At 43.5% G+C, this 141,991-nt stretch overlaps 3 protein-coding genes across 5 annotated transcripts; 2 read left to right on the plus strand and 1 right to left on the minus strand.

The window, feature by feature from the left end:
* The first annotated feature begins 10,744 nt into the window (after nt 1-10,744).
* SGO1 (shugoshin 1) lies at nt 10,745-31,980 on the plus strand. 3 transcript variants are annotated; one of them, XM_038771903.1, is made up of 10 exons: nt 10,745-10,785; nt 20,045-20,194; nt 20,275-20,471; nt 21,004-21,108; nt 21,742-21,821; nt 22,785-22,954; nt 23,946-24,821; nt 27,293-27,445; nt 29,166-29,373; nt 31,478-31,980. In XM_038771903.1, exons 2-10 carry the CDS (start codon nt 20,053-20,055, stop codon nt 31,617-31,619), a joined length of 2,073 nt encoding a protein of 690 aa, XP_038627831.1. In that variant the 5' UTR covers nt 10,745-10,785; nt 20,045-20,052; the 3' UTR covers nt 31,620-31,980. The 3 variants fall into 3 exon arrangements, with proteins under 3 accessions (XP_038627831.1, XP_038627848.1, XP_038627840.1); XM_038771920.1 differs by having other exon boundaries at nt 29,184-29,373; XM_038771912.1 differs by having other exon boundaries at nt 22,785-22,948.
* Nucleotides 31,981-33,592: 1,612 nt separating this feature from the next.
* KAT2B (lysine acetyltransferase 2B) lies at nt 33,593-101,684 on the minus strand. Its single transcript, XM_038761465.1, has 19 exons — nt 101,568-101,684; nt 101,399-101,509; nt 79,053-79,179; nt 70,651-70,796; nt 69,254-69,343; nt 67,115-67,296; nt 62,067-62,258; nt 59,662-59,768; nt 55,695-55,823; nt 53,704-53,840; nt 50,005-50,213; nt 48,544-48,670; nt 44,671-44,781; nt 43,847-43,990; nt 41,327-41,441; nt 40,185-40,221; nt 39,894-39,957; nt 39,711-39,795; nt 33,593-35,800 (listed from the first exon to the last, which is right to left on the minus strand). Exons 1-19 carry the CDS (start codon nt 101,682-101,684, stop codon nt 35,607-35,609), a joined length of 2,424 nt encoding a protein of 807 aa, XP_038617393.1. The 3' UTR covers nt 33,593-35,606.
* A 22,265-nt stretch (nt 101,685-123,949) lies between these two features.
* PP2D1 (protein phosphatase 2C like domain containing 1) lies at nt 123,950-129,026 on the plus strand. The gene is made up of 3 exons (XM_038773056.1): nt 123,950-123,983; nt 124,698-125,740; nt 127,729-129,026. The coding sequence occupies exons 1-3, from the start codon at nt 123,964-123,966 to the stop codon at nt 128,691-128,693; spliced, it is 2,028 nt and encodes a 675-aa protein (XP_038628984.1). The 5' UTR covers nt 123,950-123,963; the 3' UTR covers nt 128,694-129,026.
* Nucleotides 129,027-141,991: the final 12,965 nt, after the last annotated feature.

The raw sequence follows: 141,991 nt of genomic DNA on the forward strand, positions 1-141,991 counted from the left end.
TGAATTCTATAATTTTGAATGACTAACTGCTTTTGTTTGTGCTTCCCCAGTCAAGAGAGTGAGCTCCCAGTGGACAATTAATTTTTCTTTGTACATTCCCCAAATCCTTAGAACTCTACTCGACTCATCTGGACATAACAAATAATTCTGTGTTCAACAAGACATCACTCTCATGTCTCCAAAATGTAGTTAATCCAGTTTGGGAAACGTTCTAATGCTTCAAATGCGGTACTGATATTATTTTGAAGAAATTAAATCCCTGAAATATATTTTATGCATTTTTTTTGTCTTAGATACTAGGAGGAAATACAGAAATAAATTATGAAGAGTCTCTATCATAGCCTTACACCATGAAATTTAATAGAAAAAGAAAGACAAGAAATGGACCCAGGGAAAAATGGCTACCATGTAAGGAGTGGCAATTAAATCTATCCAAGGTATTATCTAATAATCTAGAGATGTCAGCACAACTCTTTACCCGAGGGATGGGATAGTAGAAAGATTCAGATTTTATGTAAAATATCAGAAGATGAAACTTTTTGGTACTTAGCCTAAATGTTATTCTACTCAAGCCTCTGATTTTGGAATTCTCGTAGATTACTTCATTAAAATCCAACTGTAATAGGATAGAAAATGTGGACACGTAGAAAAAGCTACTGGAAAAGTTTGAACTGGATTAAAAAAAAAATTAAAACATGTCAATTAACGGAAGTTAACTCCTTGCTCATGTGATTGACCGAAACAACAATACTTAAAATGAAAATGACAGATTACCAGAATTTTGTTCAAGTGGAAGAAATTTTTTAAAATTTGGCAATATAGAGAGAGTGGTAACAACAGTGCTTTACAAAAGATGTGATGAGTCATCAACCACAAAAAACTGTTAGGGCTGCAATGTACCTAATCACTTTCCATTTGCTTATAGGAGCAAAAGGAACATAACCAAAAAAACTACAATTTAAAGAGACAGCAATAAACTTAAGCATCCTAAATCTAATAAAATTTTTGCTGCCTACTTTCATGTGTTAAATTGCAAATGCTTACCACCCCTTCTGTGAAGTGTTGGTTCCTTTTGTTGGCTTTTCATCCACTGCCTTCGCCTTTCACTGGGAACTTCCTCGTCTTGTGATTGTAGGTTCTGATGAGAAACAATTTTATGAAATCCAAACTAAGCTGAATATTTTTTGTCCTCAGATCTCCCACCTCAGACCCCTCAAATTATGTCTTTCTCCATCTGATATAATCCTCCCCATTGGTTTTTTCCAAACCACTTCCCTGGACTCATTCAAAGGCCTCCTAAAAAGTCACATCCCTTAAGAGGCATTCCCCAATTAATCCCTCAATAGACTGTAACCTTGCGGACAGAAATACTATACTTTTTTGGTATGCTCCTTTAGCATACCAAAGCCTAGAATGGTACTCTGTACACATCAATCAATCAATCATATTTATTGAGTGCTTACTGTGTGCAGAGCACTGTACTAAGCACTTGGGAAGTACAAGTTGGCAACATATAGAGACGGTCCCTACCCAACAACGGGCTCACAGTCTAGAAGACAACGAAACAAAACATGTGGTCAGGTGTGATCAGGATAAATAGAAGTAAAGCTAGATGCACAACATTAACAAAAGAAATAGAATAGTAAATATGTACAAATAAAATAGAGTAATAAATCTGTACAAACACATACACAGGTGCTGTGGGGAGGGGAAGGAGGTAGGGTGGGGGGCATGGGGAGGGGGAGAGGAAAAAGGGGGCTCAGGCTGGGAAGGCCTCATGGTGGAGGTGAGCTCTCAGTAGGGCTTCGAAGGGAGAAAGGGAGCTAGCTTGGTGGATATGCGGAGGGAGGGCATTCCAGGCCAGGGGGAGGACATGGGCCGGGGGTCGATGGCGGGACAGGCAAGAACGAGGCACATTGAGGTCGTCAGCGGCAGTGGAGCGGAGGGTGCAGGCTGGGCTGGAGAAGGAGAGAAGGGAGGTGAGGTAGGACGGGCTGAGGTGATGGAGATCCTTGAAGACGAGAGATGTAGGTGGGCGTCAATATCATCAAAATAGATAAATATAATTATAGCTTTATACACATCATTAATAAAATAGAGCAATAAATATGTACAAATATACACAAGTGCTGTGGGGAAGGGGAGGGGGTAGAGCAGAGGGAGGGAGTAGGTGCAATGGGGAGGGGAGGAGGAGCAAAGGAAAAATGGGGCTCAGTCAGGCAAGGCCTCCTGGAGGAGGTGAACTCTCATGCAATCGGATTTACTAAGTGCTTACTGTGTGCAGAACACTATACCAAGTGCTTGGGAAAGTACTATACAACAATAAAGAGTGACAATCCCTGCCCACAATGAGCTCACAGTCTAGTGGGAGGGAGACAGACATCTGTACAAACAGACATCAATACAAATAAATAAAACTACAGATATATACATAAGTGCTGTGGGGCTGCGAGACGGGGGAAGAGCAAAGGGAGCAACTCAGGGTGACGTGGAAGGGAGTGGGAGCCGAGAAAAAGTGGGGCTCAGTGGAGAGAATGAAGCTGAGGATGTGGGTTTGTGCATTAAGAGAAGGAAGGGTAGTTATGGAGGCCAAATGGAGCATGATGGCTTGGGATAAATGGAGGTGGGGGGGAATGATTAAGAAATTGGAGGTATCTGTGGGGAATAAGAACACATTTCCTGGGGTGGAGGTGGGAGAGAAAGCAGCTGAGGAGGTTGTGCTCAAAACTTCAGAAGTTCTATCTTAAACACATCAAGCTTAAGGGACTGGTGGAAAAGTCCATGACAAAATGTCCAAGAGATAAGAGGAAATGCAAAATGGCAAAGAAGGAGAAAGACTGGAGCTAGCAAGGTAAATTTCAGCAACACTTACATAGACAGTTGTTGAAATCAAGGGAGTGGATAAGCTTCTCAAGGGAAGCGGCGTGACCTAGTGGAAAGACCACAAGCCTGGGAGTCAGAGGACCTGGGTTCCAATACCGGCTCCACCACGTATCTGCTGGGTGACCTTTGGCAAGTCACTCAACTTCTCTGGGCCTCAATTCCCTCATCCACAAAATGGGGATTCAATACTTGTTCTCCTGCCTACTGTCCCTTGTGGGACTTGATTATCGTGTATCCACCCCAACGCTTACTGCAGTGTTTGACATATAGTAAGTGCTTGACGAATACCACATTATTGCTATTAGTATTACTATTATTAATAAAGGGTGAGTATGCAGTGAATGTGAACTCCCACCAAGTAGATGATTAGAGGTAGAGGAAGAGCCTGAAAGAATGCTAGGAAGGATCAGTTAGAGAGGTAAGAGGAGAATGCATAAAGAATGGTACCATTAAGACAAATATAAAAAGTTTCTAGGACAAAAGTGGTTCACATCAGAGCACCAAAGGCAGCTGAGAGGTCGACGAGAATTACGCTAGAGGCTATTAGGGTTTGCACGGAGAAAGTAATTGATAATGAAAGACAGAATTTAGGGGACGGAGGGAGTTGGTGAAATGAGTGGATTTCTGGGGACCCTCATCTGATAGTTTCACTTTTGCCAATAAAGAAACTGGCAAGATCATCATGGGCAACAGAGAGGGTACTGGGGAAACAGAGAGCGTACTGGGGGCTTCAGTTGGAACCCAAAGGTCTAGAATAATGGGTAGGGACAAAAGGGCATGGGAGTCAATGGAGGAAGTAATGATGCTGACTAGAGGGTGGGGCCTCAGGTTTACTGCGTAGAAGGAGGCAATGGTAAACCACTTCTGTATTTTTACCAAGAAAACTCTACGGATTCACTACCAGAATGATTCTCTCAATATTTTGAGGGGCAGCCTATTAGCCAAAAGTGTAATGTCAAATACAGAGCCTTGTTAAGAATAATGAAGATGGTAATCAAGGGTCAATCTGCTTGCCTGTTCTCACAGACAGCTCCAGACTTTAGATTCTTTCCAGTCATCCCAGACCATCAGGCCTCATTAGGACTCCTTTCTAACCTCCCTGTCCTTGATCCATAAATCCACACCTCCCTCTCCACTAAACTTAACTTCATCATGTCCCCTGCCCTTTTTCAGTCTGGAAGCACCAAACTGAAGCTCTGGATCACCTTCCCAGCGCATTCACTACACTACATTACCTCTGCTCTTGTGCTCATACTGAGGAGCACAATTGATGGAAATCCAAAACCAGACCAACTTGTGCCACTTGAATTCTTCCTTAATTGTTTCAAGTCTAACCTCTCTTCTTGTCTCATCTTGTCTTATGCTGTTGAGTTGTTTCCGACCCATAGCGACACCATGGACGCATCTCTCCCAGAACTCCCCACCTCCATGCTCTGCACACAGTAAGCGCTCAATAAAAATGACTGAAAAAGCACGTACTGTGTGCAAAGCACTGTACTAAGTGCTTGGAAAGAGTACAATACAACAGAGTTGGTAGACATGTTCCCTGCCCACAACAAGCTTACAGCCTAGGGGGATATACTTGCAAGTATTTGGCAATGAAGTGAAAGATAAGGGTATTTTTCAAGGATAAAATAGGAGGCACTAGGCGATTAGACAGATTAGCACAGATAGTGAAGATTATGTGGGTATGAAAAATGCAATATGAGAACAAGAGATGGTATGTATATATTGATCCCAAATCCATTGTGGAAGACAACTGAACTTCTACGAAGCATGTCAGAAATATCAGGGGGAAAAATCGTTAATAATCAAAAATAGCTGAGAAGTACTGAGAACGTTCAAGAGTGCAAGTGGACTTTTTTCATATAGGGCAGAAAAATTAAGTGATTACTATCCACACTTTTCAGAAATTGGATATTGTAGCATAGTGTAATTTCAGTTAAATTTACTTTTACAATAGTGCAATCAGTAAGGTTATGGCAGACCATGGGCCACACTTTAATAATGTGAATTTGAGAAATTTGCACTGAGGGAGCACTTCGTAAAGGAACCTTCTGGTACAGGATACCCTCAAATTGCTCAGTTAACAGAAAATAGGATCAAAACTAGAAAGGATTCAAGAGAAAGTTGACGTTTTACAAATGAACAGATTTCCAAGAAATCTGGAAATTAAGCCTGTGAGAAGGCATTTGAGGCAGGCAAGCAAAAAAGATAAGCCATAGTGTGAGAGACATAATTCATTCAGTAATATTCATTCATTAGAGAAGCAGCGTGGCCCAGTGGAAAGAGCACGGGCTTTGGAGTCAGAGGTCATGGGTTCGAATCCCGGCTCCACCACGTCTGCTGTGTGACCTTAGGCAAGTCACTTAAACTTCTCTGAGCCTCAGTTCCCACATCTGTAAAATGAGGATTAAGACTGTGAGCCCCACGTGGGACAACCTGATCACCTTGTATCCCCCCAGCGCTTAGAACAGTGCTTTGCACATAGTAAGCGCCTAACAAATGCCATCACTATTGCTATTATTATTATTATTAATGTTCCTTAAGCACCTACTCTGTACAGAGCATTGTGCTCCATACTGGGGAAAGGAAAAAGGATGGCAATTCGGACACAGGGAATCCCCAATCTAAGAATAAGAGGGAAGTAAATGCTACAACAGGCATCCAGGGAAAGATTGAAATGATAAAAAATAACTAAGAAAGGGAAGACGACAACAAAAATATTGCTAGCAACAGAAACTTACGAGCTAAAGGAGCAATTTTCAGGATTTTCCCCTCTCCAGGAGGCTACTCAGTGAACCATTCACGACCGGCACAACCTTACCGGGTGTTTTAGGTGTGTGCTGCTCCAGTTCTGCCTGACAGGCCTTCTGGAGTGGTATGAAGGAAGGAAGATGATGGTAAAGTCTCTCCTTCCCTCCATTGGAGGTGTTCTTTTAGTCTTCTAAATTAAAGGATGAAAAATATTAGGAAATGTCAGAAGGCAACAGAGGTTCCAAGACTACATTACTTATTAGGGAACAGGGCTTGAAGCAAACATTGCTATATTTCACTGATTTGGAGTTCCATTTTGTTCACTGTCCAGGTTATCAACCAGATGTTTTAAATTACATTAACATCAAGGTGGGGTAAATCATATTTTGGGGGTTCAGGCAGATTGTAATTCAATATACAATGAAATGCCTTAGGTACTTTTTCCAGCAAGTGAAAGTACGTTTTTAATAGAATGTGTGGATTTTTTAAATATAAGAATAATTTTGTTTTATTGCCGGGGATCATTTTACAAAGCCTTGATAATTACGCAAAATTACAAGATGGTGTTGGAAGATATTTTAGCAAGGTTTGGTTGTAAATTGTAAACTCCTTGCGGGTAGGGATGGAGTCTGTACTGTACCCTTCCAAGCAGTACAGAGCTCTGTACACCATCAGCATTCAATAAATACCACTGAATGATTAATTAACTTAATCCATATTGTGGTATTACAGTAAAGAACAAAGGATAAACTTAATTATGATTTTGGCTTCCAAATTGGGAATTCTTTGGGGATAATCTGTAGTGTCCATAAGGAGCATAAATGAGGCAAAATAGGAAAAAATAAAACAGATCACTGCTGGCCATTCAGGCATATATTTCTCAACCCATCAAAAAATACATTACCAGGAACCTGAGGTACGATTGGGCATTGATATAGACCCTATCTTTTTTTTAATTGTATTTGTTAAGCATTTACTATGTGCCAGGCACCGTACTAAGGGCTAGGGTAGGTACAAACCAAATACGGTTGGACACGGCCCCTGTCCAACATGAGGCTCACAGTCTTAATCCCCATTTTACAGGTGAGGTAACTGAGGCACAGAGAAGTTAAGTGACTTGTCCAAGGTCACACGGCACACAAGTGGTGGAGCCAGGATCTCCTCTTTATATTTCAACCCCTCTCCCCAGTCAGAGTCTCAGGGGCAAGTCTTTGCCATATGGAATCATAGTTCAAAGGTGTATGATAACTTTCCACCCGGTTTCCATCCCTTGCTACCTCTGGTAGCTCAAGATGCTTATCAATCAATCAATCGTATTTATTGAGCGCTTACTGTGTGCAGAGCACTGTACTAAGCGCTTGGGTAGTACAAGTTGGCAACATATAGAGACGGTCCCTACCCAACAGTGGGCTCACAGTCTAGAAGGGGGAGACAGAGAACAAAACCAAACATATTAACAAAATAAAATAAATGGAATAGATATGTACAAGTAAAATAAATAGAGTAATAAATATATACAAACATATATACATATATACAGGTGCTGTGGGGAAGGGAAGGAGGTAAGATGGGGGGGATGGAGAGGGGGTCCCCCTCTCCATCCCCCCGCCTTACCGCCTTCCCCTCCCCACAGCACCTGTATATATGTATATATGGTTGTACATATTTATTACTCTGTTTATTTATTTATTTATTTTACTTGTACATTTCTATCCTACTTATTTTATTTTGTTGGTATGTTTGGTTCTGTTCTCTGTCTCCCCCTTTTAGACTGTGAGCCCACTATCGGGTAGGGACTGTCTCTATGTGATGCCAATTTGTACTTCCCAAGCGCTTAGTACAGTGCTCTGCACATAGTAAGCGCTCAATAAATACGATTGATTGATTGATTGATTGAGAAGAAGGAGGGGGCTCAGTCTGGGAAGGCCTCCTAAACTGGTCTTCGTTTGGGTTACATATTGAGCTTACTTAGATGTACTTTTCTTTTTAAAACAACAATTGGGGCATTTAAGAGGTAATCTACCAATGCAGGAGATCATAATAAAAACAGGAACTTTAGTAGATCAAATAAGTTAATTATCCAGTGCTTGTATACACCGTTAATCAAGCTTTGTTTTATTTGAACTGAATGCATCTTGATTGTCAAAGGGTTTTTTTTAGGAGGCCCAGTTTGGGAAAAACAAAAAATAAAAACAAAAAAACACCTTGGGAAAGTGTAAATATATGCTCACCAATAAATTCAAATAAGAGTTTACTCAGACCGGTAGGAATCCCTGTGTGATAAATCCGAGAATGAATCCAGCGTTATAAAAGCTGTGAAATTAAATGTAAAAATACGCACCTCCTCTCACGCATTTAATCATATTTATTGAGCGCTTACTGTGTGCAGAGCACTGTACTGAGCGCTTGGGAAGTCCAAGTTGGCAACATGTAGAGACGGTCCCTACCCAACAGTGGGCTCGCGGTCTAGAAGGGGGAGATGGAGAACAAAACAAAACATATTAACAAAATAAAATAAATAGAATAAATATGTACAAATAAAATAGAGTAATAAATATGTACGAACATATATACAGGTGCTGTGGGGAGTATAAGGATATCTACTTAAATGCTGTTATTCTATTTTGTTTATTTTGTTAATATGTTTTGTTTCATTGTCTGTCTCCCCCTTCTAGACTGTGAGCCCGCTGTTTGGTATGGCCTGTCTCTCTATGTTCCCAACTTGTACTTCCCAAGCGCTCAGTACAGTGCTCCGCACGCAGTAAGCGCTCAATAAATACGATTGAATGAATGAGTGAAATGCATTTCCAAAACACATTGACGAAAGATTCGGATGTAGAGTATCTGATCATCCCTGGGAGTAGTACCATTCAATGTGAAAACATTAAGTGAAATCTTATAATTCTTTGAGAAAGAAAATCCTACCAATGGGCATTTGAAGAACAGGCCAACATTTAGTACTTTTAAGGGTTGATTAATTACAGTCCTCTAGAGGAAGGGACTGAGGAGGAAACTGAGGCACAGAGCAATTAAGTGACTTTGTCCAAGGTGTCGTGGCAAGCAGACACGTGGTAAAGGCTGATGGAAAACCAGGCCCTGTGACTCCCAAGCTCCGTGCTCTTTCCACTAGACCACCCTGCCCCTCAGCAGTAATAATAATAATAATAAGAATAAGAATAAGAATAAGAATAACATTTATTAAGCACTTACTATGTGAAAAGCACTGTTCTAAGCGCTGGGGAGGTTACAAGGTGATCAGGTGGTCCCACGGGGGGCTCGCAGTCTTCATCCCCACTTTACAGATGAGGGAACTGAGGCCTAGAGAAGTTAAGTGACTTGCCCAAAGTCACAAAGCTGACAGTTGGCAGAGTCGGGATTTGAACCCATGACCTTCGCCTCCCAAGCCCGGGCTCTTTCCACTGAGCCATGTGATTCCATATGGCAAAATCTTGTCCCTGAGACTCGTGGCTCCACCACTTAGTAATAATGATGATGGCATTTATTAAGCGCTTACTATGTGCAAAGCACTGTTCTAAGCGCTGGAGAGGTTACAAGGTGATCAGGTTGTCCTACGGGGGGCTCACAGTCTTAATCCCCATTTTACAGATGAGGTAACTGAGGCACAGAGAAGTTAAGTGACTTGTCCAAAGTCACACAGCTGACAATTGGCAGAGCCGGGATTTGAACCCATGACCTCTGACTCCAAAGCCCAAGCTCTTCCCACTGAGCCAGCCACTTGTCTGCTGTGTGACCCCGGGCAAGTCACTTCACTTCTCTGTTCCTCAGTTACCTCACCTGGAAAATGGGGATTAAGGGTTGGATAAATACGACTGAGCGTGGCTTAGTGGATGGAGCGTGGGCTTGGGAGTCAGAGGTCGTGGGTTCAAATTCCGGCTGCGCCGCTTGCCCGCTGTGTGGCTTGAGGCAGGTCGCTTCACTTCTCTGGGCCTCAGTTACCTCACCTGGAAAATGGGGATTAAGGGTTGGATAAATACAACTGAGCATGGTTTAGTGGATGGAGCGTGGGCTTGGGAGTCAGAGGTCGTGGGTTCGAATCCCGGTTCCTCCGCTTGCCCGCTGTGTGGCTTGAGGCAGGTCGCTTCACTTCTCTGGGCCTCAGTTCCCTCATCTGGAAAACGGGGGTGAAGACTGTGAGCCCCACGTGGGGCCACCTGCTCACCTTGCGTCTACCCCTAGAAAGTGCTTAACAGATACCATTATTAAGCGCTCAGTACAGTGCTCTGCCCAGAGAAGCAGCGTGGCTCAGTGGAAAGAGCCCGGGCTTTGGAGTCAGAGGTCATGGGTTCAAATCCCGGCTCCGCCACTTGTCAGCTGTGTGACTTTGGGCAAGTCACTTCACTTCTCTGGGCCTCAGTTCCCTCATCTGTAAAACGGGGGTGAAGACTGTGAGCCCCCCGTGGGCCAACCTGATCACCTTGTAACCTCCCCAGCGCTTAGAACAGTGCTTTGCATCATCATCATCAATCATATTTATTGAGCGCTTACTATGTGCAGAGCACTGTACTAAGCGCTTGGGAAGTACAAATTGGCAACATCTAGAGACAGTCCCTACCCAACAGTGGGCTCACAGTCGGAAAGGGGGAGACAGAGAACAAAACCAAACATACTAACAAAATAAAATAAATAGGATAGATATGTACAAGTAAAATAAATAAATAAATAAATAGAGTAATAAATATGTACAACCATATGTGGTGCTTTGCACATATTAATAAATGCCATCATTAGTATTAGTATTAGTAAGCGCTCGATAAATACGATTGAATGCACGAGGCTGCTTCCCCTTCTCCCGCCGCCAGGCGGCGCCCCGGCGGAAGAGACGGGAGCCCGGCCCCCGGCGAGCGAGCGACCGCTCCGCCCAGCCCAGCCGCCTGCAGGGGGCGCGACGCCCCCCGGGCCGGCGAGCTCGAGGACCCGGATGTGGCGTTGACGCCCTCCCCTGTCACGTGCCGGGGGACGGGCGGGCGGGCGGCGTGCGCTCCGATTGGCGGCGTCGGATCACGTGGCCCCGCCGGCTCCGCCAATGGGAGCCGCGGGCGGAGAATTTCGAATGGGAAGGAGCCGAAGACCCGAGCAACCGAAGCCGCTTCGGCTCGGCCCGGCCCGGCCTTGCCTCGCCTCCAGGTTGGTGCGGCCGACGGTGGATGGACCCACCCGGCCTCGGCTTATTATTATTATTATTATTATTATTTTATTATTTTATTATTATTGTTATTATATTATTATTATTAGATATAATATAATAATTAGTAATAGTAGTATTGCGGTATTTGTTAAGCACTTACTGTGTGCCAGGCACTGGATTAATCAATCAATCGTATTTATTGAGCGCTTACTGTGTGCAGAGCACTGTACTAAGCGCTTGGGAAGTACAAGTTGGCAACATATAGAGACAGTCCCTACCCAACAGTGGGCTCACAGTCTAAAAGGGGGAGACTGAGAACAAAACCAAACATACTAACAAAATAAAATGAATAGGATAGATATGTACAAGTAAAATAAAGAGTAAGCACTTACTTGTTAAGCACTTACTGTGTGCCAGGCACTGGATTAATCAATCAATCGTATTTATTGAGCGCTTACTGTGTGCACAGCACCGTACTGAGCGCTTGGGAAGTCCAAGTTGGCCACGTCTAGAGACGGTCCCTTCCCAACAGTGGGCTCACAGTCTAAAAGGAAGCGCTGGGGTGGATCCAAGCATAATGATGTTGCCAATTTGTACTTCCCAAGCGCTTAGTACAGTGCTCTGCACACAGTAAGCGCTCAATAAATACGATTGATGATGATGATAATGATCATCATCAATCGTATTTATTGAGCGCTTACTGCGTGCAGAGCACTGTACTAAGCGCTTGGGAAGTACAAATTGGCAACATATAGAGACAGTCCCTACCCAACAGTGAGCTCACAATCTAGAAGGGGGAGACAGAGAACAAAACCAAACATACTAACAAAATAAAATAAATAGAATAGATAGGTACAAGTAAAATAAATTCAATAAGCGCTTACAGTGTGCAAAGCACTGTTCTCTTCCTCCCTTCAAGGCCCTACTGAGAGCTCACCTCCTCCAGGAGGCCTTTCCACACTGAGCCCCCTCCTTCCTCTCCCCCTCTCCACCCCCCCGCCTTACCTCCTTCCCTTCCCCACAGCACCTGTATATATGTTTGTACGTATTTATTACTCTATTTATTTTAGTTGTACACATCTATTCTATTTTATTTTGTTCATATGTTTGGTTTTGTTCTCTGTCTCCCCCTTCTAGACTGTGAGCCCACTGTTGGGTAGGGACTGTCTCTATATGTTGCCAACTTGTACTTCCCAAACGCTTAGTACAGGGCTCTGCACACAGTAAGCGCTCAATAAATACGATTGATTGATTGATTTTATTTTGTTAGTATGTATGGTTTTGTTCTCTGTCTCCCCCTTCTAGACTGTGAGCCCGCTGTTGGGTAGGGACTGTCTCTATATGTTGCCAACTTGTACTTCCCAAGCGCTTAGTACAGGGCTCTGCACACAGTAAGCGCTCAATAAATACGATTGATTGATTGATTGTATGTATTTATTACTCTATTTTCCTTGTACATATCTATTCTATTTATTTTATTTTGTTAGTATGTTCGGTTTTGTTCTCTGTCTCCCCCTTCTAGACTGTGAGCCCGCTGTTGGGTAGGGACTGTCTGTATATGCTGCCAACTTGGACTTCCCAAGCGCTTAGTACAGTGCTCTGCACACAGTAAGCGATCAATAAATACGATTCATTGAGCCCCCTCCTTCCTCTCCCCCTCTCCACCCTCCCGCCTTACCTCCTTCCCTTCTCCACAGCACCTGTATATATGTTTGTACGTACTTATTACTCTATTTTACTTGTACACATCTATTCTATTTATTTTATTTTGTTAGTATGTTTTGTTTTGTTTGTCTCCCCCTTCTAGACTGTGAGCCCACTGTTGGGTAGGGACTGTCTCCATATGTTGCCAACTTGTACTTCCCAAGCGCTTAGTACAGTGCTCTGCACACAATAAGCACTCAGTAAATACGATTGATTGATTGATTTTATTTTGTTAATATGTTTGGTTTTGTTCTCTGTCTCCCCCTTCTAGACTGTTAGCCCGCTGTTGGGTAGGGACTGTCTCTATATGTTGCCAACTTGGACTTCCCAAGCACTTAGTACAGTGCTCTGCACACAGTAAGCGCTCAATAAATACGATTGATTGATTTGTTAAGCACTTCCTGTGGGCCAGGCACTGGATTAAGCGCTGGGGTGGATCCAAGCATAATAATCATGGCATTCAATAAGCGCTTACTATGTGCAAAGCACTGTTCTCTTCAAGGCCCTACTGAGAGCTCACCTCCTCCAGGAGGCCTTCCCACACTGAGCCCCTCCTTCCTCTCCCCTCTCCATCCCCTCGCCTTACCTCCTTCCCTTCCCCACAGTTCCTCTATATATGTATATATGTTTGTACGTATTTATTACTCTATTTTACTTGTACATATCTATTCTATTTTATTTTGTTAATATGTTTTGTTTTGTTGTCTGTCTCCCCCTTCTAGACTGTGAGCCCACTGTTGGGCAGGGACCATCTCTATATGTTGCCATCTTGTACTTCCCAAGCTCTTAGTACAGTGCTCTCCACACAATAAGTGCTCAATAAATACGATTGATTGATTGATTGTTGAAGCAGGGTGCCTCAGTGGAAAGAGCCCAGGCTTTGGAGTCAGAGGTCATCGGTTCGAATCCCGGCTCCACCACTTGTCAGCTCTGTGACTTTGGGCAAGTCACTTCACTTCTTGTACTTCCCAAGGGCTTAGTACAGTGCTCTGCACACAGTAAACACTCAATAAATACAATTGATTGATTGATTCTCTGGGCCTCAGTTCCCTCATCTGTAAAATGGGGATGAAGACTGGGAGCCCCACGAGGGGCAACCTGGTCACCTTGTAACCTCCCCAGCGCTTAAAACAGTGCATAGTAAGCGCTTAATAAATGCCATTATTATTATTCTAAGTGCAGGGGAGGTTACAAGGCGATCAGGTTGTCCCACAGGGGGCTCACAGTCTTCATCCCCATTTTACAGATGAGGGAACTGAGGCCCAGAGAAGTGAAGTGATTTGCCCAAAGTCACACAGCTGACAAGTGGCGGAGTCAGGATTCAAACTCACGACCCCTGACTCCAAAGCCTGGGCTCTTTCCACTGAGCCACGCTGCTTCTCTAATAATAATGATGGCATTTGTTAAGCGCTTACTGTGTGCAATTGCTCGATTTCAGCCTTCCCAGCCTGAGCCCCCTTTTTCCTCTCCTCCTCCCCATCCTCCCGTCCTGCCTCCTTCCCCTCCCCACAGCACCTGTATATATGTTTGTACAGATTTATTACTCTATTTTACTTGTGCATATTGACTAATGATGTGCGTCTAGCTTTAATTCCATTTGTCCTGACGACTTGACAGCTGTCCACATGTTTTGTTTTGTTGTCTGCCTCCCCCTTCTAGACTGTGAGCCCACTGTTGGGTAGGGACCGTCTCTATATGTTGCCAGCTTGTACTTCCCAAGCGCTTAGTACAGTGCTCTGCACACAGTAAGTGCTCAATACATACGATTGAATGAATGAATGGATGCCTCCCCCTCTAGCCCTTAGTTCCCTCATCTGTAAAATGGGGATGAAGGCTGTGAGCCACCCTTGTGACAACCTCATTACTTTGTGTCCTTCCCAGCGCTTAGAACAGTGCTGGGCACATAGTAAGTGCTTAATAAATCATTAAAATTATCATTAAAATGGGGGTGAAGACTGTGAGCCCCCCATGGGACAACCTCGTTACCTTGTAACCTCCCCAGCGCTTACAACAGTGCTGGTCACATAGTATGCACTTAATAAATGCCATCGTTAGTATAAGGGGAGGTTACAAGGCGATCAGGTTGTCCCACAGAGGGGCTCCCAGTCTTCATCCCCATTTTACAGATGAGGGAACTGAAGCCCAGAGAAGTGAAGTGACTTGCCCAAAGTCACACAGCAGACATGTGGCAGAGCTGGGTTTCGAACCCACGACCTCTGACTCCCAAGCCCGGGCTCTTTCCACTGAGCCACGCTGCCTCTCGTGTCTGCTGTGTGACCTTCGGCAAGTCACTTAATTTCTCTGAGCCTCAGTTCCCTCATCTGTCAAATGGGGATGAAGACTGGGAGCCCCCCGTGGGACAACCTGATCCCCTTGAATCCACCCCCCCAGTGCTTAGAAAAGTGCTTGGCACATAGTAAGCGCTTAGCAAATGCCATCATCATTATTATTATTATGCAAGCAAACCGGGTTGGACCAGTCCCTGTGTCCCCTTATAATAACGTTGGCATTTATTACGAGCTTACTATGTGCCAAGCACTGTTCTAAACGCTGGAGAGGTTACAAGGTGATCAGGTTGTCCCCCGGGGGGCTCACAGTTTTCATCCCCATTTTACAGATGAGGGAACTAGGGGCTCGAATGGGAGGCAGAAATGGAACAATCCGTCAGGGCTGTCGCTTATGTCCAGATCTGTTATTTCTTTCTTTTTATTCGTGGCCATCTCCCCCTCTAGACTGTCTGCTCGTTGTGGGCAGGGAATAATAATGACGGCATTTGTTAAGTGCTTACTATGTGCAAAGCACTGCTCTAAGCGCTGGGGTAGATACAAGGTGATCAGGTTGCTCCAAAGGGGGCTCACAGTCTTAATCCCCATTTTACAGATGAGGGAACTGAGGCTCAGAGAATCAATCAATCAATCGTATTTATTGAGCACTTACTGTGTGTTGGAGCACAAGTACAAGTTGGCAACATATACAGTCCCCCAAAGTCACCCAGCTGACAGGTGGTGGAGCCGGGATTTGAACCCATGACCTCTGACTCCCAAGCCCGGGCTCTTTCCACTGAGCCACGCTGCTTCTCTGTGTTCACCGGGGTGGGGGGAGACCGCCAAAACCCGGGGCCCAGAATTGCTTCTGCCTTTGAGCCTCCCGTATGTTCAGTTGTCTTTATTGAGCGCCTACTGCACGCAGAGCACTGTGCTAAGCGCTTCGGAGGGCCTCCAGGTGGCCTTCCCTGAGCCCCCTTTTTCCTCTCCTCCTCCCCTCCCCATCGCCCCGCCTTCCCTCTGCCCTACCCCTTTCCCCTCCCCACAGCACTTGTATATATTTGTACAGATTTATTACTCTATTTATTTTACTTGTACGTATTTACTACTCTATTTTGTTAATGATATGCAAATAGCTATAATTCTATTTATTCTGATGGTTTTGACACCCGTCTACATGTTTTGTTCAGTTGTCTGTCTCCCCCTTCTAGACTGTGAGCCCGTTGTTGGGTAGGGACCGTCTATATATTCAATCGTATTTATTGAGCGCTTACTGTGTGCAGAGCACTGTACTAAGCGCTTGGGAAGTACAAGTTGGAAACATATAGGGGCAGTCCCTACCCAACAACGGGCTTATAGTCTAGAAGGGGGAGACAGACAGCAAAACAAAACATGTGGACAGGTGTCAAGTCATCAGAATAAGTAGAAGTAAAGCTAGATGCACATCATTAACAAAATTAATAGAATAGTAAATATGTGTAAGTAAAATAAATAGAGTAAAACATCTGTACAAACATATATACAGGTGCTGTGGGGAGGGGAAGGAGGTAGGGTGGGGGAGGAGGGGGAGAGGAAGGAGGGGGGCTCAGTCTGGGAAGGCCTCCTGGAGGAGGTGAGCTCTCAGTAGGGCTTTGAAGGGAGGAAGAGAGCCAGCTTGGCGGATGTGCGGAGGGAGAGCATTTCCAGGCCAGGGGGAGGACGGGGGCCGGGGTTCGACGGCAGGACAGGCAAGAACGAGGCCCAGTGAGGAGGTTAGCGGCAGAGGAGCGGAGGGTGCGGGCTGGGCCGGAGAAGGAAAGCAGGGAGGTGAGGTAGGAGGGGGCGAGGTGATGGACAGCCTTGAAGCCCAGGGTGAGAAGTTTCTTCCTGATGCGCAGGTTGACTGGTAGCCACTGGAGATTTTTGAGGAGGGGAGTAACATGCCCAGAGCATTTCTGCACAAAGATGATCCGGGCAGGGGCGTGAAGTATGGATTGAAGCCGGGAGAGGCAGGAGGATGGGAGATCAGAGAGGAGGCTGATGCAGTAATCCAGTCGGGATAGGATGGGAGATTGAACCAGCAAGGCAGCGGTTTGGATGGAGAGGAAAGGGCGGATCTTGGCGATGTTGCGGAGGTGAGACCGGCAGGTTTTGGTGACGGGTATGTTGCCGACGTGTATTTTCCAAGCGCTTAGTACAGTGCTGTACACACAGTAAGAGCTCAATAAATAGAATTGAATGAATGACAGTACGGCAATAAAGAGATATAATCCCTGCCCACAGGGGCTTACCTCCCTCCCCCTTCCCCTCCCCACAGCACTAGTGTTTATTTGTACATATGTATTACTCTATTTATTTGATTAATGATGTATATATAGCCAAAATTCTATTTCTTCTGATGGTATTGACACCTGTTTACTTGTATTGTTTTGTTGTCTGTCTCCCCCTTCTAGACTGTGAACCAGCTGTTGGGTAGGGGCTGTATCTGTTACCGAATTGTACTTTCCAAGCGCTTAGTACAGTGCCCTGCACACAGTAAGCGTTCAATAAATACGATTGAACGAATGAAGCGGATGATGCAAGCAGGGGCCTGGGAGTCAGAAGGACCTGGGTTCTAATCCCACCTCCGCTACTTGTCTGCTGTGTGTCCTTGGGCAAGTCGTTTCACTTCTCTGGGCCTCAGTTACCTCATCTGGAAAATGGGGATTGGCACTGTGAGCAGCCCCACATAGGATAGGGACTGTGTCCAACTCAATTTGCTTGTATCCACCCCAGTGCTTAGTACAGCGCTTTGCACATAGTAAGCGCTTAACAAACACCATCATCATTGTTATTATTATCCCCCACATCCCTAATGGGTCCTAATAGCCGCCTCCACAGCTTGGGTGTCAGGGTGTTTTGATGTCTGTCTTCTCCATTCTAGACGGTAAACCCAGTGTGGGCAGGGATTGTCTCTATTGCTGAATTGTAGTTTCCAAGTGCTTAGTACAGTGCTATGCACACCGTAAGCGCTCAATAATTACAATTGAATGAATGAGGGATCAGGTATTGCCAATTTCCGCTCCCATTGCCACTTTCTGATTCGTGGTAGGATGTTATAGTTAGGTTTGGTGTTCATTTTTTAGGCGCTGACTATATCGATCAGTGGTGTTTATTGGGCGCTTAACTATGTACAGAGCCCTGTACTGAGCGCTTGGGAGAGTACAATCCAGCCTCCCCTCTAGACCGTAAGCCCGTTGTGGGTAGGGATTGTCTCTATTTATTGCCATATTGTACTTTCCAAGCGCTTAGTACAGTGCTCTGCACACAGCGCTCAATAAATATGATTGAATGAATGAACAGAATTAGCAGACACATTCCCTGCCCATAACAGTCTAGAGTGGTGACTTGGACTATATGCCAAGTAAATAAGATCAGACACAATTCCTGCCTCACACGAAACTCAAAAACAGGAAGGGAGAGAGGATAGCTTATCCCCATTTTACAGCTGAGGAAACTGAGACCCGAAGAGGTTAACATGCCCAAGGTCCCACAGGAATATGCCCCCCGCTGCCCCTCCGATTCCCAACTTCCCTTTAGGACACAGTAGTACGGCAACTCTCAGGGTCGTCAAAGGACTCTGGGCACGAACAGCCATGTGGATCCGTGGGATCAAGGTGGGACCTAAGTCACCGGTTTCTCTCTCTCCTGCTTACTGTCCTGCACGTGAGACATGTGCTGGGCAAAACGTTCTTCCAGGAATGGTGGGAAATCAATCACTGGGGGGGGGATTCAAGGCGATCAGGTTGTCCCAAGGGGGGCTCCCAGTCTTCATCCCCATTTGACAGATGAGGGAACTGAGGCTCAGAGAAATTAAGTGACCTGCCGAAGGTCACACAGCAGACACGAGAGGCAGCGTGGCTCAGTGGAAAGAGCCCGGGCTTGGGAGTCAGAGGTCGTGGGTTCCAATCCCGGCTCTGCCATATGTCTGCTGTGTGACTTTGGGCAAGTCACTTCACTTCTCTGGGCTTCAGTTCCCTCATCTGTAAAATGGGGATGAAGATTGTGAGCCCCTCCGTGGGACAACCTGATCACCTGGTAACCTCCCCTTATACTAACGATGGCATTTATTAAGCGTATACTATGTGACCAGCACTGTTGTAAGCACTGGGGAGGTTACAAGGTAAAGAGGTTGTCCCATGGGGGGCTCACAGTCTTCACCCCCATTTTAATGATAATTTTAATGATTTATTAAGCGCTTACTATGTGCCCAGCACTGTTCTAAGAGCTGGGAAGGACACAAGGTAATGAGGTTGTCACAAGGGTGGCTCACAGCCTTCATCCCCATTTTACAGATGCTAGAGGGGGAGGCATTCATTCATCCAATCGTATGTATTGAGCGCTTACTGTGTGCAGAGCACTGTACTAAGCGCTTGGGAAGTACAAGTTGGCAACATATAGAGACAGTCCCTACCCAACAGTGGGCTCACAGTCTAAAAGGGGGAGACAGAGAACAAAACCAAACATTTTAACAAAATAAAATAAATAGAATAGATATGTACAAGTAAAATAAATAAATAAATAGAATAGTAAATATGTACAAACATATATACAGGTGCTGTGGGGAAGGGAAGGAGGTAAGATGGGGGGGATGGAGAGGGGGACGAGGGGGAGAGGAAGGAAGGGGCTCAGTCTGGGAAGGCCTCCTGGAGGAGGTGAGACTAAAGGTCAGGACTTTCATTCTTTCAACTCGCCCCAACAGACGTACGCTATCCTCCACTTCCACCATCCTGCACGGTCGCCCTCCAGAATGCAGGGAGATGGCAGTGGACGTGACATTGGTTTGGGGTGGCAGAACTGCTCAGTCCACCCCATCATTCAGCTAATTGTCCCACCCCCCTGACCCTATACTATGGGATGGTATTAGGCATCCATTATCAACAAATAATAATAATAATAATAATGATGGCATTTGTTAAGCGCTTACTATGTGCAAAGCACTGTCTAAGCGCTGGGGGATACAAGGTGATCAGGTTGTCCCACGTGGGGCTCACAGTCTTCATCCCCTATTTACAGATGAGGGAACTGAGGCACAGAGAAATTAAGTCTTAACCCCCATTTTTCAGATGAGATAACTGAGGCACAGAGAAGTTAAGTGACTTGCCCAAAGTCACACAGCAAACAGGAGGTGGAACGGGATTAGAACGCATGACCTCTGACTCCCAAGCCCATACTCTTTCCACTGAGCCACGCTGCTTCTATAGTCATATGTACATTCAAAATATGGATATGTTCCAAGCTAACGTTTTTTTATCCTTAACAAAATCTTCAGGTAAGAAGATGGCCAAAAAAAATTGCCTCAAAAAATCTTTCCAAGACAGCCTGGAAGATATAAAGGAACGAATGAAAGAGAAGAGAAATAAAAAACTAGCAAAGCTTGGCAAAAACAATTCCATCTTATCTGCAAAGTGCAAAATAATCAGTAAGACCCATTAATGTTTTATTTTTGCACTTTCCCCAAATTTAGACTTTCGTAATAAAATTGTTTAATATTTACTTTAGCCAATAATTCCACCCAGCTGAAAAGTTTCCAAGAAAACAACAGAGCGCTAGCTCTTGCTTTGGAAGATGAAAGAAACAAGATGCGAGAAGCCCAAACAGCCATTCTGCATTTGAAGAAAGAGTGCCATTTCCTGAAATTTCAGCTATTTGGGCTTAAAAAAAAGCTTATCTCTCAGAGGGCAGAAGAACCTGCACAGGTATTTTAATTACAAGAGGCTACTGCTTTTCCTTGAAGTTGAACAGTACTAGTAAACCATTAAGATTGAAAATGGCCCGATCTCCTGAAAACCAGACCCTTCTACCCCATTGGTTGATTGACAAAGTTTTCGGAATAGATTGAATGGTAATTCCTTTCAGACTGGCCTGTGAAAGCAAATTGCAAAGCAAAATAAATTTTTAATTATTTTCTTTTTTGACTTGCCAGCTTGTATATGGAATTAAGGGCCAGTAATCAAAAAGGAAGGGCGGCAGAATAATGGAATGAAACTAAATTTAGAGAGATTTTTCCATACATAATAGAGTGCCTGTTGAAAAGGGACCAAAAGAAAAAAGACTGCTAATTTTTAAGAAATGAAGTGATTATCACCCAAATGTAAATACGTTTTTCTTCTTGTAACTATCTTTTTGTAGCCATCTCATGGTTATTTAAAAATTAGGTGAGGCAGTCAGAAAGATGTTTTATTACTGAAAATGTTCACAACAATTGAAGTTTTCCTTTTCCTCACCCAGGCTAAATTGTCAACTTTGAGAGGGATTATTTATCAGGTCACCCAAAAATTGGTAGAAACAGTTGACCTTCTTAATCCAGCTAAAGACTTGTGTTCTTCTGATCTTGTAAGTAGCCCTTTTCTTTCTTTTTAAAGAATATTTGAATAATATTTATTTAGTACAGAGGGTTCATGTCACTGTTATTCATAAGTATGGTCCTTCAGTTTTGCAATTTTAGAAAACTTTGGAAAAGGAAATAGTTGATTTGGCAGAGGTAGATTGCAAGTGAGAAATGAGTTTGCTATTGATTTTTTAAAAAGGGAATCTTTTTCTAGGTGAATAACAATGGTTCAAATTACTGTGTCTCCTCTTCAGACACTATAAAGATACATTTTTTTATTTAAAAAAATTTTATTGGTAAATATTACTGTAGGCTCCTCCTCTTTCCCCAGTTCAGTTACTCTAAAATGAATGATTGAGCCCAAGACTTTGGTAAACAAAATTACTCAAGACTATTCCACACTATTCTGCTATTCCACACTTCCACTCTGCTATGCTATGATCAGATGTTCATTGGCACATCCAAACCAAGATTCAGTTTCTGATCGGCACCGAAGGAAAAGTTCGTGACCTATTTTCTCCTTAGACCAGGACTTTGTTTTTAAATAATTCTTTTCAATGTTTGCAGATTGTGGGTATGTTGATAAGATGGTAACATGTCTTAGATAACTTGTTTGCAAATTGTTTTAACATTAACAGGATCAGAGAATATATTCCACATTGAGAGAAGAATACTTTGGGGATGATACTCTCACTGATTTAACAGTAAAGGATTCACGGTGCGTGTAAATTTGGAAACACATCTGTACCCTATGAATTTGGAAAAACATCAGTACCCTGGAATTTATGAGGTTTTCATTTTCTGGTCCTTGTTTGATGTCTTCGAGCTCTGCGGTTTTGCAGCAATAATCTTGTTGTGAAAACCTAGTGCCTTAAACTCCATTTGTACCTGGAGAAAAGAAACTTCTCACTCTTTTTCCACCTTCTGGCATTCCCCTTCTCCATCTCCCCCTCCAACACTTTTTAGTGCTCTTTTATGGGGAGAGATGACAATTTACTAAGATTTTCATTATAAATATGTAATCAAGTCAGTTCCTGTCTAGTGACCATTTATTTGGTTGAAATTCCCAAAATAATGCTGGGCCCTGTCTTAATTGGCTGAGGTTTTCTTCCCCAGAAGGAGAGCTAGTGGACTGCTTGCCCATAGCCTCATATATAAAAGAAGGACAGAGATTGTCTAGGTTTTTACTGTTCAAATTTCCAAGAGGCTGAATTGGTGACAGATGATGGAGTGATTCCATAAACCTACCTTTATATGTGACCTACTGGATTTTATCATTATAGAAGTAAAAAGACAAGTGCAGGGTAATTTCACAAACACTGCAATGTTAGTATGAAACTAAGGGTAGTAGTGTTTGGGAAAATTCCTTCATTTTATGGATGAGATAGATGGCTTTCATTATACAAGGAATGACATTTCTGGATGTAGTTTTTTAATCAAGATAGAGGGTTCATAGAGGTATAATTAAACCTTTCAGTTATTAAAATCAGATAGGAGGTAACCTATGCCAGAACCATCAGATCAGTACTAGGGATAAAAAAACCCTTTTTGGCTGCCTTTTTGTAGCCAAATGCAGTATCACAGGGGGAAAAGTAAGTTTAAAAAAGTTTTTTTGAGAGAAATAAAATGGTATTGTTTTTTGCAGTACAGTTACTGAGCTAATTCCAGGTATTGCTCCTAGGGAATTTCCAAGATGTGTCCCTATTCATGATGCTGGGCTACCAAGGAAATCAGAAGTATTTCAAATGGAAGATAATGCAGCCGCAAAGAAGGAAAAGCAACTTGGAATGACTTCTGGCCAGTCCTCTGGAAATACTATTACAATCAGGAAAAATTCTTTTAGAAGTACTGGTAAACAAAACACTTTTTGGACGTAACTTTTTGAAAACCTGTCTTGTATCTTATTTTCTCCTTTGCAGCTACAGTCTGAGGAATCCAGTTCAGATGATTTTAAGAACAAATCGTCTGCCTTGTTTTTTCCACAGATGATTAATTCTTCCTGACTCAAGAGGGGTGTCGGTATACTACAGAAGGACTAGTTCAGCTGAACATTTAACTTTTCAAACTTTGGCTTTGAGCCTGACATTTTTCCAGGAGCAACCCAAAATCCATTCAGGGGGCCAATGCAGGCTGTTTGGAAGTCATTTTGGGTCCAGCCAGGTTGGGAAGCAGCGTGACTTAGAGAAAAGAGCATGGACCTTTGAGTCAGAGGACCCGGGTCTAATCCTGGCTCCATCAATGGCCTGCTGTATGACCTTGGGCAAGTTACTTAACTCCTCTGGGCCTCAGTTTCATCAGCTGTAAAATGGGGATTTAATCCTACTCCCTCCTACTTAGACTGTGAGCCCCATGTGGGGCACGGACTGTATCCAACGTTATTCTCTTATATCTACCTCAGTGCTTATGCACTGCTTGGCACATAGTACGTGCTTAACAAGTAATACCTCATTATTAATCATTATTAAGAAAGACATCACATACAACCCATGCACAACAGACAACAATTTTAAATCACCTCAGATGCAGGTTTCTTTTGGCGTGTCTGAGCCATGGTGGGTGGTGGCTGGCCATCCTGTACTGCCCACTGAGACTGCCTCCCCCACTGACTAGGGTGGGGACACAGAGAAGCAGCTCTCCCCTCTGCCTCTTGAGAGATCACATATCACATTGCTGCTCCCCCGGGGAGGGAACTGGGATTATGATCTTTAAAAAAAAAAACCACACAAAAATGCCTCTTGTATCTTGGAATTCAGTGATTACAAAAATGAATAGAAGTGAAAATCTGCCAAAAAAAACCTCCAAAACCCCCAAATCGTTAATTTGAAATTTGTTAAATCTTCAGGTAGAAGATCTGATGTTCCTCAAGACCCACCGGATTTTAATATTGAGAGTTCTTCGAATGAAGAGGGTAGACCCACCTGTACTAGCTTACCCAAAGGAGTATCTACCCGGCGTCACCGTTTGACAAAAAGTCATAATGAATTATGTGATACTATGCTTTTGGGTGATTTGGAAACTACTTATTTGTCAAGGGAATTTTGTGAACGGGATGGAACTGCATTTAGTGAAAATCCCACAGGCACCCTTGCAATTGAAAATCCTGAAGAAAATATTTGTCTGTATGGCCAAGACCAGATCACGTCAGTGATGCTGATGCAACCAGGTGCACCCACTGAAATAAAATGTACCCTTTTGGATCCTCAACAGAAACAAATTCAAGTTAAAAATCGAGATGTTCAAGCAGAAACAAGGCCACAGAAAAGAAAATCCAGTGGGATAAGAAAGCCTTCCAAATCCGCATCAAGAAGTAAAGAGCGGCAAAGCCGTGGTAAAAAGACAGGCCCTAAGGAGAAACTGGAAGAATCAACTGGCACTGGTGATGCCTACGATTTTTATCTTGAGGAGAGTGTTCACCTCACACCTTTCCGACCAAGCAAGGTGAACAAGGAGGAGATGGAAGAAAAATGCATGACTGATGATAATTTGAAAGAAAAAAGTGTGAGTTTGCCCGAAACGAGCAGCAGTGAATCGAGTGGTGCCGAAGAGGATTCAGACGAGCTCTATGTACCTTTTAAAAAGAAGTCCAAATTCATGCAGAGTTTGGCTTGCAAATCTGATATGGGCTCAGTCCCCATGAGACCTCGTTCCAAGAGGTCATTAAAGCCACAGAAATATGTTGATGAAAAAGAGAACAACACCGCCAAGCTGACAAATATTGGTAAGCATTGGAAACCTCAGTTTTTACAACTCAGGTTAATCCGTCCCCCTTTGTTTGGAGAAGCGACAGATCATCTAACACTTTTGATGCCCACTGGTCAGTTAAGTTCCATGTGCCCGTTTCCAAACGTGGGAAATTCAGAAGTTGGAAACTTAGATTGGCAGACAAATTACTGACCAGGCACATCATCGGTGCTGCCTCGGCTTAAGTGGTGGAGGCTGGACCCAAGTTATTTAAAATTAAGCATCAAATGTTCCAACCTCTAATTCAACAGAGGAAGATGCTAGGTCAGTAATGCCCTTTTTCTGGAACGGAGGAAATGGCTCCATTTGGTGCAACCCTCTCTGCTCTGGCAAAAAGGCCTGCTAACTGCAGCAGCCACCTCATTTCCTGTCGAGATGGCACCTTCTAGTGTTGAAGATTCACTAGGTCAAAGACTTCAACTATTGAGTTCACAGTGGTTGAATTGATATGTAGGTTTAAACACTCTATAATTAACCTAGTTCAATAAGGGAATCTACTGCTTCTTTGGAAATAATATCTGGTGCAGTGAACTTTCTGGTTTTGCTTCTTTCCTGGTCTCCTTCTTCTTTAGCCGTTTCTCAGTCCCTTTTGCTGGTTCTGCCTCCTTTCCCCTAACTGTGGGTGTCCCTCAAGGCTCTGTTTTAGGTCCCCTTCTCTTCTCAAGCTGCATTCCCTCAAGGAGATCAACCAGTTCCCATGGCTTCAACCAGCCCCTGGAAACAGATGACTCCCAAATCTAACTGGCTAGCGCTGACCTCTCTGTCTCTGAAATTTCACATCTCCTCCTGCCTCTAGGATGTCCCACAAGCACCTCAAGTATAATTGATCTCAAACTGAACTTATCCTCCCAAATCCTCTCATCCACCTACCTTTCCTAACAGAGTTGACAATCCTTTTCTGTCCCTGGAACCCCAAACCTTGGTTTTATCCTTGTCTCCTCTCTCTCTTTCAACCCCCATATTCAGCCTATCATTAAATCCTGTCAGTTTTTCCTCAAAAACATCCAGGATCCACCCCTTCCTCTCTGTCTCTCTCTAAGCACCATGTTAGTTGAGGTGATTGTCATATCTTGGCTTGACTGCTGAATCAGCCTCCTCACATCTCCCTACCTCTAGTCTCTCTCCCCTCGCCAATCTATCCTTGACTCTGCTGCTGGACCGTTTTTCTAAAACTTCATTCTGCACGTGTCCCCCCAACTCCTCCGAAACCTCTCTGCATTAAACAGAAACTCCTGACCGTTGGTGGCATTAAGGTACTCAATCAGCTCTCTCTTTACATATCCAGTTTCTTCTCCCATTACACCCTAACTCACACTCTTGGCTCCTCCCAAACTGACACTCCCTATTTCCTCATCCTCATCTCTCCTGGTGCTCACGCTCTTCTCCCTACCTGCTATTTCTCCCTTCCAATCTGACAGACCTCAGATGTCCCCTTCTTCCAAGCCCTTCTGTAATCACATCTCTAGGAGGCCTTTCTTGATTATTTCTATTCTCCCTAGGTTATATCCCCCCTAACTACTGTTTCAGCATTTGTGGACTCAGCTGTTAACTCACAATCTCCTGAAGCACTTTGTGTGCATATCTTACATTCCTATTATTTAACTCACGCAAATAACCCCTTTCGCTTTTTCCACGACTATTGACTCTTGTATTTTCCCAAGGACTTAGTATTGTACTCAGCACACAGTAGGTGCAAAAATAAATATGACAGACTGAGATATGTCTTATTTCCGTACAACATGATGTGGGCAAGGGAACATGTCTACCATCTCGGTTATACTGTACTCTACCACCAAGCGCTTAGTACTGTGCCCTGCATACAGTAAGCCCTCAATAAATATGATTGATTGAAAACACACAATTGAATTCTTGCAAAATTGTGTGTTAACTTGCCTGGTAGTAGTCACCTGTTTCCAAAAGCAGCACCTTGCCTGGTATCCAAACAGGCTTGCATTGTTTGAAGAATGCTTCCCGATTCCATACGAGTGCTCAAGCCAAAACATATAGTGAAAACACACATTCTGGGCAAACTGCATATTGGTTATTACCGGCCCATTGATTTAAAAACTACTAAACTCTTACAGGTAGGAGAAGCAGCATGGCTTAGTGGAAAGAGCACAGGCTTGGGAGTCAGAGGTTGTGGGTTCCAATCCCAGCTCTGCCACTTATCAGCTGTGTGACTTTGGGCAAGTCACTTCACTTCTCTATGCCTCAGTTACCTCATCTGTAAAATGGGGATTAAGACTGTGAGCCCCACGTGGGACAACCTGATTACCTTGTATCTACTCCAGCACTTAGAACAGTGCTTGGCACATAGCGCTTAACAAATACCAGCATTATTAAGTAGCTTATACACTGAGTTTTGAAATTCTGACATAATGAATAGTTTGCTTACAAACTATTTTTGCAGAATAAATGGTGGATGACACATCAATGTCACTTTTACAGGTGCAGATTGTGAAAATCAAAATCACTTGAAAGCTGTGTCCATGGATGATCCTTCCGTGTTCAAGATGGTTGAAATGAATTCAGAAGGAAATGAAGAGGAAGAAGAAACAAGGAAGAACTTGTCCTCAGCAGATAATCATTCCCTGAGGGAAGGTAACTTTTTTGTTGTTTCCTTTCTGGTGCCTACTGCCACAGAGATTTAAAACAAAACAGAACAACAACAACAAAAAACCCTTAAGCGAAGTAGCACTAATGAAATCAACAATCAGGGGTATTTAGTTGATGATGCTACTGAGTTATCCCTGTCTGACGAGAAATGTTCCCCCCACCCCCTCTAGACTGTAAGCCCGTGGTGGACAGGGATTGTCTCTATTGCTGTATTGTACTTTCCAAGTGCTTAGTACAGTGCTCTGCACAAAGTAAACACTCAATAAATATGACTGAATGAATACTGAGTGCTTACAGTGTGTAGTGCACTGTACTAAGCGCTTAGGAGAGTACATTGGAGTTGGTGGATATAATCCCTGCTCACCAGGAGTTTACATTCTAGCGGAAGTAGTTAACGGTATAGAGGGAGGAGCTAAAAATATTTAAAATAGTCCAGAGAAAGTTTCCGGGCTTTGGTTTTTCAACCATAAATATACATCTGCAGAAAATACATTTCACAAAACCTGAAAGTGGGCATTGTAGCTTCTTTTTTCAACAGTAAATTTGATTTTTCCCTACTCCTTGCAGCGTTAAAAACTAACTTCCAAATGTTTTGCATCACAGTTGCTAAACCGAGCTTTACTTTGGGAGTTTCAACATGCGCTGCACTTTTAGAAATCCAGATGTTTCAATTTTAATTGTAACAAAACTCTAAAAATATTAGCAGGGTCCATCTTTGCTAGGTTTTGATTATAAAAATTAAGGTGTCTGAGTATTTAATAAAACCTACTTTTACAAGAGTAACAAAGAACTAGCTATATAAATGCTAGAATTTAAAACTAAAACTCAACTAATGCCACTAGTCTATTCAGCATATAACACACTACCCTTATAAAGGAGATTATCAAATGAGTGACAGCATAAAAAGCTACAAAGTGCATTCCTGGAGCCTTGAACAAGTGATAGATTATTTCCACCCACTGAACATTTTGATGCGGTTAACAAGATGCAGGGAAAAACTTAATTCTACTGACTTGTAAGATTGGGCCATCTCAGTAGCATACTTTTATACTGTTTCTTGTGGTACGAACCACGTTCGTAATTTAAACAAAAACTTCATAGGGGAAACCTGTCTAGTAATTATGCCATTTGTTAAGTGCTTACTATGTGTCAAGACTGTTCCAAGTGCTGGGGTAGATACAAGTTAACTAGACTGGTCCCTGTCCCACATGGGGCTTCCAGTCTAAGTAGGAGGGAGAACAGGTATTTGATTCCCATTTTTCAGATGAGGAAACTGAGGCACAGAGAGGTTAAATGACTTGCCCAAGGTCACACAGCAGGCAACTGCTACCTGCCACCTTCAACATCCCTTGAAGGCCAACTGGTTTCTACGCATGAGCAATTCAACCCAGATGCAGTGAAGGCTTCTCCTTTCCATTTCCTACCAGTGAAGGTTCTATCTGGAGTAGAATCTGAGACTATTAGTGACTTAGAATAAAAATTATTTTTGGAGAAATACAGCTGCCTAGGGTGTAACTAAATCAACCCAAGGAGATGACCATTTGAATACTTTTTCCAGTAGCTCTTGTCTTTTACTTCCCCCATATGAATTTACCTAATAATCAGTGTTTCCGAAGTGTGGAAAATGAGACCTTCCAGGTAATTTTTGAGTATCTAAAATGGAGAAAAACCTTAGTTTTCACATTTCATTGGGCAAAATGGTCAGTGAAAGTTCTCCACATAGGTGCAACCTCTGGAACTTGTCAAACCCCTCACCTCGGCCTGAAGGATGTCACCAACATCTCCTCGCCCTCTACTGCAAACTGCAGAAATCGGTCCACCCCATTCACCTGTACTGAGGAGAAGCCTGCTGTTTCCATGCGGAAGCGCCGCTGCACCCTCAGTGTGAACTATAAGGAGCCTGCACTTGCCACGTATGTATTCAAGACTTCTCCCTTTTCGTTCCTACGTACCAGAGATGCCGCTTCTTCAGCTGGGCTGAGTAGTTGCTGGCGTCTTCTTTCTCTGACTGCTTTTCGCACTGCCTGCCACCCATGGGGTGGAGTGGTAACAAACGTTTGCGAATTCATGAGACAAGTCTCTTCCACCGATGGCTTGAGGAGGGTGGGTAAAGGAGGTCAGTCGAGTTCTGGTTGCGGGAAGAGGGAAGGGAATGCTAAGGGACTGATGAAAAAGTTAAAAATGATTTTTAAAGCTATTTTAAAATGTGCCATGGCACAGCCTTGGCTGCATGTGTCTTCCTCTTCCTCTCATGTTTACTGGGTAAGGGTTGAAAATTCCAGAGGGGCTAGGAATGGGAGGGGATCTGAGGACTCTGGCCCACATTCTTAGGAGCCTTAAAATCCCGCCCCTTCCATTGTTCCCCTGCCCTGCCCACAGCCTCATTTTGCTTACCCTTCACCTGCACACATGCACCCACCCCCACCCGCACACCAATGCACCTTCCCAGCAGCTTTGCTTACCTGTGAGGGGGAGCTGCAGTTTGGTTTCTGCCTCTAGGCATCATCCACCTCTCTTCCCCCCACCAAAGCATACCCTATGGTTCCCAGCCCCAAAGATGGCGAGCCAAGCTGGGGACAAGAGAAGCAGCGTGGCTCAGTGGAAAGAGCGCGGGCTTTGGAGTCAGAGGTCATGGGTTCGAAACCTGGCTTCACCACGTCTGCTGTGTGACCTTGGGCAAGTCACTTAACTTCTCTGAGCCTCAGTTACTTCATCTGTAAAATGGAGATTAAGACTGTGAGCCCCACGTGGGACAACCTGATCACTTTGTATCCCCCCCAGTGCTTAGAACAGTGCTTTGCACATAGCGCTTAACAAATGCCAACATTATTATCATTATCTTCCATCCCCCTCTTTCTCCTCCTCCCTTCTCCCCCACTTTTCCTTGCTAAAGCAGCAAGTTGTTCTCTTTCTCTATTGGCCTGTCCTTCCGCCCCCCCCCCCCCCCACCCCGTCCTATATGTATTTCCATATCTGTCCTCCTCATCTTTGAGGCCTCTTCTCCCCCCCACCCTTCCTCTTCCTCTGTTCTCTTCTTTCTCTGTATCCTCCACAGCGGCCACCAACTCCACACCATCCTGGGCTTCGCTGGCGGACCTCAATCCTCAGCACCTCTGGCTGGGCCAGGATTCTGCAGTTTCCTGGTGTCCCCCCCACCCCCTGCCGCTGTTCGGTGCATGATTCAGCAGCTCTAGGATTAGGTTCAGTGCAGGATTCACCACCCTGCTTGGGCCACACTTTTCTCATAAATAATAATAATAGCATTTGTTAAGCGCTTACTATGTGCAAAGCACTGTTCTAAGCGCTGGGGAAGATACAGGGTGATCAGGTTGTCCCATGTGGGGCTCACGGTCTTCATCCCCATTTTACAGATGAGGTAACTGAGGCCCAGAGAAGTGAAGTGACTGGCCCAAAGTCACACAGTTGACAAGTGGCGGGGCTGGGATTTGAACCCATGACCTCTGACTCCAAAGGCCGGGCTTTTTCCACTGAGCCACGCTGCCCCTACCTAGGCCCAGTTCCAGTGCTGCTCTGCCAGCCCAAGCTGAGTCCCAGAACCTGCCCATGCTTGAGTCCCTCAGTTGGAACCACACGTGTGCAGGGCTTACACGCGTGTGCACCCTCATGGGCTGCCGGGTCCACACCTGTTCCTTAACCACCCAGCAGCAACCTTCCTGTTCCGAATGAAAACAGCAGGTCAGACACCAGTCTGTCTCATGAACTGGAATTGCCCTTTCCGGGCTTTGCCCCTCAGATTCCAGCATTCCAAAAGCTGTGCAAACCTGTTGGAGGCAGGGAATGTGTCTGTTTGTTGTATTGAATATGACTGAATGAATGCCATTGCATGCACTTCTCCGAGGCAAGCCCTTTGGACTGAGTTGTGTCAATGAACTACAAGTCTTATTTAAGCACCTAGGTGAACTTGCTGGCAGAATGTAAACATACAGATTAATCCTACTTTGTAAAAAAAAAAAAAATATTTCCTTCTAAACAGTTTCACTGGTTCTGTCCCGCTAGGAAACTCAGAAGAGGAGACCCGTTTACGGACACGTATTTTTTGAATTCTCCGGTTTTCAAGCAGAGGAAATCTGGCAAACGCCGCTCTCTTAAAAAGGATTCGCTCTCCAAATACAACGAAGCTTTTGTTGGGTGTCGTTGAAATTCATCTTACACCCTCTTGTGCTGTTCAGGGATTTTTATGGGATGTCACAGTAGTAGAAGTGCTGTAAAAAAGTTCTGCTTTTAAAGGATATTGAAATCATGGGAACTTCGTTTTTAAGAAAATAGTTGTCTTGGACCTTCTATGCAGATCTGTTATAGGAAAATTAATGTTTCCTATTGTAGAAATAATTGGAACTACCTTTTAAAGCCTTAAATTGATTTGTGAGTAAAACTTAGTTTAAGTAGTAATAGTTACTCCTCTTTTTAGTTTCCACATAAATGGAGAATGAAGTCCTGAGCATAAATCTGTATATATCTCTTGTGAACTCTGTATGACAACTACTGGAAGCAATAAAACTAAGGCCATACCTATTAGTGCTTCTTTTCTCCTCTTGAAGTGAAAGCTCTGTAGCTGAGAAGGGCCGGAGGTAGGAGACACGGGTAGCTGCCCTATATCTACTTAACCCTTTGGTTGGTGTCAAGTGGCACGGATGCTCCTCGGGGGAAGGGATGAAAACCCCGGGGGCCATCAGGCAGGAGAGATTCAGTTCTCACTGTTTCAACTCTGGGTCCGGAAGGCTGGACGCCAAGCTGTTCTCTGAAGGAACAAAGCTACTCCAGCAGGATGCCAGCTGGGAGCTGCCCTAAAGTCCACCTGTTCCTCAGCACTTTCTGGAGCAGAATGGCAGGTTGCTTTGAGTACAGGTAGAAAAAGGAAAACACTTTTAAACCAGCCTCCGGGACCAAATGCCCATGCGGGATGCATGGACATGACTATGGTCCTACAAGCCAAATGGATGGAAAATGGGGTTTGGGTCATCAGTAATAAAAATAACAATTACATTTTACCCATTGTGTCAAGCACTATTTTAAGCACGGGGATAGATACAAATTAATCGGATCTGACACAGTCCCTGTCCCACACAGAGCTCAGAGTTTTAGGTAGGGGGGGAGCAGAATTGAATCCCCATTTTACAAATGGAGAAACAGGCGTGGAGAAGTTAAGGGACCAAGGTCAGTAAGTAAGCAAGTGGCAGAGGTGGGGTTAAAACCCATGCCTGTGTTCTTCCCGCTAAGCCTTCCTGCTCCACTTTAGAGTCTACTCTACTCAACAAAATACAAGATGACGCCCAAGCAGTTCCAAGATTCACCTTGTCCTGTTTTCCACACAGGGAAGGGAGAGGGGTATACAAGGGGAGCTTCTTCCACAGGCACCCAGATGCACATGCACTTACCAGAATCAGTGGCTCCCTGTAATACTGCTCAGAACCTGAGTATTTAGAAGAACGAACACTTCCAATCAAAAGCGTATTATCTTAACAAGCAGAGAGGTAACTGGCTCAGATCTTTAGGCACAGAGGATGGTGTAGCCACTATCAGTAGGGTGTGGTAGCTGCCAAAACAGAAGGCAGGCCTGGAAAGTAACAGGAGATGCTCTGAGAAGGCAATCAACAAATCTGCATGAATGAACCATCACAAACCAAAGGCCACTTATTCAGTGGAGAATAAATTGTTATTCTTCACTGTTAACCTCTTCACAATAGGGCACGGTAGTGCTCTGCACACAGTAAGCGCTCAATAAATACGATGGAATGAATGAATGAATTATAGTGATCCAACAACCCGGGTGGACTTCCATCCATCCCTGGGAGCAACGACAATAGCGCTGTTCAGATCTGGCCTCCCACGTACTAAATGTTTCCACCCATTTCTAAATAAATGGATAATTATTTGGTCCAGAAGGTCACTTAAGTTTTAGTAAACCATCAAGGACTGCTGCTATCAAGAAGGAGCCCGGTCTAGTGGACACAGCACAGGCCTGTCCATCAAAGGACTGAAATTCTAATCCCGACTCTGCCACTTGTCTGGGAAAGAGAGAGAAGGGAAGGAGAGGGAGGAAGTACACTACCCCAAATGTAAAGTCTATATTTTTCCAGGAAAATGGCTACAAAAATTACACAGAGAATACCATAAGATTTGGACTTTTTTTATAATTTAAAACTATTCTGTACCAGTACAATATATTAATTTTACAAATGTAAAATTTATCAGCTGTTAAAGCATTTCAAAACCACACATCCTACTTCAGCTTTATTGCACAATATCTATATGAAAATATTAATTTTTAAATTAGAAAACATAAAAATGCTTTCAATATAGAAGAGACAATCTGATTTTAAAGACAATACTATATAAGAAAATCTACCCAGAAAATAACAAACTTTCACAGGATACCAAGCTAACAGGTGCTTCAGAAGGCCCAGTTTACAAAATATTATTCAAAATTAGTACTGGGAGCTTTAATACAATTCCATGACTGTACTTAGTTACAAACTGAATTGTGATTCTTTAGACGTAAAATATGGAGGCATTTACTAGTGTGAACATTCAGAATACCCATCACTGTACTTTCCAAATAGCCTATTGGTTAAAGTCAGCTTTCATTGTTTAATGCAGAGACATCTTCACGTAAGACTGCTGACTTAGCCAAATGGCTGCTAAGAGCTTGATTCTCCCACCGTTTTCAGGATTTGTAAATATAGTTCTGTGGGATTACATGGAGCATCGGTGTGGTGAAACATGTTCAAATCACCAGGTCTGTTCTGCTTAACAACATCTGTGACCAGTGCGCTCCCACGTACTGTCAGAATAAAGTTAAAATGATCAGCCTTACATTGGTAGAGTGGCTAGAAAACATCAAGGATGCTAATATTTAGTTTACACAAAATCGGTTTACGGAATGGAGTCACAAAATTAGTGTCAAAAGACCATTTGTCCTTCAATATTTTACATGAAATTTCCTACCGAGTTGAGACGTGATGGTAAACATCTCATTCTCCCATGTAGTGTAAACAGTGCTATCTAAGTGCTCGAGGTGCTACCCAATGGTAAAATCAAAAAAGGTAGTTGGACTTACAATAGGATCCTGGGCCTAAATATCATCACAGTTGTTTTACAATACTGACAGTGAAGCTTGGTAAGACGAAGGATTTACTACAGAGACAAATACACATCCTGGAGACTCATTTGGTGAAGTTTTGGTATGTACATTCCTTACTGATGGTCTTAAGAATATATCTTGGGACATCTAGAAACGTGGTTTGCTCGTAATTTAATGGCAGGTGGATAAGATAGATGTGTTGGAAAAACTGTTCCAAGCAAAGTACGAATGATGAAGGATGAGACTCTGAGCATATGCCTACCACTGGTTCTGAAAGTTACTTTTGGAACTTATGTCCTGCATAAGCAAAGTCAAAACTAGGGCATACATCTATCAAGAGAAAAGAAGTATTGAAATAGTGGTTACGAGAGCCCAAGGTACTTGCAGGTAGATAGCATTATCAAAAGACAAATGCTTAGAAAAGGCAGCTTCTGCCTAGGATGTATTCCTTAAGATTCAAAGTAGTCTCCTTTGCGGAACTGCCTACTTCAGAACGGCTCACAGCACCTCACCTAGATGAGTGTTCTTAAAAATATATAAAAGGTCTACTATGAGGCTTTAGACATAAGGTATTTCTCTGCCTTTACAGTTTTGATCATTTTCCCTTCCTTTCCTTTCTCTGGAAAAAAATAAAAACTACTTTCAGACATTCCATTAGGGAAAAAAAAAACAATAAAAACTAGAACATTCGTGGTCAGGAAATTTTTCTGAATCCCAAAACACTCTGTACTATGTGCAGTTTCCTCACACGGAGGCTTGGAGGAAATACCTGATCACCTACTATTGAACATACTGCTATTGGACATGCCATAATAAATTTTACATTAAAAGCAAATAGATTAAAATCTATTCCATAAAATAAAAATGTTCTGTAATGTCAATTGAAATATATTATTTGAAAAGCTCAAAGGAGAGATTTTACAAAGTGCTAGTTAGAACAACGTGTACAAGTGTCTTCAACAAGTCCCAATTCTTTACAAAACTGAACCGGCATTCATTAGGCATATCAATTGACTGGTTGTTAAATGGGAGAAGAAAAAGGTGTCACTTGTCAATTAATCCAGCTTCCTTAATTTTAGTGAAGAAGAATTTCTCCAGTATATTGGCACATTTGTAGTATTCACTTTCAGGGGGGTTGTACTCTTTGCAATTGGTAAAGACTCGCTGCAAGTCTGCCATGAATAATTTCTTAGATACGTAGTACCTATTCTTGAGGCGCTCACTCATGGTTTTCAGATCTGTACAGGAAAAAAAATATTAGCAATCTTTGATTTCAGCAATATTAGGTGACACAGAAAGTAACTGGGAAATGCAATCTGATTTAATTCTGTTTCTTCATTTTAACCAACTCCTCCACTTTTGCTCATTTAAAATGCACGGTCTGTATCCATGCTCATGTGCATTCTGTACCCCCAATCTGTCTGATTTTTTAAAAAAATCACGAATACCATTTTAATCACACGTGCCACTTTGATACCCATGTATCTTTAAGTTCATCAGTTTCAGAAACGAATTCAGACGAGATCAACAAGACAGTCATCAGATTAACAGTGCTCTGCATTAGGCAAACAACATTGTCCATATATTCCAAATAATACATCCAAAGTATTTGTACATGATGAAGTTATTATTGTATGCATAAAGTTCAAAAAGGTGCTCATGCACTTATATACTTCACTGCTACGAGATATTAAGCATAGAATATCCTGTTCAGTTTTTGAAAGTGTTCTAAAACTAGTAAATCAAAACGGGTTTTAAAATTCAAGGAGTGCTTATCCAGTATGTAGAGAGAGCTTTCTCTTAACTTCATGCATCAATCATATTTATTGAGCGCTTACTGTGTGCAGAGCACTGTACTAAGCGCTTGGGAGAGTATAATATAACAGTTGCACAGTACTCTATAAAAAGAAGAATATATGAATAAAGATCACTTTGAAATCAGATTATTTCATTATGAAAAAGACTTTGACAATTCACATCTACAGATACCACCCATAAATTCCATCTAGAGTCCTGTAAGCTCAAACATTCGGTTGTTAGTATATCCTGGTAGAACCCATATTCTGGCTAAATCATCTGGATTCCTGTTTTACAAATGGATATGAGGCTTTTTAAAAGAAAAATGACCTCCTAACACATTTGCCTAACAGTAGCCAAAATTTCTGATAACAACTTTCTGAATTCCAGAAAACATCAACAACCTTACAAATTCTCATAAAAGACATTGAAGCATTCTTTGTGAGGAAATCAGTTTGCATCAAGAAAGGAAAATTCCCTGCTTACTAGAGGAGGCTAAAACATTCAAAAATACTAGACAAAGATCAAACACTGACCGAGACATATCTGAGTTCATGGATATCTTAACTCCTGTCAACTACAAAGAACACTTCCCTCTCATCTCTATGACAAAGATGTGATGTCCAAAATGAATTTTCAAGTCTGTGAGTACTCCTGGGGAGGAAAGATATTTGTACTCAGGTTTGACCTAAGGTGGTTTCTACAAGGTTAAGCGCTTTCGATCCCCAATAAACCAAAGGTCATATAGCCCATCCCACTGCCTCCAGGCAGGCTTTAAAAAGCACATGGATGTCTTATTCTTTAAGATCTACATTCAAGGGGCTGCCACTGCCTTTCTTGATCACTCAGAACTTAGCAGCTCTCACAATTTTGATGGTATATTTTCTCATCCTGCAAAAGGAACAGTTCTCAGACCAGTAGACATCAATGTTTACTTCTAAAGAAACTTCAACGTCTCAAGGAAGGTTTCGAGAACACAGACAGAATGCTAGCTACCTGCATCATGGGATTCTAACCCTTTTGATTGTCCGGTTAAACCCTGAATTCCAATGGCTTAAATTGATGCCCAGAGGTGGCTGGTGAGAGGAGGAACTGGGAAGGGAGGAGGGGTGAATGCCACCCGCTCATGGCTACCACTGCAAACCCAGATACATGGGATCGGCCAACCCCCATATATATACAGCTCCCCTGAACTAAATGAAGATCGCAAGAAAGGCCCAGAGTTGAGTTTGCATCCATCGGTGGAAGCGGCTATGGACGCCTCAGCTTCTCTGTTCCTACTGCACTGGCGACTCTCTGCCAGGTGTTAATAATTACGGTATTTATTAAGCACTTATTAGGTGCTTAATTAGCACTGCTCATCCATATCCACTCTGATGAATTAGGCTAATTTTGAATAATGATGATATCTGTTAAGCACTTACTAGGTGTCAAGTGCTGATCTAATTTTTCACTGGCCTTTGTACGCAGTGTATGCACTGTTCTGGTAATTGGGAGGCAGGAGGGGAGATACCAATCAGGGGTATTTATTAAGCGCTTCATGTGTGAGCTTGGGAGAGTACTCTAAAATAAACCTATCTGACTTCTAGGAGCATACAAGCTAGCAGAGGAGTAGACATTAAAATCCACTTCTGACAGGAGGAAGTAATAGAAGTATACAGATAAGTGCAAAAATGCTACAGGAAGGGAGGGAGGGGGAGGACCCAAGGGCTTCGGTTTCACAGGAGTTCTGGTTGGGAAGATAAAGAATCAATCAGGGAAGATCTCCTGGAATAGCCACTTGGGTCTACCCTCTTCTCCACTACACACATTCTTCCCTGTTAGGGAGGCCTTCAATGGTATTTATTGAGCTCTTACCCTATCTCCCAAGATTCCCGGATTCCGTAAAAGGGTCTTAAGTATAAGTCATTCCTAGCATCCAGAGTGACAGGGAGCCAGGTGAGGGAATCAGAGCACATTCCTGTTGGCATCCCTTTCAGGGTAACACCACTTCTATCCACATACGCCTGCAAACGTGTTCGTGTTCTTTCTCTCTCTCTCTCCCACCTTCCCCTCCCTCTGTGTCATACTTCCTCTCCTTCCATCTTCTGAACACTAATCTCCTCTTCCCCTCAAGGAGAGTGGGTAGAATTTTGACAAATACTGTAGCATAATACTCAACAAAACATGTTCACATAGCAGTAATTAGTCAGTTAAAGAACCTTTCATTGAGAATGCTCAAGCGACCTCAGGGCCTGCTGAAAACAGGACAAAAGGCCATTTTCCCACTCCTGCTCCCCAAAGACACATCTACAAACTCATCTATGGAGCATTACTGATGGAAGCTACAAGGAAGGCCGGCATGGACGGTCTGGTGCTGAGACAAGCAACAGCCAGTAAGAGAAAATATCAAGGGAAAAGAACAGAGGTGGAAACACATTTTCAATGGAAAGGCATTCACTGTCAATGACTCACCACACATCACCTGCTGAAAACCTACTACATAAGTGAAAAATAGCATCATGAAAGGCTTATTACAGCCAACTCCCAATTCATCAGGGAATAACTACCCAATTGGATTTTTCAGGCACTTGGCTTCTCCTTTCTGCTGCTCACCTTCTGGCGATTCGCTGCTTATGGGGTAAAGTGGTAGGGAATGGGCAAAGGAGTCAGCACCACCAGTTACACCGCTCATTGGACAAAAGTAGACAGAGGAGATGCAACTCAATCCCTCACTTTTGCTCTATTTAGTTGCTCTGGTAATACATTAGGATTAGCATTGCTTTATTCACATTATTTCTGTCCCCCATGACAATGGGTGATGAACAACTGTTTGTTCTAATTTCCTCCTATACGCAGCGACGCCAAAGCATCGGATTGGGTGTATCAGCTTATAGCACAAAAGGGTGAACAAGGCATTTCTGCTACAGTACCACAAAAATAATACAAACAACCGGTTTCATCGCACATCGACTCAAAATACACACTAATGTTAAGCAATGACTTTGGTTCTGAGAATAAATGTCCTGAGCCTGTCATTTTGCACCAATATTTTATCTGTACCAGATGGAGTCACCTAAAAAGGCTCCTAGAAATTTCCCAGGATCTAGATGGCAAATGTAGAATTGGGCAGGCTCTCTTCACTCTTCAGAGAGAATGAATGGGTGGGTTCCATACACTAGTTTTCACCACCCCCTTTCTCTCACACGCCGCTGCATCGTTACTCCAAGGTTACACGTTCTCCCACGGCAAGGCAACACAATTTCTACTGTCTAGGAATACAACAATAGACCTTGATGACTCTACTGGTCGCACATGGCTTCAGCTACAGAGATCTTTAAGTCTATACTTAGAAAATGTTAATGGCATTACCCATAGGGAACCTTATAACTTCATAATATCCAGGAGCTTCTGTTCTCTTCACAGGTTCCATGAAGGGCCAAGCGCTTTGATGGCTCTTTGGTAAAGAAAAAAGTAAGGTATCTAATATGGAAATTCCATATGGGAAATCATTTCAAAATCTTCACATGAGGTGAACTGAGAGACAACACCCACCTTCACCTGCTGCAGGATGTTTTTTAATGTGCTGTATAGCTGATCGGGGTCTTTGGGCTCTTTACTTGAAAGAAAATGGTAACAAAACAAAACAAAAAGAGGATTAGCTTTTGCCCTCCTTCAAGTTCTAGTGCCAGCTCTTACCCAAACCTAAAATTTAAACATTCCGGCAAATTTAATGAAAAATGAAATCCAACAAAAGTCCTATTGGAGATTACAGTCTTTGCTCTTTTCTCTAAGTTGCTGCAAGAAAAGTTGCATGGTCATCATCCTATAGGCATTAATACTTACCCTCTCTCTTTTCCACTTGGTTTCCAGCCTGTCTCTCCTATACGTCAACAAAATTAAACACTGAATGAGAATTGCTCTATGTCAAAAGATAAGCAAAGTCAATACTCATCTAAAATGTAATAAAGTGCAGTGCTTCCTCAATAAAAGGCTCTCAAGTCTATTCTCAATAAAAGACTAAAAATCCACTCATTCCCAACTCCAAGCCAAGCCATGTCAAAATCTTCTTACAGCATGTATAAGAAAATACAAGCTAATTCTAGCACTGAATTCTTTCACTTTTCCATTTTTATCACTACTTCCAATCTTGCACAGAAAGAAAACAACCAACCAATATATTGATTTCCCATTATTTGGGTTGCACCAAGACTCAAGAAATTGTGAAAAGGCTATTTTTCCAGCTACATTTCTACTTAGCCAAAACACATAAAATGCAGTCATTGCTTTCTCTTGTTGGTTTTAGGTAACTTCAGAGGAGAAATCTCCATCCCAGACTTTGCTCTCCTTTCACGCATTCGAGGAAAAATATGTAAGTAGATTTTTTTTTCAAGCTAAGTCATATAAACTGATATGGCCACTCTTTGCTAAGCTAGACAGCTTGAAATAAGTTGAATTGATTCTTGTGTGAATTGCAAGCCCGGTACCTTTCTTAGAAATTTGAAGAGACACTGATCTAGCCATATGCAATTCATAAAGTTCTAATTCAAGTTGGTGTAGAATGAATAACATACTACAGTATATTTGTAAGATCATACAAACTCTTCCTTATCATCAGCATTTACTTAGTGCCTGCTGCGTGTGGAGTTCTGTAAGAGGCACTTGGAAATAGCTACAAAAAGAAATGTCCAATTGGTGAAGCCCCCTCCCATCCCCTCCACAAAAAAAGAGAAGTGTTTTCAAACAGGCTAGAAATGATACAAATAAAAAATTAGCAAACCTTGGGAAACTCTTCAAACAAGATACCATGATACCAAGAGAGAATTCTTATTACAGTCTCATTAGCTTATCTACTAGAATCACACTGTACAAAACATTATCTCAGAGAGATTCCAACCTCTAGAAACTTAGATTTTCTCATTTTTGCTATGCCAGTGCACTACTGTAGTTACCAAAAGATTTTCTTTGAAAAGGAGGTGTATACATACTAATTCCTGGAATGCTTTCTATGGGAATCTGTCGTACGCCATCTTTGAAACACGAAAGTCCAGGGTAGACTTTGCGAATCTGTGCTTGTTTCCTTTCTATCAGCTTTTTAATTATCTGTAATATGAGAAAGAACCTGCATTTAGAAGAGGCAACACCAGGCACAGCAGTGACTTTAAACGTCATATTCTGTTCCCTAGCAGAGAAGTGTTAAGAAAAAATTAGAAAGTGAGCATAATTTCAAGATGCAAAATACTTTTAATCACAATTGACTTCAAATGCTTAATGCTGTTGGACGGAAAAGTTAATATGAAGAGGAAAAGCTCTTCCCGTGGGCTTAGTGTCATTTGTAGCAACAAAGTCATTTATTTTACTTGAGGGGCTCTGAATAGGTTGCCTTGACTTCACTGTAGATCACACCCAGGACATCACAGATAGTGTCACGCAGCTGGAGCCCTGTTTTGTCACCCATGAATACTCACTCATTCATTCAATCGTATTTATTGAGCGCTTACTGTTTGCAGAGCACTGTACTCAGCGCTTGGGAAGTACAATATAGCAATAGAGACAATCCCTTCCCATAATGGGAATAGTTCCATCTGGACTGACAAAACAAATGAACAGTTCATATGACTGCAAGACTCGAGACAGCCTAGAGATGTATTTAAATATGCCAGGCCACATCCCTGTTCTGAGAGGTTTCCTTCAGACAACTCTAATAAATGTGACTTGTCAGCAAAAGTCTGCAGGTACTGTAACTCTATGAGGACTCCCCCAGCCTAACCCAAAAGCTACAGTTCCCAAAGTACTGGGTTCAAATCCCAGCTCCACCAATTGTCAGCTGTGTGACTTTGGGTAAGTCACTTCACTTCTCTGTGCCTCAGTTACCCCATCTTCATAATTGGGATGAAGCCTGTGAGCCCCCTGTGGGACAACCTGATCACCCTGTAACCTCCCCAGTGCTTAGAACAGTGCTTTGCACATAGTAAGCGCTTAATAAATACCATTATTATTATTATTACTGAGATGACTTGGTCTTCAGCTTTTGCTGGAAACTAATCTATTAATTAGCCCTAAAAGCATTCTAATCTTCTATACTCAGGAAATGAGACAACTCAGAATTGTTACCATCAAAGTAATTTGTAATGTATTACTCAAATTACACCAGGTTATAAAGTTATTTGACTAGGCACTTACAACTAAGTGTGATGGTGGCATGTTTCTGATTATTTTTAAATAATCTGAAATGCTACCTTCTAATAATTTTATATCAATGGAGTTCAAAGAAACCAAGTATTACTTTCAGATGTGAAATCAGTATATATTTTTAAAATAAATTTTTTTCATGTGGCCGTCAGAAAAAATACAGAGCAAACTCCAGTTTAACTGTCATCAAAAACTCAGCTGAGCTGACAAATTGTGGGGGAATTCCTGTCTGTCCCAAAGTGGAGGGGCCCCCTCCAGTTACTCCCAACCCCAGCTCACTCCGCTGCTGGGGACACTTGGGTGCGTGTAAGGGCAAGGTCAAGAACCATGGGACTGGCAGCTTTATTTGGTCCCTCTCCGAAGCTGGCTGCCAACGCCACGTGGGGCATTTCCAATCCCAATAGCTTTGCTGCTTGTTGCTTCAGTGGAAAGAGTTCGGCTTTGAGAAACGAGCCTGGAGCTCGGCAAGGATGGGAGGCGGCCTGCTGGGGCTGTGCCACCATTTGTGAAGGAAGGTTTCTTATCTAAAACCACCTGGAGCATCCCATAGGGGCATATCCCCAGCAGAAAGTCTGGCTGCAGTGGCTACCAAGATGACTACCTGCTGGGCTATAGCCCTCTAGGACAGTCTCTCCGCCTTACGTGGCTCGTACATGTAAAAAACAATAAACTTTTGTGATGGGCTGTACCCCTGCCCACATACATGCTCTATCCCTCTAGACTGTAAGCTCATTTGGGGCACAGAACATGTCTACCAACTCTTATACTGTGTACCAAGCACTTGTACAGTGTTCTGCACATAGCGAGCGCTCAATAAATATCACTGGTGATGAAGATGATGCACCCCAGGACAGAGACAAAAGCGTGAGAGTAAGCACTATGCAAACTACTAGCATTATAATTAATTCCTTATAAGAATTCATGGTCCTGAAGTCTCAGGACTGTGGCTAGTCTGAACAATCCCCTTCTTTCTGCATGACACCCTGAGAGGGCGGATGGCTCTCGTGGAACTGTGACAATGAGCATGTTTTATGGATTTTGTATTTAAAAAAAAACAAAACCCACCTACATTAGCTATTGGCAGCCACAGAGGAAGCACCATAGTGAAAATTATCTTGCTCTTAAAGAAGAGAGAGCTATCTTTTCAACCAACAGAAGAGCAAATTTCAAAAAAAAATAATGGGCACTGAATGGCTGTCAATAGTAGGCAGTTTAGAACAGGATGCTTTTGTAGTGACTCTACGGTAACCCAACAATTTGACATGGACCCCACTTCCTCCTTCCTCCAACATTCAGGCCTAGGCATCACTGTTTACCTCTTTCTGCTTTTTAATGATGACAGAAAATTCAGTGTATGGAATCCTTGGATTTAATTCACATCCCATTAAAGTGGCTCCTTCATAATCCTTAATATAACCAACATACTTTGCTTTGGGTACTTTAATATCTTTGGAGAAACCCTGAAACAAAAAGAATTCAAAAACAGTCTCTTTTCAAACCCCAGTATACAAGTTTGGGGTTGGAATTTTGTCTTTTAATACTTAAATCATTTTAAAAAATTACAAGCTACTACAAATGAGACTGTCGAAGTAAAATGATCACAACTGTATAAAAACAGAATAGCACCATTTTAGCAAGCAGAGTAAGAATAATTTCTGAAATGTGGCCAAACATTATGCACAAAAAAAATAATTAAAAATAACAAAGCAAATATTCTGAATTTCCTATGAATCAAACAAAAAGAAGTAGCAGGACAGAAGATGATTAGCACTCCTCAAAAATCATTAAATACCAACATTAAGGAATGGACACTACTTATGGGAAAAATTAAAATCAATAATCTAGAACCCAAATATTATATTTAAAATAATTAAAAGAAATCCTATATTAAAAAACCTTTTTAAGCTATTTCAAACTGAAGAATGCCACGAAAGCTTTCAAACTGGTTCCCTGATCTAAACTTTCTACTACCATTTAATGTTGTTGGGACATTTCTGCTTCTGCATATCACAATAGTCTCTGTTCTCCAAAGGTGCTGAATCATAAACCATTACCTATTCCCAGTTGGGATCACTCATTAAGAGGCTAGTAGTGCCTAGAATGAATAGCATAACAAGATTGCAGTTTTAAGTCAACATACTTGTTTCTTGAAGTATCCAATTGCATATTCATCAGCATAGGTGAGAAAGTTCAGGATATTATGTTTTATATGGTATTCTTTCAGGTGATTCATGAGGTGAGTTCCATAGCCCTGTAAGGAAAAGGCCATAAAAATTTATGTCCTAGAGGCAACAATCTGTCATAAAATGAAAATGCCTGGGATGTCTGGGAATATTTTAGCTTGTTTATACACTAGTAGCTGTAGGGAAAGTTCTGACTGGGTCTTTTCTAAAGATGATAGCCTGTTAGATCCCAATTTATTTATCTATAAGCCGGAGAAATGGCATTTAGAGAGATACAAATAACTCAAAATCCTTGAATTGAGTGTCTGGCATAATTCAAGAGGGCAAGGTGCAAGCTCAAAGCTAATCTACTTTAATATAAAAACTGTGTAATCAAAAGAAATATCACAATATGCCAATATCACAATTTCCTACGGAAATCTGTATGAGAAAACTTTTAGAGAAGTGAAAAGCAGAAAGAAAATCTCCGTTCACAACTCTGAAGATATTGTACACACAATCAATATTATGAATTTTCTAAAAAAAAAAAAATCATACACTCCCAGGATTATATTCTTACAATTGCTTACAGAACTTTTAAATGGACATAAGGAACAGTATGATTGTCAACTTGATTGTCTCATGGGGAAGGGACTGGATATTCCAATTCACCAATAACACTCTAAAGAATTCAAATGTGTAAGCAGTGTGGAGTAATACTTTCGGTTTAAATACTGCTTTTCCTCAGAAAAGCCTAAAACATTTTCATACCTTTTATCTCATTTGCCTCCCAGTTTCCTGGCTAGAAGGAAGGAGAAAGCATTATTATGCCTCTTTCCCCACTAAAGGACAGTATCTAACTTCACACACCCAGGGTGACCTAGAAATCAAGGTCTACCTTTAGCCTTCACTGTCTCAAACTTCATTCAGAAAAGACATTATCCTACCAAAATTTTCCATATGAATATCAACACTTGGACTGAGAGTATCCACAAGTATATCCTTATGATAAATATCTGTTCAAAACGTGCCATCTAAATCTTTTATAGTCCATACTGTTAGGAAAGACCAAGAGCTAAAACAGGTCTTTCCATCCAACAGATATTTCCACTTATGCAGAGATCTGTTTATAACCACTTTTGTGGCTTTTGCTTCATCCACAATTTGGCTCTTTTTTTTTTTTTTTTTTTTTTTTTTTTACAAAAAAGCACAACTGTTACTCAAAATGTTAATAAAATATTTCTTTTGCTTATGTTACTTTTCAATGGTCATCTGTCACTTAGCTATGAGTTTCAAAAAGCTGCACTCATTTGTGTTTAACACTGCTCAAGTGGGTTTGGATGCTAGCAGACAATAAAGTCTAGTGGAAAGAGCACTGGTCTGGGAGTTAGGATGCCTGTGTCCCTAGTTCCAGTTTGACTGATTTGCTGTGTGACCCTGGGAAATTCCTTAACATTTCTGTGCCTTGTTCCTTCAGTGCCTCAACATGGAGGATAATACTTGCCCCTCTCTACTTCACAGGGATGTTGTGAAAACAACTGATGTAAAAGTGCTATATTAAAAACACTATATACATTCAAGATAATATAATATACTTTAGCTGGCAAACATTCCAATCTAATACGCATTGAGGCCATACTTATCTGGCTAATTCAAACATGGGCCGATCACTGCAATATGTTAATAAACAAGAAACTTGATATCATATGACTAAGATCCTCTGTATTATTTTCAAATAAGCACGTTTTGTTACTAAATCATTCTACTAACTGGGAATGATCCTTACATTAAGGAAAAAGGGTAAACTAAACATGTTGGAAAATAGAATAATTCAAACAATAAGTGTAACTGAATAGTAGTCATCTTATTCAAAATTGGCTTGCATAGCCACAAATATAAAAGGAGTCGAATCCTCTTCACAGGGCTGTGTTTCTCCAGGCAGAGTATTTGGGAGGATTATGATGATAACTCACATCAGATATTTAATTTTTCAACAATTCAACTTTTAAACATCATTTTTAATAAGCTTATTGGGTGGGGAGGAGGAAAATCTCTCTCTCTCTCTCTCCTGTGTCTCTGCCCAGGGACTGCTCACCCTGGGCCATTTGAGGTCACGCTTGGGGCGGGGTAACCTAGCTCATTCTGCCTTCATCCATGAAATCTGAAATGTGGATTATATAATTCTTTCAATGAATTTGAGAGGGAGCAGAGAGAGTACACTGCCCACAGCTGCTGACAAATGATTCTCCATCTGAGATATTCACTTGTTCATTCAATTGTATTTATTGAGCACTTACTGTATGCAGAGCACTGTACTAAGAGCTTTGAAGAGTACACTATAGCAATAAACAGACACAATCCCTGCCCACAATGAGTTTACAGGCTAGAAATCTGTTTCTACTAGAAAAATCAGGAAGAACACACAAGGAACTCGAGCTTCTCCCTGGAGTTTCCAAGGGTGTGTTGCTACATGGTGGTTTGGACTTTAATGGGTATAGGGTTCTTACATGTCAAGTGCTAATATTTAATTTCTAATTTTTATGTCCAAATACCCATTTTAAGATTTGAAAGGTTGAATCAGGAAGACATTCCACTCAATACAACCACTCAGATACACAGAAATTCAGCAGAGGCTAAAGGCAAGGAATAATAGCCCAGCATTAACCAATCAATGGTATTTGGGTGCTTACTGTGTGCAGAACACTGTACTAAGTGCTTGGTAGAGTACAACATAGCTGTTCTGGTTCTTAAAACTTACAAAGTATTCTTTTTTCAACTTTCTTCCCTGAAATCTCTAACAGGTGAATGAACTTTGTGAAAGCCAGTCAATGGCCTCCTGGAAGAAAAGCCAACTCTTATTTATTCACCCAAAAGACAAAGTCATTCAACCGTATTTATCGAGCACTTACTGCGTGCAGAGCACTGTACTAAGCACTTGGGAAGTACAAGTTGGCAACATATAGAGACAGTTCCTACCCAACAGCGGGCTCAAGATGGAAACAGAGTTAAATTTCCTTCTCATTTTGAGAGACTAGAGGCAACTTCTCAACTCGCAAGAATAGCATAAAGTGGAGGGAGAGATGAAAAGCAGGGAATGTTGTTGGTTTGGGTTTTTATGCTTTTTAAGGGAGGGAAAAGAAAGAACCAGATTTTTCCAACTGTCTGTCAGTCACGGAGGCAAGGGCACATTGCCCTGACCTCTCTCAAATCCAACTAAAATGCATCCCATACTTGGACTCCCCACTGGTGGATACAAATCCCCCAAATGCAGAATTTTCCATTTGGAGATCAATTTGTCTACTTAGCCAGAACATTAGTTTAACATACAGGAATAGTGGCCTCTAAAGGATAAATTCCCAGTATTCTCTGAAATACATCTGAGAGGGCAAGGGAGTAAATTTTTCCTCAAACAGCAAGTACGATAAATTCTTCAAACTGATTACCAGACATTGTCCTTGGCCAAAAGTAGTTGCTCCGCTTAGGGAAGATCGCACCTTTAGCAGTTATGAATAATGCTACCAGTCAGGATCACGGCTGTAAGTAAAGATTGAAGTGCAAACTGCTTGACTGTTGCTCTCTAGAGCAGATAAGACGACAGAAAAGGGATTTTTTTTTAAGTTTGAACCTCACTTTGCAGCTGAAATAGATTATTTTTGACTTACTTGTGGATTATATGGTATGCAGCACAATGGTTCCCCGGACTGGGGAAAACAGAAACTCCTTGCAGGGGCTCTTGGACCCGATTTTGATCCTCTTGCTGCTCATGGCTTGGCTGCACCTCCCATTCACTGTGACATTATATGCAGAAACCCCGCGTATAGCATTTCCTCTAAAACACTGGGTGTCTTTACCTTGACTTGCTCATTAGAGGTCACAGCACAGAAAACGATCTCTGTAAATCCTTGAGATGGGAACATCCGGAAACAGATACCACCAATTACACGACCATCTTTAATTAAAGCAAGGGTCTTGTGCTTCCTGAAAAAATAAAGTTATGTCAAACTTTCCTTTAGTACACTGTGAGTGTATGTTGAGAGAGAGAGAGAGAGAGAGAGAGAGAGAGAGAGAGAGAGAGAGAGAGAGCGTCCAACAACCACTATTAAAGAAGGGAAAAGTGTAAATTTTTCCAGACTCCTGGGATTTAATGCTTTTTGGTGTGCATGCCTGCATTTTTTTTTCAAAATTTGTCAGGGTTTTTCTTTTTTCAACTAATTGTCAAAGCTGACCCACACATTTTTCTCAAATACTTTTCTCACAGCCCGCTGTTGGGTAGGGACCTTCTCTACATGTTGCCAACTTGTACTTCCCAAGAGTTTAGTACAGTGCTCTGCACACAGTAAGCGCTCAATAAATATGATTGAATGAATGTTCACACAGATCTGTCATTTTATCATGGATTACTTTTTTAAATTGAATATGCCAATGAAATATTGCATATTTTTCCATTTAAATCTATTTAAATCTAAAACTTAAAAAAAAAGGCTTTGCAGCATAAAGCTATGGCCAAAGGACAGTGATAAAAATAGACATCTCCAATGGGTATAAGGGTTCTTACATGTCAAGTGCTAATATTTAATTTCTAATTTTTATGTCCAAATACCCATTTTAAGATTTGAAAGGTTGAATCAGGAAGACGTTCCACTTAATACAACCACTCAGATACACAGAAATTCACATTTCTATTAGATTCACATTTCTATTCTATTCTATTCACATTAGAGAAGCAGCATGGCTCAGTGGAAAGAGCCTGGGCTTTGGAGTCAGAGGTCATGGGTTCAAATCCCGGCTCCGCTGATTGTCAGCTGTGTGACTTTGGGCAAGTCACTTTCACTTCTCTGTGCCTCAGTTACCTCATCTGTAAAATGGGGATTAAGACTGTGAGCCCCATGTGGGACAACCTGATCATCTTGTATCCCCCCGGCGCTTAGAACAGTGCTTTGCACATAGTAAGCGCTTAACAAATACCATTAAAAAAATCTAGACATCTCTTTTAAACAGAAAAATAATTTAACCACTGGTATTTATTGAGCATTTACTGCATACAGAGCATCATACGAAATACTTGGGAGAGTACAATGGAGTAAGAAGACACGATCCCTCCACTCAAGGAATAATTCATAAGCATCTATTCCCTCCACACACTTAGTGCCCCAAAAGAGAAACCTCATCACTTCTGGGAACACAAAGTAGTTTGCTAACTCTAAGTCTACTGCATGCTTGGAAACTGGAGGCACAGATGACTAAAATTCACTCTCAAGATCCATTAAGTAGTTCCTTTTTTTACCAAAAAAACAAACAAAAAAAGTACTTACGGATCAAAGACCAGTCGTGTTATATACTCTTTTGGCATTCTGGGGAGCTGATGAGAGAACACGTTCTGTAAGCCAACCAACCACATCATGATCTTTTTGTTTGGCTTCTGGTTTAGGGAATTACCGACTACATGAAATTCAATCACGCCCCTACGCTCTTCGAGCCTTGCTGCTTCGTCCCTGGCTGAATGGGCGGAGAGGAGGTTTGTCTGGGATGTGGAAGAGAAGTTAAAAATACAGTTACCCCACTGGTTTGCAAATATGAGATGCAACAAAGTCAGCATGCCCAGGTTCAGCAAGTTACCAGTCTCAATGCAAATACCCTCCTCTCCCCTAAAACCTTTTAAATTGTCTCTCTCAGCAGGAACAATTTTAAGACTAGTGGATTTCATCCTTGCTGGGGGTGATATTTTATTTTTACTGTTTTTACTTTCTCCATATGCCTTATGGCAATTTCCAGACACGACAGAGTATTAAAACACTGAAGAGGATAAACATAAAACCCCAAAGCTATTTTAACCAAGCATTCATTCATTATGTCTAAATTAAAGCCAGTCCTGAAGTCAACATTTTACTATCCACTGTACAAACCGATGAGAGAAACCAAGGAACACTTCAGTCTAGGAACAGGGACAAGGCTGCAATTGTTTCTCAAGAGAGAGAGCTTCTTCTTTCCAGAATATAACAATTCATAAATACTTGGATTTCTCTGGCTCAACATATGGCAGTCCCAAAATGTCTCAACTTGGACAGTCCTCGTTGCTATTTAAACAATACCATGTGCTTCGATTTACTAAAGGACTGGGTGTTCCCTTGGTGTTTTTAATTCAGTCACAACCTGTCAGTTTTAAAGATCCTCTCTCCCCCCGCTTTTAGGAAATTAATGAATTTTTTTCCTTCTAACTGGGCTCCAATTTTAATTTTTTTATGAATTAGACCTCGAAGCTTTTTTTGGAAGGCAATATTCTCAGATCAACTTTCACCGAGCACAAGCACACCTGTAAGCTTGACCCTGGCACTCTTCAGATTCCAGTCCCGGACATGGGAACTGGCTTTGTTCAACTCCCTTTCTGATTATGGAACAGAAACTCACATCACCACCCCTGTGACTGCTGCTGTGCTGTACTTGACATTTTTAGAGGAACTCTCTGTTTTGCAGGGAAGTGAGTGCTCTTTCATTATTTAATTGCTGCTGACAGTGCTATCCCACATGAGGTAGTGTTAAACATAATAATAATAATAATAATAATTGTGGCATTTGTTAAGCTCTTACTATGTGCCAGACACTGTACCAAGTGCTGGGGTAGATACAAGATAATCGGGTTGGTCACAGTCCCTGTCCTACATCCAAACCGCTACCCTGCTGGTTCAATCTCTCATCCTATCGCGACTGGATTACTGCATCAGCCTCCCCTCTGATCTCCCATCCTCCTGTCTCTCCCCACTTCAATCTATACTTCGCACTGCTGCCCGGATCATCTTTGTGCAGAAACGCTCTGGGCATGTTACTCCCCTCCTCAAAAATCTCCAGTGGCTACCAATCAACCTACGCACCAGGCAAAAACTCCTCACTCTCGGCTTCAAGGCTCTCCGTCACCTCGCCCCCTCCTACCTCACCTCCCTTCTTTCTTTCTCCAGCCCAGCCCGCACCCTCTGCTCCTCTGCCGCTAACCTCCTCACTGGGCCTCGTTCTTGCCTGTCCCGCCGTCGACCCCCGGCCCACGTCCTCCCCCTGGCCTGGAATGCCCTCCCTCCGCACATCCGCCAAGCTAGCTCTCTTCCTCCCTTCAAAGCCCTACTGACAGCTCACCTCCTCCAGGAGGCCTTCCCAGACTGAGCCTCCTCCTTCCTCTCCCCCTCCTCACCTCCTTCCCCTGCCCACGGCACCTGTATATATGTTTGTATATATTTATTACTCTATTTAGTTTACTTGTACATATTTACTATTCCTCGAGGGGTGTGGGGGCCGGGATCAGTAGTGCCGCTGCGTGTTGAGGTCGCTGTAGACGTCAGACCTCTGGCCCTGCAGCTCCTGAAGGGAATCGGTGATCTTTAGGGAAGGGCTGTGAGCGGGAGGCAGGGGGAAGCCAGGGTGCAAGTCGTATTCTATTTATTTTATTTTGTTAATATGTTTTGTTTTGTTGTCTGTCTTCCCCTTCTACACTGTGAGCCTGCTGTTGGGTAGAGACCGTCTCTCTATGTTGCCAACTTGTACAGTGCTTACTACAGTGCTCTGCACACAGTAAGCACTCAATAAATACAATTGAATGAATGAATGAATGGGGCTCATTGTCTTAATCCCTATTCGACAAATGAGGTAACAAGCACAGAGAAGCAAAGTGACTTGCCCAAAGTCACACAGCAGACAAGTGGTGGAGCCGGGAGTAGAACCAAGGTCTTTCTGACTCCTAGGCCCGAGGTCTATCCACTAGGCCATGCTGCTTCTCAGGAGTTCGTCCTCCTGCTGCCTCAGCCTCTTGACTAAATCTAACCGTCTGCCATTTCAATTTCACCCCATAAATGGATTGAAAGTGGGCTAGGAGATGAGGGAAAGTTCTTTACATGCCAGATGCCCAAATTTATTGGATACTGTTGAGAAGCAGTGTTGCCTAGTGGCTTGTATCACTCGCAGCGCTGAGCGCTTAACAATACCACCAGTATTATTATTATTACTAATAATAAGAATTGAAGGCACCAATCAAATATTCTAAAATAATATTTTCCCCTATAAAGAGCACTGAAGAGTTCACTGCGTTTCCGGTGGTTTGGGGACTTAAGACAGGCCTTGTATTAAAGGAATATCATAGAACTTGGTTGTAACAAAATTAAAGAACCTGAAAAAGTAACAGTGCTATATCTTCATTTGCACCAAAAGGGCTAACATTCTTGCATCCTGCTGATAATTCCCCAGGAACAGGCTGTGGGTGGTGAAGTGCTACTTAAGATAAAGTTATAATTGGGTTCTACCGTAGGGCAGGGTTTGTTTGGTTTTTCAAGTTTATCCCCACATTGGCACATATCTGATACATGGAAAATGGCCACTTTTCAGTCAAGATACGGAAGTAAATGAAAATCCAAAATGCAAACATCCTGAGTTAGCCTCATTCATTCATTCATTCAATCGTTTATTGAGTGCTTACTGTGTGCAGAGCACTGTACTAAGCGCTTGGGAAGTACAAGTTGCCAACATATAGAGACGGTCCCTACCCAACAATGGGCTCACAGCCTCAGCAACCTGAATGTCTACGGAGGGCAGGGAAGAGATTTGTGACAGAAAACATTTTTGCATACTTATCTACTATTAAGTCTGAAATTACTCCTGTGCTTCAAAATAAGAACAGGTAATTGGAAATTATTAAAATGCATTACAGAGCCATGCATTCTTAAAAACATTTTTTAAAGATGCTTTGCAAAATAAAAAACACACAATTTTAACTGCCTTAGCACTTCTCTATTTCCTGCAGCTGTCAAATGCCTGAAAAAAATGTCATGGCATCAATTTCTTTCTTTGGTCGGTATTTATGATGTCAAATGAAGCTTTCATTTGAGCAACAGACCAAGTCATTCTGCTTGACTTAATCAGCATTGGGAGGAATTTCATAATAATCTATAGGCGTTATCAGCCCATACCTCATGGCAGCCAGAGGCTAAGTGGGAAACACAGAGCCCACAAGACCTACCTTAGCTAAAGTTTCTCACCTCTGGTCCCAGCATTGCAGCTGGGTCTGTGATGGTGGACATAACTTCATTGATCAATTCAATTGGAATGTCCCCTACAACTCTGGGCTTCTTGGCTTCTTCCAAAGAATGAGGGTCAATTATTTTCCTCTTTTCTCCTATAACAGGAAATACCCAACAAAAGAGAATACATAGCTAAAAGAAATAGTAGATCTTGACAGCTAGTATAATCAAACCAATTAAAAAAAGTAAACATTATGAAGGATTTGTCTAATGTAGTCGTCTCTGACCCACAGCCACACACAGACACACCTCTCCCAGGATGCCCTGCCACCATATGCAATCACTCTGCAAGTGTATCCATAGAGTTTTCTTGGTAAAAATATGCAAGTGGTTCACCATTGCCTTCTTCCGCATAGTAAACCTGCATCTGCATCTTCACCTTCGACTCTCCCATGCCGCTGCTGCCCAGCAGCTAATCAGGTTGGACATAGCCCATGTCCCACATGGAGCTGAGTCTTAATCCACATTTTACAGATGAGATAACTGAGGCACAGAGAAATCAGGTGACTTTCCAAAGGTCACACAACAGACAAGTGGCAGGGCTGGTATTAGAACAGGTCCTTCTGATTCCCAGGCCCATATTCTATCCATTAAGCCATACTGCTTCTCCAGTAAGTATTACATACTTACCTTACACAATAAACTTAAAAAAAATTTAAAAGGTGGATAAAAGCCTACAAAGGGCAAATGTGACAAGTAGCCAGGGGCAAACAGATGGTTATTCTGAACCTGAGTGTTCACCCTCTTTTTAAAGAACAAAAACTACTAGAGGACTTTGTTACTTCTCATAAGATGAAGACTTCTCCGCTGAAAACCTGACCTTCCTTAAATGTCAAAGATTTGGATGGCCTCAAGGAACTGTTAGAGAGCACAATGCAGTGCAGAGTGCTAGTTTCAGTTTTTTTCGTATGAAATGAGGCATGAGATAAGGAAGAAGGGGTTGAAAACATTCTCCTCAGCAACATGCGGTGTCCCAAAACTTAGAAGCAAAGGAATAAAATAGGCCCTGAATGGCAGCAAAAAATTTAAGTCAGCTTGCAACAACTTCCTGAGTGCCTCACTATAACACAATCCCAACCCTATCATTTTCTTTCTCAAGGCTGACAGGCTCAGATCTTTAAAAGGTAGTATTCCTATAATATTGGTTTTAGACTACTTAAGTGAACTACCATTTTTCACCCTGAAAGATCTAAGAACTTCCACATCTCACCCCTTTACTTACATGATGTACAAATGAATGCTAGGGTTGAGTTACCCTGTTGAGTCAGTCTGATTCCAGTAGAAGCAATGGCAGCATTTACAGAATGTGGACTTAGTGGGTATGGTGCACTCTACTAGGTGCTCAGAAATACAGAATAATGAAGTGATACATTCCCTGCCCGTACAGAGCTGGCGCGAGCGCTCTCTCTCTCTCTTTCTCTCCCCCTCCTCCCGGCCACTACCTGGTAAGGGAAGTTACAGTGGAAAAACCTTAACTACTGAGACAATCATCCTCTCAGGAAATTATAGATTAATACTGCTTTTGTTCAAATGAAACCATTTTATTTTTTTTAATTAAGAACCAATACTAAAAGTGCATTTTCAGGTCTCAATCATTTGGGGAACTTTGTACTACTGGGCACGTGAAAAAATGCTGAAAATAGCAAAGACTCCTTTTCAACCCACTTACTTCCTCCTTCCCCAGGCCTCTCTAAATCAGACCCAAAGGTCATTGTTATGCCCTAGTTTAAATGTCAACAAACTGCAGCCTTCCTAACTGTTAAGTATAAGCTCCTTGTGATCAGGGATCACGTCTATCAAGTCTACTGTACTGTACTTCCCCAAGTGCTTAGTACAACCCTCTGCACACAATAAGTACTCAGTACCATTGATCGATTCGCACCCAGTGGGTTTTAGTGATTCTATATGAGTGAACCAGATCCCCTTTATCCTTCCCTTTAAGCAATTACCTAGATTTGTCTCGAGCCCAGAAGACACTTTGCAGGCAGGACTCATGTTTCCTCCACTTGGCTGCTCCAGGGAAGAAGGGCTGCCACTATATGCAATGGTCCTTGCCACAGGAGGAGGTGGACTGATGACTACAGCACAGAGTAATCAAACAGAGAAAAGAAGCTACGTTAAGATTCCTCCAGCACCAATAAGCTAAGAAAAATGTTAATACACGCATTAACAACCCTGGTAAGTCAGACATAGTAATGACCACGGCTGATGGCAGTGTTGCCTTTTATAACGACAGAGCTAATGAAAACAAAAAGAATGCTTTTTAAGTTGTGAGGCCAAGAGTTAGGGAGCAATTTTTCTTCCATAAACAGTTAGACATCAGTGATTTCACAGGAAAGCCTAAGTCATGAAAAAGACCCAGTCTTTTCTGGCTGCCGGCAGTCCCCATCTAAACCTTCACCCCTAAATCTGTTCAGCCCGGCCCCCATCCTCCAGGATCTCTGGAGTAGGGTCAGACACTGGGTTTCATCAGGAAAGGCAAAAAGTTGGTTTGGGAAGAACCAGGCCCAGTCTATTCCAGCTGTTATCGATTCCCTCAAGTCAACTTATCCATTTCTGGGCTGGGGATTTCTGAGAGAATTTGGAGGGCTTTGGGTCGGAGACAGACCTATGTCAGGAGAGACCAGGTTTGATGCCCCAAACGTGATGTTTCACGGGGCCTGATCCACCAACTCACTGCACCTAACCCTAACACGGAAGCAGGGTACAGAGGAGTCTGAATAGGTATGAATCTGGTGGGTGGCAGTAGGAGGTGACCAAAGGCAGAGAAGGACCCAGTGTGAGCCTCCCAACTTGACCCACTGGGCCACAGTCAAGTGCTGGGAGTTAAAGGGACACGTGTAGACACGGCAGATTCCGGTGAAGCAAGTTGAAGGGATCAAACTTGGTCTGTCTCGATCCCATCCATTCAGGGATGGTGAAGGGAGTCAAATGTTGTGCCTGGTGGGTGGGTGGGTGGAGAAGATGGATGATTGCTGGAGAATTGGAGTTTAGGGAACCTCCCTCATCTCCCAGTCTGTCAGAGAAAAAGGGGCCTGACATTCTAGGGGAGCAGATGAGGATATAGGTCCTCATACTTTCCCCAGACAGCCAGACCTGTGCTCTCCACTCCCCCCGACAACCCCAGATCAGCGCAAACCCCACTTCCCTCTCTGGGTAACGGCGTCAAGTGTTCTTCAGCTCCTTCCCCACACCTGCCAAGAGCAGGAGTGAGGGCAAGAGTTCTGGGAGGGAGCTGGGAGCTAGGGGCAAGGACGTGTCTCCAGCTGGCCAACTGTAAGCCACGGCTGCCAAAATGCCTTTCAACTAATCATGGGGAAATCAGGGGAATCTTGGCAATGGCAGCTTGGTGCCCTAACTGGCTAAGCAGGTAAATTGTGCCAAGGTTCTCACATAGGAGGCATTACTGCATTAAGCTATGAAGGAATTTGGCTGGGACAAAGAAACTACCGACCCAGAATTCACTGTGGTGGCAAATCAAACACCATTTCATAGCATATACCAATTCATTTGCCACCAGAGAACTCATTCAAATACGACTGATTGATTGATTCAAAACATCTAAAGCATACAAATTGAAACACATGACTACCAAACATCTGAATGTTGGCAATACCTATATTATATATGTATATATAGTGAGATTTATAGTATGAAAATGGAGTGTGTGTGTGTGTGTGCGTGTGTATAGAGACACCTTCACACACACAATGGGAACATTACCCAACCCAAGAGAAAACACTGCAACTAGAGCAGAGTAGAAATATAAGATGAAAGGGACTCAGTTCTGAAGAGCCCAATCATGTGCCACTGAAATAAATATTTGAAATGGATTAACTTTATTTTCTTTCTCTTTCCCCTTCTACATCATATAAACGAATGAGGAACCACAGGACCATAACACAAAACAGGAAGAAACTGAATAAGCAAAAGTCATGGATAATGCAATAATTGGATCATTTCTCTGCAGGCAACTGAGCACTGGCTATATCACCTTCCTCTGAAAACCTTTAAAACAGGAGAAACACTCATTTTTCAGGCAGTCGTAGGTATCCTCCTGCCTGAGGGCAGAAAGCTGGAATCTTTTCCAACTCTATCATTAATACAACAGCACAAGACATTTTTAGCTGATATTAAGGGGAGAACTACTTTTGTTGCTATGGCAAACTAAAGTTCGTTCTCAATTGGGCTGTGCAGCTATCTGTGAAAGGAGCTTCCTTATAATTTCTTTCTTTTCACTGTTTGGCAGAAAAAAAATGCCAAACCAATCAATTTGTTAACTTCTTCCCCAGGGACTGTCTTCAGCAGAATTTTTAAACTCCGCAAATACGCATCTACCAACTACCATCTGCTCCAAATCTAGTAGGGTTATAATACCCAGCTCTGCACATAGTTACCCATAGCCATGAAGTCCACAGGCCTCCAGTAAAGAAAGTTAATTTTGTTTATTTGCCTACTGTCACCTTCTTTATGAAAAATACAATTTTTGGAGGTTACTGGTTACTGGTGTGACTGTTTAAATAACTGGATAATTGGAGTTCCTGGGAGGGTTTGGAATTGGGGGCATTTAAGAGTCAACTACAAACCCTGGCCCTTCACTTTGAGCTGGGTTCCATACAAACACTCTTGTTCACAACAAATTAACATTATGGCTTAATTGGATGCCGAAAGGCTGCAGGTTTAAATCAGAGTGGGGAAACATTCAAGGAGGAATCAAAGTTAGTTTCAAAAAGCAAATACAAGAAACTACTCCTTCATAGTTACAACTGAAAAATTCTAAAATGAGCCATTAATCCAGGTAGGGAGCACCAAAACTTTAACTGCATGTTGTTTCCTGACATAAACTTCAAGTCTTTAAATAGATATTTCTTCCCTTTGCCTTTTCCCACCCTGTCAAATTTTCATTTGAAACTTTAACCACTGTACTCTATCAACAGAGTTAAAAATACACTTGTGGATTTTTTTCCCCACAGAGGTTTCGAGGAGATGGAGTGAGGAAGAGCAAAGGCAGCAAAATACACTATATACTCCTTTATATAAGGTGCAGGAGTTGGGTATATCCCTTGGAAAATAGTCTCAAAAGAGCCTAAAATTGTTTTGCACTGTCTTCCACCGTCCGATATAGGAGGCTGATGCTCAAACCCTTGTTCCATTGTTGGACTTTGGTTGTGGGGCAAGAGACCTGATCCTCAGAGCAGCCAATAATAAAATACTCTCCCTAAACTCTTGACTTTGCTGAATTTTTCCCCAACTTCAATCAAGCGCTCCTTCCGTCCATTTAGGCTCTACCACCTGGGAATTAGCCTGTGGTGTGTCCTACATCTGTTAAGTGCTTACTCTGTGTTAAGTAGTGTACTAAGCGCTAGGGTAGAAACAAGATAATCAGATCCCATAACGGGCTCACATTATAAGTAGGAAGGAGAGCAGGTTTTAAATCACCATTTTGCAGATGAGGAAAACGAGGCAGGGAGAATTAAAGTGACTTGCCTAGGGTCACACAGCAGGTAAGTGGCGGAGCCAGGATTAGAACGCAGGTCCATGCTATTTCTACTAGGCCATGCTGTGTCCCAAACTACATTCCCAGGATCATGGACACAGATATGCTTAGCTGACAAGTAGGAGCTATTTTCTGAGCTGCACTGGCAATCGGGTTTTAGCATTTAGTCATCTCTCCTTGCTTAGCATATCTCTCAGTGAAATCTGATGGGTCACCATTGCAACTCTGCACCACTGTGTCTCTTTGACAAAGATGACAGTGCAAGGGCTTCTATGTTTTTCTTTTGAATTTTATCTGATCTTCCATTTCATGATTTAAAAAAAGAATCATTGTAAAAGGGGTCCAATAACTTCATCCCCATAGTTTTTTCAACAGCTCCCCTGATCTCTGCTCAGCAGAGTAGGCTCAATGGAAATTACCTGTTTGGATTCCTAGCTGGCCAGCTCGAGAAGAAGATGCCATAAAATCTTGATCCCAGATAGGGGAGTTCTGACTATATATTTCTTCTTCTAACATGGATAGAAACCTAGGCACAGAGAAAGAGGCAGTTTAACACCAAGAATTAATTGCCAACTGTTACCTTAAATTGAAAACCAAACACTAACAATAATAATAATAATAATGTGGTTTTTGTTAAGTGCTTACTACGTATCAGCCAGTGTACTATGTGCTAGAGGAGACAGAGGATTACCAGATTGGATGGAGTCCCTGTCCCACATGGGGTTCATAGTCTAGATCCAGATTGAAGCATTTGACTCTACTGTCCTGCTGACTTCTCTACATGACCTTTGGGTCAGATTTCAGAATAACACTAATAATAATAATGGCATTTATTAAGTGCTTCCTATGTGCAAAGCACTGTTCTAAGCACTGGGGAGGTTACAAGGTGACCAGGTTGTCTCACAGTGGGGCTCACAGTCTTAATCCCCACTCAACAGATAAGGTCACTGAGGCAAAGAGAAGTTAAGTGACTTGACCAAAGTTAAACAGCTAACAATTGGCGGAGCCAAGATTTGAACCCATGACCTCTGACTCCAAAGCCAGCAGAGTAGGCTCTTTCCACTGAGCCACGCTGCTTCCCTTTAGAAAACATAGCATGGATGCACTACCAATGAATAGACTGTGTTTCAGTCAATACACTGTGTTTCAGCATCCTTTTTCAATTTAGGAATTTTGAGAATTAAAGAAATAGCTACACAAAAATAATGGAAAAAGCAGGCGGCTGAAGGACGAATGAGGGAAAAAGTTTGAGAATGATTTATAAAAGGGTATAAATTTCTATCCAAGTGCCCCAATCTAGATGATGCCAAATATACACGAGGAAGTAACTCCTGTTCGATAAGGTGTCACACACTTAATACTACATTTCTCAACAATCAAATGAGAATTAAAGAGCAGAAGTAGTAGGGGAAAAGACCTTGTGAACTAGATGCAGGTCCTTGAAGCTCCTAGCCTGCCCAATCCGAACAGCTTCCTGATTACAGCAGAAGCTACTAAAATGTTTCTGATTAAGTGTGTTGAAATCTTTTCAATGTACTACACTTATTACCCAATATATGCCATGCACTTTAAAATCCTTCAATAAACACGTTACATTCCAGGTTTGAGTACCACACGGTTTCTATCAGATAATCTCTGAAAAAATGAAGGGTGTGTGGGGTTGTTGATGGGGTACAACTATGAGGGAGGGTTTCACAGGAGTCAGAAACAGGACCCATTCACCCCCTGGCCCTGGGGTTCAATTAAAGAGTTGCTATTGCAACCTTAATCCCAGTGTGGTTCTGAGCAACGCCATATTGTCAAGACAAAGGTTCCCTAAGACAGACCATCTCCTTGAGATATCAAGTCTGTTGATTTCAATCATATCACTTTTTCCCACAGTGAAAAGCTCGTTTACTAGATCAGTGATCACCTCCTACACCTCTGCTTTAATCAATCAATGGTACTTCATTCATTCAACCCACCGTATTTATTGAATGCTTACTGTGGGCAGAGCACTGTACTAAGAGCTTGGAAAGTACCATACAGCAATAGAGACAATCCCTGCCCACAACGAGCTCACAATCTAGAGGTGGGGGGAGACAGGCATCAATACAAGTAAACAGGCATCAATATAAATAAATAAAATTACTGATATATACATAAGTACTGTGTCCTTACTGTATGTCATGTGGGAGAGGAACTGGGACCAACATGATCACCTTGTATCATTTATGTCAGCTCATTGTGGGCAGGGAACGTGTCTACCAACTTAGTAGCATTGCACTCTCCCAAGTGCTTAGCACAGTGCTCTGCACACAGCAAGCACTCAATAAATATGATTGATTGAATGACTACTCTCCCAAGCACTTAGTACAGATCTCTGCATAGAGTAATCACTCGGTAAATACCGCTGATTGATTGGATCTAACCCAAGCATTGAGCAAATACTATAATTATTGTTATTATTATAATTATGCACTTGGGAAAATACAATAAAGTAGACAAGGTTTGATCCCTGCCTTCAAGGACCATACAATTTAGAAGGCCAATTGAACAAATAATCTTACAATCTAGTTAGTGGCCATTCAAACAAGCGGACTAGCCATTGTTCCACTAAACTGAAATAGATCTGTAGAGCAAGGAGAAAAAGGACAAATAAGCACCTGAAAAACTAAATGTGCTGTTTGTCAAGTTTAGCATCTACAGAGATTGCCCAGAATAAATAGAACAACACCTGCATGTCTAAACTATTATTATTATTTCAATTGTTAAGAGAACGACACACCCACTGCCATAGCTTCACCAGGATTATCAAAAAACCAGCTTTTCCGGGGTTCCTTACTTTGGGAAATGGGTGAGGATCAGTGTTCGTTTCTCTGGTGGCATTTTATCTTTTTCCTGTCTGGCTTGTTCCAGGAGCTGCCTTCTCATGACAGTGAAGACAGAGCGAAGCAGTGTCCTTCCAAACACCTGGGTGGTTTCATACCGAGGTAGACTATCACAGAATTGAGGCACGTTGCAGTAACACAGCCACCTGTAAACCAAAAAACAATTCTAAGTAAAGACAAAAAATTACCAAACTATCAGCTCAACAGTGACTTATGGAATTTTTCTGCTGGGACTGCTTTCATATTTGGAGTTGCCCCAATGCACTATAATGCAATGATGTGACACATGACAGGGAGTCAGAAAACTTGGATTCAAGTCCCAGCCCCACCGCTGGCCTACTGTGAGACTGTGGGAAAGTCACTTCACTTCTCTGGGCCTCTGCTTCCTCATTTGAACAATGGGACTGAGATAGACTGTGAGACCCATGTGGACAGAGATGTCTGACCTCATAATCTTCCATCTATCCCCAAATTTAGTATATAGTACGCTCTTAATAAATACCAAAATTATGAGTACTGTATTTAATACTTAGATTATTATTAAAGTGGGGGATGCCATTTACACCGGAAAAACCAAGGAACAGAGAAATAATACAACTGGTGAGTAGCAAGGTTCCAGGTCTACTTCTTGGTTCACACTATCTTCCTGATATTTATAAAAATCCATTTCAAATCTAGTATTTATGGCATAGAAGACACTATGGACAAATACTATTTAAAAAACAGAAGCAGTCATAGTCCTGATACTCTCCTGCATCCATCTATAAACCTCTAACACTTCCATGACTGCTTTCTTCCCACAAAAGTAAAGACCTTTTCACTCCCTTTCACGGTTTGCTTAGTTAGCTTTATATCCATCTCTGAACCTAATTCAAATCTGCCCTTCCCCACTGTGGCAGTTTGGATGGGGTCATGCAAGAAGAAACAGAAAATGTCACACCGAAGGTCCCCTTCAGAGTTTGCCCCAATTTTAATGTTAGCTTTACAGGGTATTTGATTTCAGTGATGTTTTCAGTAGGAATTCACTAAAAAAAATTGACATCGAAAGAGCCAGGCAACTAAAACCCATATGACTGTGACAAGTTCCCCTTCCTTCAGGATTCCCCTAGTTTCAGGAGCTGGGCGTCTCAGAACCCTACAAAAGAGAGCTCAGGAGGTTGTAGTGCATAGGGCAGGTTCAGGGAACCGCTGCATTACCAATTTTCACAGCTGCCTGAGCCTACCAAGAAACCCCAACTGCCATTTTTCTGAATGCAGCTTCTTCCCAAAACACACATGGGAGGCAGAGTTGAGCTGCTGCTTTCCTGAGAGCACGGGCAAAAAGGCCAGGTCCCTGAATGGGGGCAAAATTCCTTCCTATTGTCACCCCCATACTTAACTTTCACCACCAGTCCCCCCTCTACTATGGCTTTCTCCGAGGCCCCTACCCCAGGAATTTTCCCTGGATAAGTTTTTAAACACGGTAGTTACCTTCCTTTCTACGTGGACCCCTTCCCCAGCTCTCAGACACCCCAGGAAATGGCCTGGCTCTTTTGATGTCAATTTTTTTTTAGTGAATTCCCACTGAAAACATCATTGAAATCAAATACCCTGTAAAGCTAACATTAAAATTGGGGCAAACTCTGAAGGGGTCCTTCGGTGTGACATTTTCTGTTTCTTCTTGCATCATTGAATCATTAATATCTCCCCTAAGCTCTCCTCTTTTCCCATTTGCAAACATTTTGCAGTTTCATCCCTTCAGGATCCAGTATAAGACAAAAGCATTCAAAAACCATGATTCTAGGGGAGGGGGGGGGATAAGGCGGGCAGGCGGAAGTGGGAATGTGAGAGCCCAGAGGTTAAACAATGCCCCATTTCATTTGCAGGCTAGATCACCATTATCCTCACAATAACAAAATGTGGTTTTCAAGAGCTTTGTTTGATGAGATTTTGTGGTTGTCTTGGCAAATCAAAAGACTACTTCCAAAACAACTGAATGCAAAATTGGGTGATACTGGGAGTCAGTCTGTGGCATGATTATGAATATGTGTATACATACATATACATGCACAAACACATGTATAGGTGAGGTTATGAAACCAACCCTACCACAAGACAGTCTCAGTGGCTCGGCATTTCAAACAGTCCATCTAACATTTACAAGCCTCTGAGATTGATAACCTGCAGGAAATTTATAGTCTGAGGAGTATTTAGATCTACAAAGGTGGGTGATAAAGCCAAAAACCCTTCCAAAGAGCAATGGAGTTTCTGCCACCCAGATGACAGGTTGTTATTGTAAAAACCCATGCTTTGCCAGGATCTTTAAAGAAACCCTGGTGCAAATGGAGACACTGGAGGAGATTGTGAATTTGTTTAGGAATTTATTATTCCCTGACATGCCAATTTTTTAATCTAAAAAATTTTGCTATTCATCTTTCAAACTTGTACAGAAAGGAAGTGGGCATCATTTACAAAATAAGAGCATCAACGTAAGGATGGGAGGCTTGGCATTCCATCCATCATTTGTTCTTACAGAAGATAATCTCAAGGCAAGAGCTATTTAAACAATGTCACGGCAAAAAGCATCAGTTTGACTTTCAATGGGAAAAATCACAAATAAAAAAGCCTTCTGTGTAATCCCTGAAACACACACGTTGTATCTTTTAAATAGGAAAGGGTGGAAAACATTCAAGTGTACAGATGTCTTTCACTTTAAGGAGTTCAACTGTTCAATTACAGTTTTGTTTTTTAATTTTGTACAATCAATGGCTGTAGGGACTCATATTTCTTGTGGCTGAATTTGATACTGTGGGAGTCGAGTCTCATGTAGCTGGTTCAATTTGTCTGCAGTTCAAATGACCTGAAATTCAATCTTCACTCGGGAACACAAGTAAATCAACAATGAAACCACGCCACGACGGAGACATCATTAATCTACAACAGGGATCGGCAGCCTATCCCTGTGGTCCAGGAACCACATCTGGCTCGTCTTGAAACCCAAATGTTGGCCTTCGAACTGAGGAGTAGGGAGGCGATATTTACAACTGCCACCCGGGGCTTTGGGCTGAGGCTTGGAGGGTGGGAACGGGGGGAGAGGAGTCTTCAGACACTCCACGACATTGCGGAACTACTGCCAGCCACGGCGCCACGGCCGCCACTCCCTAAAAGATGTAGCAGATGACGAGGAGTCGCTGGGCTGCATCCTCCACCCCGCCCATCGCTTGCCCAGGCCAGAGGAGTCCAAAATAGGTGGCGTGGGGGCCTGTCAGCAACAGGATGCTCTCCTGAGGTTTCCCCTGGAGTACTGTTCCCGGAAGGCCACAGACCCAGACCTTTGGACTGGGGGTCCCCAGAGTGCTGAGGAGGATTTGGGGGACTCAATGGCCTGGAGAGCAGACTCCTCTCAGACCACCTCACCCAATCCCCACTAGTATTCCTTGCCCACTACTAGCCACGGAGGGCGTTCCGCAAATTCTAGCAGGCTGGGCAGCACTCTTTATTTTTTATGATGGCATTTATTAAGCGCTTACTATGTGCAAAGCACTGTTCTAAGCACTGGGGAGTTTACAAGGTGATCAGGTTGTCCCATGAGGGGGCTCACAGTCTTAATCCCCATTTTACAGATGAGGGAACTGGGGCCCAGAGAAGTGAAGTGACTTGCCCAAAGTCACACAGCTGACAAGTGGCAGAGCTGAGATTTGAACCCATGACCTCTGACTCCAAAGCCCGGGCTCTTTCCACTGAGCCACGCTGCTTCCCCAGCTATGGCTTAGCAAATAGAGCCCAGACCTGGGAGTGAGAAGGACCTGGGTTCTAATGCCGGCTCTGCCACTTGTCTGCTGTGGGACCTCGGGAAAGTCAGTTCACTTCTTTGGGCCTCAGTAACTTCAGCTGTAAAATGGGGATAAGAATGTGAGCCCCATATGGGACAGCCCCTGTATGGGACTGTGAGAATTCCTGCCTTCCGCTGAGGCCGTCGAGGCACCAAGATGGCACCTACATGACTGTTCCCCATCATGACTGGTCACATGGGCTCTGCCCTTACATCCCTGCCACAGGAGAGAGGAGGGAGAGGGGATGATGAGGGAAAGGAGACGAAACTAACTTCTGTCACTGCCTTCCCTTCAATCAATCAATCAATCGTCTTTATTGAGCGCTTACTGTGTGCAGAGCACTGTACTAAGCACTTGGGAAGTACAAGCTGGCAACATATAGAGACAGTCCCTACCCAACAGTGGGCTCACAGTCTAAAAGGGGGAGACAGAGAACAAAACCAAACATACTAACAAAATAGAATAGATATGTACAGGTAAAATAAATACAGTAATAAATATGTACAAACATATATACATATATACAGGTGCTGTGGGGAAGGGAAGGAGGTAAGATGGGGGGATGGAGAGGGGGACGAGGGGGAGAGGAAGGAAGGGGCTCAGTCTGGGAAGACCCTCCGGCTCTGATAGCAATGGCATGGCAAAATGACATCATCACAGGATGCTATGTGCAACATGACATAATGACGGCATGATCACTTTGGGGACCCCTAAAAACATGTGGTCCTGGGACTTTTGGGTGTAGGGTGTTATCTGGCCTAAGTGACGTTGAATGGGCATTGCATGGGGGTGGCGCGGGCACTGAAAATGATTAAATTCCCAATTAATTAAGCTACATAATGTGTGCTTAAATTGTTTGATTTGGCTCTTTGCACACAGACTGCTCAAAGGCTTCATTATGACTGGCTCTTTGGCACAAAAAGGCTTCTGATCCCTGACCTACATACTCGACTTATAAATATATGCAGGTGTTGCTCTGGCTGGGCTTACAAAGTGGGGTGATAGGTTGAGGCAATCATCTGCCAATTCCAATCCCCAAAAAACCTACTCTGAAAGACAAGGAGAGTATTTTCTGTCAGAGGGCCAGACTTGCTAATTGCTCAGCCTCCCTTTCCCATTTGCCTATGTCGCTGCAGTCCTTAAGTTTCCGACTTACCAATGAGTTGGGAAAAAAGAAAAGCAGCACCTGCCTTGTGTAGTTCACTTTGTATCCGGCAATGTCATCATTGGGGGATCGTAGCCTTCGCTGAGATGGGGTCTCCAGGTGCCAATAATTGATGCGATTTAGGAACATTTTTGCCAGCTCAACTATTGTCTGCCTTTCTTTTGACGGTAAGTGACTAAATTTGTACTGCACAAAATTATTCACACCCTGAAAAAAAAAAGAAAACCTCTGCTTCAGATGTAAGGTTACATGATAATAATGATTTTTCATTTGAAAAGAACGATGATGGATAGAGTGTTATTAAACAAAAATCCTCCATAGGCACCATCTCCAGCTCCTGAGGGAAAATCTAAGATGCCCATGAGGATAATAATAATAATGGTGGCATCTGTTAAGCGCTTTACTATGTGCAAAGCACTGTTCTAAGCGCTAAGGGGATACAAGGTGATCAGGTTGTACCACGTGGGGCTCACAGTCTTAATCCCCATTTTACAGATGAGGTAACTGAGGCTCAGAGAAGTTAAGTGATTTGCCCAAGGTCACACAGCAGACATATGGCAGAGCCAGGATTAGAACCCATGACCTCTAACTCCCAAGCCCATGCTCTTTCCACTGAGCCACGCTGCTATAATTAGTGAAGCATGAAAACTATGGCAGGACGTCTCAATCTTAAGACTCTTAAGCATATACTCTAGCCAGGACTCTCAATATCAATCAATTAGTCGATCAAACAAACCAAGTATAGCACTGTACTAAGTGCTTGGGAGAGTCCAACATAACAGAGTTGGGTAGACACATTCCCTGCCCACATGGAGCAGTGACTAAATGACAGTAGTTGTCATTTTTAAGGGGATTGATGGTACTGAAGAAACATGTTTCCCCGTTCTGGAGGATCAAAACACTTTTCTTGAAATGTTTCCTCTGGTCAGTTGCAACTGAGTGACACAGTATTGCTTCCCGAACTGTCCCCAGAGTACTGGCCTAATGCAACTCTGTTATTTTACTCCTATTTCACCAAAGACTTCATTCAAACATTAGTAACAGGGATGCCTTTGAAATAAGCCACAACAATGAAAAGCCTTTCCAAATGCAATCTGGCTGTTTTAGTCTTTAGGAAATGTGTAGCTGAGTGTTTTGGATTGCTAAGTAAACAAAGTTCACAAAAATATGGTGCTTTCAAAATAAATTATGAACACGATCACATGCTTTCAAAATAAACCGTGTACAAAGCTACCCTTTCATTAGAATGCTCAGAAGACATCTTATCCAACTTAAACCACGAGGAAAATACGTATTTTCAGGATTTGAAAACTGGGAGAAGAAAAAAAGATTTTGCTACTAAACACTGACACAGTAGGAAAGTCCAAACTGAAGGGTCCTAATGTCTCCTTTAATTATAACAAAAAGGAGTTCTAATGAGATTGTACTGACAATGCATTTGGCTGAGTTGGGAGAGATCACAGAGATGTTTAGAGCATCTAGGAGAAATAAACTTTCTCCTAGATGCTCTAAACATCCCTGGGAAAGGGGGCATTTTTCCAAATTCATAAAGTGTCCAGGAGTCAATTTCTGCATTATAAGTTCTCATTTCTTTGTGCTATCTCTGGTTGATTTGAAAGTTTTTGCCTCTCAAAGTTGCTTCCAAATACTTTTCAGTGAGTGCCAAACAGATGGACAAAAACTAGATTTAAGCACTACGACAACAAAAGCCTATTTTAGTGTGTTCCTAGTCTTTACATATTTTATTCCCCTTTTCAAACCTGCAATTTAAGACTAAACTGGTGGGGTTTACAAAGGGAAACTTTCCCTGGTTTAAAAAGGAGGGCCAATACACTGTGAACGTGCCTACAACCTTAGGAACAGTGAGAAACTCATCAGTCAACTCCACTTTCTCATTCACTCTTCCCTCTCTGACCTGCTCCCTCAGAGAATAGAGTGGATTTCCATATATTCATTGTGCCCCAGCCCCAGGTACTTTTCCCCTGGTATAGGCCTCTTAGAGCTTTTCCCCAGGGGGACTTGAAGTTAAATTTAAACCTCAAAAACCCCTCAAAAGACTGTGTACCGACTGCAAGTTCACTGTGGTCCTAGGACAATCTCCTCCGGGCAGAAGGAGAATGAGGTAGAGCTGACCTGAGCAGGGAATGTAAATGTGTTTTTCTACCTGCTCAATACTGGGCTTCTCAAATGGAGGACTTTCCAAGGATCCTTCTACCACGGGTTTCCCCATCTGTAAAATGCATTTTCTTAAGAGCTGCAAAGAAACAAAAATACCAACAGTGTCACAAACACCCACAGATAGTCACTAGTGCAGAGGCACTATAGAAATCTGCAAAGAATGAAACAAAATCACCATCTCCACCACATTCATCTAGCATCCCCCCTGCTAGGTTGTATGTTTCTTGAGGGCAAGGATCATGTCTATTAATTTTATTGCACTTTCCCAAGCGCTTAGTGCAGTGCTCTGCACACAACAGGCATTCAATAAATTCTACAGATCGATTGATTCCAGGCAGGCTGGAACTGAACACAGGAACAGAAAAAGCCCAGGGCACTCCAAGGTATCAGTGGTCACTTGAGCCAACAAGTAAGACCATATAAACATGCACCAAACAATCGAAAAGCCTCATTTTTTAACAAAACAAAAAGAAAATATGATATAAAAGAACAAGTTGAAAATCCCCCTTTTGTTTGATTGAAAATGATGTTTCCTTTTCACTAGCCAGAAAAACATGAAATTGGGCTTTTTTTTTCCCCCTGAACAAGCACTGGTTTCTCTCTAAACAATCTCAGTCACGGCCATTCCTACAGAAACCTCCAAATTGAGTTAAAGGGGCTATCAGGACTTCAGTTTTCTGGCACAAGTTTATTTTCAAAACAACACCTCTCCCACTTTTTTTTTTTAAAGGCAGGGGTAGGCAGCACAGAGCCTACGTCTCAAGTCAAGTAACCCATGCAAGCTGGATTGTGTTCTCAAACTAAAGACCTCAGGTTTATCTACTTTTTTTATGGGGTTCGGGTTGTTATTTTTTGAGGGCAGAAGAGGGAGGATGTTGATTAAAAAAAACACCAAAAAGCCTGGATTTTTTTTGTTTGTCCACAACGATCAGGTTTGTGTGGTGCTGTTAATGTTAAAACAGAAATGTAAATCCGGGCAACGAACTTTCAGCCTAAAGCAATGGTTTCTGACCCAACCTGGGAATTACAGGGGTCAGCTGATGCCGCTTGGATTTTTCAGTTCTCTTATGGGGCACTGCCAGGCCTCGGTACTCCACTAAAAACAATCATTTTAGTTATGCAGGCACTGTCTTCCTTTCTCTACCATCACTCTCAGAGCTGCGGCAGATGGGACCTTTCAGAGGTTGAATGCTGGTGACACAGATCCTGGCGCCTTATCACTAAATCACTCCCCATGCTACCAGGACTCCCAAGGCCACGGGAAATCAGACTGTGCAGCCCCCAAACACTGATTCGGTGGAACAGCCAACCATACCTGCTTCCCCTAGCACTACCAGAGATTTGGAGACTCTAGAAAACTTTCTGAAAACACAGCGACCTGACCTTGAACAGGTAGAAATACACTTGTTTGGTATCTGCATCTTCTTCTTTATGGACACAGGTGAAGAGGTATTCCACATCTAGCACAATGCCCAGAAGTCGGTTCATTTCTTCTTCGGACTCATTCTCCAGGTGAGAAACATGAGCAGCTTAAAAACCAATCATGGAGACACAGGGAAGAAGAAGTTAACTAGAAGACATCAGTGTACAAACGTGCACCCTGAAGCAGAGCCTTTGTCGTCAGTGAACTGGAATGAGGCTCTAAAAACCAGATCATTCAAAAATCTACTGAGGATGGGAGAATATTATAGAGGAGGACGTAATACAATCTCCACTTAGGATGTTTACTCGGTAGCCCCCAGGATGACCTGATCACAAGTGTCGCACACATATTAGCCAATAACATCTAGGTCTTATACGCAGGCTGGAATAAAAAAAAAATAGCTACCGGGTCTACTCAGGCAGACAAAGTCGGCCAATTCAATGGCAAATCTACCAATTATTTTACTCTTTTGAGTATTTGTCTTTTTCGGTCCTTGTTTCTTTCTGTCCTTTGAAATCCACTTTTCTCTTAAAGACACAACCTATGCCATCAATGGTCTGGACTAATGACACTGCCAGTCCTAATGCCCTATCTTCAGCAGAGACGAATACGATGTTTGGAAAGGTTGAGTGGTAGCTGCCTTCCCTGACGTCCATGCTTATACACTCAGTTTATTGACTTATTTTATTATCAACATGACTCTTAGAACAAGAGAGGCCAGTGAAAAATTTGTGAGCTTGTAAATCCTGTCTTATTTATGAACCCAGATTACCCCCCCCTGCATTTCAGTAACACGAATGCTAACTCTTTAGGTAGCCCACACAAGTAGTCAGGGAAGACCTCTTGGAGGCAATACAATTTTAGTAGGGATGTGAAGACAGAGAAAGCAGTGTGGCTTAGTGGATAGAGCACGGCCTGGGAATCAGAAGGACCTGGGTTCTAACCCCAGCTCTGCCAGTTGTCTGATGTAACTTTGGGCAAGTCACTTAACTTCTCTGTGCCTCAGGTAATCATCTGTAAAACGGGGATTAAAGCTGTATTTATTTTGGTACAATCTGTATCGATCTCTGACACGCTGCAGATCCCTTGCCCACATTCTCCCTCTGAGCTGTAAATGCCTCCCCCTTCAGATCTGACAGTCCACCACTCTCCCTACCATTTTGTATGATATTTGTTAAATACTAGTATCAATAATAATGGTATTTGTTAAATGCTTCCTATGTGCCAAGCACTGTTCTAACCGCTGGAGTAGATACAAAGTAATCAGGTTGGACACAATCCATGTCCCACACGGGGCTCACGGCTTTAATCCCCACTTTACAGATGAGGTACCTGAGGCACAGAGAAGTTAAATGACTTGCCCAAGGTCACATCAGACAAGTGGTGGAGCTGAGATCGGAACCCAGGTCCTGACTTAAAGGCCATGCTCTACCCACTAGACCACACTGCTTCCTCTGTCTTCACAGCCCTACTAAAAGTTTATGTCCTCCAAGGGGTTTGCCCTGACTAATCTCTCATTTCTCCACACTATTTGTCCTCCCTCCCTGTCACCTATGCAGTTGGATCTGTACCCCTCAAGCACTTAGATAGTCAACCCACCCCAAGCCCCATGGCACTTATGTACATATCTTTGTACCCTGCTGTTTCCCCTTTTAGAAATTCCTTTTAATGTCTGTCTTCCCCTTTAGACTGTAAGCTCCTTGTGGGCAGGGATCCACTAACCAACTAACCAACTCTAACCAACTCTACTGTACTGTAACTACTAACCAACTGTAAGCTAACCAACTCTACTGTACTTTACTCTCTCAAGCACTTATTACAGTGCTCTGCACACAGTAAGAGCTCAATCAGTACCCTCAATTCATTAGCTAATATTGATGCAATTTTCATCACTAGTGTAATTTAAAAACCAGAGGCCATAAAACAGCTACAAAAGTCTTTGATTCATCATTAAGCTTGCGGAAAAAAAAATCTGGCAAAGTTTCCAGGACTCCTGCCTGCATTTCAGTGACACAAATGCTAATTCCCTAAGTAGCCCACACAAGGTAACTGGTTTCATCTCTAGTACTTAATTTTGGTGCAATCTAACAAAGTAAGAGAAAAAAGCAGAATCAGGCTGGACTTATGGGGGGCTGAATATTTTATTATGAGTTAGCATCCTCAATCGTGGCTCTGGATTGGCCTGAAATTCGACCTGACAGCCACAGGTTTGCACATGGTCATTTTTTAACCACCCCTCTTTCAAACATCTTGATGAACTGTATTTTTCCATAACATGTCACAGAAAGGGGCTTCTACTGAAACATTATTTCTAAAGCACAATTCCAACCCCAACATGGGGGCCAGGGCAGAATCATTCTCTTCAAAGCCCCAGCCCATCTGTTTGAATCTGTGAATCTTGCTGCCTACTCATATTATCTGTTCAAATGAATACTGCTGCCTGCCAGGCTGTTTTTCTTGGCCTTTTTGACGGTTATCTCTTTAACTCTGAAGACCATGACGACATGAACTTTGTCTCCAGAAAATGCAGAGAACCAAATGACAAATGGCTACCTAGGAAGAGATTAACCATCAAAAGGCAACATGAGAGAGAGAGTAGCACCGGGTTTGTCAAAACCGAGGTTTAGTGGGAAGAGTGTGGACTGGGAAGTCAGAAGACATGGATTCTAATCCCGACTCTGCCACATGTTTTTTGTGTGACCCTGGGCAAGTCACTTAACTTCTCCTTGCCTCGGTTTCCTCATCTGTATAATGAGGATTAAATACCTGTGCTCCCTCGCCCTTAGGGAGTGAGGCCCATGTGGGACAGGAACTGTGCCTGACCTGATTTTCGTATAATCCACCCCAGCACTTAATACAGTGCCTGGCACATTGTAAGCACTTTACAAATACTACAATTATTGTTAACATAATATATAATACAGAGCAAATTGGTATGAACACGGCTCAGTAGAAAGAGCCCGGGCTCGGGAGCCAGAGGTCGTGGGTTCTAATCCCGGCTCTGCTACTTGTCAGCTGTGTGACCTTGGGCAAGTCACTTAATTTCTCTGGGCCTCAGTTCCCTCATCTGTAAAATGGGGATGAAGATTGTGAGCCCCACGTGGCACAACCTAATTACCCTGCATCTACCCCAGTGCTTAGAACAGTGCTTGGCACATAGTAAGCGCTTTAAAAATACCAATATTATTATCATTATTTAACCACAGATCTGGAAAGCATCTCTAACATTCATTTATGATTCCCCAGGGAATTCAGATTACACCAGTGCTTCAGGAGTCACAGGGTCGGCTTGAGCTACAGCCAAAATAATAAAAATGACCATCAGGTCAAAATCCGGGCTAGAATTTACTCTTTCAATGTGCTCCAGACTCAAATTTATCTGATTCAACTAATCCAGATCTTACCTTTGCTGACAACAATACACACTTTATATGCCCAAAAGCCATGATGGCTCCTACCCCAAAGCTCACAGGAAAGATCAATTGAAATCGGCATGCCAGACACATTCCTCGAGTGTTGGCCACAATGTCTACCGAAAACAGATTAAAAAAAACTACATCTCTGCCCAATCTCAGAGAGTATGGCCTCCTCCCCTCTATAAGGAACTCAGCACAATTAAGAGTTTTTAGATCATTTGGCCTAAGGCTTAGTTACTGACTTTAAACACACACATACACACACATTTCAAAACGATCATTTCTCTAAACACACTATCACAGCAGGAATAGCCGTAAACTATACAATCCCGGAATGAAAAACTGAAAGTAACATAAACCACATTAGTAGCACAGAGCAGCTGGCTGTTTTCAAGCAGAATAATGATCTGAAGAATGCAGAGGAACAATTGGTCACAATTAGGCCGGTAGTAGGTGTCTTTTATTCCCCAGGAAAGCCCTGATTAAGCACTCTAAAATTTTAATCAGTTAAAAAATTGTTTTGGAAAAAGCCACACAAAACAGTTGAACTTAAAGCTGCAGTCAGTAAGTGAGGAATAGTGAAGCTGATAGACTAAATGACAGATGAAAGGAGCAGATCAAAATTTGGAATCTTGAAAACAGGCTGTAAGTCTTTGATCTTACTGAATGATTCATTCATTCAATCGTATTTATTGAGCACTTACTGTGTGCAGAGCACTGTACTGAGCGCTTGGAAACTACAATTCAGCAATACAGACAGACAATCCCTGCCCACAATAGGTTTACAGTCTAGGAGGAACTATTACTTATCAAATCATCCAACTCCAATTCTGTTGTGTACAAAACCTGTGTAAATCAATGTAATACACTCTACTGTAGCATAAGCAAGATGTTTCAGTACAAAGTCCCTGGGACAACTCCCCTCTAAGAATTCTATAAATGCCTTTTTTCAATCACCCCTCGTCCCATACCCCATTAAAATTATATCATGACAAATTTAGATCTGGCAAGCCTTACACCAGCTGCAAAATATTAACTATTAAGTAGCACGATAGATGATGGATTTCAAAACGAAAACAGGCACTGGGTGGTAGATGGTTCGGCAGAATGCCAGTCAAAAATCTACGATGTCACAGATTATGGAACTTAAATACCATTTAGGGAAATGTATCACCTCTTTTGGAAAGAGAAGAAAACTCCTTTCATGAAGAAAGGTGTAAGAAATGGAAGCAACAACAAAATGGACTTTCACAGACCAAGGTGCTGTCACCAGCCCCCATTACCCTAAATACTAATGACCAGCTAATATAGGGCCACAAAGGGAGCTTTAAGGCACACTCCTCTTGATTGTAAGCTTGTTGTGGACAGGGAATGTGTCTGTTTACTGTTATATTGTACTCTCCCAAGCGCTTAGTACAGTGCTTTACACACAGTAAGTGCTCAAAAAATACAACTGAGTGAATTGAACGAATGAATGCAGAGATTGACCTATACAATGTCACAGGAAAGATAAGGAAAAAAACTGAGATGTTGGATAGAAATGGTGGAAAGAGGTGGTGGAGGGAAAGGGAGGATGGAGAGGGAGTGATAAGTGAAGGGGAAAAGGTGGAAGGACAGGAGGCAGAAAAGAGAACAGAGGAAGGATGACAGTAAAGGGAAAAGATATATGGAAGAGGAAATCAATTAATCTATCAATGATGTGCTTGGGAGGGTACAACACAATAAAGTTGGCAGAAACGTTCTCTTCCCACAAGAAGCTTACAGTCTAGAGGGGGAGACCAGACACTAGCAGAAAGAAATAAATTACAGATATGGAAGTAAGCACTTTGGGGCTGAGGGTAGGGTGAAAATCAAGTGCTTAAGTAGTACAGATAGATCCAAGTGTATAGGTGACAGATAAAGGGGAGAGCCTATCTGGGAAAGGCCTCTTGGAGAAGATGTGATTTCAATAAGCTTTGAAGGGGCTCTATCACATATGAAGGGAGTTCCAGGTCAGAGGGAGGACATGAACAAGATAGACGAGATCGAGGAACAGTGAATAAGTTCATGTACGAGGAGCAAAATGCGTGGGCTGGGTTGTAGTAGGAAATCAGCGAGGTAAGAAGGGAGGCGAGGGAGCTGACTGAGTGCTTTATAGCCAATGGTAAAGAGATCCTGCTTGATGAGAAGGTGGATGGGCAACCACTGGAGATTCTTAAGGAGTGGGGAGATTTGGAATGAGTGGTTTTGTAGAAAAACGATCCAGGCAGCAGAGTGAAGTATGGATTGGAGTAGGGAGACACAGAGAGGTCAGCTAGGATGCTAATGCAGTAGCCAAGGCAGGATATGATAGGTCCTTGGATCAGTGTAGCAGTAGTTTGGATGGGGAGGAAAGGGCGGATTTTAGCCAAGTTGTGAAGGTAGAACCAACAGGATTTGATGACACATTGAGTATGTAGGTTGAACGAGAGGATGAGTCAAGGATAATGCCAAGGTTACGGGCTTGTGAGACAGGGAGGATAGAAGTGCTTTCAACAGTGAAAGGAAAGATAGGATTTGGGTGAGAAGATGAAGAGTTCTGTTTTGGACATGTTTAGTTTGAGGTGTTTATATTCAATCGTATTTACTGAGAGCTTACTGTGTGCAGAGCATCACACTAAGCGCTTGAGAGAGTACAACACACCAATAAACAGACATGTTCCCCGACCACAACGAGGTGCCTATGGGGCATCCAGGTAGGGATGTGCTGAAGGCAAGAGAAAATGCAAGACTAAAGAGGAGAAATGAGGTCAGGGCTGGAGATGGGAATCTGGGAATCATCCACATAGAGACGGTAATTGAAGCCACGGGAGCTAATGAGTTCTCCAATATGAGGTGGGTGTTGATGGAGAACAAAAGGGGACGTTTTACAAAAGTTCAGCCCTTAATTCACGTCCAACAAATCTCCAACCCCTTAATCTGGTCGGTAGTTTAACAATCTCAAAAGTCTGTAACAAGTCTCAAGGGAACAAAAATCCTAATTAGTGAGGTTTACACAATGCCGCCGTAACAGCTGCCAGCAAAAAATACCCTCCAAGAAGAACAGAGAAGAGAAAAACAATCACTGAACTAATTTACCCTACTGCTGAACTCTGACAAAAGAACGTAAAAACTCTGAGACAGTGGACGTTGCTAAATCAGCTTCTACACCACTGCCATTCACTGGGAGATGATTCCAACTAGCGTGTTTTAAAATAACTCATGGGGGAAACGTTCCTCAATTAAGCCCTCTTTTCCCCAGCTCCTCCTCCTTTCTGCATTGTCTATCCACCTGGATCTGTGACCTTTGGGCATTTGATATTTCCCTCACCATCAACCCCAGCGCTTGTGTATCTATATTGCATATTACAAATGATTTATTTATATTAATGTCTGCTTCTCCCTCTAGACTGTGAGCACACTGTGGGCAGGATGCATATTTACCAACTGTTGTACTGTACTCTTCTAAGCACTTAGTACAGTGTTCTGCACACAGTAAGTGCACAATAAAGACCACTGACTGATAGACTGATTGAAGCTGAAGGGAACTGTAAACGTTTTGAGGGCAAGAACTGTGTCTCCAACTATGTTGTATTGTACTCACCTAAGCGCTTGGTATAGGGCTCTGCACACAGGAAGTGCTCCATATCACTGATCAAGGACATTGATGAATAATAATAATAGTATAGTAATAATAACTGTAATATTAAACTGAGGTAGATACAGCAGCATGGTGAAATGGATAGAGCTTCGGCCCAGGAGTCAGAAGGTCATGGGTTCTAATTGCGGCTCTGCCACTTGTTTGCTGTGTGACCTTGGGCAAGTTATTTCACTTCTCTGGGCCTCAGTTACCTCATCTGTAAAATGGGGATTGAGACTATGAACCCCACGTAGGACACGGACAGTGTCCAACTCAATTTGCTTGTATCCACCCCAGTGCTTAGTACAGTGCCTGGCACATAGTAAGTGCTTGACAAATACCATTATTATTATTATTATTACTATCATTATCATCATCATCATCCCTGTCACATGTGGGGGTCACAGTCCGAGAGGGAGGGAGAACATGTACCTTATCCCCAGTTTACATATAAGGAAACTGAGACACAGAGAAGTTGAGTGGCTTGCCCAGAGCTACACAGCCAACATGTGTCAGAACTGAGATTAGAACCCAAGTCTCCTGATTCCTAGTCCTGTGCTCTTTCCACTCACTAGGCCACAGTGCTTCTAATACTAATTTGGAGTAATTCAAAAAAGTTTTGTGAAATTTATGGGGGGCGGGGGAGAAATGTCTTCATAATCCCCACCCCAGGGATAATTCACTGTTTTTTTTTTCATCTTTGCATTCAGTAATTAACGCTGAGTAACAGCTGGATGGCCTCTGCCACACGGCTATCTGTCTATGAAACGTTCCATCTTGCACAAATGATAATGCTCAAGTCACATGCGCTGATAGGCGTGTCTCAGCATGCTAGAAAGAAGAAATGTGAGCACAGAAAGCAATATGAAGAAAAAAATCTTGCTACAAATTGAATATGGAATTAGAAGGCTCGAAGGAGTGCAACAAAGAAATAAGAAACACTGCTGCTAAGGGTTCCAAAAGGCTCCAAAAAAGTTACAGGTTGCAATTTTTATCTTATTTTCTCATCTTTCTTGGCAACCCCACTAAAATAATGAGAGTACAGTGATCTCTTTGAAGACATGGGGAGGTCTGGACTCAGATCTGCTCTGCAATGGTTAAAGGATCAACAAAAGAGAGAGGCTGAATGAAAACATCAGCATTTAACTCCACATAAATATTTCACAGCAAAATGGTGAAATGCAACAAGTAAATGATTTTAATGCTCAAAAAGGAAATGGCATTAAGTTCCTTCACAATGAATACTTAATTTTATTAGTATTTACACACGTATGGATGTAACACATCCAATGAAGGTTTCGTCACTTACCTAGTGCATGACTGCAACTTCGACATGATTCAGTAAGATTGACAATTGTCTGCTGCAGGTCTGCCCTGGGAGGAGTAGGAGGGGGGTTGGGGTTTTTCCAGCCATTACATTTACAAGATTCTTCAGCCTGAAAATATATAACCAAAGAGAGAAAGGAGCACTTATGTCTCAGACGACCATGGGTTCATCGCTTAGCACATGATAACAGTAAATGTAAATGTGAGATAGAGATGGGTTGACTTTATTTTTTTAGTAAATGTTCAAGAAAAAAGCAAACAGCACTGGGGACAAAGGAGGGAGTTCTTGCTGACTCCAATAATCCCCAGCAATCAGCACAAGTCAGCTCAGAAAAACATCAAACCGCCTTCACAAGACAGCATTAAGCCCTTTGCTGTTGCAGGCCCTGACACCAGCTTCCAGGCAGGGCAGAATCCAGACGTACATTTCAGACATTTTCCAGGGTCTCAGAGGCAACGCACCTGACCCACAGGGCCCACTCTGCCTCACTCAGCATAGCTTAGGCTCTTGCAACCACAAAAAAAAATTACCCAACATTTAAGCCTAAGAGCCCTCCCTGAATCAGGGGGAAGAGAAAGGTGGAGAAATGACTTGGCCAACAGAACAGGGCAAGGAAGGGTGGTGGGAGTGGGTGGCTGGAGAGGACAGAGCCACCACTTGCTGAGGAAACCCCAATATTCACACTGTTGACCCAGCATAATAATAATAATGGCATTTGTTAAGCGCTTACTATGTGCAAAGCACTGTTCTAAGCGCTGGGGAGGTTACAAGGTGATCAGGTTGTGCCACATGGGGCTCACAGTCTTCCTCCCCATTTTACAGATGAGGTAACTGAGGCTCAGAGAAATTAAGGTCACACAGCAGACATGTGACGGAGCCAGGATTAGAACTCATGACCTCTGACTCCCAAGCCCGTGTTCTTTCCACTGAGCCATGCAGCATGCAAGATTTGCAGGCAGGAGTGGTGTCTATTCAGAATTGCAACCCCATGTCTATGGCCCTGGATACTTTTGGCCAGGCCAAGTTCCCCAATGCTCAAGAATGTTCCAGGAAGGTCAGGAAAGTGGTAACAGCTTCCTGACCAGTTTTCTCTCATCTCGAGAGTTCTGGGGCAGGCTGGCTCCGAAATCATTATTGGGAAATCCTAGGATGTAAGCTTAGGGGTGGGCACAGGGAGAGGAGGGTCATGGAGGATAGTGAAAGAAGAAGGAAGTTTGGGGAGCGAATGCCTACCAAAACGTTCCTAACTGGTGCCGAGTAGCTACTTGCTAATGTCAAATAGAGCCCACTGGCCAGGAGCCCACAGGGCAAGTCCACCAGCCAGCCTGACAATGTTAGAGCCCCAGTGCTTTCACTTTAAATCAGCTTCCTCATGCTTTGCAGTGAGTGGTTTCCCTCGGGGAAAATCTGTCCTAGCTGTTGAAAAATCCCCTGGAAGGACTAGAGACACCATTTCTCTGTGCCCCTAATCCATCCAGGTTTCCCCAAGAAAGGCCCTAAACCAGCTAACCTGGGTTGTGACAGCCCAGAGTGTTTCATATACATTATTTCACAACCACCATCTACCACCCACTCATGGCAAGATAAAAAAGTTCCCTGGAGAGACCCAATATCTCTGGAGGCAGACACACGCACAGGCGCATATATATATATGGTTATCAGCTCTGGATATATATTCCAGATTACCCACGACACGACATGAAAACCTGCAGTTATAAAGTATCACTAAAAAATGCTATGCAATTAACAGCGCTAGAAAAAACTTAGCTGATAAAATGTGCCATTCCTTCCATATCCCTTACATAACAAATACATTTACATAAACCCAGGGAATCCCACTCTCCCCTTAGGTTTGTGTTTCTATGTGAAGTCGAGGGTCTTAATTCCACATGAGGGTTTCAAGATTGATTTTAGGGTAGAAGTCGGGCAGATAATGACTCAAATTCAAAACTCCAACAGGTAGTGCAATTAGAAACATTTCCTCATTTCCTGTAGTAGCTGACCCAGTTTTTGAAAGGCAAGATAGATTTCCTTTTCTTCACACATTAGCAGGTACATTATCTGTGAGCAGCCGACAGAACCAAAAGGAGCTCTTCAGGGAATCAAAACTGAAGAACCCGCAGGCTAAGTATCTCGAGGGCAGGGATTGTGCCTACTTACTCTACTGCACTTCCCTAAGCATGTGGGAGAGTACAATGGATGAAGGACACTCAATCCCTGCCTACAGGGAGCTTACATTCTGATAAGGGAGACAGACACATAACACTAGGCATTCTGCTGGCCGAACTTTATGATATTACGAGCAAGTCTTAACCTCTGTTTACTTGGAAAAATCAGTGTCTCGCTGTAACTCCCAGACTTTGGGTGGAGACAGGAGGCATTGGTTCAATCCCAGATGGATGAAAGGAAAAGGAGGCCCAGGGTTTGCGGATGGGTGATGGTCTACCTGGCAACTGGGGCTTGGGCCGGCTGCCCATTATGGCCTCCGGCTGACATTACGAGGGACAGTTCAGAATAGAGCTCCCCTTCTCTGCCCCTTGTCGCACATCAGACACAAAACCTCTTCCCAAAGACTTTACCAGCTCTGGGCCAAGACTTGCTACCACCTTCAACTGATGGGACCCAAACTGTCAGTGTTTCCAAGAGAAACCCCAAGACACCTAGCTTTCTCCTCTAGCAGGACAGTTTCCAGTTAATGATTTTAGGGACAGGTAAATATTGTCATCCCATTTCTTTAATAAAAGCCCCTCAAAAGTACAAGAATCCTTTGGGGTTTGCTATCCAGTCCTCCTCTAAGCCGAGGCTGCTAACAGTGTGTTTGTGGAGGGGCATTCTGAATTCTAGCTCTTCACCTTATATTGTACTTCCCAAGCACTCAGGAAAGTGTTCTGCACACAGTAAGCACTCATTAAATACCACTGATTGATTCCCCATGTTCAGTAAAGTTCCCATCCAAATTTGGATGAGTTCCCTTAATAGAGATGTCCCCTCTTGCATTAATCAATCAATGGTATACTGTACCGAAATAAAGGTAAAAATCATTTAAGTAAAGGTAATTATAGCATCCATAAGAAAACAAACAGCAGTTAACATAGTCATTCTTGCCACAATATGATAGCAGGAATGACTATACACATTTACAATAGATAAGGGTGGTGTATTCATTCAATCGTATTTACTGAGCGCTTACTGTGTGCAGAGCACTGTATTAAGCTAACTACTAGAGGGTCAAACACACACAAAATAGATCCTGCTAAAAAAGGAATGTCTTCCCCTAAGTCTTTTACTTTTCGTTGCTAAACTGAGGATCTGGCGTCTTCCACAGCGATCAATCAATCAATCATATTTATTGAGTGCTTACTGTGTGCAGAGCACTGCACTAATGCTTGGGATGGTACAATATAAAAGAGCTATTTTTATAAACTAGTTACCTCTCTCTACATGACTTCTCTTCAGCACTAGATACCTATATTTCCTTTATGGACAAAAAGCAGAGAACAAAAGGGGGCCCCTCCCTGTTTCTTGGGTTCTTATCTCTTGGGCCTTTCTGGCTCCCTGAATTAATTTGTGCCTACTCCAGCTCTTAGAACCGTGCATGATACACAGTAATCGCTTTTACAAATACCATTAAAAAAAAAATCCTTTCTTGGCAGTGGTTCAGTTCCAGAACTTCAGAGGAGGCTGTGAATATGTGAAAGGCCTTCCAATTGAAACAGGACTGGATTGTCTGCAGCACCAGGGTGCTGAGAACAACTCACATTTTACATTTTTGCTTATATAAATGACAGCAGTGTACAGATGGATCAAATATTAGTCCTTGCCCTGGCCTGACTACCACAAAAATGCAGATGAATTGGGGACTGTCCTCTGCCTCCAACGGGTGACGACGACAACTATCAGCCTGTCCAAAGGCAACTTGAAAAGAATGAAGGAACCACTGAAGGTTTTATTTAAGGTCCTCCTTAAATTCTCCTTCCTTCTCTGAATCATTCATCTGAGGTCCTGGTAAAAATATAAAGAAATGCCTTATGTAACACCAGTGGTTCATCCAGTCCAGTGTTCTGTCTCCCAGAGTGGCACAAAAGCTCCCATTTGTCTTTTAGCCAATTTCCTAGCCACGACAGCACATTCCTTCCAATCCCAAAATAGCTGAGTTTTTTTTTTTTAAGCCTTTGGTGAGGAGCCTTCTTGAATGTCTTTTGAAATTTCTATACATAGGATGACCACTGATCTTTCTCTACTATTTGCATGTTAACCCTTCTCAAAACTCCAACAGAGTCCAGAGACGTGACTTCCCTTTTCAGAAACCACATTGTCCTTTCCCCAATGGGTTTAGTTTTTTCAGAACTCATTGATCCTGAGGATAATTACAGAGTCTATTAGTTAGACTGTGAGCCCACTGTTGGGTAGGGACCGTCTCTATATGTTGCCAACTTGTACTTCCCAAACGCTTAATACAGTGCTCTGCACACAGTAAGCACTCGATAAATACGATTGAATGAATGTATAAGTGACCCTGACCAACCTAAAACTCCTCTAAAATTGTTTTTACAGATGGGTGTTACTTTGGCCCTTTGGAACCAGGCTATATGCACTTTTAACAAGAGATCCATACTTTTGCTAAATTATCTCGCAACGTTAGGGCAGCAATCATCTGTTTGATCCAGGTCATTTGTTTAATAACAATAATAATAATAATTGTGGCATTTGTTAAGTGCTTACTATGTGACAAGCACTGTGCTACGCACTGGGGCAGATACAAGATGATCGGGTTGCTCACAGTCTTAATCCCCATTTTTCAGATGAGGTAACTGAAGCACAGAGAATTGAAGTGACTCGCCCAAGGACATACAGCAGTCAAGTGGAGGAGCCAGGATTAGAAACCAGGTCCTTCTGACTCCCGGGCCTGGGCCAGGGCTCTTTCCACTAGGCCACACTGCTTTGACCTAAAACATCTTGTGTGCTCATAACAATTTGATCCAATTACTCTGACTTGACTATTATGAAAAACAACCCAACACTTTTCCTGGTATAGATCTAATTTAAGAATACGTGGCTATCTCCATTTCACCCCCCACAGTTCCTCTTATTCTACAGTCACCAAGTAGCTCCAATATTTTCCAAGGTAACTTCCTGTTTTTTGATATAGTCAAAAGAACTTCTTCATTATCAACTTGGCATTCCCTGCATAGTTCTCCTTATACTTATTTCTGACCCTCCTAATTTCCCAATAGCAACGGATTTTCCACTCATTACCAGTAATATCATTTATTGAACATCCACTGGGGGCAACTGCACTGTACTATTTGGGAAGTACAAAACAAGCAAGTGAAAAGAAGCAGCATAACCTAATGGATAATGCATGTGCCTGGGAGTCGGAGGACCTGGGTTCCCATCCCGGCACCACCACGGACCTGCTGTGTGACTTTGGGCAAGTCACTTCACTTCTCTGTGCCTAAACTCTCTGTTCTCCTTCTTACTTGGACGGTGAACCTCATGAGGGACCCGATTACCCTTCATCTACTCCAGCACTTATTACAGTGCTTAGCAACTAGTAAGCCCTTAATAAATGCTACAATTACTATTATTACCGGCATACTCCCTGCTCACAATAAGTTTACACTCATTACTGGCTTTCCTAGCCTCCTCACTAGACTGATTTCTTAAAGGAAACCTTTTCTCCTCTAATGATCCTTTTCTTTGTTAGCTATTCATGCAAGGTTTCTTACCAGATCGCCTGATTTTTTTTTGTTCTGTAACACACTGTACTTGTGCTTTATACAGCCCTTGAGGTTTCTCATGAGGCTTTTTCAGCTGCCCTTTTCAGCTTTTTCCCCAAACCCCCATTTTATCAAAGTTATTTTCCTACAATTTTACATATTTGTTCTGGTTTCTCTTGACCTTCCCTTCCAAGCAAGAAAGCAAAATTTAACTTTACTATGATCAATATTTTACAGTGGTTCTCTTCTTAACTTCCTTCGCCAGGTCCTATCTCCTATCAGAATTAAATACAATATATTTTATCCAAAAGGAAAGACAAAGATGCATGAGGAGGCAAGTTCCTTGATGTTGTGGGCAGGGAACGTGTCTACCAACTCTGTACATTCATTCATTCATTCAATCGATTGTATTTATTGAGGGCTCTCTGTGTGCAGAGCACTGAACTAAGCGCTTGGGAAAAGTACAATACAACAAGAAACCATGACATTCCCTGCCCGTAAGGAGCTTACAATCTAGGGGGGAGACAGACATCAATACAAATAAAGTCACAGATACGTACATAAGTGCTGTGGGGGGTCATCAAAGGGAGCAAGTCAAGGCGACACAGGAAGGAGTGGGAGATGATGAAAATGGAGCTTAGTCTGGGAAGGCCTCTTGGAGGAGATGTACCTTCAATAATCAATAAATCGTATTTATTGAGCGCTTACTGCATGCAGAGCACTGTACTAAGCACTTGGGAAGTACATGTTGGCAACATATAGAGACAGTCCCTACCCAACAGTGGGCTCACAGTGTAGAAGGGGGAGACAGAGAACAAAACCAAACATACTAACAAAATAAAATAAATAGGATAGGTACAAGTAAAATAAATAGAGTAATAAATATGTACAAACATATATACATATATACAGGTGCTGCGGGGAAGGGAAGGAGGTAGGATGGGGGGATGGAGAGGCGGACGAGAGGGAGAGGAAGGAAGGGGCTCAGTCTGGGAAGGCCTCCTGGAGGAGGTGAGCTCTCAGTAGGGCCTTGAAGGGAGGAAGAGAGCTAGCTTGGTGGATGGGCAGAGGGAGGGCATTCCAGGACCGGGGGATGACGTGGGCCGGGGGTCGATGGTGGGACAGGTGAGAATAAGGCTGGGAGGGGGAGATACTGTACTCTCCTAAGCGCTTAGGACAGTGCTCTGCATATTTCACTCTCCCAAGCGCTTGGGACAGTGCTCTGCATACAGAAAGCGCTCAACGAATATGACTGCTTGATGCCTGGGAGTTGGGTCTGCACTAGTAATGGGACCATAAAAAGCAAAGTCCCCCATGTGACCTCAGATAGAGCTGAGGGAGGGTCACTGGGGATTGTCATTTATTTCTGACAACTGCCAACAGGACACTGCATTCACATGCCTTGTAGGGTAGACCTGGAGATGCTTTGGAAAGTAATCTTCATCTACACTTATATAGATCCTTGAAAAATTTGTCTGGAAAAAAGATTTGTTCACTGTTACCATATTACATGTATGTTACATATACTCATAAACTGAGACTCCTCGCGGGGCCAGGATTCATGTCTAATAACATATATACTCTAAGAGTATACCCCATATACTCGTTCCCAGTGCTTAATGCAATATTCTGCACACAGTTTTACTATTACTACTACTACAACTACTACATATAGGTCATCACGTGAAGATGAGTTTCAATGACACTAAGTATCGCTTCCTGTTATGGAATTTTAGATTGCTTTCCTCATTTCCTTTGTTGGACAGAGCCGTGCTACACTATTTTGTCTAGTTGTAAAGAGTCCTGGAAGCCAAAGAATGAAAAACGGAAAGGGACTTAACCCTAAAACAGAAGGCAATTTCAAAAACTCCAAGCCCCCCACCAGAATGCAAATCAAGTAGAAGCGAGTTCACAGAAACACTGCTCCACTTCCAAAGTAAACTATTTCCATTCCCATCCTTCAAGGCATTTCTTTAAAAAGCAGCTCCAATGGCACTGTGAGATGTGTCAGCTCTCACTAGGATAATGTGTATGCATATTCTGGTTGTTTCTTTCCCATTAAAACGGGAGAAAAGGAAGAAACCAAAAAGGGAAAGAGGGAAAAAAGGAATAAGATTAAAATCAGGGTGAGCTGAGAAAAGTCACTCAGAAGAATTCTAAACTAACAAGCAGTCATTAAATTCAGCAACCCCAGAAAATCCCGCCACACCCTTCATTTAAGGGATTAGGAATTCAAGCCTTTTCTCTTTAAGTATCTGGTTGCACAAGTATTCTCTTTCATTAAAACTCAAACTTGCAAATAAACTTACAAGAGACAAAGATTTCCTTCAGTTGGAGAGAAAGACTTGGTAGTTGCAACAAAAATCTTAAATTCCTACCCACTTATCTAAAAGCTTTAGAGACAATTAGTATCCCAGATTAATAAATAACCTTCCAGAGCTGTGATAAGAATTGGCCAAACTACACTAAAAATAACCACGCTTAGAGCACAAAAACTTTGAAGAGTAGCATTTCCCCTTAAATGTGGGCCTGCTTCAACTGGCTGAGTTGTAATTTTTTATTTAGTCAGAACTTTCAAAACAGATGTTTATTTTGTTAAAACCATTTCGAAATAAACAGAAAAGGCAGTGTAAAGCTGAAAGGCAAAAAAAAAAGTCGAGTCAGCAATGGAGCAATGACCCTAGAGAAATTCCTCTTGAAGCTTAGTAAGCCCTCTTTCTGGGCCCTCACAGAACAAATATTTTCAGCTGAACCCACAATACACCCTCTTGAATGGTTTAACTGATGTCTGGAAGAGATAGTTGGAGTCTTCTGCTGAATGTCAGCCGGATCAAGTCTAAGTTATCCAAAAAGGCCTTCACCAAGATGGTCTATTTTAATCCATAATAATTGCCCCTGTGACAAAGACGTCTAAATTTGTCAAAGCACAAATTGGTACATTTGACATGTTCCTCCTTCCTAAAACAGGATTCGTTGTCCTTTGAAATTATTAACCGTCACTCTTTCTCCTCCACTTTCAAAACCTCAAATCAAGGCCACCAAGCTTTTTTCTACAGATGCTTGAAAAGTTCTTTCTTTGAAACACTTTTTCCCAATCTCACCTTAATTAGCTAGAGCATTCCTGAAAGAGCTCGGCTTGCAGCAAGCAAAGTTCCATGAAGGGAAGAAGAAGAAAAAAAAAAGAAAGCTGACAGCCCACTTACGGATGGGGCTTCAAAGCCAACTCTCAGCTCCAGCTCACAACTGTTACACAGAGATGACTTGAGGGCCTACAAAATAAGAAGTTTAGGCTAAAATGAACAAGGAAAGGGAAAAGCAAGGCACTGGTCTATTTCAACCATGATGAGGAATAGTGTTTATATCACAATGGGGTCATGACTCATTCTGGACAGGGCTTGTGTCTACCAACTGGATTGTTTTGAATTGTCCCAAGCACTGTGTATAATGCTCTGCACACATAAGTGCCGTTGACTGACTGATTCACAAGGTCAGGAAAAGGGATTGATTCACAAGGTCAGTTAGAATGTAAAAACACGGTAGGGTTGGCAAGAGAGCTATCACGGGTAAACATGCTGAACAAAGTGATTGCAATCTGGAAGCCAGGGATAAAAGAACAAGCAGTAAAGAGGTTTGGAATAAGGAGGTGAGGAAGGCCAGACTGGAAATTCCTAGATTAATCACCTAGGAAGAGGAAACAGAAGTCTGAGAGATGCTGGCAGTGGAGACCCAGATGACAAAAATGTTTTAGGAGACTATTATGCCCATGAAAAAGAGAGGTGACCCAAAGAAAGAACCATCGGTAGATATTGGACCTGTTCCTCTCATTTACACTTTGGTAAATGTATAAATGGGAGCATGAAAATCTTCTTAGGGAAAAAAGTCTTCATTTCCTCATTGATTCTATCCATGCAATAACCCAGCTTTTTAAATGACATAAAAGAAACCTCGAGTAACTAGCCGCGTTAAACTTTCATGGTTGTGGGCAGGGAATGTGTCTGTTATATTGTTGTTTGTACTCCCCCAAGCGCTTAGTACAGTGCCCTACACACAGTAAGCACTCAATAAATATGCTTGATGGGCCAATTTCCTGAAAACCTGGTTAAGACCAAAAGCACTGCAGTGCTCTAAAAATCTGTTTTATTTTTCCTAGGATAATGTGTTTCATCAGACTTTTTAAAAGCAGCTGGTTCAAATAACTCAGCTCTGAAATAAAGGCAGTATTCAATCTCAAAGCAAACTACCTAAGATATTAAGATACATCTGCAAGGGTGAGTATGTAAACTCCTTGAGGGCAGGGAAACCATTTCCAGTGACACGCCTCACTTTTGGGCCCCAAACACTGGGTTCCAAGAGAGCATGGTGAAAATCACTTCCTGATGAAGTGACTTTTTGGTCAGTGCTTGTGGATCTGCTTGCCAAGAAAGCCTTCCCTTGCCTCTCCCCCGACACTCTCCATCCCCTCTTGAAATTGTCTCCAGCGTGCATGTCCCCGCCTTCCTCGGCTTGCCTCCCACACAGCAGGGAAACCGCAGGGCCATGGGGCAGTGGGGACACCATTCCTCCTGTCATCATCCCGGCAACGTGGTCACCTGCATCTGTGGCACAGAAACCATTTTACAGTTTTTATGGAGACGACAATTTTAGGTCATTTTTACAGATGGTCCGTGAATGTACTATGTTTTACGAGAAGCAGCATGGCACAGTGGATAGAGCACAGGCCTGGGAGTTAGAAAGTCGTGATTTCTAATCCTGGCTCTGCAACTAGTCTGGTGTGTAACCTTGAGCAAGTCGCTTCACTTCCCTGGGCCTCAGTTACCTCATTTGCAAAATGGGGATTGAGACTGTGAGCCCCACATGAGACGGGGGCTGTGTCCAACCTGATTTGCTTGTATCCACCCCAGCGCTTACTACAGTGCCCGGCACGTAGTAAGCGCTTAACAAATACCACAATTATTCAGTACTTTGTATAGTGCCTGGCACAAAGTGCACGCTTAACAAATACCATAATTATTATTCCTCCTAAATTTTACGCTTATGTTTTCTTGGCCAATCTCATTAGGGAACTCACGTGGGCTCCTTATGCACAGTAGAGGGAGGATGGGGTGATTTGGCCTTTGCCTGATACACTAAGTTCTAACTAACAACCTAAAAGTAAAAAAAAATAAAAAATGGAGCCTCTTTAGTTATAAGATTTTAGTTCTGCTAAAAGAAGAACAAAAGAGGAGAATAAATGTTCTATTAGCCAGATAGTTTAAATCGATGGAGGGGGACAAGTATGAAACAAGTACGGCTGATGAAAAACAGACCATTATTCAGTACCCTCTGTCTGCTTTGTCTGTCAACAAAACCAAGAGAGTTTCTCTAATTCTGTCCTACTCAATTAAGCATATAAGGAGAAGCGGCATGGTCTAGCAGATAGAGCAAGGGCCTCGAAGTCGGAGGATTTGGGTTCTAATCTCAGCTCCACAATTTGCTGTGTGACCCTAGGCAAGTCACTTAACTTCTCTGTGCCTGAGTTACCTTATCTGTAAAATGAGAATTTAGACTGTGAGCCTCATAATAACAGTAACTGTGGCATTCGTCAAGCGCTTCCTATGTGCCAGGCACTGTACTAAACGCTGGGGTGGATACAAGCAAATCAGGTTGGACACAGTCCCTGTCCCACGTGGGGCTCAGTCTCAATTGTACTTCCCAAGCGCTTAGTACAGTGCTCTGAATGAATGAAACCCCAGTTTTACAGATCAGGAAACTGAGGCACAGGGAAGTGAAGTAACTTGCCCTAGGTCACAGAGCAGACAAGTGGCAGAGGCAGAATTAGAACTCATGACCTTCTGACTCCCAGGCCCTTATGTAGGACAAGGACTGTGTCTAACCTGATTAATCTGTATCTACCCCTATGTTTAGTATAGTGCCTGGCACATAGTAATTGTAATAATAATAGTAATAATAATAATAATAATGACGGTATTTGTTAAACGCTTACTATGTGCCAAGTAAGCCCGTAGCAAATACCACAAAAAAAAGGATGCCAATCTTGTGAATTCTCTTTGGTAAGCCTAGAACTACCTAAAGTGCATAATGGAGAAGAGCCAGGTCCATGAGCCTGTAATGAGAAATAACATTTAATTTCAGAAAAACAGCAAGTGAATGAAAACAGTGACCAAATCCATTTCCACGAGAAATGAATTCCTAAGAACTAACAAGGCCTTCAACTTGGCCTAAAGGAACTTGGATGCCCAAAATTTCAAAAGACTTATTTTCAAGGCCTTGGATTTTTGAGTAGCTTCGTGGAACCCAAAAGGGTGGGTTTTTTTCCTTATGAATACTTATACACTGATCTCGGCATCATCAGCAGTGTCATCAATATTTACTGAATGGAGTACCCAGCGTGTCTGCACTGAGAGAGATTGCCCAGCTCTTGCTGTAAAGATTTTGCTATCATGGCAGAGGAAAAAGGGAAAAAGGGTGTGGGGAGGAAGAGAAAAAAATGGACGAAAAATGCATCCAAATGCATGGGATACTAAACACATGCAGTTTTCCTATAACGCAAGGGTTCCGCTCCTGACAGAGGCCTCCCTATTAGGGAAACGTGGCATTACAGTATGTGCCTTAACCAGAACTGTGGGCATGCACACAACCGTTTTTTCCAACACCGCATCGCATTCTATTCGGATACACACTCATTAATGGAAGACTGTCCCCTAATTCTTAAAACCATTCTATCCAAAATGCATACAAAATACATGTGTTATGAAATAACTGGCTGCACTGTTTTTCGACAGTAGTGAGTCCACACTGTGTTTTGCAACTGAAGATGTCATCTGAACTCTGCTTTAAGAAAAGAAGCGATTTAGCAGAAGATAGAAAGGCTTTTCCGGGCCTGTGGAAGCAACAACATGGAGTTAAGGAGGGTGAAGAGTAGAGTGAAGTTAATCCGACTGGAAGTAATGGGACATTCGTTAAGGTCACATCTCCAAGGGACCTTCCCTGATTAAGCCCTCTCTCTCCCAGCTCCCTCTCCCTTCTGGTCTATCTATGCACTTGGATCTGCAACCTTTGTGCATTTGATATTCATCCCACCCTCAACCCCACAACACTCATATACATAGCTATAAGTGATATGCTATAAATTATTTATTTATTTTAATGTCTGTCTCCCCCTCTGCAATGTGAACTCAACGCGGACAGGGAACGAGTCTACCCACTCCGCTTTATTGTACTCTTCCAAGAGCTTAGTACAGTGCTCTGCACTGTAATCCTTTAATCCATTAAGACATATCAAAGCAATATCAACAATGTCAAAGCCATCTATGATTCAGTTGAGGATCAGCAAGTATATAAAAAAACACAACCTGCTGAAAGACAACACATTTCCCCTCTATACTGCAAGCTCGCTTTGGACAGGGAACATGTCTACCAACCCTCTTGCATAGTAATAATAATAATAATAATGGCATTTATTAAGTGCTTACTATGTGCAAAGCACTGTTGTAAGCGCTGGGGAGGTTACAAGGTGATCAGGTTGTCCCATGGGGGGTTCACAGTCTTAATCCCCATTTTACAGATGAGGGAACTGAGGCCCAGAGAAGTTAAGTAACTTCCCCAAAGTCACACAGCTGACAACTGGTAGAGCCAGAATTTAAACCCAAGACCTCTGACTCCAAAGCCCGGGATCCTTCCACTGAGCCACGCTGCAGTACTTTCTCAAGAGCTCAGAACAGTTCTCTGCACACAGGCAGTGCTCAATAAATACCATCATTTTATTGATTGATTTTTCCATAGGAGGCAAGCATATGTCACTAATGGACTCGTCTCCCAGTTCGTCGTGGGTGGTGGTTGCCATAGCCTGGTGGAGCAATGGTCTGACACTTCAGACAACAACTTGATTGGCTCTACTGTCTAAAGAGTCACAGGGAATTTTCATTTGCATTTGTGAGAAATGTCCAGCAACACAAGGTGTTATCACGGCTTTAGGACATTTGGGGAGGTAGTTGATTCTACTATTAATTTCTCCGGGCTTGATCTGAACAGAAACCTGGAATCTATTGACAGCTATCAAGTTAAACAACAGTGTTTATTGACTTACCATGACGACCGGAAAAGCAGTCACGGTGAACACTAACTACCTGTGAATGCCAAATGACTGTAGTTTGACTAATGTTTCTGTTTGACCCACCTTCCCCTTTCCATTACAGATCTCACTGTCAGAATTTGCTTCATTTGGGGTAGGCCAGAGACAGAGGAGCTGAAGAGAAATATGACAGTGGAGAGGATGGGAAAAGATAAGCCAGAAAGCAGGGAACAGAATATCCTAGGTACCTCCATTCCGCCCTTCAAATCTACCCTCAAGATTCACCTTCATCCATGAAGCCTTTTCCTTGCATCAGATGGAAAGTTGGACCATAATGGTCCTAGTCCAAGTAAGATGTTCCTATTCACTCGGGACTATATCTCAAGTGTGTTTTACTGTTGTGGCATGCCCGATGCAGTCTCCTAATAAAATACCTCCTAAGTTCCCAAAACATCTACATTTCAATTTCGGGATTTTAGAGGTGAAGAGCTCCTTGCGTTTGAAGTACTGAACTGATGGAGAAATAAACCGGAGCAGTTTCCCCTAACACTGCTTCACTGTTCCTTGCAAATTAATTGCTTTTCTGTTTTTGTTTTTTTGTCTCAAGCTACTTGCTGCCTTACCTGGAAACAACTCCACTTGGGAGAGTTTTTTGTTATGTTGTTTTCCAACTGAAGCACTGTGCATTCATTTCTTAAGTCCCAAAATATTTTAAAAAGCAATTAACATTTAATTGCTCAAGGAAAACAAATGCGACTTAGTTCTCCCATAACCCTCATTTTCTCTGGGTGTTGCTGGTGAATTAGGGAAAGGCCATCCCACAATTCTCACTTCTCTGAATAGAATGCAGTGTGCTATCAGAAGAAATGACTCTGGGCATGAGCAAGGCTTCAGCCAAGATGGAAGTACAACATAGGTTTTCCTTAACATGAGGTGCATCGAGAATGTATCACCCACATTACAGGAGACTCAATCAATCAGTGGTATTTACTGAGCATTTACTGTGTGCAGAGCACTGTACTAAGCACTTCAGGGAACTGACAAAGTAACGTGGCTGTATTAATACTTTACACCAAGGTTCACCGGCATTACTCAACTGTCTTGGAATGAACCAGGCTCTGTAATTCCTTCGTGACTCTCCCAGATGGGACAGGGAAACTGTCACTTTAGCAGGGAAACTCACAACACACAGGAGCACGCTTCACTACATGCCCCTGCCAAGAAAGTAGCTGTGGCCCTGCCACGGGGGTAAAACACCCAGAGGCAGCAAGGATCTGACTGGTTACCAATACTAGTTGCCTTGCCCCAAGTCTAGAATATTTTCATCAGGTGTAAAGTATCTCACTAGAAAAGAAGTGTGGCCTAGTAGAAAGAGACTCCCTAGTGGCTCCGGAGTCAGAGAACCTGGCTTCTAATCCTGGCTCTGCTACTCATCTGCTGGGTGACCTTGGACAAGTCCCTTATCTTCCGTGTGCCTCCATCACTTCATCTGTAAAATGGGGGATTGAGACTGTGAGCCCCATTTGGGACAGGAACTGTGTCCAATCTGATTAGCTTATATCTTCCCTAGCGCTTAATACAGTGCCTGGTACATAGTAAGAGTTTAACAAATACCGTTAAAAAACAAAGCAAAAAAAAAACTTCTGTGCCTAAATTTCCTCAACTGTAAAATGGGGATTCAATACCTGCTCACCCTTCTACTTCGACCGTCAGCTCCATGTAGGAAAGGGACTGTCTCTGAACTGCCTAGTGTATATCAATCCCAGTGCCTAGTACAGTGTTTGGCACAGGGTAGGTGCTTAAATACACAATTAGTTTTTATTATCATTATTGTTCTTCTTAATAAAAGCATCCCTTCATAGAACTAAATACACCCCAAATGCAATGCCCTGATAATGCGGTTTTCTTATCTAAAAATTTCAGCATTTAATAATTTCAGATTACGCAAACAAGGGATGAAAGGTGTGAAGGTTTTGCAAAGAGTCTGAGCAGATCCCACCTGCTATTTAATGACTACTGTGGCTCCAGCCTCCTTTGCAACCCAGCAAAAAGGGGACTGGTAATTGGTATTTTCCACAATCTAGTACTGTTTGCCTCAATGGTGTGTTTACTTTGTCTAGCCAGGATGATTCCGTGTAAAAACAAGGCTTTTCTGGACGGTGGTGTTGCCATTTGCTGATTCCCTTAAAGACGACTGGCAGCAAAGCTGGCTCTTGACCTCACGTCTTTCATCGTACTTCAGCAAGAAGGAAACATCTCAGATATCCTCCAGGAAAACCATGCTAAGGGGTAGGCTTCCTGAATGACCCCAAAACTGCCCAAATGGATGGCTGGTTATATCCAGGGACCTGAAAACCTCGCACTCGCCACCCCCTCTGGCCCCTGGCTGCACCGGGACCCTGGGAATCATCATCATGATCAATGGGTTTTATTGAGCACGTACCTGGGAAAGTACAATACAACAGAGTTGGTGGACACGAACCCTGCCCACAAGGAGCTTACGGTTTACAAGGAGAAGGCCACATGTGTTCAGGGGACAGTGGGGGGAACTGGGATATGAGAAAAACAAATGCCCAGTATCAGCTTGGACTTTTATTAAACGATGTAATGAAAAAGGAAATCTTGCTAATGCAGACATAATAGAAGTATTTTTATTTTCACTCAATTTGAAAACTTCTCTAATAGTCACATATTCTTAATGACTTTCCAACAGGTGTGATCTGGATAGTTGAGCCCAGCTGACCTTAGGAAAAGTATAGCCATCCCCTCCAGTGAGTGTGTCTGGGTTTACCTAACGAATGAATCAGAGGGGCTTTTAATTTGGGCCCCAAAACTCCTTTTCCTTAATAGGCCTGTTTTAACTTGAGTTCTCTACTGGGGCTTTCATGAGGGCTTCCTTTAGGTTTTAAGGTAGTTAAATCAATTGTATTTATTGAGTGCTTACTGTGTGCAGAGCACTGTACTAAGCGCTTGGGAAGTACAAGCTGGCAGTGGGCTAGGAGACTCAGTCCCCTACCCTCAAAGAGCTCAGTCAGGGGGCAGAGTGAGGACGGTGTAGACAGAAACAAAGTAATTTACGGACAGAAGAAAAGTGGACACGTGGATGAGGAAATGCTCAAGTGTCCCAGGCGAATGGGAGCGCGTAATTTCATAGTGGGCCCAGAAATGCTGAAGTAGTTCTGAGATGTGAGCTAGGGAAAAGAAAAGTTGACAGAAGCCTCCTGGAGGAGATGTGATTTCAGAAAGGCTTTGAAGATGGGGAGGGCTAAGGCGTGGTGGATTTGAAAGGGGATAAAACTTCCAGTAGGTTAGAGGAAGGTGGAGCTGGAGCGCAAGGGAATCGGAGAATGAGGTATAATGAGGATGTTAACTTGATGGGAATGCGGAGTGCAAGCTAAGATGGTAGTGGGAGAACAGAGTGCCTGGGAAGCCAATGGCCAGGCGTATTTGCTTAAAGCAGAGAGTAGTCACCAAGGAGGGCAGTGGGGTATGCAGTTGCTTTCGTTTTGTATAGCAGGGGTGATAGCTCGCCCTGAGGCATCCACGTTCTTGCACAAATTCCCCTGTAGTCAGCGGCTTACACTGGAAGGTGCTGTTAGGAAGAAAGGGGGAAGGCTGCGGTGACAGAACAGAGTGTTTCCGAGACCGCAACAGCAGAAGTCACCACAACGCCCTCACCCGTTTATGAAAATCAAAAACAAAAAGTAAAAGAAAGAAAAACACAAGCAGCAACAAAAAAGTGCAAAGGACCAGAAAAGGTGCATTACTCTATTTTTATAGACGTAATGAGCAAGAAGTGACACGATGATGGAGGCAATATCCACCTCACCGTCAGCAGCATTAACTTCACACTAAAGAACAATTCCACAGAGTTTGCTTTGCTTCTGAGACAGGAGAAGGCAACCCTGGCCTGTTCCCTAGTCGAGTGCTCTCTGAGAGGTCTGTTTCTCTTTGAAATGTCCTTCCCAGGCTGCCTCATCATTTTCGGGCTCTATTCCTCTTTTCTCTCCTCCAAACATTATGAAGGGAAGATTTTAATCCACTCCCTTCTGTCCTTCGCCAGCACGAACACACTAGCGGAGGGAATGAATGTCTTCGAGAAAAAGCCTAGCCATATCAAATGCGCTTGGTGATGTGCATATTTCTTTAGGCATGCAACAAAAAAAGGAAATTTCTACTTTTCCGTGTGTTGATTATACCTTCGGCATAATCGACAACACTGATCTCACTTGTTTCCAAAAGCCGGTAACGTAAAACTGAAAAAGAAAAACGATCAAACGAAAGCAAAATAGTATCCACGACTTTGAAGATAAGAAACTACTGCAATTGTTTCCATTTCAGGGCAATTTCTAGGAGTACTAGGTACTCAAGTAATAGACTGGGAGTTACAGCTGGCAGCCCTGGAGCAGTAGCTGTGCTGAATGTATGGCACGTTAAGCGGTGGAGAAAAACTGAGGCGGTGTGCAAGCTTGTTTGACAGTTTCCAAAGAAAGGACCCATCTTAAGACTCATTAAACCGTGTATATTCAATAACTCATGGTGTGCTAAGGTTAAATTACGAATGTTATTTCTTCAATGTAAATTTAATTTCCTAATCACTTTCATGTAGTTTTTAAAAACCACGTACCTTCTAGGATCCTTTCTCTCTACTCCACGTGCATAATTACTAACCTATTGGCTCGTTTTCTTCAAAGATATATTGAAACTACCATACATTTATTATTGAAAACATTAAAACTATTAAATAGTATTTAAGGGGAATACGGGGAACCCCTTACAAAGTGCATTTTTATGGTATTTGTTAAGAGCTTTCTCTGTGCTAGGCACTGTTCTAAGTGCTGGGGAAGATACAAGGTTGGACACAGTCCATGTCCCACAGTGGGGCTCCCAGTCTGAACCCCCATTTCAGAGTTGAAGTAACCGAGGCCCAGGGAAGTGAAGTGACTTGTCCAAGGTCACACAGCGGACAGGTGGCAGAGCCGGAACTAGAACGCAGGTCCTTCTGTCTCCCAGGCCGGTGCTCTACCCACGCTTTGGAGAAGCAGCGTGGCTCCGTGGAAAGAGCACGGGCTTTGGAGTCAGAGGTCAGGGGTTCAAATCCCGGCTCCACCAATTCATCATCATCATCAATTGTATTTATTGAGCGCTCACTGTGTGCAGAGCACTGTACTAAGCGCTTGGGAAGTACAAATTGGCAACATATAGAGACAGTCCCTGCCCAACAGTGGGCTCACAGTCTAAAAGGGGGAGCTGAGGCGGTGTGCTGTGCTTTGTCAGCTGTGTGACTTTGGGCAAGTCACTTCACTTCTCTGGGCCTCAGTTACCTCATCTGTCAAATGGGGATGAAGACTGTGAGCCCCCCGTGGGACAACCTGATCACCTTGTAACCTCCCCTGCGCTTAGAACCATGCTTTGCACATAGTAAGTGCTTAATAAACGCCATCATCATTATTACTGGGGAAGCAGCGTGGCTCAGTGGTAAGAGGACGGGCTTTGGAGTCAGAGGTCAGGGGTTCAAATCCTGGCTCCGCCAGTTGTCAGCTGTGTGACTTTGGGCAAGTCACTTCACTTCTCTGTGCCTCAGTTACCTCATCTGTAAAATGGGGATTAAGGACTGTGAGCCCCCTGTGGGACAACCTGATCACCTTGTAACCTCCCCAGCGCTTAGAACAGTGCTTTGTACATAGTAAGCGCTTAATAAATGCCACTATTATTATTATTATTATTATTATTATTATTATTATTATTATTAATTATTATTCTCAAGCGGCACGTTTTGGTGTTTCTGCAAGCTCAAGGCCAGCCGGCCTGTCCGTCACCGCAACCGTGGCTCAACCACGGGCCTTCCGCCAAAAACGAGGCTCAGTCCTGGACGGCCTGAACTGGGAGCTCCCTGGGGGCAGGGAATGCGTCTGTCAGTTGTTGAGGTGGACTCTCCCCCAAGCGCTTAGTACAGTGCTCTGCCCGCAGTGAGCGCTCAATAAATTTGAGTGACTGGAGAGGCCAGGGGCAGGCGCAGCCAGGGGGGATGGAGGTTTGGCTTCTTTTTCTGCTCCGCTGGGCAGGAGCAACGAGCCCGAGTCCCCACCTCCTTTAGCTGTCATTCTGTCAAAACAAGGGCCGACGACGGGGGCTGTGGGGGACAATGACCCGGAGGACAACCTGGAGGAGGAGGAGGGGTGGATACTGGGGAACTGGGACAAAAAGGGACACATCTGTCCCCAAATCCGCCTCACCAAACGGCCGCGCGGAGCCCCCTCAGCACCCCGTCCACCAACCTGTTCCCAGCTCAGCCAGCTGGGACATTTGTTAAGCGCTAACTATGTGCCAAGCACTGGGCACAAACAGTCCTGGGTTCTAATCCCAGGCTCCGCCATTTGTCTGCTGTGTGATTTTGGGGAAGTCACTTCCCTTCTCTGGGCCTCAGTTACTTCACCTGTAAAATGGGGACTGAGACTGCCAGCTCCATGTGGGACAGGGACTGTTGTTCAACCCAATTTGGGGGGAAGCAGCGTGGCTTAGTGGAAGGAGCACGGGCTTGGGAGTCAGAGGTCGTGGGTTCTAACCCCAGTTCTGCCACTTGTCAGCTGTGTGACTTCAAGTCACTTAACTTCTATGCCTCAGTTCCCTACCCTCAAAATGGGGATGAAGACTGTGACCCCCCCCCCAGGGAACAACCTGATTACCTTGCAACTACCCCGGTGCTTAGAAAAGTGCTTGGCACATAGTAAGTGCTAGCAAATGTCATTATATTATTATTATTATTATCAGTACTATTGTTCTCTGTGCCTCAGTTCCCTCATCTGTAAAATGAGGATGAAGACTGTGAGTTCCATGTGGGACAACCTGATTACCCTGGAACTACTCCAGTGCTTGGATCAGTGCTTGGAATATAGTAAGCGCTTAAAACACCACCATCATTATTATTATCGTTACCTAGCTCCCTCCCTCCAGTGCCCTCCCTTCGGAGGAAGAGGCCTTCCCAAACTAAGCCCCCTTTTTCCTCCCCCCACTTTGCCCTACCCCCTTCCCCACAGCGCTTGTATATATTTGTACAGATTTATTACTCTACCTATTGTACTTGTACGTATTTGCTACTCTTCATTTTATTAATGATGGGTGTATAGCTATAATTCTGTTTATTCTGGCGGGTTTGACACCTGTCTACTCGTTCTGTTTTGTTGTCTGTCTCCCCCTTCTAGACTGTGAGCCCGTTCTGGGATGGGGCCCGTCCGTTGCCGACTTGTCTTGGCCCAGCGCTGGGCACACGGTGAGCGCTCACTAAAGACGACTGAATGGATGGATGGATGGATGGACGGATGGACGGATGGATGGCTGGACGGACGGATGGACGGGTCGGGCCTTCCCCCTCCGGTCTGCGGCCGGGGCGGTGGGGGGAGCGGGCCTGGGATCAGCTGGCAGTGCCCAGGCGTGCAGGCGGACACGCAGGCCCGAGACAACCCCCGCCCCCTCCCAGGGAGAGAGAGAGCGCGCACACACACACCACACACACCACACACACAGCCCGCCTTCTCGGCCCTCCTCCTCCTCCTCCTCCTCCTCCCAGGGAAAGCCCGGCGGAGCCCGCAGGGACGCTGCTGGTCGGGGGGCGGACACCGGGGGGGGGGGGGGGAGAAGAGACGGAGGTAGAGGGAGAAGGGGGGGGGGAGAAGGGGAGGAGAAGGGAGAGGGAGAAGGGGAGGGAGGGGGGAGAGGGAGTAGGGGGGAGGGGGGAGAGGGAGTAGGGGGGAGGGGGAGAGGGAGGAGGGGGGAGGGGGGGAGAGGGAGGAGGGGGGAGAGGGAGGAGGGGAGGGAGGAGGGGAGAGGGAGGAGGGGGGAGAGAGGGAGAAGGGGAGGAGAGAGGGGGGGAGGGAGAGAGGGAGAAGAGGAGGGGGAGAAGGAGGGAGGGAGGGACAGAGAGAGGGAGGGAGAGAGATAGGGGAGGAGAGGGGGAGGGAGAGAGAGGAAGGAGGGAGAGGTGAGAAGAGGGAGAAGGAGGGGGGGAGGCGAAGGGGAGGGAGAGGAGAGAGGGGGAGAGGGAGGAGAGGGGGGAGGAGAGAGGGGGAGAGAAGGGGAGGAGGGGGGAAGGGGGGAGGAGGGGGGAGGGGGGAAGGGGGGAGGAGGGGGGAGGGGGGAGGAGGGGGGAGGGGGGAGGAGGGGGCAAAGCAGGAGGGGGGAGAGGAGGGGGAAGAGAGGGGGAGGAGGGGGGAGAGAAGGAGGAGGAGGGGGGAGAGAAGGGGAGGAGGGGGGGAGAGAAGGGGAGGAGGGAGGAGAGGAGGGGGGAGAGGAGGGGGAGGAGGGGGAGAGGCGGGGGGAGAGGAGGGGGAGAGAAGGGGGAGGGAGGGGGAGAGAAGGGGGAGGGAGGGGGAGAGAAGGGGGAGGGAGGGGGGAGAGAAGGGGGAGGAGAGCCGCATTGCCTCTGCTCCTCGGGGAGCAAGCAAGGGTCGGGCGGGTGGTGCCCCCCCGCCCCCCGCCCCCCCCCCCCCCATGGGGCGGGCAGGCGGCTCGGGGCCCGGCGGGAGGGCGGGCGGCCGTACCTTGCAGGCGGAGTAGACGCCCAGCTTCTGCAGCTTCTTGGCCCGGGGAGCGGAGCGGAGCTGCGCCTTCTTCGCCGCGATCCGGGCCGAGCCCGCCCCGGCCCCCGCCGCCGACCCCGGGGCCCCCGCCGCCGCCCCCGGGACCCCCGGAGCCCCCCTCCTCCGGGACGAGGGCCGCGGCGGCGGCGGCGGCGGCGGCGACGGCCGGGGAGCCCTGGGCCGGGGGAGGGGGAGGGGGCGGGGGCGGGACCCCGACCCCTCCGGGACCCCCAACCGCCTCCGCCATGCCGCCCCGGACACCGCGAGGAGGAGGAGGAGGAGGAGGAGGAGGAGGAGGCGGCGGCCGCTGCCCTCCGCCGCCGGGGTCCCCCCCTCCGCCGCCGGGAGACAGAGCTCCGCCCCGCCCCTCCTCTCCCGGGCCCGGCCGCGCCCTCCGGAGGGAAGGAGGGAGGGAGGGAGGGAGGAGACTACGGCGGCGCCCGCCCGCCCGTCCGCCCGCCCGCCGCCCCCGACGGCTTCTGCCCCGGGGCTGCGGCTACGTGCGTGCGTGTGCGCGTGTGTGTGTGTGTGTCTCTCTCTGCGGGTGTCGCTCATGTGTGTTCACGTGTGTTCACGCGTGTCCGTGTGCGTCCGGTTGCCCTTCGGGCTACCGCCCGCCAGGGGGCGAGCGGGAGGCGGGGCGGCCGCGGGAGGCGCCTGCGCGTGCCCGCGGCGCGCCCCCGGGCCCCCACCCACCGCGGGCACGAGCGTCCGGGGCCCGCGCCTCCCCTTGGTCCTGCCCCTTTTTTGAACCCATGAGACGGACTTTAAAAAAAAAAAAAAATCCACGGTGCGCGTTATTTGTAACGCGTGGGACCTATTATTTGTTTTTAATTTATGGTGCGCATTTTTTTCACCCACCGTACACATTATTTGTTTTTAATTTATGGTGCGCATTTTTTTCACCCACCGTACACATTATTTTTTTAATTTATGCTGCGCATTTTTTTCACCCACCGTACACATTATTTTTTTAATTTATGGTGCGCATTTTTTTCACCCACCGTACGCATTATTTTTTTAATTTATGGTGCGCATTTTTTTCACCCACCGTACGCATTATATTTTTAATTTATGGTGCGCATTTTTTTACCCACCGTACGCGTTATTTTTTTAATTTATGGTACGCATTTTTTACCCACGGTGCGTAGTTTTTTTTTAATCTATTATTTTTTAAAATATCTATGGTGCGCATTTTGTAGCCCATGGTACGTATTATTATTCCTTTAACCCGCAGTATTTAATTTTTAACAATTAAAGTTATTACTTTTTAAATCTGCGGTGCGCATTTTTTAACAATTAAAATTATTACTTTTGAAATCTGCGGTGCGCATTTTTTAACAATTAAAATTATTACTTTTGAAATCTGCGGTGCGCATTTTTTAACAATTAAAATGATTACTTTTTACATCTGCGGTGCGCATTTTTTAACAATTAAAATTATTACTTTTTAAATCTGCGGTGCGCATTTCTTTAACCCACGATACGTATTATTTAAAAAAAAAAATCTAGGGTGCGCATTTTTTAACCCATGGTACGTATTATTATTTTTTAGCCCATAGTATTTAATCCATGGTACGTATTATTATTTCTTTAACCCATAATATTTAATTTTTTAACAATTTAAATTATTACTTTTTAAACCTGCGGTGCGCATTTCTTTAACCCACGATACGTATTATTTTTTAAAAAAAAAATCTAGGGTGCGCATTTTTTAACCCATGGTACGTATTATTATTTTTTAGCCCATAGTATTTAATCCATGGTACGTATTATTATTTCTTTAACCCATAATATTTAATTTTTTAACAATTTAAATTATTACTTTTTAAACCTGCGGTGCGCATTTCTTTAACCCACGATACGTATTATTTTTTTAAAAAAAATCTAGGGTGCGCATTTTTTAACCCATGGTACATATTATTATTTTTTAGCCCATAGTATTTAATCCATGGTACGTATTATTATTTCTTTAACCCATAATATTTAATTTTTTAACAATTTAAATTATTACTTTTTAAACCTGCGGTGCGCATTTCTTTAACCCACGATACGTATTATTTTTTTAAAAAAAATCTAGGGTGCGCATTTTTTAACCCATGGTACATATTATTATTTTTTAGCCCATAGTATTTAATCCATGGTACGTATTATTATTTCTTTAACCCATAGTATTTAATTTTTTAACAATTAAAATTATTACTTTTTAAGTCTGTGGTGCGCATTTCTTTAACCCACGATACGTATTATTTTTTTAAAAAAAAATCTATGGTGTGCATTTTTTTAACCCATGATACGTATTTTTTTTTAAAAAAAATCTATGGTGCGCATTCTTTGTAACCCATGGGACGTATTATTTTTTTTTTATTTATGGTGCGCATTTTTTGACGTATTATTATTCCTTTAACCCATAGTATTTAATTTTTTATCAATTAAAATTATTACTTTTTAAATCTATGGTGCACGTTTTTAACCCATGGTACGTATTATTATTCCTTTAACCCATAGTATTTAATTTTTTAGCAACTAAAATTATTACTTTTTAAATCTGTGGTGCGCATTTTATAACCCATGGTACGTATTATTATTCCTTTAACCCATAGTATTTAATTTTTTAACAATTAAAATTATTACTTTTTAAATCTGTGGTGCGCATTTTTTAACCCACGGTACGTATTATTATTTCTTTAACCCATAGTATTTAATTTTTTAACAATTAAAATTATTACTTTTAAAATCTGTGGTGCGCATTTTTTAACCCACGATGCGTATTATTTTTTTAAAAAAATCTATGGTGTGCATTTTTTTTTAACCCATGGTACTTATTATTACTTTTTTAACCCATAGTATTTAATTTTTTTAAAAAAATCTATAGTGCGCATTTTTAAACCCATGGTACATATTATTATTTTTTCTTAATCTATGGTGTGCATTTTTTAACCCATGGTACGTATTATTACTTTTTTTAATCTATTATTTTTTTAAATTTATGGTGCACATTTTTTAACCCAAGGTTCGTATTTCTTTTTAATCTATTTTTTTTTTAATCTATGGTGCGCATTTTTTTAACCCATGGTACGTATTATCATTTTTTAACCCATAGTATTTAGTTTTTAATAATTAAAAAATTATTACTTTTTAAATCTATGGTGCGCATTTTTTAACCCATGATACGTATTATTTTTTAAAAAAATCTATGGTGCGCATTTTTTAACCCATGGTACGTATTATTATTTCTTTAACCCATAGTATTTAATTTTTTAATAATTAAAAATATTACTTTTTAAATCTATGGTATGCGTTTTTTTAAACCGTGATACGTATTATGTTTTAAAATAAATCTATGGTGCGCATTTTTTTAACCCATGGTACGCATTTTTAAAAAATCTATAGTGCGCATTTTTTAACCCATGGCACATATTATTTTTTCTTAATCTATGGTGCGCATTTTTTAACCCATGGTACGTATTATTTTTTTTTAAAAAAAAAAGCATGGTGCGCATTTTTTTAACCCACGGTATGTACTACTTTTTTTTTAATCTATGGTGCGCATTTTTTAACCCATGATACGTATCATTTTTAAAAAATTACTTTTTTAAAAAAAAATCTGTGGTGTGCATTTTTTAACCCATGGTACGTATTACCTTTTTAAGAAATCTATGGGGCACATTTTTTTAACCCATGGTACGTATTTTTTTTAAACTCTATGGTGCGTATTTATTAACCCATGGTATGTATTATTTTTTAAAAAATTTATGGTGCACATTTTTTTTAACCCATGGTACAGATTATTATTATTTTAAATCTATGGTGCGCATTTTCTTTTCTTTTCTTTTTTGGAAAGAACCGTTCTGCCGAACATGTGACCTAAAGGTGACTTTTTAGAAAAGCTGACGAAAATTATTGGAGCTCTTTCGGGAAGTCAGCAGAAGTAAAAATAGACCTTGGCCACTTCAGCAGTATTTCAATATATATATATATATATATAAATGGCAGCTAGCCTCTTAAACTACAACCTGCTCTGGAAGGTAACACGTATGTGGTCGAGATGGAAAAATCCACACGCGCTTTCGTAACTTTTAACGGAAAAGTAAATCTCAGGCAACCAGAAAGTTTTTTTTATTTTTATGAACAATTGTATATTTAATTTACACGGAATGTCTTGTTTATGCGGCCTTTCGAGTTCAACGGAAACACCAATACGCACCTTTTGTGAGTGTACAAGGATGTTCTGCTTTTAGGTTTCAAAGAATGCAAACTCACCCGTCCATCAGTCAATCGATCATTTATTGAACACTTAAGGTGTGCAGAGCACTGTACCAAGAGCTTGGGAGAATACAACACAATACGACTGACAAATTCCCTGCCCACAAAATTCAAAATTCACAGCAGCCCACGTCCACATTATCAAGTCCTCACAGACGTTATTGCACTCTGAAGTACTTGACTTTTATATCCGGGAACAACGCATGACCTTCTCAATCTCTTTTTTGAGCCCCATATCAGGTTGGGTTTTTTAAACATTGAAATTCTAACTTTGAGAAAATGCACCTGCAAGGTTGAGCAGGAAAAGCAAGTGCAGAAAGGAAGTGCTTTCAAATGAATACAATTTGCATAATTACTTCGGCACCTAAAGGTACGTTCATTTAGAGTAACCGTGTTCTCCCCCTTTTAGACTGTGAGCCCACTGTTGGGTAGGGACTGTCTCTATATGTTGCCAACTTGTACTTCCCAAGCGCTTACCACAGTGCTCTGCACACAGTAAGCGCTCAATAAATACGATTGATTGACTGATTGATTGATTGTCCTGCCGGAGTAGCTGAGGAAAATGATTAGAATTATTTACGGAATTTGTTCAGTGATTGTGTGCAAATGGAAAAAGGTACAAAGATGACCATTCAGACACCGACCCTGGTCTTCTGGACACGGAGTTGGAGGGTCTGATGACAGCAAAAAAGGGAAAGGTTTAAGGGGGAACATTCAGCAAAAACAATTAAATTACAGGCCAAACTCAGACTCCTCACACTCCGAGAGGGCCATTCTGCTCCAACGGTCTCCACCGTCCCAAGGTTCTCAATTTAGAGTTTCTCGTTTTGATTTTTGTGTGCCGCTGGTTTCAAGGATACAGCCTTACTAACATATATTTTCTATATGTTGCCAATTTGTACTTCCCAAGCGCTTAGTACAGTGCTCTGCACAAAGTAAGCGCTCAATAAATACGATTGATGATGATGATATATTTGAATGTCATTCACATTTTCTCCGTAAATGAGATTCAACTTTTAGGGTGAATGTGCTGCCGCTACAAGCCGAACCCCCAGTTCTCCTCCGCTTCATGCAGAATTCAGTATTAAAGAGAAACTCTAGTTGTAGTGCTTTCTGGGTTGGCACCACCCACGAGCACAAATACAGCATGTGCACAAAATATTTCTCCCAAAACCGGGTCACTCCGAATCCACACAGGCTTCACTTTGTCCAGAGAACATTCCCTAATTCTGTCATCACTTTCTAGACAAACTACATTGTGGAAAAGTGCTCTGTCGTGAAGTTGCCTCACCCTGCCTCCAAATCCTGTCCAGTATAACCATACCCAAATTAACAACAATTGTGATATTTGTTAACTGCTTACTATTTGCCAAGCGCTGTAAGGATAGTGGTCTGCATGCAGTAAGCGCTCAATAAATACAACTGAAAGAATCAAGCGTTAAGGTAGATGCAACATAATCAGGTCAGACACAGTCCCCTTCCTACATGGGACTCAGAGTCTAAGAAGTGGGGGGCAGCATGGAAAGAGAATTTGTGAGTCAATAAACTGGGTTATAATCCCAACCCTGCGTTTTGCCAGTTGTGTGACTTTGGGCAAGTCACTTAACTTCTTGGTGTATATATGTATATATGTTTGTACATATTTATTACTCTATTTATTTTATTTATTTTACTTGTACATGTCTATTCTATTTTATTTTGTTAGTATGTTTGGTTTTGTTCTCTGTCTCCCCCTTTTAGACTGTGAGCCCACTGTTGGGTAGGGACTGTCTCTATATGTTGCCAACTTGTACTTCCCAAGCACTTAGTACAGTGCTCTGCACACAGTAAGCACTCAATAAATACGACTGATTGATTGATTGATTGGCGCCTTACTTTCCTCACTGGCAAAATGGGAATTCAATACCTGCTCTCCCACTGGCGGTGTCCGACCTGATGACCGGGTATCAACCGAGTGCTTAGTTGCCCGTCTACTTCTGCGTCAAACAGAAACTCCTTATCATTGGAGTATCAATGCATTCAATCACTTTGCCCCCTCCAAACTGATCTCGTTGATTTCCTACTTCAGCCCAATCCGAGCACTCTGTTCCTCTAACGCCGACTTACTGTGTCTCAATTTTGTCTCTCTCACCACTAACCCCTTACCTGTATCCTCCTTCCGAACTGGAACTTCCTTGCCCTCCTTATCCTCCAGACCACCACTCTCCCCACCTTCAGAGCCTTATTAAAATCACATCTGCAAAAGGCCTTCCTGGATTAAGCCCTCTTTTCCTCAAACCACCCCTCACCATCGCCTAGGCAACCAATTGGGTTGGTTACTTTGGCTTCAAAACATGCTCCAATCCGCTTGCTTCTGTTTCCTAAATTATACAAATAGCTTAGAGCTTCAGGTTTAAAGCATATATTAACACCATACTGATGAGCCGTAGTGGAAAGAACATGGGCCTGGAAATCAGAGGACCTGGGTTCTAATCTCTCCCCCTGGCCTCTTGTGTGACTTTAGGCAAGTCACTTGACTTTTAGACAAGTCACTTAACTTGTCTACGCCATACTTTTCTCACTCGGAAAATGAGAATTCAATACTTGTTCTCAATGATAAGTAATAATAATAGTGATAGTATTAAGTGCTTACTGTCTGGCAATCGGTGGCATTTATCGATTCATTCAATAAATGAATCAATGTGAGAAGCAGCGTGGCTTAGTGGAAGGAGCATGGGCTTGGGAGTCAGAGGTCGTGGGTTCTAATCTGCCACTTTAGCTCTGTGGGCCTCAGTTACCTCATCTGTAAAATGGGGATTAAGATTGTGAGCCCCACGCGGGACAACCTGATTACTTTCTATCTACCCCACTAGAACAATGCTTGGCACATAGTAAGCGCTTAACGAATACCATCATTATTATTATTCAATCGTACTTCCTGAGCGCTTACTGTGTACAAAGCACTCTACTAAGCGCCTGGAAAGTACAATTATTTAATGTGTGCAGAGCTGTTTGGGAGAGAACAATACAATTGAGTTGGTATTCATGTTTCCTGCGCACATGGAGTTTACAATATAGAGGGAGAGACAGACATTAATATAAGTAAATGCACTACCGATATGTCCATAAATGCTATGGGACTGAGGGTGCTTAAAGAGCATGGGCCTGAAATTCAGAAGATACGGGTTCTAATCCCAGCTCTGCCACTTGCCTGCTGAATGACGTTGGGAAAGTCACTTTAGAATAATCCATAGTAATAACTGTGCTATTTTTAAGCACTTGCTATGTGCCAAATACTATACTCAATGCTGGGGTAGATACAAGATAATCAGGCCCCATAGGGGGCTCACAGTCTAAGTGAGAGGGAGAACAAGTATTGAATCCCCATTTTGCAGGTGAGGGAACTGAGACACAGGGAATTTAAGTGACTGGCCCAAGGTCACACAGCAGGTAAGTGGTGAAGCCGGGATTAGCACCCAGGTCGTCTCTATTCCAAGCCCACGCTCTTTCCACTAGATCACACTGCTTCCCAACTTCTCTGTGCCTCAGTTTCCTCATCTATAAAATGGTGATTCAATGTCTGTTCTCCTTCCTCTACTTAGACTGTGAACCCCGTGTGGTTCAGGGACTTTGTCTGACCTGATTAGCTTTTATCTACCCCAGAGCATAGAACAGTGCTTGGTGCACAAGTGCTTATCAAGTACCATAATGATAATAATTCGGCACCAACTCCATTAAAGGCACCTCATATTGCTTCCTGGACCCACCCCTGCAAAGGAGGAAGCTCACAATTTTTGAGGACATGATGTAGGAGGTCAGCAGATTTGACTAGCCCTTCTTTTTTACCAGTATCAACACTCATGAACCACTGTCCCGCCTCATCAAGAAGCACGCCCTGCCTCGTCCTTTTGAATACACTTTTCTACCTTCTAATTATTTTGTCAGAGGCCGCCGTGTATTTTTTTCCGTTCCTATTATTCTAACTCCTTCCTCTTTGAACACCCACATCCACAGCGGTTTCATCAGGAATAGGTTCCTAATCTGCAGTGACAACCTGAGGGAGGAGGGCAGGGGGAAGCAGAGGAACGATTTGCTTTGAGTCTCCGAAACTGGGGGTCCCTGGCCGCAGGTGGGTAGGTTTCAGTGAACGGGGCAGGAAAGGATGGGAGCAGCTTTGAACTCCGGCTAGCCCAAACCCGTTCTCCCCCGCAGCATCCAACCTAGTACCAGAAGTGGTTAAGGAGTGTGCGTTAGGGCGGCAGGTGGGGGAACGGAGCTCCAGGCTTGTCAGCTGTGGCTTCTGGGGCCACTTTGTTCTAACACAACTTGGATAGGACACTCTTGAGAATTAGGGGACATTCGGCCCACAACGGGCATCTGCTGGACACAAAGGAATCGACAAATTGGCACCAAGTACGTGCGGTGTTGGAAGAAATGATTTTGCCCAGGAGGGTGGCAGCAGTGGGAGCACTAAGTGGGGAGTAGCAATTACATGAAAATGCTAGATACCTGGTTTGTTTCATTTTTAAGAGTTAGAAAACTTGGGGAAAACACCCCTATTTCTATAAAGTGGCATTGCTTGATTTATGTCTTTACAGGAGAAAATGAGGCCGAGGAAAGCAGCCTGGCGTAGTGGATAAAGCATGGACCTGGGAATCAGAAGGTCCTGGGTTCTAATCCCAGCTTGGCCACGTGTCTGCTGTGTGGCCCTGGGCAAGTTATTTCACTTCTCTGTGTCTCAAACCCCTCATCTGTAAAAGGGGAATTAAGACTATGACCCCCATGCGGGACAGGGACCATATCCAACCCAATTTGCTTGTATCCACCCCAGCGCTTAGTACAGTGCCTGGCACACAGTAAGCGCTTAACAAATACCACGATTATTATTATTATAGGCTTTGAAGGAGGAGTAAATGCAGACTGTACCAAATCAAGTCCATTTTTCCGGCAAACATGGGATGGTTAAGTACTATTTTTTTCTGTTTTCTCTTGTGGTTAGATTATAGAAGTGTGGAATGTATATTTAAACTGTTGATATACAGATAAACTACTGGTTATGAGAATACTGTAGATAAGTATTTTTAGACCCTGCTTGTAGAAAGAATTTTATAAAAACACAAATTGAGTCTCAATTTATAGATGATTGAAACAGTAATCAACACTGGGATTGGAAGAAATAACTACTTTTTTAATGGTATTTGTTAAGCCTTAACTATGTGCCGGGCACTGTACTAAGCACTGGGGTAGATACAAGGTGTCAGGTTGGACACAGTCCATGTCCCGCATGGGACTCACGGTTTTAATTTCCATTTTACAGATGAGGGAACTGAGGCACAGGGAAATGAAGTGACTTGCCCATGATCACACAGCAGACACGTGGTGGAGCTGGGACTAGAACCCAGTTCCTCCTGATTCTTAGGCCCGTGCTCTATCCACTAGGAAACACCGCTTCCCCAGTGGCTATCACCAAATGGTTAATTGACGGTCCATTAGCTAATCCCTCTATACCCCTAATAGCAACAATTTTTTTTTCAACTTTTCTATGAAGCAAGTGTATTGTTCCTTTCTTTTTTTCCATCTTTTAAAACAATTAGTGACACATACATGCTATTAAAAATTAAGTTCAAAACACACAAAATATTTTTTATATTACAAACTTGAGTATGCCACAGGTCTCTTCTCCATTTTGAAAGTCAATCAATCAATCGTATTTATTGAGCGCTTACTGTGTGCAGAGCACTGTACTAAGCGCTTGGGAAGTACAAGTTGGCAACATATAGAGACAGTCCCTACCCAACAGTGGGCTCAAGTCATATCGGATCAGGTTAAATGTCCCAATTTCACTGCTATTTACAAGTAGGAAGCAGAAGAAAACTTCAGACATTTGCACCTTTCAAAGACTGAGCTCACTGTGGGCAGGGATTGTCACTCTTTATTGCTGTATTGTACTTTCCCAAGTGCTTAGTACAGTGCTCTGCACCCAGTAAATGCTTAATAAATACAACTGAATGACTGAATTGCTACAGCACTGACCTCGGGTTGGGAGTGTGTGCTCAGTAAGACCTACTCTTCCTCCACAGAACTGACTCCTAGCTTCTGTGGCCTTTTGGCAACTTTTTTGGTGAAAAAATGAACCGCCAAAAATAAACATCAAGATTCCTTTTGCTTAACTTCATTTCATTTCATACTTTTTAAAGACGGCACTTTAATGGTCAGTGCTTTACTCCCGGTAGGCCTGCATTTTTTTATAAAATGTTATTATGAAGGGACTAAAAGTTGTATCGAATCCAATAATGCTCTACAATTCCACGTTTACCTATAAGTTAGGTTCAGTCTGCTGTAATAAAATGAAAATACCGATTCTTCTTACCTATTACCAGGAATATTTCATTTAAGTTCATCGATGTTTTAGCTGATGTTGTCATGAACAATAAACTCTTGTCTTTCGCATAAATAGGTTACTCATAAAACAAAAAAGAGTTTATTTTTAGTTAGTTAAACCACTGTGGACTTTATCCTTGTAGGGGCCGGCCAGCTGCTTATATACTACTACATCAACCAATTTCAAACAGTTCACTACCTCGAACATCCACGACCCTCAGCAGAGGAACAACCTGTAGAAAAGTAATGCCTTCCCCCAAAACAGAAATTCTAGAGTGATCTCTGCTTTACAAACTATGGTAAAAGACTTGGAGTAAATTGCTTTAATACTGAACAAAGCTACCTCTCCTGGACAAAATCTTCAACCAATTAATCAATGGCATTTATTGAGTGCTTGCTGTGTGCATAGCACTGTACTTAGCACTTGGGACAGACAGTACAACAGAGTTGGGAGACACATTCCCTGCCCATGGGAAGTTTACAGTCTTGAAGGGGAGACAGACATTGATATAAATAAAGAAATTATGAATATATACATAAGTGCTGTGGGGCTGAGGGTGCTGTGAAATTTAAATGCTTAAAGGTACGGATCAAGTGCAGAGGAGAGGGAGCAGGGAAAAGAGGAATTAATCAGGGAAGGCCTCTTTTAGGAGATGTGATTTTAACAAGGCTCTGAAGGCGGAGAGAGTGTTCTGACATATATGAAGAGGGAGGGAGTTCCAGGCCAAGGAGGAGATTTGGTCAAGGGGTTAGTGGTGAGACAGACGAAATCGAGGCACAGTTGGTGAGCCGATGCTAGAGGAGCAAAGTGTATGGGGTTGGGCTGTGAGTAGGAAATAAGCGAGGTAAGGTAAGAGGGGGCAAGCTGGTTGAGTGCTTTAAAGCCTATGGGAAGGAGGTTTGTTTGATGGAGGGTGTTGAGGAATGGACTGAATTTTTTTTTGGAAAAACAATCTGGGCAGCAGAGCGATGCATGGACTGGAGTGGGGAGAGAGAAGAGGCAGGGAGCTCAGCAGGGAGGAAAATGCAGTAGTCAAAGTGGGATAGGTTAAGGGCTTAGATCAGCCCTGTAGCAGTTTGGATGGAGATGAAAGGGCAGATTTTAGCAATGTTGTAAAAGCAGAACTGACAGGATTTGGTTTGGATTCACGGAGTCTCAAAGGGCTTCATGAATCAATTACTATCCCATAAAAATTACCCAGAATTCGCCTCAACCTGAATGATTTCAATCAAAATGGTGTTCATTCATTCATTCAAACATATTTATTGAGCGCTTACTGTGTGCAGAGCACTGTACAAAGCGCTTGGAAAGTACAATTCAGCAACAGAGACAATCCCTGCTAACAGCGGGCTCACTGGAAATAATAACTACTATTGTTATTATGTCAATCATAGAAATAATTGTATTATTTGTTCTGCACTTACGTGTCAACACCGTATTAAGTGCTGGATTTTGTACTTATCTCCTTTTTGATGCCATAAACAGGGGTTGCTGCTTGTTTCTCTGATATAGTGGTTCTAGACTATGATCTAGTTATCTAGTTATTAGCAGTTAGGTCCCAGACTTCTCATTTTACTGCTGTGCCATCGAGTCTCACCACCTGGGTTAAAAAGGCAGCTGAAAAGTTGCCGGGGGGGTGGGCAGTGGTGGGGAAAGTCTGAAATAAGAAGTTGACCGCTCACTTTTTTCTCTACCATCTAAATTAACTGATATGTAACTCATAGATCACATATTGCTTTGTGGATACTGGCTTCAAAAACATTCATGATCTGAGAGAAAACAATCACAAAAAGAGCTGATACTGTAAGAAAATTCAACTGTGAAGGAGCGTGTCTAGAATTAGGAAGGTAATTTCTGGACTGCCAGAACTGTACGAACTAAAAAAGATCCGGCTTTTATAGTCTCTCATTCCAAAGCAAGATAAATTGGGGACGACATTCCGTAATTAGAGCAATTTATTTAACTACACCTCTTCTGATGAGCCGGAAAAGATTTGGGTTTTAGAACAGAGTTCCAGCAATGTTCCATTTTAGGAGAAATTTAAAATTTGGCAGTTGGAAACAGGGGGTTAACGTGCAACAGCTTAAACTAGGAGGAATTTAGTCCTTCACACGGTTTCATTATGTCTAGGAGCCGGTGCTCTTGCATCATCAGCAACTGCTGCGGCCCTGTGTGAACCAAGCAACTATCTTTTATCTCCTGTGGTAACACAGGAAGGATGTTAGTTGGCTAAGAGAAACTCTCGCTCCGAAATCGGATGTTTCTGCCCCACCAACATCTGTCCCACCGTTCTCGTCGAGAAATGACAGAAAAGGCAGGGCGAGAGCTAGGTTGGGAGAGAAGCTGGCAGAGCAGGGCTCCCATCACTGAATCTTCCACCACCCCTCCTGAATCTCACCAGGTCGACTCATTTTGGCTACTCCCACCCCTCTGTCCTTGGGCTCTCTTCTCGCCCCCCCGGCTTCTGACTGTGGTGTTCAAGGGCTGTGACAGTTGTTCCACTTCAGCCGAGTACTCAGGTCAGATGGCGACCCTCAGAAATGTCTCCTCCCATTTGGGACTCCTGGTCATCTTAATCAAGAGCATGCCCACAAGACGCAGCATGGCTTAGTGGAATAGAGCACAAGCCTGGGAGTCAGAAGGTCATGTGTGACCTTGGGCGTGTCACTTCACTTCTTCGGACCTCAGTTACTTCACCCGTAAAACGGGGATTTCATTCATTCGTTCATTCAATCGTATTTATTGAGCGCTTACTGCGTGCACAGCACTGTACTAAGCGCTTGGGAAGTCGGCAACATACAGAGACGGTCCCTACCCAACAGCGGGCTCACAGTCTAGAAGGGGGAGACAGAGAACAAAACCAAACATATTAACAAAATAAAATAAACATGTACAAATAAAATAGAGTAATAAATCCGTCCAAACATATATACAGGTGCGGTGGGGAGGTGAAGGAGGTATGGCGGGGGGGTGGGGAGGAGGAGGAGAGGAACTAAGCCATGTTTAACAAATACCAGAATAATTAATAATAATAATTATTATTATGGTATTTGTTAAGCGCTTAGTATGTGCCAAGCACTGTTCTAAGTGCTGGGGGGATACAAGGTGATCGGGCTGTCCCACGTGGGGCTCACAATCTTAATCCCCATTTTACAGATGAGGGAATTAAGACTGTGAACCCTATGTGGGACAGGGACTGTGTCCAACCTGACTACCTTGCATCCACCCCAGCGCTTGACACATAGTAAACGCTTAACAAGTACTATGATCATTATTATTATACAGCTGCTGTGCATTTCACCTGCCTAAAACTTTTGTACATGTTAGTCAGTCAGTCGTATTTATTGAGTGCTTACCGTGTGCAGAGCACCATACTAAGTGCTTGGGAAAGTACAATGTAACAATATGACAGAAACATTCCCTGCCCTTTCATAAACAATACACTCTAGCAGGATAGGCAAATGGGCATATTAGGAAAAACTCTTCTGCTTTAGATTCAGGACAGCAAACAACTGATCCCAGAGACCCAAAAGTGAAATGTTAGGTTAATGTAGATCTTGACTTATAACAGGGTTGGGAGTTATTAGGGCTCACAGCCACTTACCGGGTGTTGTAACTCTGTGCTAGCAGGCTGAAGGTGAAGAACTTGGAAGTGTGGCCATTTCCACCAACTGCAGCTCCCTCCTGGCTCCAAGGGAACCTTGGATATAGTAATGCTATATACATATTTTGTACATATTTTTACTCTATTTATTTATTTTATTTGTACATACCTATTCTATTTATTTTATTTTGTTAGTATGTTTGGTTTTGTTCTCTGTCTCCCCCTTTTAGACTGTGAGCCCACTGTTGGGTAGGGACTGTCTCTATATGTTGCCAATTTGTACTTCCCAAGCACTTAGTACAGTGCTCTGCACATAGTAAGCGCTCAATAAATACAATTGATTCATTGATTGATTGATTGATAATGCTCCCAGGCCCGCTCTTCTCTCTGGATGACAGTTGGGTTACACCTCTCTGGAACAGCTGGCTTGGAGTGAGAAGTGGAAGCCAGGCAGCAAGGTGGACCCCACTGGGTGGTGAGCGGATGTGGCACTTGAGCCAAATTTTGTCCACCCCTGGCTTCAGGAGACCCACCCCATCCTAAAGAAAAGAGGCATATTTGTTGAACCATCACCTTTCAACAGCCCCACCGAAAGCAGGCTAATGGACCCCGTTGTTATTAACTCCTTTACAAAGCATGCTACCTTTGCTTCCAACAAGAGGGGTAGATTTTTTGGAGAAGCATAAATCTCTTTTATATCCCTTTTCCAGTGATTTAATATAAAAATTATAATACCCGTTAATGGGTTCTTTCTTCCCAATCCAGGCTTTACATCAGAACAGGTAACTGACTTGTGTCTTAAAGAAAAACATTTGTAACAAATTTGGACTCCACTAAACTTATCTTTAAAGATGTCTATGTCTTTCTGGAACAGCCAAGAAGTCACATTAAACACTGTGACTAGGACGGCAGGGGGGAATATTGAGTTGTCCCTGTTTAACTTTTGGAGACGTAGTTTCCGGCAAGGACACCAAGTGTAATGGTGTAGTGTAAATGAGTAAACGAAAGAACGGCTACTTAAAATGTCCTATAATTTCAGTGTGGCCAAAACATGGCCCAAAATCCTTCTGGACGCTTCTGGAAGATCCCCAAACCCCTTCAGTTCCTTCCTGCAGCCCCGGTTCCCAGAGCTCGCACCAATCAAAGAAACTCTGAGAAAACGTGCAGACCTCTCATCCCAGAACAAACACCGATTAAAGAGGCCCTAAGAGCACATGACGGCCCCTCTTCCGCCTCCTACTTTCTCTTCTCCGGGGGTGATGCGGGAGTAGAGTGTGGAAGTTCTGCCATGTCGGGTACTGGGGAGAACACAGGCCTGAGAGTTAGAAGGTCATGGATTCTAATCCTGGCTCCTCCACTAATCTGCTGTGTGGCCTTAGGCAAGTCACTTCACTTCTCTGGGCCTCAGTAACCTCATCTGTAAAATGAGGATTATGACTGTGAGCCCCAGGTGGGACAGGGACTGTGTCCAGCCTGATTTCCTTGTATCCACCCCACTGCTTAGTACAGTGCCTGGCACATAGTAAGCGCTTAATAATAATAATGATGGTATTTGTTAAGCGCTTACTATGTGCCAAGCACTGTTCCTAAGCACTGAGGTAGATGCAAGCTAACCAGGTTGTCCCACGTGGAGCTCACATGTTAATCCCCATTTCACAGATGAGGTAACTGAGGCACAGAGAAGTTAAGTGACTTGCCCAAGGTCACGCAGCAGACAAATTGTGGAGCTGGGATTAGAACCCACGTCCTCTGACTTTCAAGCCCGTGCTCATGCCACTAGGCCATACTGTTCCATCATTATCATTATTATTATTATTATTATTGCCACTCGAGTCCTGGACATGGCCAGCAGCGATCCAGGGTTCATTTCATACTGCTGTACCTAATTGCAATATTGCAATAAATGCAGTATCCCCCTGAATGTGGTAGGATGGTGTCAATTGCAGCCCAAACTCAGGTTGGAAAGCATATATACCTGTAGCTCCAGAAGTGGCAGTGGGTATTGGCTCCTCTGCTCTGGCTGGCACCAGCAGCCTCAGGGATGCCACCCTGAAAGGAGGCTGCAGCAGTAGATGGGCAGTCTGGATGCCCATCACCGACGCTGGTCTCTGCAGTTCCCCCTGGAGTGAGGGGCCTCTAGAGGCTCTGCTGAAGCTGCCATTATCTCCACAACATGCACGGGTGGGGCAGAGAAAAACTGCCAGAACTGGTTTGATGAAAATGATTTAGAGATTAACAAATTCCTTGATGCAAATGTGATAACAATTGTCGTATTTTATTAAGCGCTTACAATGTGCCGAGCACTGTACTAAGCGCCGGAGATGGGGCAGCTGCCACCCCCAGCCCAGGGGAGACCCCCCCGGACAACCAGTACCTGGACACCCTGGGGGCCGGCGGCCGGCAGGAGCCCCCCCCAAGTCACCCTCCTCTTGGCCCGGCAGGGCGGGCCAGGTCTCCCTGGGGTCCCAGCCTGTGCCCACCCATAGGTTGGCAGGTTTGGCAGAGTGGCAGCTGTCCCCCTCTCTGCCCCTCACCCCCGCCAGGCTCCCCCGGAGGGATTTCCAGCCGGGCCCGGGAGACCTTGACCGGGAATCCTGCGAGGGAAACCGACTCCAGGAAGGCCAGGATTCGCCCCCAAGCCCGGACCAGGCCGCACGAGACCCCTGGCTCTCAGGACCCGACCCCTCTCTGGGTTGGAGTCTGGAGGGGGAGAGCCACCTTGCCCACAACGTTCAGGAGATCATCCCTTCGAGAGGGCAGCATCACCGAAACGGTGACCAGGCCGGCCACGACTTGGACTTCTTCCCCGCCTTCCCCCCGGCCGCCTTCTGCGCCCTGGACTTCCAACTGGTGGAGGGTCAGCTTGGCCCAGACCCCGGGGACCCCCTCCCCGAGAAGCCCTCCGGGGGGCAGGAAGATAGACCCGGGCTCCGGGCCATCTTCGATGCCCTGGACAGAGATGGGGACGGCCTGGTCTGGATAGAAGAATTCGTTCAGTTCACCACCGTCTATGGGGCCCAACAGGTAAAAAAAAAGAAAAAAAAAATAATAATAATAATAATAATAATTGGCATTTGTTAAGCGCTCACTATGTGCAAAGCACTGTTCTAAGTGCTGGGAAGGATACAGGGTGATCAGGTTGTCCCATGTGGGGCTCACATCTTAATCCCCATTTTACAGATGAGGCAACTGAGGCCCAGAGAAGTTAAGTGACTTACACAAGATCACACAGCAGACATGTGGTAGAGTCGGTATTCGAACCCATGACCTCTGACTCCAAAGCCCGAGCTCTTTCCACTGAGCCACGCTGAGGTAATGATCATTCCGTCTAGATGGGGCTTTGGGAAAACTTGTTTGGTTTCCCTGTCTGTCTCCTCCTTCTAGACTGTGAGCCCGTTGTTGGGTAGGGACTGTCTCTATTCGTTGCTGAATTGTACTTTCCAAGCGCTTAGTACAGTGCTCTGCACACAGTAAGCATGAAATAAATATGATTAATTGAATGAATGAATGAATGAATACTAGCAAATTGGGTTGGACACAGTTCCTGTCCCACATTGGGCTCACAGTCTTACTCCCCATTTTACAGATGAGGTAACTGAGAAACAGAGAAGTGAAATGACTTGCCCAAGGCCACACAGCAGACAAGTGGAGGAGCAAGGATGAGAACTCGTGACCTTCTGACTCCCAGGCTCTATCCACTAGGCCATATAACCTTTCCTCCGCTAATGGTTATTTCCACTTTCCACTGAGCCACGCTGCTTCTCAACTTCTGCTTCTGCTACTGCTGCCCCTACTGGGAAATTTCACTTTTATTAAATTCCTTTTAAAGTTCCATTTAACTAGTTACTTATCATTATTGGTAATAGAAAAGAAGCTTTTCAAAATAAATATAAGAGTTTATAAGAGTCTTTTTTCCCCTTTCTTCCTTGTCCAGACGGGGAATGTTTTCCCCGGCACCAACTTCCTTGAAGGCACTCTGAAGAGGGCATGAATGGATGAATGTAAAACTGGGTTTGTTCCTTCACTGCGGTGTATTTTCCCTCCGTGAGAAAATAAATATTGAGTTAACTGTCAGCAAGCCACCCAGTGAATGTCTGCCTCGACCTCTAGACTGTAAGCTCCTTGTGGAAGGGATTGGGTCTACCAATTCCGTTATTCGGTTCGCTCCCAAGTGCGCAGTTCAGTGCTCTGCACACAGTAAGCACTCAATAAATATCACTGATGGAATGACTCGTTTTCTGCTCTGCAAGCCTGGCTTAGCAACACAAAAGTCAATCTTCATTAGAAGAGCAACCATCTGTACCAGATCACAGGGAAGCAGTGTGACCTAGTGGGAAAAGCACAGACCTGGGAGTAAGAGGACCTGAGTTCTAATTCTGGATCAGCCCCTTGTCTACTGTGTGACCTAAGAAAAAACACTTAACTTCTCTGTGCCTCAGTTTCCTCATCTGTAAAATGGGGATTAAATCCTAGCTAGACTATAAGTCCCGTGTGGGACAGAGGCTGTGTCCAAACTGATAACCTTGTATCTACCCCAAATCTTAGAACAATGCTTGACACATAGTGAGTGCTTGACAAATATTATTATTATTATTTACATAGACATCTCTAGAACAGTGCTTTGCACATAGTAAGTGCTTAATAAATGCCATTATTATAGACTGTGAATTCATTATGGGCAGGGAATGAGTCTGCTAATTCCGTTGCACTGTACTCTCCCAAGCACTTAGTACAGTGCTCTGCAAGTTGTAAGCCTCAATAAACACCACTGATTGATAAGTTAACAACAGGTACTTTTAATTCCACACAGATAGTTGCTACCTAATTTTTTATAATTACTGTTTATAAACACTGGAAAAATATTTTTTATCGAGTTCAAGTTATTATCGTGTGCAGCCCTCCTTAATTATGTTTCCACATGGCCTTATTTGGGATGTTTCTCATATATTTTAAGCCCTCATTACAATTTAGCAGAGCAAAACAATAATTTTAAATTTTGGTATTGTAAATGAAAATATAAAAATCATACTAATCGTATTTGAGTTGGAAAATTTTCAGAGTTTTAAATCCAATGAGGCCTTAAAAAAATTTAGCCCTTTTAGAAAGATGATTTTTCCCTAAATTCAGTCAAATTCAGTCAACTCCACCTTTCAGAAGACATCTGGTAATCTGTTCCACAACTTCCTTCGGCCTACAGTATCTGAATCTGCTTTGAACATGAATCAAAGACAGGGCCATCAAACGGTTCAGGAAAAAAATGCTTTTGGCTGTTTCCACTTTAACTGGCTTATTTGTTTTCCGTTGAACAAGAGGAAAATAAATTGTGACTAACACACTTATCTGCATCTCAAAGGCCCATCTCATCGTCATGAAAAGGTGGAGGGACCCTGCCCTTCCTTTCAGGTTAAAAATCATATATGTACACGAAGAAGAAAAGGGATATGTGGGGGCCAAGATGTAAATAGGGAAGGCAAGGCTCTCATAGTGTCATCTAGCTAATTGCTAATGACTTATTTATCCACTTGTTACAGCTATCCCTTCCCTCTTAGAACAATTGTGCACTTGCTCATTTTTGCATGTCTTTCCCTTAAGACTGCAAGCTCTCTGAAGGCAGGAATTGCATCTTTTACTTTTTTATAGTAAGCTCAAAAAAATACTGATGTTGATGATGATAAAAAACGTCAAAGTTGAGCAAGTACCCTGTATTCTTTGGTTTGGGGGATCAGATATCAGATACAGAGAAGCAACATAGTCTAGTGGAAAGAGCACAAGCCTAGGAGTCTGAGGAACTGGGCTCCAATCCTGGCTCCGCCACTTGTCTGCTGCGTCATCTTGGGCAAGTTACTTAACTTTTCTGTGCCTCAGTTTCTTCATCTGTAAAATAGGGATTCGATAGCTGTTCTCCCTCCCCCTAACACTGTAAGCCCTATGTGGACCAGAACTGTGTCTAACCTGATTATCTTGTATCTACCCCAGCACTGAGTACCTTACTTGACACTTAGTAAGTGCTTAAGAATATCACAATTATTATTTCATGAGTTAAAGACTACAATGTGGCAATATTTTCAGGGATAGTGTGTAAAGGATTCTCAGTGTGACACATACCTATGGATGTTATCTTACCATCAACAGCATGGTCTTCAACTAAAACACAACCATGCATGTAAGATGACTGTGTATTTTTTTTCTTCTTCTGGTCTTTATTTTTTGCATTTCCATTTTGTTAATGTAAACACATCACCCTGCTGCAAAAACAATTCAATCACATAATGTGCTAAAGTTAGAACATCCTGAAAGCCCCAAGTGGAACAGAGACCATAACTGATCTGATTATTTGACCCAGAACTTAGCAGTGCACTTGGCAAATAATAGGCCCTAAATAAATGCTATTGGGCAGTGGTTGCCCATCCACCTCCGCATCAAAGAAAACTCCTCTCTATTGGCTTTAAAGCACTTTATCATCTTGCCCCCTCCTACCTCAGCTCACTATTCTCCTACTGCAACCCAGCCTGCACACTTCATTCCTCTAATGCTAACCTTCTCACTGTACCTTGATCTCATCAATCTCGCTGCCACCTACTTCTTGCCCACAACCTACCTCTGGCCTGGAACGCGCTCCCTCCTCATATTAGACAGATAATTGCTCTCCCCCACTTCAAAACCTTATTGCAACCACATCTCCTCCAAGAAGCCTTCCCTAAGCCCTCCTCTCCTCTTCTCCAACTCCCTTCTGTGCCGCTCTTACTTGCTCCTTCATTCATCCTCCCTCCCATCCCCACAGCACATATGCACAATATCTGTAACTTATTATTTATCTATTTATATTAATGCCGTCCCCCCGCCTCAAGACTGTGAGCTTCTTGTGGGCAGGAATGTGTACTCTCCCAAGCACTTAGTACGGTGCTTTGCACACAGTAAGTGCTCAAATAATTTATTGGCAGTGTCAAGTCTGGAGGAGCTCAGTTCTCTTATAATGAGGGGTCTACATTCTTAATGAACGCTTCATTAAGCAAAACTCATGTTATAGTTACCAGCACCTTGACTGGCACTGCTTACAGGTGCTGCACTGTTCTTTTGACATCACATCACATCCTTTCCACCCAGCCCCACGATACATGGGTGAGCCCCATGCGGAACAGAGACTGTGTCCAACCTGATTTCCTTGTATCCACTCCAGCGCTTAGCACAGTGACTGGCACATAGAAAGTACTTAAATACCAGAATTATAATTATTCTTATTAGACCCGTTTCCTGCCCCTTTCTATTTTAGCACAGGGGTGACATGCCATTATTCCTCTACCTGATGGTGAGGAAAGAATTTTTAAGGAACACTGGACACAGATTGCCTGCTCTCTACTCTCTCTCATAATATATCGGCTGATACTACTCCCCAGGAAGGTCATTAGGTCAGACAGCCCATTAGACATTAAAAGTACCACAAAAAGTCAAGTATCTGACACAATGATACTGAGATTTATGACACTGACCAAAAGCTTCAGCTAACTGGAAAAAACTGGGTACATATCTGTCAGATGAACAGGAGGGAACTACAGTTTTCCCTGGATTTTTTTTTTGGAGGGGCTCTCAATCCCAATGCTTCTTCCATTGGGCTGGAGTTACACCCCAAACCTTGCTTTGTTTCAGATAACCAGTGAGCCAGAGAACTAACAACTGGAGCATTTTCATTCTACTAAAGTGCAAATCCCCTCTCAGGGTCCCACCTGGAGTTTTCAGTACTCCACCAGTCTCGATTATGGGAGGGAGAGTCAAGGAGAGGCATATCCATTCCATTCCCAGCTTGGGCCGTGGCTAGCGAGTGGAAGGCAAATCTGCTACAAGTTAAAACCTCAACTGTGCTGGGCAGCAACGGCACGGGAGAGATTCAAGGGCGGAGACTCAATTTTACCACATAGAAGGAGGCAATGGTAAACCACTTCCGTATTTTTACCAAGAAAACGCAATGAATACACTACCAGAACGATTGCAGATGGAGGTGGGGCGTTCTGGAAGAGATGTGTCCGTGGCATCTCTATGGGTCGGAGACTACTCGACAGCATAAGACAAGAAAGTGCAAATCTAAAGAGAGTGCTAGTTTTAAATCCTAAAGGTAAGTTCACCCGATATGATTATTATCTATATCCACTTTTGCGGCTTCATTGTTCAATACGTGGTTATAACAACAGAGCAAATGATTGTTGGCTAAGAAAGAATTTGGTTGCTATAGTAACAGTTGAAAACAAGAAATTCTACGGTATGGGAGGGCTTCAGTCTGGGCAAGCATGATTTTGAAGGACCATGCAAGAAACTGGTAGTAGGTAAGTTAATGTTAGGTAGTTGTTTTCATCAATGAACAACAAAGCAGAGGATAGAAAATTATATCGGCTCTTATCTACATATACGACTCTATAATACTTAGAAATTAAATCAAATCTGGAAATCAGGACAGACTGTTACTGGAGAAATACCCAAGAATTACCAGAGGTACTCAGTACTTCTAAATCCCAATTTATTTTAATATCTGTCTCCCCCTGTAGACTCTAAGCTTCTTGGGGATCATGTCTACCAACTCTATTGTACTTTCCCAAGCATTTCGTACAGTGCTCTGCATACAGCAAGTGCTCAGTAAATACCATTGATTGCTTGATTCATTGATAGCTTTGTGGAAGGATGGAAAAGATTTGTTGATAAAGCGTTGTCTTGCTTAGATGGGCGGATTTTTAATTTTGCTTATGCCAATCTGATCTGCTTGCTGTTTCGAAACTAATTCAGAGAAATACCTAACTCTTTCCGGTAACTCGGTCAAAACTAGAATTGTGTTTGATTTTTCTGGGCCGTTCCCTTCAAATATCCGCTTTGCTTGGCTACCGAAGTTCTGGTTTGATTGAATTTGCATACATAGATCTTCCAGAGGGTGCTTTCCCCACATCAAAAAGCAATCCAAGTCAAACTGGAGAACAGAGGACCTAGTAAAAGACGATTACAGTTTTGAGTCAATTTAGGTTGGTGTACAGTGTCTCTTTGTTTTGCAGAGTGATATGGAAACCAGACCTAGTGAGTGTAGCGGTAATACCTCGCATCACTGGAGATGAAAATGAATACCGGCAAATATACAGTAAGGTGCCTGGGACTGTCGACCAAGAGATCACGTTTCCCTGTTCGGTATGCAAACAAGATATCCGTCCATCTGGCTTTTTTTATCACAAAAAACTACACAAAGCTATGGCCACAATGGGTTTTCAGTGGTCCAGGGGCAGGAGACCAGATAGAAAAACCCTCACCCTTCAGAGACAGTATTTACTTTCCAAGTTAATGGAGGCTTCTTTGTTCAACCAAAAAATCCGACAAAGCATCGACAGTTCATATGAGCTTCTCAAGAAAAGAAAGGAAAGTGAGTCCTTTAAGATCCTTCCAAGTGTAGTTGGAAGTTCTGTCCATCTAAGCGAAATCAACAATCTGCTCATTCATGCAGTAGCCATTTGTGAAGATAGGAATTCTCCATGGAGAGTTTTGATGGAAGATACATTCATAATATTGGATAATTACGGTAACAGACCAAATGTGTGCTTTTTTGGTTTGTTTGATGGACATCACGGGGCAGCTGCTGCCAACGCCGCCCGAAAAGAACTCCCCATTTTACTTCTTGACCAACTTTCCAAGTCTGATTCTTCCTACCAAATGACCACAGAGGATCGACAAATGATAGATTCATTTGACACAGTCATTACTGCTGAATTCAGAAAGCTGGAAGATGTTTTCTCTTCAGAAGCGGGAAAGGGGGAATCACTGAAGAAGAGCGGTTACGAATGGCTCCATAAAGCCTTTGCTAAAGCCTTCTGGAGAATGGACAGACTTTTGCAACTCGGAAGGGAGGAAGTTTCCAGGGTCCGCTGGAGTGGTTGTTCGTGTGTTATCTGCTTAATGGAATCTAACAAGGTTAAGGATGGTACTGGTGTTGAAAGTATCGCAACTAAGGTGGAAGAAAAATCAACCAATCTTTATGAAGGCTTGATTTGTACCCAGTCAATGCAAGAATGCGAAAGTATTGGTGGAGTATTACACATTGCTAATACTGGTAAGATGCTCATTGTGTCTTCTAATGACAGAAAACCTCCCATAAGGTCAGGAAACAATATTATGTCACTGTGCCACTGGAGCCAGGAATGTGTATGGGGGTCCCAAGGGTCAGAAGGAGAATAAGGAATGAGAAAATAGAGATTTGGGGAAGATCAAGATATCGGGTGTGATGGATACAAGTAGGAGGAGAGTAGTATGTAGGAACGACTAGAAACTATTTGAGGGGCTATTCAATTCTCAAATAAACAGTATCCCTGGAATATACAAGTTTGCAAATCATGGGATACCAGGCTGCAGCAACTGCTTTGTCCTTGAGGAGACCGTCAAGTGAACCCCCTAATACTGTGAATGAGGCCTCACCTTATCACCTTCCCCACCAAATCCTCTCCTGCACCTAACTTTCCCATCACCATTGCAAAAACACCACCACCCTCCCCTTCTTTGAAGTCTGACACATTGACATTATCCTGGATTCCTCTGTCTCTTTTTAACCCTATATTCCACCTGTTGCCAAATATCATTGGTTCTTCCTTCATAACATTTTCGGAATCCTTCCCTTCTCTCCATCCACACTGGTCCAGGACCTTGTCATATCCCAGATTCACTACTATACCAGCCTCTCCAATGGTCTCCCTGCCTCCAGCCCCTCCTTTCAGTCGGCTGTCTGGATCAGTTCGATAAAATGACGTTTTTCAACTATCTCCCCACTCCTTGAAAATTTCCAATGGTTCCCCTATTCTCTCCACATCCAGCAGTGTATCCTGACCACTGACTTTAAGGCACTCGATTATCCTTCTCCATCCTGTCTACTCTCTTCAGCCACCACACCCTGGCTCACACTCGTCGTTCCTTTCAAGATAGCTTACTCCCCGCTCTTTGTTCTCATCTCTCCCGATGCCGACTTCTTTTCCCCATCTGATATCCGCTCTGATTTCAAATCTGACAGACCACAGTTCTCCCCATCTTTATACGTTATAGCCCTTTTGAAGCCACATCTCCTCTAAGAGGCCTTCCCCAATTAAACTGTAATCTTGCCAGGTTATATCACCCCAACAGCCACTTCAGCACATCTGCACCACCTAACCTTCAGTATGCACACAAAGTATGCACAACCTCCAAAAGTATTTAGTTACCTTAAACACCCTGTTACTTATAATTTATTCATGTACATACCCCTTTTCCTTCTTCCCCAGATATAAACTATTTTAGTTTCTGTCTTTACCACTGGCCTGGAAACTCCTTGAGGACAGGGATCATGTCATCATTTTACCCTCTGTACTCTCCTAAGCACCAGTCCAGAGGCTTGCACCCAGTAGGAACTCAGTAAATATGACTGATTGATTGACTGATTGACCGTTTGGGACCTCATTTTTGTTAGAAGGAAAAAGGGGTCAAGTGCCACAGCCAGACTAGAACTGAATGAAGATTCCATTGACTGTTTCATCTTTCAGGCGTGCAGCATTAATATGACTCTCCTGATTAGGCTTACCATTTTTTAAAGTAAAAAAAAAGAATCACAACATAAGAAACATCCAAGTATCAAACATGTCTGTCATTATAAAGTAGTTATTCATTATCCTAGCTTCGCCAATTGTCAGCTGTGTGACTTTGGGCAAGTCACTTAACTTCTCTGGGCCTCAGTTACCTCATTTGTAAAATGGGGATTAAGACTGTGAGCCTCATGTGGGACAACCTGATCACCCTGTTACCTCCCCAGTGCTTAGAACAGTCCTTTGCACATAGTAAGCGCTTAATAAATGCTGTTATTATTATTATTATTATTATTATTATTATTATTATTATTAGACTGTGAGCCCATTGTTGGGTAGGGACCATCTCTACATGTTGATGATTTGGACTTCCCAAGCACTTAGTTTAGTGCTCTGCACACAGTAAGTGCTCAATAAATACAATTGAATGAATGAATGAATATAGAAATAACCCATTAAACATTCAGCCTGAGGTGACTTTTTCAAATCTTTTTAGGAAATGCGCACGCAGTCTTATGCAGAAATGGAAGAAGCTACTGTCTCACCAAAGAACACAGCACTCGAAGCCTAAGTGAAAGGAGACGGATACAGGGAGATGGAGGAACAATCAGTCCAAACGAACCAACAGGACTAACAGAAGGGATCGTCAAAACTACCCGGGGTCTTGGACATCACGGAAATCCGAAGTTCAAGAAGTCTTTCATTCCTGTACCTCAAACCATCTCCGTCCCTATAGATGACTTCTGCCAGTTCCTTATATTAGCTACCAATGGCCTTTGGGAAGTTCTTGATAAAAGTGAGGTTATGGCACTGGTAATGACGATGCTCGAGACTTATGAGGAAATGTATGATCTTCTCCAACAAGAGCACATCCAGTCCTCCAAAAGCCAGCTGTCTGTGTTTCCAGCTCTCCATCTGGCAAGTAACGATTCAATCAACATTACTCACCCAGATGACAACATCAAGTTACTGTATTTTGATAGGACCGCATTTCCTCACAAACGACCGGCAGCAAGCTCGGTGTCCCCCAGAGACTCAAAAATTCGGCAATCTGGTGAAGATGATCAGCATTTTCAAAGTCTAGACCCAACCCAATATGTGAGTGAAAGCCTCTTGAAGCCGATGGCCGCAAAACCAAGCTCATCTCATAACGTGGACCTCTCGGTAAGTAGGCAAGTGGCGCATTCGCCCGATGCTGATGATTTCCATTTGGAAATGCGGCATCTGGAGAGAGACAGCGGGCAAGAAATCGATGAGGAACTCAGCTTGCCTAGTAATACGACCCAGTCAAGTTCAGGGCAGATGGAAACAGAGTTTAAGAGTTTCTACGATGAAGCAGCAGAATACATTAGCAAACAGCTGGTAGAAGCTGCTTTAAAGGCAGGTTCTCGCGATAACATCACTGTTTTGGTGGCACTTCTCAGGGGCTGTGAAAATCTTCTAAAACGTCCTAGAATATGAAGGACACACTTACCAATACTGAATGCCTTAAGAAAACAATACCATATTAGGACTATTAAAACCCTGTCTTAGGCGTAATCTTGCTAGCAACAAGTTTTCTCTAGCCTATGTAATGTACTGCTGTTGAACAGGTTTCCTTTTTCATGCTGAACCTGATAATTGACAATTTCCTGATCATTTCCTCTTTACACTACTCTATTCAAACCTGAGCCTCCCAATAAAAAACTTCGTTTTGGGGAAAGGCCATTTCCTTTACTAGCCTAATTATGCCAATTAGTTTCTGCAAGCAACAATCCGCACAAGAAGTTTCTGCAAACAAATTAAACCAGCTCTTCTGACACCTTTGGCCAATTTCATTGATGAAAACGCCTAAGAAAATTAGTCCAATATACCGTACAGATCCCCAAAACCTTGGAAAACTTTGGAAAACAAGGCTACTAGAGAAGCAGCATGGCTCAGTGGAAAGAGCACGGGCTTGGGAGCCAGAGGTCATGGGTTCTAATCCTGGCTCCACCACTTGTCAGCTGTGTGACTTTGGACAAGTCACTTCTCTTCTCTGTGCCTCAACTACTTCATCTGTAAAATGAGTATTAAGAATGTGAGCCCCACGTGGGACAACCTGATCACCTTGTATCTCCCCCCCAGTGCTTAGAACAGTGCTTTGCACATAGTAAGCACTTAACAAATGCCATTATTATTATTATTATTATTATAACACTAGCCAGTCATTGTTTCTGGATTCCTGTTGGGCCACAGGAGATGTCCTGGATGGTTCTTCAGTAAGAAACGACCTCCGCTGATGGCATAGGTCCATAAGGCATTCCCCTAACCTGCAGAATCAGGACTAGATCCTCTGTTCTAACCATAAAGGAAGTGTGGGGATCAAGAGCTGAAGAAAAGCCTTGTCGAGAACTAAGTAGTTATAAAATATCTCTATTATATTGTACTTTTTTAGGGTATTTGTTAAGCACTTACTATGTGTCAGACACTATCCTAAGAGCTGGGGTAAATGCAAGCTAATCAGGTTGAACACAGTCCCTGTATCACGTGGGGTTCACAGTCTTAATTCCCATTTTATAGATGTGGTAATTGAGGCACAGAGAAGCTAAGTGACCTGCCCTAGGTCACACAGCAGACAAGTGGTAGAGCTGGGATTAGAACCCAGGTCTCTCTGATGCCCAGGCCCGGAGTGTACCCACTAGGCCTCTCCCAAACACTTAGTATGGTGCTCTGCACCCAGTAAGTGCTCAATAATAATAATAATAGTATTTGTTAAGCGCCTACTTTGTGCCAAGCACTGTACTGTAAATACGACCGATTGACTGATCAGTGTCAGAGCTCAGAGGTACAAAAGAGGTTCTTCCGTAGGCCGCACGGCCCCCTGGGGAGGACAGGGGCTCTAGGAGGCCTGAGGAAAGATAGGTCAATCAATCAATCAATCGTATTTATTGAGCGCTTACTGTGTGCAGAGCACTGTACTAAGCGCTTGGGAAGTACAAGCTAGCAACATATAGAGACAGTCCCTACCCAACAGTGGGCTCACAGTCTAGAAGGGGGAGACAGACAACAAAACAAAACATATGGACAGGTGTCAAGTCATCAGAATAAATAGTGCCTCAGAGCTTTGGGACTAGGGATGAAAGGAGTCTCGGATCAGGCCCATAGAGCGGAGAAGGCATGAGGAACTCTGTTGGGTTCCAGGGAGGGAACAGGTTCCTACCTCAGCCTGTTCGTTCATTCATTCATTCATTCATTCAATCGTATTTATTGAGCACTTACTGTGTGCAGAGCACTGTACTAAGTGCTTGGGAAGTACAAGTTGGCAACATATAGAGATGGTCCCTACCCAACAACGGGCTCACAGTCTAGAAGGGGGAGACAGACAACAAAACACAACATATGGACGGGTGTCATCAGAATAAATAGAAATAATGCTAGATGTGCAACATTAACAAAATAAATAGAATCGTAAATATGTACAAGAAGGGAGCAAAACATGTAATCACCATCTCAGCTTCATTTCTAGCCTCCAGCTGGCTTTAAAGAGCAGGACTGGCCAGCTACTGCTGTCTGCCCTGCCTAAGAAGCCGTGGGGTCGGGGGGAGCAGTGAGTTTAGTTTTCCTCCCCCTCTCCATCCCCCCCGCCTTACCTCCTTCCCTTCCCCACAGCACCTGTATATATGTATATATGTTTGTACCTATTTATTACTCTATTTATTTATTTTACTTGTACATATCTATTCTATTTATTTTATGTTGTTAATATGTTTCGTTTTGTTCTTTGTCTCCCCCTTCTAGAATGTGAGCCCACTTTTGGGTAGGGACCATCTCTATATGTTACCAACTTGTACTTCCCAAGCGCTTAGTACAGTGCTCTGCACACAGTAAGCGCTCAATAAATACGATTGATTGATTTAATCACCTTACCTTCCTGGTGCCAATCTTATGGGGACAATAGCATGGGCTTGGTGTTCTTGCCAGGACCTCACACCTCACACAAATCTGGTGACAGAGGTACGGGTAGGTCTCATGGCCACCAAAGTTGTCTAAAATTGCTTCTCAACCTTTCAATTTGGTCTGAATCATGATGCAATGTTAGTGTCTCTCTGTCAGTCTCCCAAAGGAATTCTGGCCTTCTTGATTTGGTTTTCTACATTCTTGTCCATTTTGGCATAACTGTTCAGTGTCTAGATAGCATAATTCATTTACAGCCTTCAGTTCTGTGTTGCCAATGGAGATCTTTGGCTAGGTATGAGGTTTGCCAGGAGCAGGCTAGAAATAATAATAATAATAATAAAAATAGTTTTTGCACTTGTTAAGCACTTACTTTGTGCCAGGCACTGTACTAAGTGCTGGGGTACAGTGCTCTGCACACAGTAAGCGCTCAATAAATACGATTGATGATGATGATGATGGGGTGGATACAAGCAAATAGGGTTGGACAGTTCCTGTCCCATGTGGGCCTCACAGTCTCAATCCCCATTTTACAGATGAGGGAACTGAGGTCCAGAGAAGTGAAGTGACTTGCCCAAAGTTACACAGCAGACAAGTGGTGGAGCCGGGATTAGAACTCATGACCTTCTGACTCACAGGCCCGAGCTCTATCCACTATGCCATACTGCTTAGGGCTCAGCACACAGTGCTTTGCTAATCCTGAGAAATGGTATCTAGCATTCATTCATTCATTCATTCATTCAATAGTATTTATTGAGCGCTTACTGTGTGCAGAGCACTGTACTAAGCGCTTGGGAAGGACAAGTTGGCAACATCTAGAGACGGTCCCTACCCAACAACGGGCTCACAGTCTAGAAGGGGGAGACAGAGAACAAAACAAAGCATGTGGACAGGTGTCAAGTCATCAGAATAAATAGAAGTAAAGCTAGATGCACATCATTAACAAATTAAAATAAATAGAATAAATATGTACAAGTAAAATAAAGTAATAAATCTGTACAAACATATATACAGATGCTGTGGGGAGGGGAAGGAGGTAGGGTGGGGGGATGGGGAGGGGGAGAAGAAGGACAGGGATCAGTGTGGGAAGGCCTCCTGGAGGAGGTGAGCTCTCAGTAGGGCTTTGAAGGGAGGAAGAGAGCTAGCTTGGTGGATGTGCGGAGGGAGGGCATTCCAGGCCAGGGGGAGGACGTGGGCTGGGGGTCCACGGTGGGACAGGTGAGAACGAGGCACGGTGAGGAGATGAGCGGCAGAGGAGTGGAGGGTGCGGGCTGGGCTGTAGAAGGAGAGAAGGGAGGTGAGGTAGGAGGGGGCGAGGTGATGGACAGCCTTGAAGCCAAGGGTGAGGAGTTTTTGCCTGATGCGTGGGTTGATTGGTAGTCACTGGAGATTTTTGAGGGGGGGAGTAACATGCCCAGAGCGTTTCTGCACAAAGATGATCCAGGCAGCAGCGTGAAGTATAGATTTAAGTGGGGAGAGGCAGGAGGATGGGAGATCAGAGAGGAGGCTGATGCAGTAATCCAGTTGGGATAGGATAGGACAGATAGGCTAGCATGTCTTCTTGGAGAAGCAGCGTGGCTTAGTGGAAAGAGCCTGGGCTTGGGAGTCAGGGGTTGTGGGTTCTAATCCCGGCTCCGCCACTGACTTTGGGCAAGTCACTTTACTTTTCTGGGCCTCAGTTCCCTCATCTGTAAAATGGGGATTGAGACTGTGAGCCCCATATGGGACAACCTGATTACCTTGCATCTACCCTAGCACTTAGAACAGAGCTTGGCACATAGTAAGCGCTTAACAAATACCAAAAAAAAAATAAAAACAGCAACAACAAAAAATAACCTAGTTAACAGGGGCCCCAGTACTAGTGATTCTAGGACTTTTGATACTTTCAGCCTGTTGCATCTTCGAGGGGATTGGAATCATATTCCAACACCAAAGTACATCCCCTAGTACAGCTGAATAAAATGAATACAACTAGACTTAATATATGGAACTATTCTAGTTCACTGGTAATAGCAAAAGAATGAGCGAAGGCTCCTCTAAAGCTGACATGGCCAGCCATGAAACTGTTGAATAACTTTGGGATCTTGATAAACTGCCCAAGGCGGCTTAAATTTTTTACTTGTTGCCTAAGCCCAAATGACTAATAATGTCAATCATCTCCATAAAACCCGTGAAGACCATATAATAATAATAATGGTATTTGTTAAGCACTTACTATGTGCAAAGCACTGTTCTAAACGCTGGGAGGATCCAAGGTGATCAGGTTGTCCCACATGGGGTTCACAATCTTATTCCCCATTTTACAGATGAGGTACCTGAGGCACAGAGAAGTTAAGTGACTTGCCCAAAGTCACACAGCCGATAAGTGGCGGAGGCGGAATTAGAACTCATGACCTTTGACTCCCAAGTCCGTGCTCTTTCCACTGAGCCAAGAGATCTGGGTGTTTTTCTTGTCTGTGCCAGTGGCAAAGATCATGTCTACTATGTCCTGCTGTGGTCTGACAGCAGAAGCGGTAATAGTATTTCTTAAGCACTTACTGTGTGGAGAGCACTGTACTAAGCACTGGGAAAAAGTATACAGGTGGGAATTAGACACGGACCCTTTCTCTCAAAGGACTTGTTAGCAGTGAGATCCCATAATAATTTCCAAGGTTGGCACTCTTCCCTTCTTCTTAAACATGGTGGCATCTCTGAAATCCTATGGCATTTCCTCAGGGTTCTACCTGGTGAGGCGTCTGGGCACCCAGCTGAGAAGTACATCATTCACTCATTCAATTGTATTTATTGAGCACTTACTGTGTGCAAAGCACTGTACTAAGCGCTTGGGAGAGTACAACACAACAACAATAAAAATAATAATGATGGCATTTGTTAAGCGCTTACTATGTGCAAAGCACCGTTCTAAGCGCTGGGGAGGATACAAGGTGATCAGGTTGTCCCACGTGGGGCTTACACTTTTAATTCCCATTTTACAGATGAGGTAACTGAGGCACAGAGAAGTGAAGTGACTTCACCGAAGTTACACAGCTGACAAGCGACAGAGCCGGGATTAGAACCCATGACCTCTGATTCCCAAGCCCGTGCTCTTTCCACTGAGCCAAAAACCAACGGACACATTCCCTATCGCTTCCTGGTTCTTAGATTTCAGCTGGTTCACTGTCAGATCTGGGAGCTTTTACTATTCTTGATGTCTCGAGCTGCAGAGTGGTGACTACTCGGAGCAAAAGCCGTTTGGCAGGTTAATTTTCTTCACAGACTGTCATCCTCAATGTTGAAAGATATATTAAGGAGATCGATGATATGTTACTGCCCTCTCTATCCCGGCTCCGCCACTTGTCAGCTCTGTGACTTTGGGCAAGTCACTTAACGTCTCTGGGCCTCAGTTCCCTCATCTGTAAAATGGGGATTAAGACTGTGAGCCCTACGTGGGACAACCTGATCACCTTGTATCATCTACCCCAGAGCTTAGAATAGTGCAGCATGGCCAGCAGCCCTGACTCCACAGCAGGTTCCCGAGGGAAAGCTCCCTCCTCCTTGGCCAGGTACCCGGCGGGGCCTTGCCCTCCCATGGTGGGCAGAAGGGGGTGGCAGCACCTCCCGGGCAGTGGGGCAGTAGGACAGAGGGGCAGAGGAGAAGGGGCAGGTGGGTTTACCTTGCAGGCAGACTAGACGCGTAGGTGAGAAGCAGCCTGGTTTTAGTGGTAAGAGCCCCGGCTTGGAAACCAGATGACATGGGTTCGAATTCCAGCTCCGCCACCTGTCTGCTGTGTGGCTCTCGGGAAGCCACTTCACTTCTGTGGGTCTCAGTTATCTCATCTGTAAAATGGAGATGAAGACTGTGGGCTCCACGTGGGACAACTTGATTACCTTGTATCACCCCCCACCCCGGCGCTTAGAAGAATGCTGGGCACCATAGTAAGCGCTTACCAAATACCATCATTACTCTATTGTTAGACGCCGAGTTTGGGCAGTTTCTGGGGGCGGAGCTGTGAGTGGCCCGGGGACGGACAGACGGACAGTGAGGTGGGGGAGACGGATAGAGGGGAGGGAGAGAAAGAGAGAGGAGAGAGAGGGAGAGAGACAGACAGAGGGAGGGAGAGAGGAGAGGGGGGAAAGAGAGGAGAGAGAGGGAGAGAGGAGAGAAAGAGAGGGGAAAGGGAGAGAGAGAGGGAGACAGAGGGAGGGAGACAGGGGAGAGAGAGAGAGAGAGAAGGGGGAGAGAGGGAAAGAGAAGGAGAGAGAGGGGGAAAGAGAAGACAGAGTGAGAAAGAGGGGAGAGAGGAGAGGAACAGACAGAGGGAGGGAGAGAGGAGAGAGAGTCAGACAGACAGAGGAAGGGGGAGAGGAGAGAGACAGACAGACAGAGGAAGGGGGAGAGGAGAGAGACAGACAGACAGAGGGGTGGGGAAGAGGAGAGAGCCAGAGAGGGAGAGAAGGAGAGAGAAAGAGAGAGGGGGAAAGAGAGGAGAGGGAGAGAGAGAGAAAGAGATAGACAGACACATAGACGGAGGGAGAGAGAAGGAGGGGGACGAAAGAGAGAGGAGAGAGGGAGAGAGACAACCAGAGGGAGGGAGAGAGAAGGAGAGGGGGGAAAGAGAAGAGAGAGAGGGAGAGAGGAGAGAAAAAGAGGGGAAAGGGAAAGAGAGAGAGAGGGAGACGGAGGGAGACAGGAGAGAGAGGGGGGAGAGAGGGAAAGAGGAGGAGGGGGGAAAGAGAGAAGAGAGGGAGAAAGAGAGAAGAGAGAGGGAGAGAGGAGAGGAACAGACAGAGGGAGGGAGAGAGGAGAGAGAGTCAGACAGAGGAAGGGGGAGAGGAGAGAGACAGACAGACAGAGGGGTGGGGAAGAGGAGAGAGCCAGAGAGGGAGAGAAGGAGAGAGAGAGAGGGGGGGGGAAAGAGAGGAGAGGGAGAGAGAGACAGACAGACAGACACATAGACGGAGGGAGAGAGAAGGAGGGGGGCGAGAGAGAGAGGAGAGAGAGGGAGACAGACAGACGGAGGGAGGGAGGGAGAAGGAGAGGGGGAAAGAGAGGAGAGAGAGGGAGAGAGGAGAGAAAGAGAGGGGAAAGGGAGAGAAAGAGAGGGAGACAGAGGGAAGGAGACAGAGGAGAGAGAGAGAAGGGGAGAGAGGGAAAGAGGAGAGAGAGGGAGAGAGGAGAGAGAGAGAAGGGGGAGAGAGGGAAAGAGAAGGAGAGGGAGGGAGAGAGGAAAGAAAGAGACAGGGGAAAGGGAGAGAAAGAGAGAGGGAGGCAGAGGGAGGGAGACAGGAGAGAGAGAGAGAAGGGGGAGAGAAGGAAAGAGGAGGAGAGAGAGGGGGAAAGAGAGAAGAGAGAGGGAGAGCCCCCCCGCCTCCCCCTCGCCCCGGCGCCCGCCGGGCTTACCGCGTTAGGCTGAGGAGCAGGGCCCGCGGAGGGCGAGCCGCCCGAGGGCAGGGGCAACGGGGGCCAGCGGCAGGCGCGGGACCGGACCCCCGAGCCCCCTCCCTCAGGCTCACACTGGGAATAATAATGACGGCATTTGGGAATAATAGTGATGGCATTTGTTAAGCGCTTACTATGTGCCAAGCACTGTTCTAAGCGCCGGGGTAGAGACAAGGTGATCAGGTTGTCCCACGGGGGGCTCACAGTCTTCATCCCCATTTCCCAGATGAGGGAACTGAGGCACAGAGAAGTTAAGTGACTTGCCCAAAGTCACACAGCTAATAGGTGGCGGAGTCGGGATTCGAACCCATGACCTCTGACTCCCAAGCCAAGACTCTTTCCACTGAGCCACGTTGCTTCTCTACAATAATAATGTTACATAATATATTATTTTATGCTATATTTTACATAGAATATTTATTATATAATAATAAGTGAATAATAACGACAGTGTTGGGTAAGCACTTACTATGTGCCAAGCACTGGTGGTCATCAGGTTGTCCCGTCTGGGGTTCACAGTCTTCATCCCCATGTGACAGATGAGGCAACTGAGGCACCAAGAAGTGAAGTGGCTTGCCCAAGGTCACACAGCACAGAGGTGGCAGATCCGGAGTAGAACCCACGTCCTCTGACTCCCAAACCCGTGTTCTTGCCACTAAACCACGCTGCTTCTAATAATAGTAATGATTGTGGTATTTGTTAAGCGCTTACTATGGGCCAGGCCTTGTACTAAGCGCAGGCAAATCGGGTTGGCCAGAACCCCTGCCCCACATGGGGCTCACAGTCTTAATACCCATTTTACGGCTGAGGAAACTGAGGCTTGGAGAAGTGAAGTGACTTGCCCAAGGCCACGCGGCAGTCAAGTGGCACAACGGGATTAGAACCCACAACCTTCTGACTCCCAGGCGCTACACCGCTCTGCTTCGAATAATGATGGTATTTGTTAAGCACTTACTAAGTGCAAAGCACTGTTCTAAGTGCTGGGGTAAATACAAGGTAATGAGGTTGTCCCACGTGGGGCTCACGGTCTTAGTCCCCATTTTACAGATGAGGGAAATGAGGCCCAGAGAAGTGAAGTGACTTGCCCTAAGTCACACAGCTGACACGTGGCAGGGTCGGGATTCGAACCCACGACCTCTGACTCCAAAGCCCGGGCTCTTTCCACGAAGCCAGCTAAAACAAATACCACCATTAAGAAGCCGCGTGGCTCTGTGGAAAGAGCGTGGGCTTGGGAGTCGGAAGTCGTGGGTTCTAATTCTGACTCCACCACTTGTCAGCTGTGTGACTTTGGGCAAGTCACTTAACTTCTCTGGGCCTCAGTTACCTCATCTGTAAAATGGGGACTAAGACTGTGAGCCCCCCGTGGGACAACCTGATCACCTTGTATCCCCCCAGCGCTTAGAACAGTGCTTTGCACATAGTAACTGCTTAACAAATGCCATTATTATTACTATTAAGTCACTTCACTTCTCTGGGCCTAAATTCCCTCGTCCGTAACATGGGGATTAAGATCAAGTCCCACGTGGGACAACCTGATTACCTTGTATTTCCCCCCACCCCCACCGCTTAGAACAGTGTTTGGTACATAGTAATCAAGTCAGAGGTCATGGGTTCGAATCCTGACTCCACCACATGCCTGTTGTGTGACCTTGGGCAAGTCACTTAACTTCTCTGAGCCTCAGTTACCTCATCTGTAAAATGAGAATTAAGACTGTGAGCCCCACGTGGGACAACCTGATCACCTTGTATCCCCCCCCCCAGCGCTTAGAACAGTGCTTTGCACATAGTAAGCGCTTAACAAATGCCATCATCATTAATACCCCTATTTTTATTATTACCCGCCCCCCGCCTTGCTCACCCTGCAGAGGAGGCCGAGGCCCAGCCAGCCAAATCCCTACGGACCTTCCCCTGAACCTCAATCCCATGCCCTCCCCTAGAACCAGAACACCTCCCCAAATGCCGGCTTAATCTAACCCAACGCCCTCCTACTGCAACCCCACTTTTCGGCCGGCCGTGATACCACGTCACCTGGGGTTTCCAACGCTTTGGCTTGGTGGGTTCGGGCGGGTGGCGTTTGAAATTTGCACCGACCTCCTCAGTACATCCTCAAAACGGTCCGGGACGATTCGGGCAAGGGCCTGCCCACCAAAGAGGGCACAGAGCCCGCGATTGTTTCCACGGGCTGGCTTCCAAGTGCTTAGTACAGTGCCCTGCGCCCAGTAAGCACTCAATACAGAGGTGGAGATGCTGTTTTTATTTTTTTTAAGATGCACATTAAAACTCAAAACACCTGGGAGGGCTCTTGGTGTACTCTGCTAGGTTTAGATGGCAGAGCTGATGAAGAAATATTAGTAAAGATATGAGTAACGGAACGTTCAATTTTCATACACATGTATTGTTGCCAACTTGTACTTCCCAAGCGCTTAGTACAGTGCTCTGCACACAGTAAGTGCCCAATAAGTACGACTGATTGATTGAAGGCACCAACTCTTTCTCTGTAGCCTTCACGGGTATACTGTTAAACTTCAGGGAACACAAACTCACGATGCAAAATTCATCGTACTCCAGCTGCTCAAAGACGACAAAGCGCTCAGAAGTAACTTACTTGGAAGACCCCATCTTGGCGGTAACAATGTTCCCTTTTCCATTCGGTCTATTATATTTATGGAGTGCTTAGTGTAGGCAGAACAGTGCACTAAGCGTTTGAGGTAGATTACTCTCCACTTTATCGCAAATTATATATTTATGATATAATTAAAGTTGAAGTTTAAACACAAAATACACACTGGGCAGAGAGGTTGAAGGAAATATACACAATCCAATTTAACTTACCTGATTCCCCAGGCATTTGGAGTCCAGAGTTGTTGAGGAAAATTCAGCTTTCTTTCATGAGGTTCATGGCTGTTTGCAGCACTATCTTATATCTCATCTCATTCTGTACATTGGCATATGAAATCCTTAAAAAGGAAGTGGTGCTAACACAAGCAGAGCTCTACCTGAGCAGCAACACATTACTCACCCCCCATTAGCAGTGTGGTGTTAATTCCTTTTGCCATTTGGACAGTTTTAGGAAAGACTGCTTAGAGCATATTTTGAAGCATAAGTTCCAACTAATTGCACTGATCATCCCTCATTTTACATGGCAATATTTCAAAAATTTCTGACATCGACTGGGAATGACTTCTTTCATTACTGCACTTCTCGGAACCTCCGATTGACACACTACCTCAGGACACGACACAGCATTGGATTTAAGGCCTATAAGGGGTTAAGGGGCTTCTTCCTATAATGCTGCTCATTCATTCATTCAATCAATCGTATTTATTGAGCGCTTACTGTGTGCAGATCACTGTACTAAGCGCTTGGGAAGTACAAGTTGGCAACATATAGAGACAGTACCTATGCAACAACGGGCCCTTCTTCATAAACAGCCAGGCAGTCAGTATAGAGCCATGGGGAAAAACTGCCTAATTGGAAGAGAGGCAGTCTGACCGGCAGTTATCATCCAGGATTTTCTTCTTCCAGCCAGGGGACAAAAAGACACTACAGTTGTGGGCAGCCTGTGGTGAGAGCCAGGGATTACTGGAGTCTTTTCAGTCCTAAATACCACTGCCTACTCTAGCACACACCTATTTTCTCAGGCTGACTTGGTAGTCTCGCTTTCTCCCATGGTTAACGTTTCTGCTTCGCGTGCTTATTTACTATTCTGCCATTTGGGATGGATGCATCTTTATTTTGTACATACCTTTGTGTGTTCCTACACATCTGGCTCTCTGGTGTTTCCTCAGTTCCTTGAGGCTAGGACCATGTGGATTTTCTTTGAAATACCTTTAGCACCTCCTTCACAAGAACCTGCCCACCGATTTAGGACGTGAATGTTCAATACATTAAGAGTTGGATGAGAACGAGTTAGGTTTAGTATTAGAGGCTAATGCCTTTTCTATAATATAAAGTTCTCCAGCCCTCTTGCCTTGCTGGTTTAGGATGGCGGGAGTAGAAAAGCTGGCGCTTTGATCCCAGGAAGAAAAATACACTTCTGCACTCTTCCGATTCTTGTGCCACTTAGGACCATCCACACAAAAAGCCAGTTGTCCAATTATGGAGTGAAAAGGGTCCTAGATTTTTGGATGTGTGAACATTTGGTAAATGCATATTTAAAGATGCTTTTACAGTAGTGGCTAACGTATCTTTGGCTTCAACTTATCACGGGGAGTTGTGAAAAATCGAGTCCTGTTTTCTTGGGAAAGAATAGAGAACAGAATCCTTAAACCCAAGATAACCATGTCATTCAGTGGTACTTATTGAGTGCTTACTGAGTCCAGTGCATCTGGAGGTGGGGCATCAGAGGAGTCACTCTGCAATATATGAGGATGTGACTACATTTTGGAAGTGTCCAGCATACCAAGCCCTCTCAGGCAATCTTGACACCAACAATCCAGCCCTTGAGGAAGGCAATAGGCTTCTTCAACAGTAGAATCAAAGGGAAGCAGGTTATCCATGCTAATGGCCTCAAGCAAAGCCCTAAATTTACCTCTTAAGTTCCTCGTGAAGGCACTCTGGGCTGGGAACCAAAGCCCACGGCTGTTCCTCCAGGCATCCCTAAACTCTGTGGTAGTCCCTGACCCCAGTGTATGGTTGGAAGAAACTGAAGGAATCGTCTAGCAACTGGATGAGTTCCAGTTTATCCAGAACCATCCCTAGCCAAGCAGCTCAGTCACCATGCTGCCTTTGCCATGAAAAAAACATTCAGGACTGGAAAGCCTACCGAAGGAAATGCTAAGGAATTTTTAAATGGGCTTTATCCATCATAATTCTGTACACCAAGTACTATCTAGCTATCCCTGGATTAAATTTAAAGACATCATCAGCATTAATATAAATTCCTGACTGGAAAAAAGTGGAAAAAAAGAATCAAAGTGGAAGGAACACCCAACCAGCAAATAAACTGTAACATCATAGAGTGGCTGAGTGGCTTCACTTAGATAGCTCCCATCAGATATATAGGATGAAACACCTAATTACCTAGGAGCTTGGATATTAGGGAGATGCAAACTTAAAGAGATCTTTTGTTCCTTACACTTCAAACCATGTCTGCCCCTTTAGATGGCTTATGCCAGGTTCCTTGTATTAACTACCAAAGGACTCTGGGAAGTTCAATGAAGTTACGGCATTGGCAGTGCTCAGGATTTATGAGGAAATTTATGATATAATCCAGCAAGAACACATCCAGTCATCTACAGACAGGCTGTCTGTTTCCTCCTTACATTTCCATTTGCCAAGTAACAATTCAAAAAACACCAGTGGTCCAGATGACCCTACCAAGTTACTGTTCTTTGCTAGAACTATATTTCCTCAGAAGCCGGCTGCAGCACCAGGCTCAGTCCGCCTCACGGACTCCGACCGGAGCCACTCTGTACGGTTGGGA

The sequence above is a fragment of the Tachyglossus aculeatus genome, chromosome 2, assembly GCF_015852505.1.
Source record: "Tachyglossus aculeatus isolate mTacAcu1 chromosome 2, mTacAcu1.pri, whole genome shotgun sequence".
NCBI lineage: Eukaryota > Metazoa > Chordata > Mammalia > Monotremata > Tachyglossidae > Tachyglossus > Tachyglossus aculeatus.

Excerpts from the sequence above, each read along its gene's own strand:
- PP2D1 (XM_038773056.1), top strand. The coding sequence starts at position 123,964 with ATGCAAGAAACTGGTAGTAG. Across the intron at positions 123,984-124,697 it reads ATGCAAGAAACTGGTAGTAG|AGTGATATGGAAACCAGACC; the intron begins GTAAGTTAATGT and ends TTTGTTTTGCAG. Across the intron at positions 125,741-127,728 it reads ATTACACATTGCTAATACTG|GAAATGCGCACGCAGTCTTA; the intron begins GTAAGATGCTCA and ends AAATCTTTTTAG.
- SGO1 (XM_038771903.1), top strand. The coding sequence starts at position 20,053 with ATGGCCAAAAAAAATTGCCTCAAAAAATCTTTCCAAGACAGCCTGGAA. Across the intron at positions 21,109-21,741 it reads ACTTGTGTTCTTCTGATCTT|GATCAGAGAATATATTCCAC; the intron begins GTAAGTAGCCCT and ends TAACATTAACAG. Across the intron at positions 29,374-31,477 it reads AAGGAGCCTGCACTTGCCAC|GAAACTCAGAAGAGGAGACC; the intron begins GTATGTATTCAA and ends CTGTCCCGCTAG.
- KAT2B (XM_038761465.1), bottom strand. The coding sequence starts at position 101,684 with ATGGCGGAGGCGGTTGGGGGTCCCGGAGGGGTCGGGGTCCCGCCCCCG. Across the intron at positions 79,180-101,398 it reads GCGTCTACTCCGCCTGCAAG|GCTGAAGAATCTTGTAAATG; the intron begins GTACGGCCGCCC and ends ATATATTTTCAG. Across the intron at positions 35,801-39,710 it reads AGTTATAAGGTTCCCTATGG|ATCTGAAAACCATGAGTGAG; the intron begins GTAATGCCATTA and ends TTTCCTGTACAG.